Source organism: Hibiscus syriacus, unplaced genomic scaffold (assembly GCF_006381635.1).
Source record: "Hibiscus syriacus cultivar Baekdansim isolate YM2019G1 unplaced genomic scaffold, ASM638163v2 tig00110580_pilon, whole genome shotgun sequence".
Taxonomy (NCBI): Eukaryota; Viridiplantae; Streptophyta; class Magnoliopsida; order Malvales; family Malvaceae; genus Hibiscus; species Hibiscus syriacus.
In genome coordinates this window covers 997,441-1,141,145 of record NW_024062791.1, presented here as the reverse complement: position 1 = coordinate 1,141,145, position 143,705 = coordinate 997,441, and the positions used below count along the sequence as shown (strand labels likewise).

At 34.3% G+C, this 143,705-nt stretch overlaps 12 protein-coding genes, 1 long non-coding RNA gene and 6 pseudogenes across 15 annotated transcripts; 11 read left to right on the top strand and 8 right to left on the bottom strand.

Annotated features, from left to right (window-relative positions):
* The first annotated feature begins 3,329 nt into the window (after positions 1–3,329).
* On the top strand, positions 3,330–4,184 carry LOC120133433 (G-type lectin S-receptor-like serine/threonine-protein kinase SD2-5). Its single transcript, XM_039150014.1, has one exon. The coding sequence runs from the start codon at positions 3,330–3,332 to the stop codon at positions 4,182–4,184; it is 855 nt and encodes a 284-aa protein (XP_039005945.1).
* Positions 4,185–4,828: 644 nt separating this feature from the next.
* LOC120133477 lies at positions 4,829–8,293 on the top strand (annotated as a pseudogene).
* A 1,244-nt stretch (positions 8,294–9,537) lies between these two features.
* Positions 9,538–11,339, bottom strand: LOC120133480 (protein GRAVITROPIC IN THE LIGHT 1-like). The gene has a single exon (XM_039150055.1). The coding sequence runs from the start codon at positions 11,202–11,204 to the stop codon at positions 9,828–9,830; it is 1,377 nt and encodes a 458-aa protein (XP_039005986.1). The 5' UTR covers positions 11,205–11,339; the 3' UTR covers positions 9,538–9,827.
* Positions 11,340–16,826: 5,487 nt separating this feature from the next.
* On the bottom strand, positions 16,827–17,287 carry LOC120133432. Its single transcript, XM_039150013.1, has 2 exons — positions 16,949–17,287; positions 16,827–16,907 (listed from the first exon to the last, which is right to left on the bottom strand). The coding sequence occupies exons 1-2, from the start codon at positions 17,285–17,287 to the stop codon at positions 16,827–16,829; spliced, it is 420 nt and encodes a 139-aa protein (XP_039005944.1).
* Positions 17,288–20,943: 3,656 nt separating this feature from the next.
* LOC120133479 (protein transport protein Sec61 subunit alpha-like) lies at positions 20,944–24,433 on the bottom strand. Its single transcript, XM_039150054.1, has 7 exons — positions 24,363–24,433; positions 23,097–23,455; positions 22,594–22,821; positions 22,156–22,510; positions 21,953–22,080; positions 21,678–21,813; positions 20,944–21,295 (listed from the first exon to the last, which is right to left on the bottom strand). Exons 2-7 carry the CDS (start codon positions 23,438–23,440, stop codon positions 21,056–21,058), a joined length of 1,431 nt encoding a protein of 476 aa, XP_039005985.1. The 5' UTR covers positions 23,441–23,455; positions 24,363–24,433; the 3' UTR covers positions 20,944–21,055.
* Positions 24,434–25,975: 1,542 nt separating this feature from the next.
* LOC120133476 (probable LRR receptor-like serine/threonine-protein kinase RFK1) lies at positions 25,976–31,683 on the top strand. The gene is made up of 23 exons (XM_039150051.1): positions 25,976–26,197; positions 26,326–26,485; positions 26,571–26,642; positions 26,727–26,795; positions 26,890–26,961; positions 27,166–27,237; positions 27,341–27,412; positions 27,503–27,574; positions 27,688–27,759; positions 27,862–27,933; positions 28,026–28,097; positions 28,379–28,447; positions 28,553–28,618; positions 28,719–28,781; positions 28,886–28,927; positions 29,207–29,253; positions 29,555–29,937; positions 30,088–30,283; positions 30,363–30,503; positions 30,705–30,823; positions 30,916–31,126; positions 31,227–31,464; positions 31,547–31,683. Exons 1-23 carry the CDS (start codon positions 26,095–26,097, stop codon positions 31,548–31,550), a joined length of 2,487 nt encoding a protein of 828 aa, XP_039005982.1. The 5' UTR covers positions 25,976–26,094; the 3' UTR covers positions 31,551–31,683.
* A 1,344-nt stretch (positions 31,684–33,027) lies between these two features.
* LOC120133478 (MACPF domain-containing protein CAD1-like) lies at positions 33,028–37,226 on the top strand. The gene is made up of 6 exons (XM_039150052.1): positions 33,028–33,559; positions 34,537–34,775; positions 35,073–35,268; positions 35,418–35,601; positions 35,717–35,871; positions 36,407–37,226. Exons 1-6 carry the CDS (start codon positions 33,260–33,262, stop codon positions 37,052–37,054), a joined length of 1,722 nt encoding a protein of 573 aa, XP_039005983.1. The 5' UTR covers positions 33,028–33,259; the 3' UTR covers positions 37,055–37,226.
* Positions 37,227–38,627: 1,401 nt separating this feature from the next.
* On the bottom strand, positions 38,628–40,114 carry LOC120133481 (annotated as a pseudogene).
* A 12,583-nt stretch (positions 40,115–52,697) lies between these two features.
* LOC120133482 lies at positions 52,698–53,454 on the bottom strand. The gene is made up of 2 exons (XM_039150056.1): positions 52,929–53,454; positions 52,698–52,853 (listed from the first exon to the last, which is right to left on the bottom strand). Exons 1-2 carry the CDS (start codon positions 53,403–53,405, stop codon positions 52,707–52,709), a joined length of 624 nt encoding a protein of 207 aa, XP_039005987.1. The 5' UTR covers positions 53,406–53,454; the 3' UTR covers positions 52,698–52,706.
* A 1,491-nt stretch (positions 53,455–54,945) lies between these two features.
* Positions 54,946–87,040, top strand: LOC120133431 (annotated as a pseudogene).
* A 344-nt stretch (positions 87,041–87,384) lies between these two features.
* On the top strand, positions 87,385–88,495 carry LOC120133483. The gene is made up of 4 exons (XR_005517103.1): positions 87,385–87,482; positions 87,616–87,746; positions 87,819–87,917; positions 88,148–88,495. It is a non-coding gene; the product is annotated as an uncharacterized LOC120133483 (long non-coding RNA).
* A 533-nt stretch (positions 88,496–89,028) lies between these two features.
* LOC120133430 lies at positions 89,029–90,993 on the bottom strand (annotated as a pseudogene).
* A 1,749-nt stretch (positions 90,994–92,742) lies between these two features.
* On the top strand, positions 92,743–93,941 carry LOC120133456 (bidirectional sugar transporter SWEET2a-like). The gene is made up of 6 exons (XM_039150033.1): positions 92,743–92,838; positions 92,929–92,965; positions 93,072–93,288; positions 93,372–93,530; positions 93,602–93,721; positions 93,808–93,941. Exons 1-6 carry the CDS (start codon positions 92,778–92,780, stop codon positions 93,913–93,915), a joined length of 702 nt encoding a protein of 233 aa, XP_039005964.1. The 5' UTR covers positions 92,743–92,777; the 3' UTR covers positions 93,916–93,941.
* A 4,576-nt stretch (positions 93,942–98,517) lies between these two features.
* Positions 98,518–104,743, top strand: LOC120133494 (transcription factor GTE12-like). 2 transcript variants are annotated; one of them, XM_039150067.1, is made up of 11 exons: positions 98,518–98,829; positions 101,268–102,055; positions 102,318–102,381; positions 102,453–102,599; positions 102,681–102,745; positions 102,839–102,899; positions 102,972–103,052; positions 103,201–103,322; positions 103,414–103,480; positions 104,186–104,307; positions 104,460–104,743. In XM_039150067.1, the coding sequence occupies exons 2-11, from the start codon at positions 101,309–101,311 to the stop codon at positions 104,709–104,711; spliced, it is 1,728 nt and encodes a 575-aa protein (XP_039005998.1). In that variant the 5' UTR covers positions 98,518–98,829; positions 101,268–101,308; the 3' UTR covers positions 104,712–104,743. The 2 variants fall into 2 exon arrangements, with proteins under 2 accessions (XP_039005998.1, XP_039005999.1); XM_039150068.1 differs by having other exon boundaries at positions 98,519–98,829; positions 101,315–102,055.
* A 352-nt stretch (positions 104,744–105,095) lies between these two features.
* LOC120133497 (eukaryotic translation initiation factor 4E-1-like) lies at positions 105,096–106,591 on the top strand. The gene is made up of 5 exons (XM_039150069.1): positions 105,096–105,455; positions 105,893–106,058; positions 106,138–106,263; positions 106,337–106,402; positions 106,498–106,591. The coding sequence occupies exons 1-5, from the start codon at positions 105,184–105,186 to the stop codon at positions 106,543–106,545; spliced, it is 678 nt and encodes a 225-aa protein (XP_039006000.1). The 5' UTR covers positions 105,096–105,183; the 3' UTR covers positions 106,546–106,591.
* A 1,885-nt stretch (positions 106,592–108,476) lies between these two features.
* On the top strand, positions 108,477–109,873 carry LOC120133495 (annotated as a pseudogene).
* A 3,986-nt stretch (positions 109,874–113,859) lies between these two features.
* LOC120133411 lies at positions 113,860–116,912 on the top strand. 2 transcript variants are annotated; one of them, XM_039150002.1, is made up of 4 exons: positions 113,860–114,174; positions 114,738–115,522; positions 115,621–115,719; positions 116,412–116,912. In XM_039150002.1, exons 1-3 carry the CDS (start codon positions 114,081–114,083, stop codon positions 115,711–115,713), a joined length of 972 nt encoding a protein of 323 aa, XP_039005933.1. In that variant the 5' UTR covers positions 113,860–114,080; the 3' UTR covers positions 115,714–115,719; positions 116,412–116,912. The 2 variants fall into 2 exon arrangements, with proteins under 2 accessions (XP_039005933.1, XP_039005932.1); XM_039150001.1 differs by having other exon boundaries at positions 113,869–114,174; positions 116,417–116,904.
* Positions 116,913–117,061: 149 nt separating this feature from the next.
* LOC120133429 lies at positions 117,062–120,525 on the bottom strand (annotated as a pseudogene).
* Positions 120,526–138,270: 17,745 nt separating this feature from the next.
* On the bottom strand, positions 138,271–139,935 carry LOC120133441 (60S ribosomal protein L32-1-like). The gene is made up of 4 exons (XM_039150019.1): positions 139,824–139,935; positions 139,596–139,700; positions 138,623–138,804; positions 138,271–138,548 (listed from the first exon to the last, which is right to left on the bottom strand). Exons 2-4 carry the CDS (start codon positions 139,683–139,685, stop codon positions 138,419–138,421), a joined length of 402 nt encoding a protein of 133 aa, XP_039005950.1. The 5' UTR covers positions 139,686–139,700; positions 139,824–139,935; the 3' UTR covers positions 138,271–138,418.
* Between the last annotated feature and the right edge of the window lie 3,770 nt (positions 139,936–143,705).

Below are 143,705 nucleotides of genomic sequence, written 5' to 3'. Positions count from 1 at the left end.
GTGGAGAAACGATGCTTTAAAGTCGAGAAGTTCGGATGAAATTATGTAAGGAAAGCGTGACCTCTGTACCGCGCTATACCTCTACGTGGCATAAAACGAGCCCCAGAAGCTTCGCCTTAGCCAGCGTGTATACATATCAGCATAAGACGCGCTTCAAAGGGAGCGTCTTACCCTACGTGACGCCAGATCAACGTAAGACGCGCTTCAGGGGCCGCCTTTATACAAAAGATGTTAGATCAATAATTAATATGAAAGAATATCTGATAGATTATTAAAGTTTGAAAAGATAATTCTTCAATGTAATTACCTTAAAAAAAAGATTGTTTTTGGTAAAAGGTACACCAGAAGTTCAAAATTTTCAGAAGATGGAAGTCATAAACTGCACACATTCTTTAATTTTTTTATTTTTTTTTTTTAGCTTTGCAATACTTGAATCTTCCTATGTCAGTCCTGCAGCATAGTGAGCATAAATATTTTTGTGTCACCAAACTAAACAGCTGCAGCGCCTTGTTCCTCAAAATAATGATCGTTGTAGATTTCTTGCCACAAATTCAACTCAATTTACAGGATGATTTGACACTTACATAGGAACTTGGATATGGGGTGTAGGGTCCTAGAGTAGAGGGTCTCTTCCATCTTTCATGTTTTAATGATAAAAAGGAACCCAAACTTTAACCAAATGGATCTACCCGATTAAAGCACATTTTCGTAACGATCTTTGCTAGCTTCACCCGACAACGGAAAAAAATTAAAACAAAATTGCAGATTGTAAGCTTAATTCCTAAAATTCAAACCCAACATCGTTTTATTTGTTCTTGTTCTCTTTTTTGGAGTTTATTTTGCTCTGGATTGTTTTTTGTATCAATGTCTAACTTTGAAATCTTTTCATCTTCACCTTCTAATTTGCCCCAGCCATCTCCTGTTAAGGTTCAAGTTGTTTCTAAACCTGTGTCCGACCGCCTTCTCGAGAAGTTTATCGATGTGTCTGAATTCAACTTTGATTATTCGAAGAGTGGACTTTGGTCTCCCCCGGTTCGAAGAAGTGCCTTCTTAGGCTCCTCTGGTAGAATATTTACTGAAGAAGAAATGCTGGAACGGCTTCGAAGAGTATTGGACCGTCGTCCTCGTAGGAGATACAGTATTTGTTTCAGTGTATGGCAGTATACATTTTCATTTGTTTCAACTAAAATCAGCTTCAACTCTAATCTTGTTGAGGATTGTCGATGAATCTTTCGAACATTATCTTTTGCAGGCATGGTGCTGCTCTCGAAGGAAAATTTTGGAAATGTGAAGACTTGTTACCTTAAGGAAGGTGAAGGAAGTATATACTATTGGCTTTTCTCTGCTCTTCAAAGGTCATCTTTGGTTGTCTCATTTGTCAAGTAGAGATAAGTTTCAAGATATCAGAAGTTTTTTAAGACAGCCGCTTCCGAATGCATTTAAAATATGAACACACCGGAGAACAGACATGTGACTTTGTAAATTTCTATGTTGTCGAAAGAGCTAAAGTGGTATCTCTTCTGCTGCTAAACGATGATTTCTATGAGTTTAATGCTTTCTAGACAAGGAATGAACAAATTGTTTGCCGGTTGTGAAGTCGTAAGAACATGAGAATTATTGTATAAATCTTATGCCGATCGGTTGCCATCGTTGAGCCATTCCTGATTCTACAACAAGAACCATGGCCTATTTTGCTTTGGTGCAATCAATGCTTATCTCGAGCTTTTTTGTGAGTTTTGTAGTTGCTTTTCTGCCAGATTCAACTCTATCTTTTTCTAATGGAAACAGAACAACTTGGACAAACAACAATCAATCCCTTCCTCAAGCAACACAATTCACGGATGGCTCACTGGCTCGTTTTATACTTTTCAAGACGGAGACAAGTAGAAAGGCCAGTTTTGGCTTTGGATTCGGGTTCTATTGCAATTTCCCTTACGTCGGGTACTGTGACTTGTCGATTATGTTTGTGGATATGCTTAATGGTGAAGTTGATTTAAATGGACGTCCCCAGGTAGTTTGGACTGCAAATTGGAACAGGCCAGTTGGAGAAAATGTAACCTCAAATACAACCAAGGTGGAAATTTGTCTTTGATGGACGAACATGAAAACGAAATTTGGTCATCTTATCCATCTGGTATGTCTAAAATTGTTGGTATGAGCATCGATGGAAGTGGTAATATGATACTCTTCAATGAAAGCAGTCAACTCGTTTGGGAGTCTTTCCAGTATCCTACTGACTCTTCTTCTGGGGCAAGTAATTAGGGCAAACCAACAGCTTACTTCAAGAATCATTTCTTTCCATGCCAGACAAAGCCTGTTTAACCTTTCTCTAAATTATCGTGCCATTGTTGCATTCTCGGCTGGTGACAAGCCAACTCAGTATCTAACTATTGCACCTGCTGGGGCAGATGGGCTCTTCTCTGCGGTACTCGGGACGCTGGAGGTCCGTTATCTGAAATTTGTTCAGTTCGTGAAGGGAGGGATGCGTTTCTATTACCAAACAGAGAATGAGGATCTAATAACTACTGTTTCTCAGTGTTGAAAATTCAAGTTTAAATTCAACAACCATTCAGTTCCTGAGATTGGATATGGATGGGGGTCTAAGGATATATGGGTGGAACCCTGGAGAGCAATGGAGAAGTATTTACTTTTGGCCAAACAAATCAGACGAATTTTGGACTCCACTAAGGTGTTGGCAGATATGGAATTTGCAAATGGGGTACCTGTGGCTGTCCGATCGGACTGGACGGCAAAGACTACTTCACACTGAGGGATTACCAACATCCTCATCTCGGCTTGTCACGAAATCACTCCCCTAATAACATTTCAAGGTGTATCCACTGACTATGAAATGGTTCATTTCGGGAATCTTTCCTATTTCGGTACATTTTATGCAAAGGCATCTAATTCTCAGTTATACGCTGAAGAAAGTTGCAAGCAAGCCTGTAACGACAAAACAACTTGTAAAGCCGCCTTCTTTGTTTCTAAGGAAATAGCCTATGAAGGATCTTGTTATATGTATTCCGATTCTCAGGTCCTCTCACTTATGGGAAATCCACATGTAAGTGGGCGTTATTTATCATCATATTTTAAAAGTTACTTCCTTGAAGTTGAAGCTTAATGTTTCCTCTCCGGGTCAGGGATATATCAACTTTCACTATTCTTCTTTGGGGAAAGCCCCATTAGCAGTATATTCCTTTCTGATAACTATGGTCGTCGTCGTTGCTTTGTGCTTCCCGCTTTGGAAGAAGATCAACTGTGCATGACAACGACGGACGCATCTTAACTCACTCATCGCGGGATCTCTAATAAGGTTCCCGTACAGTGAGATGTCTTTTGCGACTGCTAAATTTTCCACAAGACTAGGGACAGGAGGCTTTGGAGTGGTTTATAAAGGGGAGTTAAAGGGTGGAACAATGGTTACCGTAAAGCGGCTCGAAAACACAGGGCAAGGAAGGATTGAAGAGTTTCTAGCGGAAGTGAACACACTTGGGAACAGACACCATATCAACTTGGTGAAGCTAATCGGTTTCTATGTGGCGAAGAGCCACAGAATTTTAGTTTATGAATATATGAGCAAAGGGTCGTTGGACAAATGGATCTTCCATGGAAACAGTAGCTTCTATCTTGATTGGAAAACGAGGAAGAAGATTGTCCCGGATATAACCAAAGGGTTAGCATATATCCATGGTGATTGCAGACAGAGGATTGCTCATTTAGATGTGAAGCCCCAAAACATTCTTGTTGTCGATGCTTTCAATGCCAAAATTTCTGATTTTGGGCTGTCCAAGTTGATTAACAGGGACGAGAGTGAAGTAGTGACACGGATGAGAGGCACGTTGGGGTACTTGGCGCCCGAGTGGCAACACGCGAGAATCTCGGTGAAAACCGACATTTATAGCTTTGGGATAGTTGTACTTGAAGTTGTGACTGGAAGGATGATTTTAGATTACAGTCAACCCGATTCCGATGTGTGTTTGCTTAAACTGCTGAACAAGATACGGATGGAGAGTCGATTAATGGATATCATTGAGCTTCAGAATGTAGATGTCCAACAACACTTCGAAGAAGTTAATGCCATGATATTGCTCGGAATTTGGTGCGTCAATGAAGATCATACAAGACGACCGTCTATGAATTCTGTGGTGAAGTTGGAAGAAGACAAGATACCGGCCTTTGACTAATAAAATAATTTATAGATTAAAGGTGAAAAAAGTGTTTTTACATCAAAAAGTGCTTTTATAAGATCTTACTTTTTTAATGGATGAGTAAATTATTTTTTATGTATGAAAATTAAATACATTCATAAATTTTCCATGTAAAAATAAAATTATAAATTGAACTGTCAAAAGCTCAGGAATAACATGACATATTTTATAAATATGAAAATTATTTAAAAAAGAATATTTAAAAAATTATTATAAATTATAAGTGATCTATTTGTAATAATATTTTAATTATATGATTTAAATTGTAACTTTAGAAAAAGTGATCCGTTTTTTTCTGAACACACAACATAAATTAGGGGCGTATGGTGAATGTTAGTTACCCTTTTCATTTCGTGTTACCGGCAACTCGCTCAACCATTTAATAGAAAAGAAGCGCTAAGATGAAACTTGGTTAATCGAATGGCCACGAATTAATGGCTGACATCACATGGTTTTTTCATAAACGGGTCGGCATTACAGTGTCAACAGCATCTGCAATTTGCAAGCGAGATGAGGGAAAACAAATCCAAAAATGATTTTATTTTATCTTTAAAAAAAAAGATATGAAAGATAGAAAAAGAAGGGAGTGTAAACGTGGATCGTTGAGATAAAGAGAGGACCATAACATACTCTAGATATTTTTCTCTTTCAAGTAACTTCCATTTTATCCTCTTACTTTCGTATTTGGATCCAAAGGTTCCATTAAAAACACAACCTTTGTGCTTTCAAAGGTTGGTTTCAGTGTTTCCTTCTTTTTCATATTTCCCCCCATTATTTTGGAGTCATCTGGGTTTTCTATAGATTAAATTTTGATACAATATTCGTTTAGATAAATCTCTTAGTTTTTTCTGTTTTTTTAGTTGGGATCTAATTCGTTTATGGGTTTACTTTGTTTCATGTATTCTTGTTTTTGTAAAGTTGATGTTTTTTATGATACCTAATGCAGATCAACCCAAACTAAAAGAGGAATTTTGGAAGAGAAGCAAAATTATTGAGGGGCATCGTTTATAGTTAAGAGGTCTATTTTGATTGATTCTTCTAAAGGGTAATAACTAAAGAAAGAGATTAAAGATGATGTCAAGGTCGTATACCAATCTTTTAGATCTAGCATCTGGTAATTTCCCCGTAATGGGTCAACCTCGTGAAAAGAAGCGGCTGCCTTGAGTAATGACCGTTGCTGGTGTTATTTAAGAGCTTGACGATGGCCAAGCAAACAGTGTGGCCTCAGATGTGCAGTCTTCGGTTTTTCAGGACAGAATTATTATCGGAGCTAATCAACTAACTACCAGTTAAAGCTAAGTGTAGACCTGATAATAAAGGGTGGAGTTTTACTTGGGACGATGATTCGTTGTTATTACAATTAAAAGATGGTTTGCCTGAAGAAATGGAGGTTTTGTATGTTGGTTCTTTGAAGGTTGATGTTGATCCCAAAGGACAAGATGATGTGTCACAGCTTTTGTTGGATAGGTTTAAATGCGTCCCTGCATTTCTTCCACCTGACATTTTGAACAAGATCTATGACGGTTTCTGCAAACAGCATTTGTGGCCACTTTTCCATTATATGCTTCCATTTTCGACAAATCATAGAGGCAGGTTTGATAGGTCTTTGTGGGAGGCATATGTTGCTGCAAACAAGATTTTCTCTCAAAGGGTTAATTATGTTTGGATCCATGACTATCATTTGATGGTGCTGCCACCATTCTTGAGGGGAAGGTTTAAAAGATTGAGAATGGGTTTTTTCTTCATAGTCCATTCCCTTGATCTGAGATATATAGGACTTTACCTGTGAGGGAAGAGATCCTAAAGGCACTCTTGAATTCAGACCTAATTGGTTTTCATACTTTTGATTATGCTAGGCAGTTTTTGTCTTGTTGTAGTCGCATGTTTGGTTTAGAGTATCAGTCAAAGAGGGGTTACATTGGGCTAGAATACTATTGGAAGAACAATTGGGATAAAGATCATGCCTGTTGGAATCCACATGTCGCAGTTTGAGTCTGTATTGAGACTTGCGGATGACTGGAGAGTAGGAGAGCTTAAACAACAGTTTGAAGGAAAGACCGTATTGCTTGGAGTTAATGATATGGATGTCTTTAAAGGTGTCAACTTGAAGCTGTTGGCAATGGAGCAGATGCTGAAACAGCACCCCAAGTGGCAGGGGAGAGCAGTTCTGGTACAGATTACAAACCCTGCTAGGGGAAGAGGGAAAGATCTTGAGGAGATACAGGCCAAAATACAGGAAAGCTGCAAAAGAATTAATGAGGCTTTTGGTCAACCTGGTTGTGAACCAATTGTCTTCATTGATAGGCCTGTATCCTTGAGTGAAAGGGTTGCTTACTATAGTGTCGCTGAGTGTGTTGTGGTTACAGTTGTGAGGGATGGGATGAATCTTACTCCTTATGAGTACATTGTGTGTCGGCAGGGAGTCTCTGATTCAGAGCCTTCCTCAGAATCTAATGGGACCAAGAAGAGCATGCTAGTTGTATCAGAATTCATTGGTTGCTCTCCTTCACTCAGTGGTGCAATTCGGGTAAATCCTTGGAATATTGAATCAACTTCCGAGGCAATGAATGAGGCTATCTCTATGGCTAATGCTGAGAAACAGCTTCGCCACAAGAATCAACTTCAGAATTGTAGCTCTTGATCCAAACTTCAAAAAGTTGTCTATTGATCACATTGTATGTGTATCTGAGGTCCAAAAACAGGGCTATACTATTAGACTATGATGGAAGAGTAATGCCTCAAGCATCACATAACAAGACTCCAAGTGCAGAGGTAATCTCCATCATAAACACACTCTGGTGATGTTAAGAATACTGTCTTTGTTGTAAGTGGAAGAGGAAGAGACAGTTTAGCCCCATGGTTTTCTCCATGTAAAAAACTTGGAATTGCTGCTGAACATGGTTATTTCATGAGGTGTGATGTTTTTTGTTTGGCTATGTTTTTTCCATCTTAGCGTTTCTTTTGTAGGTGCACTTGTGAAGTTGTTGATATTTCAGGTGGTCTGCTAATGATGTTTGGGAAGTTTGTGGGCAGAATAGTGAATTTGAGTGGAAGGAGAAAGCTGAGCCTGTAATGAAACTGTATAGACTATAGAGGCCACTGATGGCTCCACTATTGAAACCAAGGAGAGTGCTTTGGTCTGGCACCATTGCGATGCAGACCCTGGGTTTGGATCTAGCCAGGCCAAGGAGATGTTGGACCATCTTGAGAGTGTATTAGCCAATGAACCTGTGACTGTGAAAAGTGGTCAGTTTATTGTCGAAGTGAAACCACAGGTATCTATTTATTTTTGGTATTCTTTTTTCAGCATGCTTTTTATGGTAAATGTAATAGTAGATTAGTTTGCCTTAGTCCTATACTTAGGCTGTAAGTTTATTACTTCTTAGGTTACTAAGGCAGTATTTTATAATAAGAGGAAATACTTTTGTGCAGTAAGGTTAAGAAAATCATAAAATAGAAATGAAACAAGTAAACCTCGGTTTTTGAATTGGTTATTTTGTTATCTAATGACTTTGGTTTTGCGATTGGATGAATGCATGATGTTGAATCAACATTTACTGTTGCTTTTAGGGAGTCGGTAAAGGTGTGGTTGTCTTCACGACCATGGCTGAGAGTGGAAAGCAGGCTGATTTCGTTCTCTGCATTGGGGATGACAGATCTGATGAGGATATGTTTGAGATCGTAAGTAGTGCGATTTCTGGTGGTGTCCTCTCCTCAAATACATCCGTTTTTGCTTGCACAGTAGGCCAGAAACCTAGCAAAGCCAAGTATTATTTGGATGACCCAGCTGAGGTTGTAAACATGCTGGAATCTCTTGCAGAAGCTTCAGATCCTGAACCCACCCTAGATACAAGACCAGAAGGCTCCCTTTGAAATATCCTCCATGGCTTTATATAAAATATTGTGCCTGTTATTCTTTCAGCCGGTTGGGAAGAAGACCATGGCTGACCCGTGATGAAGAAGGTAGTTACAAGTTTGTGCTTGGTTTGGAAGCTGTCTGCTGAAAATGACATTCCAGGACCTTGTGTCTGATTATTTGGCCATTTGAGTCATAGATATGAGCAACTTTCTTCACATTGAATGCATGAGAAAAAGGTTACGAAGCTTTCCTGCCTGCAGTCAATACATCCTCGACATAAATGGTATATTCAATTGCAGTACTGCCAGATGGTATCATAAATTTCATTAAGGACCAAACTCCTGCTGCTGATGGTGCAACACTGGCAGGTCTCAGCTGGTTGAAAAAGTCATCCAGTCGAGTGAACAACTTCATTTCTCCATTTCCCCACCTTTGTTTCTAATAATGAAATGTTTTTTTTTCTTCCAATATAATTATACAAAATTAAGAGATGGATGTGAATTCCGAATCCTGGACCTATTTGACCCACAAGAAAACAGCTTGGCATTTAGGTCACATATTAGATGCCATGCCAGCCTATAACCCATATATTGGTTTCTTGTTTACAACCAGACCAGAACCGATCAGTAATCTGAAAGGCACTAAAACCTGGGATCATTTCTATATTATCCCTCCTTTGTTTCATATTTGATATATCCTCACAGTTGTAGTTTTTTAGGTCCATTGGATCCTAGGCGAGCCCAGAAGGGTAAGTAATAAATTTTGAACTTGTCCTTTCCTGTAAAGACAAATTTAATAGTAAACATAAGATATAGTCTCTCAAAATCCAAAAAACTGACAATTAAGAGTGTGTCTGGTTGCACTGAACACGAACCACAGCCGAACGTTACATCAGGCAAAAACTCTCCCGTGAACCCTTTGCTCGGATTTTGCAAATACGGTCTCCGTACCGTATACCCCCACTGTAAACATAAAGTAATATCATAGGTTTCCATTATCTACCCCTACATTTTGCTTCCCCCACGCTATTGGCAATTAGGAAGGAGGTTAAAACGTGATCCCGTTATGTTGAAAAATGCTCATTTGAAGAAACAACAATCATTCATGGTTATGAAGTTTTTTTGCCTTAAATCGGGAGGATTATGAACCAAGAGACAATTCCTATATGCTAATTGGGAAAACTGTCATTTCCCAATCTTAGGAATATACAATAAGAAACATATTGATTGTTCACACTACAGGAAAGCTAATCATAGGTTTAAAAGTATTTAACCAATGCAACTTGCTATTCTTGTCTTTGATTTTTTGGGCATATTACACTTCCCACTCTTATATTACATTAACACAACTTTTTTCCCCTTCATAACATGTTTTCTTCTTTCTCTATCATAAAACTAAAATTTAGAAGGAAAAGAAAAACTGCTCTCCTCCATAACCTAAACTGGACCTTCTATTGCTCTTTGGGTTAAATTTGGATACAGATTCGGATACTTGCTGGTGCTACCAACCACTATTAATCCACGGACAAGAACTGACGCGCCACCCCACGCTCCGCTGTCCTTCCCATAACATGGGGGACAACTACACTTCTAAAGTGGAAACTGAACTTAAACCCACGGACACCCATTTGAAAATGGCACTCAGCTCCTTCATCCTGGCGGAACGTGTAACCAAAAATAGGAGCGTGGATGGCATAGCTTCAACATGTTCCGTCTATTAATGAAGTACTATCCATTAAATATGCAAAAGCGACAGAAAAATTAACGAATGACCGGCGGTGTGGTCACCGGAGACAAATAAACTTGACTTTGAATCACAGTGACACCAATCTTGAACCCTGGAACCACCGTGAAACTGACTCTAACATCAGCATTTGCACCGTTGATTTCACCCGATGGGAGTGATTCATCACTCACGTTTTCCATGTAAACCTCAGAGAAACCACAATCTTTTTTCACCTGAAAGATGGAAACTTGTTGATGCATTGAGAATCCCAAGCAATGCAAGAGCCAAAAACGCCTAGCCATCTCTGCAAAACCTGTGAAAAAAGCTGTATCCGGGAAACCACCAGAGGTTACTAGCTTCCTTTGATTCAAGTTCCCAAAAAATGAACACTCCATTTTGGCATGGACAAGGTTGAGGTACTTGGTTCTGGTGAATTTAGCAAAACAAGAGTTCGGGTTTTGAACTAAAAATGATTTTGGGTGAGCAGATTTCAGGTTCTTGAATGCGTTGAAATACTGCTCGGGGTTGAGTCTTGTCGTGGGAGAATCTGTTGAGAGCCCAAAATCATGGGAGTTGAAGCCTTCCAACATTGTCCTACACACGAAAGACTCAAATGCAAAGCACCTGTGACTTTCTTTTGCGAAAACAGCTCCAGGTTCAATGGTTTCGGCAGCAGCTCCGATATCCCATTTTGCCAACTCCATTTCCTCGACCATCATCTTCACAAAACTCCGTGCAGATCTCAAAGAGAAGTGTAAAACTTGCACAAAATGTCCCGGGTTCAACTTCGTAAACTGGATATCATCAAACATCGACAACGGGGCACTGGCGTTTAATTTCCTTTCCAAGGACCTGTTAAAGGCAGTGCAATCTTGAAGCCGCTTGTGAAGCAAAGCAATGTCGGAACCTTTCTCTTCAACATCGGATTGCAGCTTCTTGATCGTGATCTCGTAAGTCCTCATCAAGCTTTGTTGTTCTTGAATCTCAGCAAGCATCAAAGTAACCTGAGGTGAAAGATCAAGTTCTTTCTTCGAAAACTTGCCCTTTAGCTCCGAAAGAGCTCGTAACTCTTCCACAACAGCTTGGTCAGAAGCCTGAATAGCGTCACTGTTGTAAGGATGCTGAGCCATTTGCAGCTCAGCGTAAGCAGCTTTGATGGAAGTAACACCGGCGAAAACTTTGGCGAGCAGCGCTTCCAGGACTGCTTTTTGCTTAGCCTTGGAGTAGTCCCCGTTGCTTGAAGCATGATGTGGGAGTTTGTGCTGGGAAGCAGCGAGAACGCAGACCCCAACCCCATTACTGAAAGCAATTTTCTTAGCGGTTCTAAGGTTGATGACTTTCTGGAAAGTTCTTGCTAGCCTGCTCTTGTTGCTGCTGTTTCTTAAAGCTGATTTGGGTTTGATTGTTTCCATTGTGGAGAGACGAAATTAGAAGGAACTGGAGTTGAGAGCATGAAAATGATAACAGAGATCTTTGGTTATTGTGACATAAGAAAATCTGGGAAAAAGAAAGCTAATATGATATGTTTGAAAAGCAACAAAGAAGACAGCTTTGTGTACCAGGCTGAAGCCAAAGACGGTGGAGGTATTGAAAACAAGGACAAAAGTGTGATTTAGAGCGCGGGAAAAAAGATGCAAAGGTCTAAGCTTTTGCTTCTTTTTTGTTTTTTACTCCTATGGTTAAACCCTTAAAACAGGGGACTAGTAAATTCGTTGTTCATACCATAATCATTGAAAAACACATTTTGGATTCTTTCATTTGAAGAATTAAGAAAGCTTATGAAGCAATGGAATATCATTTTCTCTAATCTTGAACCTCAATACTCTGCAAGACGGTAACGAATTAGTTTTAATTTTGGGATATTAATAAAATAGCAGTGACAGTGGAAGAGATGACGATTGCATGGGGAGATGGAGCCCACGAGCTTTTATGGCATTGGGCAGAAATGGAGGTGGTGTCTTGTTTGATGAATGGTAGAGAAATTGAGTAATCTCGTGCATATATGGATCAGTTCTGTTCTGCCTGCTGTTCCCCATCACTCTTTCACTTTTTTTATATAAATAAATATCGACTACTGGAAATTCCCAGTTTATCATACATGAACGTCATTTTCTAGCGAAACAAACAAGTTTTACTCTTTTGAGGTTTTTTGGAAACGATCTGATAAATGCATGTGGTCCATGTCAAAACAATAGACTTTTAATTTCCTTCATCTTATTTTTCTCGTAATTGAAAGCTTTTTGTACTTGAAAAAAAATAAACTCATAATCATTATAGAGCTCTAAAGATAATACATTAATAAACGAATAACATATTATTAGGGGAAATATTTTTTTTAGAAAAAATGGTGGAAAAAAGTCATAGCCGAAAGAAGATAACGACTAAAATGTCCATAAATACCCAAGCACTTGCGATTGAAAGAGTGGACCTGAGCCTAATAAAGCTACGAAAGCTGATGCTAAATGCTAATAAGCTGAATTAGTGTATGTTATGTTATTTCCTTCTTCTTCCTTTTGGAAAATATCTAAATTTAAATCCTAATTACTCATCTTTGCTAAAAATATAGAATCATATACTATATCTAAGAATAGTAAATATATTTGTTGGACCAGCTTAGATTTTCGAACTTAAGAATAGTAAATAGGGTAGATATTACGCTTGAAATTAAAATTCATCACTAATGAGTTAGTTTAAGTGGTAAACAATTTAATATCGCTTAAACAAGTATCGAATTCGAATTTTTGTATATGCAGCAAAAATTCGTGGAGACTCACCCACTAAAATTAGATGTGCGACCCGAATCGATTCTGATTAGAAAGTATGAAATCTTAAGCAACAAAAAAGAAAAATTAAAATTTATTGGGTAACATTGAAAAACTAAAGTGGCCACCATTATTGAAAAACAAGTGACCCAGGAGGCAAGGGGGTATGTTTTAACATGATTTTTCAAAGTTTGTAATCACTTTTAGATTGAAATTCTTTTCATTTTGAAGATAATAGTACCGAGACAAGACGGCTTCTTCTCCAACTAATGCCAACTGCCAAGCGTCATTGTATGAGATTCCAATAATTATCTTAATTTATAAATAGGTCTAAAATATTTTCTAAAAAATATTAATATTCTTTTTAAAATAAGTTAGAATTTAAGGACTTAATTCGAAATGTTGAGTGGGTGAAATATGAAAAAGCACATATAGAAACCCTAATAATGATGAGAGGCAGAATAATTGCAGTTCTGCTCCTCCAAAATGGATGGAGCTGCCATTTTCATGTGTGTCATGAAACACTTAAGCCTATACAAGCAAAATCATGACATTGGCTGACTGGAGATAAGGGATGGAAGGTAACCGATGGGTACACTCAGTCCCTCCTTAAAAATTTAAATTTATTATATATTTTAAAATTTTATTTTTAATACTGATATTTTATAAAAAATTTCAGTTCTCTTAAAATTTTAAAGCGTTTCGCTAACATAAAATATTGTATTCAGAACAACTTAAAATTACATTGATTATCTCTCATTACAAAATCAAATTGGGATTAGATGAAATACATACAATATAATAACATGTTTCTGATTTTGCATGACGAGGATGGATTAATGTTACTTGTCTGTTAGGCGGGTCATACAAACAATCATCATTCATTTTTCATGTATAAAGCATGTTGTCGTTAATCAACAACACAGTAATATCAATATAGGCACGCAAATCGTTAAAAATATTAAACTCGCCAATAAACCTCGACCCAATAATTCCTTCGTATATAATTACGTTAGCTGTCTAGGTGATTATCAAAGCAATCCCATTATTAAATCTAATAATAATAGATTCAAAAAAATATTATAAGAAAACCTAAATTATCTCCATAGTTTTTACGTTGATCGTTTGCTTTTTTTTAATATTTGTTAACAGACCACGACATTAGTTTTAGGGTTAATTGCCTACCACCGATCTTCTTCTTTACTTTTTTTATATTATAATATTCAATAATTTTGTTTATATGACATATATTTTCATAATACATTTTTTTATCTTTTTGCATGTTTTCGTTTTTTTATCGATCGTTTCGTTATTCTTTTCGTTTAATTTTCTCATGGTTAAATTTAATATCGCATCGATTGATCAAGTTGACGTTTATTTATTATCTTATTGATCTTTCTTACTCTGGACTCTCGAATTGGACTCTCAAAATTTATTCGGTTCACTTAATATTTTCAAAAAAAAGTTCAGTTCGGTTAACAGTTAAAGGAAAAAAAATTGATTAATTCAGTTAATGGTAATTTGGTTCGGTCGGCCACCACCAAATCAATACCCCTATATGAGGGTGATTTTTCCGAAAAATCACCTTTTGTATCTTTATATACCTGTCAAACACCCTTTCAACTTTATTTATTGATCTAACACCTTTTGCAGAAAGGCGTGCCCTACGCTGATGATGCTGAGATTGGACTATTCATTCACCCAAAATTACCGCAATTCAACTCCGATAATGATGATGATGTAGATGAAGTTCACTCAAATATGGCACAAACTGACCCTCCAGCACACATGTATGAAGCTGATTATGGTGCAATGTACGTGCCAGAATTTACGGATATGTCTAATCTCGGTGACTATGGATTTTACTCATCAATAAACAATTATGAGTTATCTTTAGGCATGGAGTTTTCAACCAAAGAAGAAGCGATGATGGCTATAAAAAATTAAAATATCCGTAATTCTGTTCAATCCAGAGTCGACCACTCTACGCCAGAAAAGTATGTCTACCACTGTGTCCGACGTGAAAACGGATGCAATTGGATGGTTCACGTATCGAAGAGGAAAAACAATAGATGGGAACTAACAGTATACAACGGTCCTCACATATGTTGTGCTGGAGGGATCAACCAAGATCATCCCAACTTGGACTCTCAAGTGATCTGTCAAACTATCATGCCCATGGTAAAAGCGAGCTCCCATATAGCTATTGTTGTGTTGGTTTCAGCTATACAATCGTAGTATAGGTATTCCGTCTCATACAGAAAAGTATGGAAGGCAAAGTAGATGCCCATTAAAAAACTTCACGGCGAACGGGATGTATCTTACAACGAACTTCCAAGTTGGTTTAGGTTGGTACGGAGGTTGAATCCTGAGATAATTGTGGACTTCAAAACCTCTCATGCATACCATAATGATCGAGTTCTTCGCGATCGATGCCAATTCTACCGGGTTTTTTGGACTTACCCACAGTGCATTAATGTTGTCAAATACTGCAAGCCTGTGGTACAGATCGATAGAACTTTCTTGTATGGAAAATACAAGAAAGTTTTACTATTGACAGTTGTCCAAGACGATAAGCGCAACATTCTTCCAGTTGCGTTTGCTCTCGTTAAAGGAGAAGATACAAATTCTTGGGGTTTTTTCCTCCGAAACTTACGTTCACATGTTATCACGAGGGAAAAATATGTGTCATTTCAGATCGTGGAGCTGGGATCAAAGCAGTAATGGAGTCTTTGGGTCCATTGTGGCAGCCACTCTTTGTCCAATATAGGTATTGTATCTAACACATTGCTGCGAACTACTATGGGAGGTTCAAGAAGAATTATGAACGTCAATTACTTGTGCGCATGGGTAAGTGAAACCACCATTTTTCTTTTGATCGTTTTTATTTTTTAAGGAAACAAAGTTAGTAAGTTCTACATTTTTTGATCAGGTTACAAACTACTTCCTCAAACATTTGAATATATTCTTCAAGATTTACGGGCGAAGAACGAGGAAGGATACGATAACATCAGCCTCATCGATAAAGAAATGTAGACAAACGCATATGATGGTGGATATCGATATGGACACATGACAGCCAACTTGGCTGAGACAATCAATTCGACCTTAAAGGGTGCACGTCACTTACCTGTAATGGCTTTGGTAAAAACTACATATTTTCGTTTTGGGCACTTTTTGCGAAGCTTGGGGGACAAGCTCAAACCTGGATGCAAGGCGGTCATGTCTATCACCCTATATTAGTTGCAGATCTACAAAAAAATTGATGCAACAAATGGAATGTCTGTAACAAGCTTCTTTAGAACACATGCTTTGTTTCATGTCACAGAGTTACAGCGACCTCTTCAAGGGATTGAAGCTGTGTCGTTAAGAGTAAATCTACGGGACAGATGGTGTGACTGCGTGTTTTTTCAAGCTATGAAGTATCCATACTCTCATGTGATAGCAGCTTGCTCGCATACCCGTCAAGACTATAACCGTTTTGTGGATCCAGTATACCTAATATCATAAGTGTTTAAGGTATACAAATTTGAGTTTCCCCCATAAGTAATGACGAAGAGCCTAATGAGGTTCAGAATTAGGTTCTGATTGTACCAGACCTGACTTTATTGAGGGATCGTGGTTGTCCAAAATCCACTCGAATTCATTGTGATATGGATATTCGAGAAACATTTAGACACGACAAAAAATGTGAGCATTGTAGAAACTCATGACACACTAGGAGAACATGTCCACTTCTGTTGTCATCAAGTAACCATTGATGAGGAATTGATGTAGTTATTGTTTATCAAATAATAATTCTTGTACTTTAATTTGCATTTACTTAAAGTTAATGTCATTCGATAACCGCTGATGAAGATTAAAAAAACAATACAAGAAAACGGGATTGGACGTTGGCGTTATATGTGATTATAATAAAAGAGATAATAAGTGACAAACTTAAGAAAGTTATCGAACACAATTATTAAATTTTATCAAACTAATAGTAATTAGGTATTTGAATATAATTTTAAATACAACAAACTTACAATAAGTATTAAATGGTAAATAATAACCAAATTACAATAATTGATATTAAATGATAATAAACAAAATTAACAAAATAAATTAACAAAAAATCCAACAAAATTAACAAAAAAAAATCAAAAAAAAATCCAACCAAATCAACAAAATAAAGTAAGTATTAAATGATAAATAATAATAAAATTACAATAAAAAAGTCTAATAAACAAATAGATACAAATATAATGAAATATCAAAATCTATCAATGTCTACGGTGCAAATGTGTTTTGCAGGGCGGTGGTTGTTTGTCTCGAGGAGGATTTCTTCGTATAACTGGTTATGACTCCTCGCTGTAATCATCATCATCATCATCGTCGTCAGGAGAAAATACATTTTGTTGATGAGAAACTGATGATGATGTAACACCTTCATAGAATAAGGACCCTGGAGGTGTATGACTGACTATCCCACCGCTTATAGATAACTGCGAAAACTCATAAAACCCAGACATCGATGAGTGTGAAAAATGTACAGGAGGTGTCTGTGTCGCGACCATCGGTGATGAGGTTGCACCCGCTAAATAACTAGCATATGAACCCCAAGTCAGATATGTAAACATATACCCATAATATCCTCCAGGAGGGGTCATATAACTTTGTGACGGCGGCGATGGTGGCGACGGCGGCGACGGCGGGGCTATAAAACCAGGTGAAGGTGGCGGTGGCGACATCGTATATGGCTGCGGTATGTAAGTCGCTACAGACGGTGACTACTGTGAAGGTCCTGCTGGTGAAGTTGAGGACGAACCAGAAACACTTGCTCTCCATCCACGAGTCGGGGGACGATGGAGTTGTGATGGTTCACGTCTCTATCGACGTCGCTGAAAGATCTGCCCTCGTGCATCCTCAGAAAGCAGAAACAGTTTCCCGTTACTGTTGAACCACTCATAATAATCATCAATAACTGTCAAGAGGTCATTATAAATGAGTTCTCTATGGGAAAGCGTCGATGCCGATCCTCCCACAGTACGACTCTCATGACGCTTCACCAGTCAATCTGTATCCGACTTGCCGCGTCGATCTATGCTATGTAACTCGTCCATATTGCGAGGTGCTTCCGGAATTGGTTGTACAAAACCAAATTATCGGAGCATGCGATCAGTGGAGTGCCACTCGACGATCGCATAATAGATCAAAGTGACCACCACCATCCAAACATCTGATGTGCCCCTCAACTCAGGTGGGATGCACATCCTCACATCATCATTAGAAAATGGAACCCATTCAAACTAAAATAAATATATAATTTTTATCAAACTAATAATCTAATTATATAACTATAATAAAAAATCGATTTTTAAACATTAAAATGCATACCTCTATGACAGCCTTCTGATCAATTAGCACCCTCATTTTTTCTAAATCATCAGGTAGCTCCAAATGATTTTTCCTGTCAGTAGACCACCTATTCAAAGAATTTTTTATTATACACTGTATAAAATGATTAATATACGAAATTAGTTTTATAATTACTTCAATAGTAGCGGAAATATGACATAAAAATGGTAATCGATACTATACCAAGACTGCAGTAGAAGGAGACATATGCCGATAGCATTTTTCCTGTAGTTAGTCGCTCGACACATCTCCCTATACATGAAAGCCAAAACTGTCGAGTCCCAACTCAATGATCCGGCCAAATGAAAGTCGCCAAGATGTCGCAACCATATACAATGAACTTGGTTACGCGATATGTCCGACATCAACAACCCTCCTATCAGCTGCAGTATGCATGCCCGTGCATATATTTTAACTTCATCATCAGAGGCGTCATCGGTCAACTCCAAAAAATTTGCATCTAACCAATTTAACGGTATCTGACCATCGTTAAAATTTTACCGGACACCTCCTAGATAATCCCGGCACAAAGTAGTCCAGTTACCGTCTGAAATCACATCTCCATCCACCGGAAGCCCCAAGTGCATAGAAACATCCTCAAGCGTAATCGTGCACTCTCTGTCCGCACGGAAGATGGAATGTGTGGGTCTCCGGCCTCCACCGCTCTACTAATGCAGAAATAAGGTATGGTTTTATCTTATAATGTCATTCATATCTACCTATGTGATCGAATCCAAACTCGACTAAATACGGACAGACACGGGTAGGTATCGCTAACTTAAGGTTCCTAATAAAATGATCTAATATACGGTCGCTTTCCTAAAATATAAATGATTACAAAAATTAATTTATAAACTAATAATCATTCATTAAATAAATAAATTATTATTAATAATTTAAATTAAATTAAAATGTTACCGTATTAGCAAAATGCCGAGATATATGATTTCTATCAAAACGAAATAGATCGCCTTCTATTTTATATCTGTAAAAAAATTAATTAAATAAAATATTAAAAAATTTAAATAGTTAAATAAATTACTAACAAAATACTAAATATAATAAAATATACCTTAAATAGCTATAAGAGAATATAAGAGTATTTAAGAGAAGTTGAGAGGATCTGGTGTGATGAAAGTGATTGAGAATTGAGTTATTTATAGGGAGAGAATGAGGTGTAAACGGGAGGGATAGTTGGGTAATTAAAGTAAAGGCGCGCTGCAGGGGGCGCGTCATTTTGATGCGTGTCATAATTGCAAGAAGGCGCGGCTCCTGCACTGCACTATACTCCTACGTGACATAAGACGCGTCCCAGGAGTCGCGCCTTAACCAGCGTGTAACCATTTCAACATAAGACGCGCTTTAGGGGGCACGCCTTACCCCATGTGACGCCATATCAACGTAAGACACGACTCAAGAGGTACGCTTTTATAAAAAAGATATTAAATCGATAAATAAAAATAAAATAATATATGACAAGTATATAAAGATATAAAAAATGATTTTTCGAAAAAATCGATCTATATGATAGTGAAGTCTAGTAGTTGTGGCCGCGGCTAAGATTTGTCTTAAATCCTAATGCCCAAATATGCTGAGGTGACAATTCATAGCTGAAAAATTCAGCTTCTAGACTACTACTTTTGAAGGAGGGAGCATTATTTCTTTAACTGTTTTCGGCTCTCTGCTTGTACCATCAACTTTCCAGCCTTGGCAAGCATGAATGTCTTATCATAAAATATGGGAATCCAACGGAAATGATAAAATACAGTCGTGAAAACCCCTGTTTCTTCCTGTTAGAGGGGTCATAGCCCATAAGTATGTTCTGTTTAATGGCCACAAGTGGAGAATTCATGCGATTTATAACAGTTACATGTGATTCTATATGTTTTTCAAATCAAAACCTAAATTCTCCAGGTTGTGACTACATTTGTATTTCATAAGCATCTTTGGGAGTCCGTTCCTTTTTCACTTCAACTGATTTTCTTCACTTTCATGGGACGGAAGTGCCAATCTTTTTGGCTAGCTAGCACTCAAAATAAAAGCTAAGAAAAGGAAGGGGGTTTAGAAACAAAAGCTATTGGCCATCATTGCTTGGTGTAATTATTAAGTCGGATGTATATGTAAAAGATTTGCGAAGTAATTAACTGAAGTAATTCTAAGTATATAAAAAAATATTTGATAGACATTATTTAACATTTATAAATTTAAAATATAAAATCTTAAACTTTAATTTAGACTCTTTAAATTTAATATTTAAATAAGATATAAATTATTTAAATAATATTATAAAAGTTTAAATTTTAAACGACTTATATATAATACATTTCATGTATAGAGAGAAATTGAAGAAAAAAAAAATCGAGGATTTCTTAAAGGTAAAGAATGGCTCGAGTTTGATGTGTTTCATATATCTGACATGGAATGAAAAGTTAATATTTGTATTATATCATACCCCTCTTTGTTTTAAGAATACTCACATCACGTCTTGTTAATGCCTCGAATGTCTATACTTTTGCAAAGACAAGGAGCAACTTCATGCGGTCCAAATCAGGCTAAATTCTCTTTAATTCTTTTTCTATTTGGATTAATCCACTTTAGCAAAGTAATACAATAAATAATAATGTTATACGTACAAGGTTCAAACAACCTTGACGAACAAGGTTACTAACCTTTGGGTTTTATTTATTTATTATTTATAGAAGGGACCCAACACGCAAACATTCTTAGCTACATCATGGGCAAGTTCTGTTCGGCAATCTGATTAAGTAATGATAGAAGAGGCATGGAAAAAAATTGAATGAAGCTGAAATGCATGCCATTTTTTTTAGAACAGATAAAAATTGAAAACATATTTCACAGCGTAAAAGTAAAATAATGAGAAATTATTGAATTTGGGGATTAATAAAAACTTGCTTAAACTTTAAAAAGGGGCAGGCAGCATCTTGAGAATTCAAGCTTACGCATTCCCCCGTTGAAGTGAATCACTAGATGGGGAAAAACAAATCTTTGACCTCAAATTTTCTATCCATGGGATGTTAACAAGGAGTGGGACCTACTTGCATCTTTTGGTTTCAAATTCAATCATTAAAATTTTCATGGCTTCACAGTCCAAAGAAGCCCAGTTCACTGGCTCTCTCCTTCTCAAAGGTTTCAAAGTACTGATATATGATTGTCACCGCAAGCAATATTCCGGTACCTGAACCGATTGCTCCCATAAAGTCGGCTAGGACAGTTAATGCACCAATGCACATTCCGCCAAATGCAGCTGCAGTTGGTATGTAACGGTTCAGCTCCTTCTGCAGATTTGAATCTCTATGTCCAGGCATCACCATTTGTTGTTCCTGCAAAGAAAACACATAACATGGGGGAGTCAGAAATACACTCAGTGTAACTTAAGCGTTTAGGATCCCTTTCAAAGACTGTTCGTTAACTTGGATAACTCCAAGCTATCAAGGCACTAGAAATTCTTTTTTTAAGGTGAGAAAGGAAACAAAACAAATAAACATCGACATAGTTTAATCATATATTAGGCAAGAGGAATCAAGATCAACTAAGTTATCTAATACATCTATGAGGAAAGCAAGCAAGATTAAGCTAAATCAGCAAGTAAATGTCTCCGGATGGAATAATGAAAATGAAACTTATGATGACCCGTAACAGAAAAGGCCAACAAACAAAAAAGATGGAAAAGAAAACAAAAGTTGTACGACTTAAAAAGGTCACCTTGAGCTGCTTAGCCACATCCTTGGCAGAAGAACCAGAAACTTCAATCCAAGTTTTCGAAAACAAGGCACATGCTGAAAGCATGAACACAAGATAAAATAGAGCATGGAAGGGATTTGCTGCCATGTCCGCCAAGCTACGAGAATAATCAGAAAAATGAGGGATTAGCCTGTTTGAAGAAATAACGGACCAAAAGAAGGAAATCAAGCATTCCAAATATGTTGGTGTATTGAACAATTGTAAAGAAATCGAAGAGAAATAACATAAGTTCTAACCTTGCAGGTGCAGTGACATAGTATGCTAGACCGCCAACGGGAATGAATTGTCCGCCTGCATATTCGGATTCCTTCCACTTGCCCAACAGGTTCACAAAGAAGTTACCACTGTACTTCCTGTACAGCAACTGCATAAAAATAAATACAGTTACGAGTTCAATATTAACAGTAAAATGAAGCATTTTCATATAAACCATAGATACCTGGGAGATGAAATAAAGATTTGAAACAAGTGCAGACTGCAGGATGATGGGCATGTTTGAGGTGTAGAATAGCTTAATGGGATATGACCCTTGTTGTCCACGAGCATTCTTTGATCTCACCGGCAAAACAACACGGAAACCTTGGAAGTAGATGACAATAAGGAAGATCAATACTGTTGCAAGCAAATTTGTAACATTTGGAAGATTCTGCCGATAGAAAGCCTCGCGGAGTGCTCGAACTTTGTCTGTCCTAGTTATCAGTAGATGGAACATAGCAATGACAGCACCTTCAAATTCAGCCCCCCGACCACTGTTGATAGTTGTAGGGCTGAAGGCTTTCCAGATTATGCTTTCACTGAACAATTAAAATAGAATTGGATGACCACATGCTGGAATACATTGAGATAGTAAAAAAGGGAAAACAATGCGATAACATACCAGATATTGGTGGCAATGAAAAGGGAGATCCCAGAGCCCAAACCATATCCCTTCTGGAGAAGTTCATCCAGGCAGATCACGATGACTCCAGCAAAGCAAAGTTGAATAATAATAAGAATAGCATTCCCAACACCAAGCTGACCAACACTGCCATACATGCCAGACAGTACATATGCCACCGCCTCACCGACAGCAATCAGGATTCCCAACAACTTTTGAGCCCCATTTCTGAAAACCACAAATAGAAGCACAAAATCTTAATATGCAAGGATACACCATAGAGGAAAGACCATAAAACTACAGTCTGATATACCACAAGAAATTGCTTGATCAGCACTGCAAAAGACCAACAAGATAAAAGTTGTTGGATGTTACGAATGTAAAAAATAGCAGCTTATCTACTCTAAGGGAAAAGAAGAAAAAAACCCGGCCTTTTCATTGGGACTAAAAGGCAATTCCATCAAACAAAAAAGTATATATAGTTGAATGAGAAAAACACTTACAGAAGTGCTCGATCCTCACGAACACTGTTGTCCACCTCAATGATTTTTGAACCAGCCAGGAGTTGCATCACCAATCCAGATGTCACAATGGGGGTAATGCCAAGTTCCATAACAGTTCCACGGTTAGAAGCAAGGATAACACGCATCCAATAGAAAGGATCAGCACCCGTCGTAGAGTGTATTCCATAAAGTGGAAGCTGGCTGCACACCAAAAAGATGAAAAGGGAGATGACAGTGTACATGACCTTCTCTCTAAAAGGAATTTTCCTATCAGCGCTCTGAACCTCTGGCAGAAATGAAAGGAATGGTCTAACCAGATGCAGCACTCTGAACCCTCCACCCATGTTGACTATTCAGAACTGAATTACACCATCAAATCAGCAATAGCTTTTTTGTTAAGGAACTTGCTACAGATATAATGCATTTAAGAATAAAGGAAAATAAAAGACAAAGGAAGGGCAGATAATAATGAGGCCAGACGTCTCACTTAAAGTAAGAATCAATAAAAATACTAATGACCATGAATTCACTGAAAGAGTTGAAACATGTCCCGAAGCTTCAGCAGATAATTAGAATACAAACATATGTAGCACTGGCTCCTTGCATAGTTAGTATTCGACTTGATATCAATCTCTATTCTCTAACTCGATCATCCAATCCTTACAGCTATAATAATTATTACATAGATAGGTACAATTACTGAAAAACCCTTTTTTTATAGGCAATCGTATTTCTATAAGCAAATCAAGGAGAGACGTGTAAGGAATTCATGCCTTGGAAAATGAAATAAAATTAAAATTTTAAAGCCAACTAATCTATAAAGAACAAATTTTCATTCTCATTACATTATAACAAGTATTAACTGAAACAATTAATTTGACAGGCATACCTATTAATCCAACTTACCAATCGGAGACTAAAGTCAACAAAAATAAATAAAGTAATTGCAGATTATGTTAATTAGGCGATGCAAGTTATGATATTTTAAAAAATGATTGGTTTACAACAGCTAAAGTAAAATGGAAAACCAAAATAAACTCACGCCTAAAGGGATACCAATTAAACTACCACCAGATCTTCCACTCCGATGAATAAATCTGGTAAATCAAAATCTCAGAAAATAAAATTCTACAATATTACACATGCAAATCTAGATCCCGAATCATCTCGGCATATCATTTTCAATGAAAGAAACTGTCAATAAACAAACAATAAATGACAAAAAAATAAAGATAAAGAGAAAAAAGAAATGAATCGGACACATACGGTGAGGATTGCGGAGCAGATCGAAAATCAACTAGGGTCCGAGAAGAGTTCCCCTAGACAAATATTTGGGATTTCAAATTGAAAACGTACTGTGCTAACATTTTTATGGCGTATGGTTGGACTTGGGCCTCTGCTTAGATCCATTGGACCTATCTGCATCTGGATTCTGCGTTTAGGTTTTCTGTTTTCTTTAAACCCAAATAATTCTTTTATATAAAAAGACACATTATCCTTTTAACAATTTTTATTTTTTATTTTAGGAAGTATTAATTTAAAGATATTTTTTAATTATTTGATATTGAATATTTATATACTTGATATTCATGCATTTGAACACGGAACCTTAAGAAATAACAACAATTCATTTATTTATCACCGAAATCACTTAGTTCATACTCCTTTTAACACATAAAATATGCTAAATATCATTATATTATTTTAAAATTAAAAATACTTTTTATATTTTAATTTTATATCTTAAACCGTTATATTATTGAACATTTTAAATTCCGCTAACATCAATTCAATTTTATCATTAAATAATTTTATATTTATATCTTCGTCAATTCAATTTTTAATCTTTAAAAACAAATTAAATATTATATTTTAATTAAAATATTAAAACTAAATTTGAAATAATTCACGAACCTGACTTATTTAAACTTTTCTAGTAAAATTTTTATTTATTAAAGTATAAAAATTCAATTTAAAATTGTACAAGAAGCTGATATATTCGATATTTTTTTAAAAAAAATCGTTTATTTATTTATCCATTAAAATTATTGTTTTTAAAAGATATCATTGCTTCTTAACCATCTCCTATCTGCCTCAGTTTATTATACTGCTTAAGTCTAAAATTAATAGTTTAACAATTAGAATATGACTTTCATTTTATTATTATTTATAGTTGGTCTCTCCAAAACTTTCATAACTCCATTTGTTTTATTAAGTAGAAATATATTATATTTTCAAGATAAATGTCAGAATTTGAACTCATATAAGTTGAGACAACATGTCATTGATCGTTTAATTAATTAAAAGATATTATAATGATTTTTAATAATATTAAAAAATGGTTAAAAATATTATATTTGATGGAATGGAAATTTATGTAATAAGTTGGAATGATTTTGTTAAAAGTTTAAAATATTTTTAAATACTAACTTAAAAATGAATACATTTACGAGTCAAATATACAATTAAGGAAAAAAAAGTATTTTTATGCAATTGTAGGGATGTGTAATACATTCGGATTCATCCATAGACCATAGCAACAAGCACGTGGTTTGAAAATTTGGAAGGAACAATAACGGATTTTCATCTGATTCGAAAGCATGCGAATTGCGACACGTCCTCACAGAATTTATCCCATTCAAATTTCAATTCCATACGCTATCTCTTCACAGAAAACCTTCAAAATAGAAAAGAAAAGAAAAAAATCTACACAGAAATATTCTAATTTCAACCTGAAGCTGTTTTCAAATGTCAACTTCAAAGAAAAAAACTGCTTTCCACTGTCGGTTTTCGTTTTTTAGCGTTCAAAGTATCTGACTACTTACTTCCCTTTCCTACATAATTTATTAATCCTAAAATAAGTTATTCTTCTTCTTCTTTGGTTTGATGTTTTGTCTGAAAACTGAAAAAAAGTAAGGGGAAAAGATAAGAAAAGTTGAACAAGACAAGACCCAGATTGGTTGCTGAGAAGATCGAATGCTCTTCCTTTGCTTCAATCATGCTCTTTCCAAACCCCATCGCATTTCTGCTGCCAGCTCTTCTTTCTTTCGTTTGGTTAAACACACACCAGCTTTATGCCGCTACGTTGCCCCAAGATGAAGGTAAATTTAACCATTTCCCTTTGTTTTCTTTTTATAATATGCGCTTAACCCCTTTTTTTTATTGATTTATTGTTGGATTTCATGTAGTAATAGTAATGTTCTTGCTGTTTGATCTGTGGTTTTGGTAGCGAATGTTCTGAATCAAGTTGCCAAAACGATGGGGAATAACGACTGGAGTTTCGATGCCGGCAGTTGCAATGTGTCGGAGCAAGTGAGCACGGTGGGCATGATTGCCGAGAAAAACATTACCTGCACTTGCCAAAATGGAACCTGCCACGTCACTCATTTGTAAGTTTCCCGGAAAATAAGAAAGAACCAAAATAAAAGTGCTTAAAATGGCTGATATTTGGGGGTTTGTTTTTGGACTTTTTAGAGTATTCAAGCTTCAGAGTCTTCCGGGAGTACTTCCATCTGAAATTGTAAATCTTCCATACCTCAAAGTGGTGTAAGCATCTCTGGCTCTCTTTCTCAATTCTCTATTAATTTTCTTTATTGAATGTGTTTAAGCTTAAGCCTGTTTGGTATGCAGTGATTTTGCATATAACTATCTAAGTGGAACAATTCCACCTGAATGGGCTTCAATGCAACTCGAATTCATGTAAGTTATTGTCTCCTTTTTATATGATCAATCTTTGAGCGAAGAGAAAACTGTGTTATTCTCTTTTGAGGCTAACCAAGCCATCTTATTCCAGTTCTGTCTTCGGAAATCGACTATCCGGGAGTATTCCAACTTATTTGGGGAACATTACCAGCCTTAGATACTTGTAAGTTTTGTAGTACTTACTTTACTGGACATATAGATGTTTTCGAAATTGATGTTCTTTTTAAGGCCATCTTTAAATTTTGTGCAAAGATCATATGCTTTTCACTCTCCCGAGGACACATGGGTACACAAATTATCCAGATTTTAAATTGGCGAGGGAGAAGTTGCAATCATTTCAAGTAATTTCAATGTATTTACTTTACAGAGACCTCGAAACAAATCAATTTTCAGGACAAGTCCCTCCAGAGATAGGAAAGTTGGTTAACTTGAGAACTTTGTAAGGAATTTCGTTTCTATGATTTTCTTTCTTGTGCTAACATTTAGAAACGGGAATAAGTAGCATAGTTCTGACAGAAGAAAGTTCATATTTATCTTTGCAGAAGATTGTCTTCCAACAGACTGGCCGGAAATTTGCCAGTTCAACTTGCCGATCTGGAAAACTTATTAGACTTGTAAGGTTTTTTGTTAACTTATACTAGTAGAATGCCACTAAAAGCTTGGTAGAAGCATAAATTGTAAAAATTCTTATTTTATAAATGCAGTAGGATAAATGACAACAACTTTAACGGGAGCATACCAGCTTTCATTCAGAGCTGGAAGAAACTTAGGAGATTGTAAGATCCTCAGCTTTGGAAGTGTTTTTTAAGTGTCTTTAAAGTTTATGGTATTTGAAACTTGTAACGTTTTTCTCCAGCTGATTGTTTTTGCTTTAATTAAATCAAACCAGAGAAATGCAGGCGAGCGGACTTACAGGTCCCATTCCTTCATCCATCTCAGCTTTGGAAAACTTAATAACACTGTAAGTACTGAAAGCTTCTAAGGAGAAGATTATGGACAATAATTTGTTAATAAATTAATTGTTGCTGAACTTTTTGTTCATAATGGCTTTGCTTTCTTGCAGGATAATCAGTGATATAAATGGAACAACTCAGCGTTTTCCTGATCTTTGGAACATGGCAGCAATCAATCGGATGTACGTTTGCTGCCTATCTTATATTTTATGAAGCCATAAGATATTAGCTTTTTCATCATTTAATCTGATATGGCTGCTCTTGGAAATTGTAGAGTATTGAAAAAATGCAACATTGCTGGGCAAATTCCACCACAGATCTGGCAGATGAGTCAATTACGTATTTTGTAAGTGTAAAACACGATTCATCAATTAAAGAAAACAACAAATTGCTTTATTTTCATTTTATTTATTTTTCAAACATTTTGATTTTCGGAAACTTTACAATTTTTTTATGAAGGAAAAAAGTAAGCAGACTATTAAGTGCAAATCTCTATGCTGCAATTACATATATGTTCCTGGCCCAAAATTATCAGATTCTAATCATTGTTTTATTCAATGACTGCTATCAGCTGATCTATTAGCACCATAAAAAAACCTAAGACATATTTACTATGAATTTGGACAGGGACCTCAGTTTTAACATGTTGAGTGGGGAAGTTGTTAGAGCCACTTTCCCTCATGATTTAAGATTCCTGTAAGTTCTATTTAATTGTTCTAGACAGAAATCATGCAAACATTGTAGCAACATTCTATATTTACCAGCAATGCCTATTAAACTGACTGATATGATTGAAATCAGCTATCTTACAGGCAACAATCTCACTGGAAATATACCAGACTCGATCTTGCAGACAGGAGTTGCCATGTATGTACTTTCTGTTTGGATTGTAACTAGGAATATATATTTGAATTCTTAGCATGCAGAGATTTCTGAGATAACAGTTTTATTTCCTCCTTGTATTCAGAGATCTTTCCTACAATAACTTCACATGGCCAAGCCCCGGTCATCCTGCTTGTTTACGGAAATTGTCAGTTCTTTTTTCTTCTTTGAGTTGAGTAGAAGCATATTCTTCCTGTATGCTTCCTGAGATGTAGGGTTACTGACATATACTGCATTTTGTTTTTTAAATAGGGATAATGTAAATTTGTTCCGCAGTTCTTCGACAGAATACCTGTAAGTTCTTGATTTAATTATTATATATTATCTAAGGCCACCAAAATTTCTGTCAATACACATTGAGAAGATCGGTTTAGCATGATCTCCATCTGTTTTCTTGGGCACCATTTGGGTTGGGATAGATGGATGTGTGATCTTTAAAACTTCATTTCCATGTTTTCTGTATGAAAATAATGAGTATTTGTAGAATAACGGCTCTACATAACAGTGTAACATTCATTGGATCGCTAATCTGTCTTTTATTTTTGGTGTTTTTCTTTTCTCATGACCCAACAGTAAAAGGGGAGTTATTCCATGCAAGAGTGATTTCAAATGTCAGAAATGTAAGTCCATTATAACATTTGCCATCAAATCTAATTATATACTTACCTTAAATCCATGCTTCCCAATTCACTACCTTTTTTTTCCAAAAATGTTTTTACAAGCTAATATAAAAGATCTACATTAATGTACTAACTTGGAAATGGTTACCATAAAGTTTATATATATATATATACTTATGCATGTGTAGTTAGCAAGCTGATAAAACGAGAAGGGTAATTCACTGGTTAGCTTATTAACTTCTGCAATAGAATCTTTCAGCTTCTTTCCTTGAAGCAATGATATTTGTCTTGTTTCTGGCAGACTGGCACTCTATGTATATCAATTGTGGTGGAAACAATGATGTTAAAGTGAATGGGACAAAGTATGTGGGAGATGCGAAATCTGGTTTAGGTGGTGCTGCAACATTATATGAGAATGGAGACAACTGGGGTTTTAGTAGCACTGGAGACTTCAGGGACGACAATGATGAACTGAATGTTGCGTCGCGATATGTAAAGCAGACAGCAAACATGTCTAACCAGTTGTATGCTACAGCGCGTCTATCTCCACTTTCAATTACTTATTATCGATATTGTTTAGAGAATGGGAGTTATTCAGTGAGATTACACTTTGCGGAAATTGAAATCACCAATAGCACGAGATATGGAAGACTTGGGAGGCGGATTTTCAACATTTATATTCAGGTAATTAATGATGATTGTGATACTAATTCCTCCCGCAATGGTGTTTGTCTAGTGAATTGCTTGCCCGGCATATTAGTTAAGTTACTGAGACACCATTCTGTCTCCATTGACTGCTAGATAAATAAGTGTCACTGAACTTTCATGTTGCAGGATCAGCTGGTTGAAGAAGACTTCAATATAGAAGCTGAAGCTGGTGGGATTCTTACTCCGCTAACGAAACACTATAATGCCAATGTAACAAATGGTGAATTAGAGATCCGCTTTTACTGGGATGGAAAAGGCACTCAAGCAATTCCTGTTCGAGGAGTCCATGGCCCACTCATATCAGCCATCTCAGTCGATCCCAGTATGTAATCTTCTTCACCTCCTTTGTCGTCCTCATCTGAATCCTCCTTTACAATTTCTGAGTCGAGTTCTTTTGTCAGATTTCAGACCCAAGCATGAGGAGAAGAAAACAAAGACTTTCCCAATTGTCATTGGTGTTGTAGGATCAGTTCTCGTATTCTTGGCATCTGGGATTCTCTTCTGGAGATACTATTTTAAAGCCAAGAGCCAGAGAGAACAAGGTCTGGGCTGTTTTAGTTGTAGAAGTCGATGCTTTGGAAAATTTCATGCTTAAAACTTTTCCTTTATATTTTCTCATATATGAAAATAATATTTTAGAATGATCACTAGCTAACATCCATGAGGCTTTCTACCTTCTCTTTTTTCCGGAAAACAAACCTGGATGTAATGGATCGGTAACTCATTCGTACGTCATCCTACAGATCACAAGGGACTGGATCTGCAAACAGTTTCTTTCACCTTAAAGCAGATAAAGGCGGCAACTAACAACTTTGATTCTGGAAACAAGATTGGTGAAGGTGGATTTGGACCTGTTTACAAGGTATACAAGCTAAATACGTGCAAAATGAAATCCATTTTCATATGTAATTTTACTTTTAGAGAGTTATGCTGAATTTAATGACTGGATGACAGGGTCAGCTAGCTGATGGAACAATAATCGCTGTCAAGCAGCTCTCTTCAAAGTCGAGTCAGGGAAACCGTGAATTCTTGAATGAGATGGGCATGATTTCATGTTTGCAGCATCCCAATCTTGTGAAACTTTACGGATGCTGTATTGAAGGGAATCAACTGTTGCTAGTATACGAGTACTTGGAAAATAATAGCCTTTCTCGGGCTTTGTTTGGTAAGTTCAATGCACAACTATTTCCAAACTGATTTCATTGTGTGGGAACATTAACAAAGATTCTAACTATTGGAACATTTCATGGGATGATCATCGTAAGGACCGGAAAACTCTCGAATAAATCTGGACTGGCATACTCGGCAAAAGATTTGTGTCGGAATAGCTAGAGGCTTAGTGTTTCTCCATGAAGAGTCTAGACTGAAAATTGTCCACAGAGACATCAAAGGTACCAATGTTCTGCTTGATAGAGACCTAAATCCAAAAATATCTGACTTCGGATTGGCCAAGCTTAACGACGAGGACAAAACTCACATCAGCACACGTATTGCTGGAACAATGTAAGCCAAATAATATCTTGCAATGTTGTATTAGCCGAAAAAGCTTCCTTTGACCTTTAAATATAAATTTACATTGCAAAAGTTAAAAATGCAGAGGATATATTGCACCAGAGTATGCTCTGTGGGGTTATTTGACCTACAAGGCAGATATTTACAGCTTCGGAATTGTGGCATTGGAGCTTGTTAGTGGCAAACACAATATGAATTATGGGCCAGGGAACGATTACACTTGCCTTCTAGATTGGGTAATCACTGATATATACCTTATTTATACATGCATTTTCATTTCCTTGTGTCTTTATTTAGTACTTCATATGTTCTACTTTCAGCCCTATGTTTCTGGTTATATACCCTTCCTATAGCTGCCTTTGTTTCTTTCGATTTTATCTGGCTGTGTCCTTAATGGCTCGTTTAGTGAGCTTGCGTCGTTTAGAGTTCCATGCATGTGTTTTATGTCCTTCACAGGCCTGTCATTTACAACAAAGTGGAAAGCTGTTGGAGTTGGTGGACTATAAGCTGGGATCCGATTATAACAAGTCGGAAGCAGAAAGGATGATTAAAGTGGCTCTCTTATGTACTGATGCTACGCCCTCCAAGAGGCCGACAATGTCCGAGGTGGTGGGAATGTTGGAAGGAATAATTGCCATTCCTGATATCGTCCCTAATGCAAGTAGTTACAATGAAGATTTGAGGTTTAAAGCCATAAGAGACCATCGATGTTTTACGCATAGTCAGAGTTTCGCTGGAAGTCAGGTTCACACCTCAACATCTACAGGATCTCAGTTTGAAACGCCATTTGCTTCAGCCCATGGCATCCATGAAACCAACGAGGAGGTCACAGGTTAACGTCATCTGCAATATCTAATCATCTTTAATACATCCGATGAGTTTTAGAAATGCACAAAGATGTATAGTTTTTGCTTAGTTTATGACTTGTCCTAATTTTTTGTTTTGTTTTTACTTAAAGGTTAGTCCACGTTTTTTATTATTTTTTAGGAAAATTGAAGTTGAATATTCCGATTTTTCATTATTTTGTGGAATTTTCATGTGCACCAGAAAATAAATAATCTTAAGCTGAAGTTGACACGTTGATAATTAATGTATTAATAAAGTTTGAGAAATACACGATATCTCAAAGTTGCTACTATAATATTTAAAAAACAATACATTGGTTCTCGAAACTGAATTTTCTGCAAATTGAATGAAGCATCAATGTTAAACTATAAAGCAGTAAAAATGAGATCAAAGCCTCCAACTTTGATTATGTAAAGTTGATATTGCATGAGAACGTTATAGTGCTTAAAGCTCCTATTTTTGCAGAGGGTTCATGTTCCAAGTTATAATTTGATAATGTATTCAATTAAAATCTGGGTTTGTCTTGTTTTATACATTTTGTTCATTGTGAGACAAAATTTGGAAAATGAATGAATGAGTGTGATCAATTAAAATTGGTCACACTCACGCATCTGAAAGTCAAAGGAACATGTTTTTATCTGATAAAAATATCCAATGAAGACCAGTCAGAATCATTAATTGTTCAGACACAACTCAAAAAATAACGCGTTTTTCGCGATTATTGTAGTCAACTCAACAACATCCGCCTTTAGAACAAAGAACAAAAACAGCACCAACATAAACAAAACTCACCAACTCTCGCAATCTCCGTATCCCATTTACATTTTCTTTTCAATAAACAACATGAAACAGAAACCTGAAACAAATTAAAAAGCTTTCGTTTTCGAGGGTCCTCTGAATCAAAGAAGGTTTTTTTTTCCTTTCAATTTTTTTTTTGTATATGGAAAACCCAAGAACAAGAAACGGCAGCCGCTTGAGCTCATCTTCTAGCCCAGATGCTTTGACTACTACACTAAGCAGCTCAATTCAAGCTTTGGGTCGTGGCTTTGATGTCACTTCAGATACAAGACTGTTATATTGCAAAGGTGCACCTGGTTCAAGGTTGGTTCGGCTTGATGAAGACCATACCGACGATCTTGTTTTCTCCGGCGGGGTGGTTGTGCCCAACGTGTCTGTTGATATTAAGTGGTCAATGGGAAAGAGTGACATCGAGAGAAAATCAGTTTGTAGCTTTCATGAGGTAAGCCGCCGCTATCCCCTTTTGATCTGTTTCTAATTTGTTGGGGTTTTCTGATTTTGTTTTTCTAATTTGTTGTTTTATCTGATTTTGTTTGTTTTTCTGACTGGGTATTTGTTTCAAAGCTTGAAATTCGATATTGTGCGGACACGCTGGGATTTCCATTTGTTTACTTGCATAAATGCAATTGTTTGAAATATTCCTATCTGGGGCTCTTGGTAGTCTGATTATCAAACTGAAAGAGAAAAGAATAGTTGCAAGGTAACATTATTTGTTCCACCAAATGGATACAAATGAACTCGAATACTCGATACAGTTTAATCCCTTTAAGCAAGTACTTCTCCATGGTTTCTGCGTGGAGTAACTTCCTTTTTCTGTTATCTGCTGCATATTTACGAAATGTTGTGCCTATGTTATTGATTGTTAAAGTTTTATTCTGCTACCTCTAATGCATTATAGAGTAAAGAACCTGTAGATAGAGGATCCGTATAAGTCGAGTTTTACAGTGATGAATGCTGAGCCAGTATACTGTTTTTGTTTACATTTTTTAATTTTTAGATTAAGGCATGCTTTCAACTTCTGGTGTGATGTTATGCTTCTTGCAAATATTGCAATGCATGATTTGGGTGCATTCTGTGAATAAATGTTCGCCCCTATCCCAGTCAATGCTTCATCTCTGATTTGGACTGGACTCGCATTGTTGATGATGTCCTATGAGGTAGAGCGGTTAGGCATTATCCATTCTGTTTTGATAAAGCACTCACTCGATTCTGTTTGGTTATGAATGACATCTCCAGGTTGAATGCCCTATTTGTCTGAATATTGTGCCTTGTTGATGTATTGATGTATTTTGAAGGTCAATTTGGTATAGATAGAGTGACAATTATCTAATTAAAAGTAATGATTCTACTTCCAGTGCCATTGGTTTAGCACAGGCTGAGAAACCACCTTTAATGAACATCTTTATTTTTGAATTCCAGATGTCAGGATACTTTAATGAGAAATCTGGTATATCAGGGCGTGTTCCACTAGGAAGCTTTAACGCAATGTTCAATTTCACTGGTTCTTGGCGAGTTGATGCCGCAGCTACAAAATCCCTTGCCATGGTTGGATATTTAATTCCCCTATACACAGTCAAATTAGCAAAGCAGAATCTGGTTCTGCATGAAGATGTCAGACGTGCTGTTCCTTACACTTGGGATCCTGCATCTTTGGCAAGGTAACTGGGATGAACTTCATATTTAAAGAGTAAACATTTGTTAGTTCAGCTGTATGTTTCTTGCTGTATTTTTTATTTTATATATTTGTATTTGTTGCTTTCATACTCTGAGGTAGTCGAACAAATTTCAGCTCCAAATCATTTCCTCTATGTTACATATCATATGTATCACTAATATTATCTCTATGTTCTTTATGATGAGGTGTCATAGGAACTAGGAGGCACATATAATCATTTTGCATTTGCAGACAGTTTCTAATTGTAATTGTTGATATTGATATGTTTTCTTTATCTCAGTTTTATTGAAAATTATGGTACACACATTGTTACTTCCGCTACAATTGGTGGGAGAGATGTTGTTTATGTCAGGCAGCACCAGTCATCTCCTTTATCGTTAACAGAAATTGAGAACTATGTGAAAGACATTGGGGATCAGAGGTTTCTAGACTCCAAAGGCCAGTCGAGTGCTGCACCCTTAAAATACAAAGACAAGGTTAGTATTATGGTTAAACATAGTGATCATAAGTTTTTTAAGTAACTACCTGTTATTTCCGTGAATGCTTAATTTTGGGGGGAATATGTTACTGTTTATATTTGCCTTTTATGTGAAGAAATCCATCGTTAAAAGAATTCCTGCTGTAGGATGTTACAGTCATTTTTAGGAGGAGAGGAGGTGACGACCTTGAGCAGAGTCATGCCAGTTGGGCAGAGACTGTGCAATCGGCACCAGATGTCATTAACATGACATTTACCCCCATTGTTTCTCTTCTTGAAGGGGTGCCTGGTATAAAACATTTGGCCCGTGCAATTGAACTATACTTGGAGTGTAAGTTCTTCAACTGTTCCACAACATTCAATATGATTTTCTTACAAAGATGTTAAAGATGTTTTCCGTCTTCCTCTCTAGGCTCTATTTAACTTTCATTGTTTCCTTTTACCAGACAAGCCACCAATCGAGGATTTACAATATTTCCTGGATTTTCAAATTGCTCGAGTTTGGGGTCCAGAACAGAGCAACATTCAAAGGAAGGAACCAGTGTGTTCATCCCTGCAGTTTAGCTTAATGGGTCCCAAGCTTTATATCAGCCCAGATCAGGTATTGTCTAAACTTTTTTTAAAAAAAAAAACAAATACGTTATTGGATGTTCCAGGAAAGTGTTAAGGGGTTATATAGAATGTTTCTCTAGTGCATAATTATCTTGCATATTCCCTTGAAGTTCGATACCTATTTCCACTTTAAGAAAGAAAATGAAACACGGTTAATAAATTGTAAGAAAACATGAAGCAACCGGGGAAACCACTCTTTGTTATGGTTTGGTATCTCTGTCACTTGATTTATTGCAAATGTTTCTTCCATCATTTACGGAAGTTTGGCATTTGTGTGATAAATTAATGTGTATGCTTATTGTGTGATAATTGATATAGAGAACTTTTTCAAAACTTTGAGTAGCATTGATGGGATATTTCAGAACCTTAAGAATACTATGATCATCAGCATTTCTCCTCTTCCCTTTGGGATAAAAAGGGTAGACGAATAATGAGTATTTCTAGGAGCCGTAGTAAATAACTTCATAAGGCCTCAGGTAGTTTTTTTTTCTCCTGCTAAATTAGCATATACAATGATATTTCAGGTAACAGTTGGCCGTAAACCAGTCACTGGGCTTAGGCTTAGCTTAGAAGGCAGCAAGCAGAACAGATTAGCAATTCATTTGCAGCACTTAGTGTCTCTTCCAAAAATACTTCAACCCCACTGGGATGTGCACATGGCCATAGGTGCCCCAAAGTGGCAAGGTCCTGAGGAGCAAGACAGCCGTTGGTTTGAACCTATCAAGTGGAAAAACTTCTCCCATGTAAGCACCGCACCGATAGAACACACCGACACTTGCATTGGAGACCTCTCCGGTGTTCACATTGTCACAGGGGCTCAGCTTGGTGTATGGGACTTTGGTTCAAAAAACGTATTACACCTCAAACTCCTCTTCTCCAAAGTACCAGGGTGCACAATAAGGCGATCCGTGTGGGATCATAGCCCATCCGGCCTTTCTACTGGACAAAGGACTGACGGATCTTCATCATCAGTTTCAAATGAGAGACCTTCTGAAAATAAAAAGGAGGATATTTCGAGCCATGTGGGGAAACTTGCAAAAATTGTGGACTCAACAGAAATGTTGAAAGGAGCACAGGATAGTCCGGGGCATTGGTTGGTTACAGGGGCGAAGCTTGGGGTGGCCAAGGGGAAGATTGTATTGCGTATTAAGTACTCATTACTGAATTACTGATCCATTATTTGTTCTGGTAGGATTGCCCTTTTTCCACTAGTAAGCATTCTTTGCAGCACAGGCGGTCCTTGTTCGTTCTATTCTTGTGTACATTGAGGCTCTTTTTGTTTGTTTATTTGTCCTTACAGTTGATAGTCAAATTACTAGGTCTATGAATATTCTGTTTTTCTCCTCTATTCGGTCTCAATATTTGATTTTCAGAAAACTAGGCTATATTTTCCAGTAACTATAACTGTTGGTGGTGGTTCTGCTTTTAAACATTGCACATCATTGTGGAATGGTCTTTGTTCATTTTTCCCCAATATTCAGATTAGGTTATATTATACATGAGACATGGCTAACTCGTCTTCCTAGTAGGGACGGACCTAAAATTTTATATTAGGGAATATAGTTTTAAAACTTTAAGAGGGGACGGATTTATAAAATTTTAGGATGACAAGAATAAATTTTCAATAAAAAGTACATAAATTTTTTTAAAATCTATGATAATTTTATTTTATTTCAAGAGGATGATTGCACTCACCCGCCTATCTAGGTCTCGTAAAAGAAATCACTATTGAGATACTAATTTATTTTGGAATCAAATGAGATATTTGGATTTTCCCACAATAAGGAGAAGAGATATTACTTATTGTAGGTTTTTTTTGGGTAGTAGGATAATTATTTCCACCAATTTCATTTTTTGGTATTTGTCAATTTCAGTTATTTTAGACAAAATTATTTGAACCAGTGAACTTTTTTCGTATGGATTTATTTATTACATATATATTTTTAACTAGGTACCTCGTTATTTAGATAAAAATATATTAAATATTTTTATTTTATATTAGTTTAATATTCAAATAGTATTCAAATATTTAATATATTTTTATTAGTATTGTTTTATGATATATCTAATATTATTTTTTAAAACATATTATCTAAATATCTAACTGCTAATATAAATATGATTGAAAATATTTGATTGAGATAATATAAATATGACTTTAGCTTGAGTTTTATTTTTTATACAAGAATTTAACTTGCAAGTTTATGATTGTGAAATTGTCATAAATTACTCTAATTTATTTTACTTTAGTTTGACAATGAAGATGCTAAAATTTAAATTTTCGAAATTATTTTTACTTTTCGATTCTCCAAGATTTGAAAAATAATATTTTTATTGATAATGGAATATTTACCATCTAAGAGTGAGTTTTGTAAAATAACTTAAAATAATTATTTTTAGTCATTAAAAACCAACCTAAAATCTAATTATATACTATGATAAAGTAGATACAATATATTTATTTATGTAATTTTTAAGCTTTTCTTATTTATTTTTTGGTGGGAAACAGCACCGGCGTCGGCATGGTGAGTGTAGCAGCGGCAGCTAACCTTCTTCCCATCCAGTATATAAAGGAAGTCATGTTTGCAATAATGAACAGCGGTAAATATGATACTGTGGGCTAATAGCAACCACACTATCAACTTAATGTTTCATTAGCATTATAACTGATGATACAAACTTTGATACTTGAAATAGTAATCAAATTACAAATCCCTTGGAAAAATCCTATCGGAGGATATATCTTTAGAGCTGGGCAAGACGGCGGATACCGATTGGGTAAGCATCGGCGGAAGACTGGGCACTGTAAGATCTCCGCCCAACGATCACATTTGCAGCCTCAGTTGGATGAAAAGCATCCCAAAACAAATACTCGTTCCTATTTGGGCATGGAGTTTGTGCAGGCAAGCAGGTAATTTGCCCATTGTTCCTCCCCACCCCACATCACCCTGCATTTGTTACCTTAAAACCTGCACATTCACAAACGCAAAAACAAACCATTAAAATAACACTACTAATCGTCAACGTCTAATCCATGTTTACAAGTTCTCGCCGTCGATTACCGTAAGCCGAAGGATTGCTCGTTATGTCCTGGAAAATTCCATAAGCATTTATGTAGATGAACTTGGCATCAGAATTGGCGTTATTGAATTGATCAACCAGACCTTTAAGCTTGTCGCTGAACATCCGATTTGCAGCATTAATTCTCTCCGCACAAGTTTTACCATCTGGACTGTTTTGAGCCAATTCATTGGGACTGCAACCGATCTGATCCACCCCTATCAGCACAAACTTCCTTGCCCCGTAGTTATACAAAGCCTAAACCATTTTTATTTATAATCATCAGAGACTTGTGGGAAAACAAAACTGGGAATTATATGTAAAGATCAATGGAAATTAGATACTGTAACCTGAAGCTGCTGAGTGTATTCTTGAATAAGAACATCGGCAAATTGCTCTGGGGTATACTGTCTGCTGCTTGAGTAATAAAGTGGCATGAAATAGTTGTTAAGGTAATCGTTGCTGCCGAGTCCGATTGAGTAAATACATTTGCTTAAGTAATTTGCTGCCGAGGGTTCATTCCCAAGCAAGTTTACTACTTGTGAAATTGTTTGTTTGTAATTTCTAACTTGGCCGCTGAAACTGATCCGAGCTCCCTGTATTGTACAAGTTTGCAGATGAAAGTTTTAGTTCCGAACATTAAATGGTGGAATTATAACTATAAAAAACCATTAATTTTACCAGTTGCTGTCCGGTCTCTTCTCTGATTCCGGCAGCTGCCGATGCGTAGTTAACTCCTCCGAGTATTTGTCGACCGCTAGCCATCGAGTAAGGTGGAATATAATTGTCGAACCCCAAAAGTTGAGCTGCAGGTTAAAAACAGTGTTGAAATAAGTCGTAATCTAATCCAAATTGGTATACCTTCAGTCTGTTGTTTTCAGGTGAAAGGAACACTTGGTTTAAACGAAAGAAGGAAAAATATACGTTAATAGAAGCTCACCTATGACATCTACGGTAGTTTTACCATTGGAAAACCTTCCAGTCGGTCCATTAGGGAAGTCAATCCCGTAAGGCAAGTTATTAGCTTTAGCCAATGACGACAATTGATTATTATTCCCATTGTCCACCAATGAATCCCCGAAAATAAAGTAACAAGGAACTTGAGGAGCACCTCTAACCCCAAAGCACAACCCTAAAACCAACAATATAACCCCAAACCACCATTTCTCCATATTACTAGCAACTTATAAGCTCCAAATGAAGGAAAAGGAAGAATGATCAGAAGAACAATGGAGATGTGTGACAGTAAGTGTAAGGTATGGGAATATAAATATTAATTTGTAAGTGTTTATATAGACTGTCGAATGGGTCGTGGAAAGGACTGTGATAAAGTTTTTAGCGTTTACAGTTGAAGTAGGTTAGAGTATGCATGCATTAATTTAGTAGGGTTACAAGTTCATATAAATCATTATGTATTATACAACCGTTACTCATTTTATTTTTAATTTATGAGAATGTTGTACATTTCGTGATAAATTATTGTTTTTCGTTCGATGATTACTATGTTGATTTCGATCAAAAATTATAAAAATTGTATTTTAAAATAAATTATAAAATGTTAAATGTGTGATGCAAGTTTAAAAGAAGGTTTTACGTACTATATTTTGATCATCATTCATCGCTAATAGCTTTATGGAGGATTGATTTCAATTAATGAGCACAAATTTTTTTTTGTTACCCTCACGTTCCAAGGTTTCGTACATTTAATTTTAGTGTGTGAGTCTCTCAATAAAAAATTTCTACATACATAAGGGCTCAAACTCAAAAACCTTACTTAAATGATATCACTTAACCAACCCCTAATGATAATGAGCACTAAATTGAGGCCATTTTCTCCAAAATCACCTTTACTTTTATATTTCCTTGTCAGACACTCGTTCAGATATATTTCCCGATCTAACATCATTTGTAGAAAATGTTGAAAACATTTTGATGTTTCGATATAACAAATTAAATTAAAAGAATTTTAATTTTGAAAATGATTTTTCTAAAGCATATTCGATATATTAAATCGAGTATCAAAATATTACTCAAAGTATTTCAAAGTTCATTTTAAATCATTACTCAAGTGTAAAATTAAGTTTTAATCTTAAAATAATTTCAAAACGATTTTACAAAATATTTCGAACCATTTCAAAGCCAAAAATTCCAGATTGATCAGAGGGAACCGATTCCCCCCTGAATGGTTTGGCTCCGAGAATTCCAGTATGCTCGGAGGGAACCGATTCCCCCCAGTGTTCATCGGTCGAAATATTTGAATTTTACACTTAGGAAACCGATTCCCCATGAGGGGTACCGATTCCCCCCACGCTCCAAGCAGAAATATTTATTGTTTTAACACTTAAACGGCTACAATAACTTCATTAATGATCCCCAACGTTCATAAGTGATTCAAGGTGTATTTAAGCAAGCTTAGAAGCCATTGATAAAAAACAAGAAACATCAAGCAACTAGAATCAAGAGAGAATCAAAGAGAAAGCATCAAACCTCAAGTTTGAGCATTTCAAGCCTATTTTTCATTCAATATTCATTTTGCTTTCAAGAACACTTATTGTGCTCAATTGTATTTATTCTTGAGTGTTCTTTATTTGTTCTAGAATTGAGCAAACATATTTTCCTTGTGAGGTTTTTCTTGTGAGTTTGCAAATTTGTAATATTCTCTTTGAGAAAAGAGTATTCTCAAGAATTGCGGTATATTCTTGAGGGAGTTGTAAGGTTATCTCTTTGGCCTCAAAAGAAAGAACAAATTAGTGAATTTGTTGAAAAATACTTAGTGTGGATAGCTAAGGTAGTGGACGTAGACTTTGGTTGATAAAGTCGAACCACTCTAAATCGTTGTGCAATTACTTTCAATTTTCTGCAAAAGCTTCCACAAAATTTTAATTACCAATTCACCCCTCTTGACCGATTCCGTCAATCGATTAACTCAATAATTGGTAACAGAGCCTAACTCATTTGAAGGTTTAATCGCCTCTTGAGTCGATTCGGGAAGAGTTACATCGATAATCAAAGTCATCAATGGCCTCTACTTCAAACTTCGACTCCGGTCTCGATTCGATGCCCGTCAACAAGCCTTCTTTCTTCAATGGGGCTAACTATGCCTATTGGAAAAATAGGACGATGTACTTCATTCAAGCAAGTGGCATGGGAGCATGGAATGTCGTAGAAGAAAGATACATCAAGCCTCTCACTCATCCAAGATTGTGGAGTGAAGGAGAGACAAAAATGTTCCAGCTCAACTCCAAAGCCATCCATATCATATTTTGTGCTCTTGGACCAGATGAATACAGAAGAGTTTCATCTTGTACAACTTCCAAAGAAATATGGGACAAACTTCAAGTCACTCATGAAGGTACCGATGAGGTAAAGAAATCTAAAATTAGTATTCTAACGCATAGCTATGAAAATTTCAGGATGAAACCAAATGAAGATATCAAAGCTATGACGGATAGATTCTCAACAATTGTCAATGGTCTCAAATCATATGGAGAGATCATTTCAAATGAAAAGCTTGTGAGGAAGTTAGTTTACTCCCTTCCAAAATCATGGCAATCAAAGAAGACGACAATCATCGAGTCTAAGGACCTAACATCCTTAACTCTTGAAGAGCTAATCGGTTCACTCCTCACTCGTGAAATGATGCTTGAAGATGAGGTGGGCCTCGATAAGATTGAAGAGACACCAAAGGAGAAGGAGAAGAAGAAAAACATTGGAGTTGCTCTCAAATCCACAAAATATGAGAGTGATTCGGATGAAGATGACGATGATGAGGAAATGGCATTGTTTGCCAAACGATTCAGAAAAATGATGAGACCTTACCGAGGAAGAAAATTCAAACGAAATGAAGGCCTAAAAAATGAACCAAAAGAGAAGGACTCAATCATTTGCTATGAATGCAAAAAGCCGGGGCATGTCAAATATGATTGCCCACAATTGAAGAGAAAGGGTCAATCAAAGAATAAGCACAAGGCTCATGTGGCTACATGGAGTGATGAAGAAGGTTCTGATGAAGAGGAACAAGAAGTAGCAAACTTGTGCTTGATGGAATTCGGGAAAGATTCTAAGGTAACCTCTAACTCATCTGATTTTGTTAATTTATCCTATGATGAGTTATTATATGAATATAATGGGTTGGCTTCGGATTATGAGAAATTATTTTTAAAATATAAAAATGATATTTCAAAATTGAAAAATGAAAATAAACTCATATCCAAAACCAACAACGATCTTGAAAGTAAAATCAAAGATTTGCAAATCAAACTAGAAGAGTTTGAAAAGAAAAATTTGGATTTGCAAAATTTACTTTCAAAGGTCAATGATGATCGTCAAAAGAAAATTGATGATCTTAAAGCTTCTTTTGATAAAGTTGGAACAAAACGTTTTGAAAATGGAGAAAATTCAAAATCCAACTTTGTTAGAAAAAGTTTTAAAAACTACAATCATAGAGGTCCCCAAAGAACCTCTAATGAAAAAATCGTTAGAAGTATATGGGTTCCTAAAGAGCTCATTACTACTAAAGATAAGGATATCCTACACAAATGGATACCTAAGGGGACTAGGATTTTGGAAACTAATGAATATGGACCAAAAAGAATTTGGGTACCAAAAATAAAAAATTAATCTATGTTTGTAGGAAAAGGAGTATTGCTACAAGGCACGAGAAATAAATCTAAATTCATGGCACCTTGATAGTGGATGCTCGAGTCACATGACCGGGGACAAAAACCGATTCATAGAGCTTAACGCCAAAAATGGATGAGAAGTGACTTTTGGTGATGATTCAAAAGGTCACATTGAAGGTATAGGTACAATAGGTAATACCTCTTCCATACAAATTAAAAATGTGTTATATGTGAATGGATTAAAGCATAATCTCTTGAGTATTAGTCAATTATGTGATAAGGGATTCAATGTCATATTTGAAACTAATGGTTGTAAAGTCATTGACATTGCATCTAATAAGATTATGCTTGTTGGTCATAGAATAGGAAACATATACATGGTGCATTTAGACTCTATAGAAATGACTAATTTATGCCTAGATGTAAAGGATGAGCATGATAGTTGGTTATGGCATAGGAGACTAGGACATGTTAGCATGAGTGTTTTGCAACGGTTAGTTCAATGAGAATTGGTTCGAGGGCTGCCTAAACTAAAATTTGATAATGATAAAATCTGTGATGCTTGTGCTAAAGGAAAACAAAAGCGAGTTTCTTTTAAATCCATTAATGATGTGTCAACTAGTAGAGTATTACAATTGATCCATATAGATCTTTGTGGGCCAACTAGGACTACTAGCTTGGGTGGAAAACAATATGCATTTTTCTTGGTAGATGACTATTCTATATATACTTGGGTTCTATTCTTAAGTACTAAAGATGAAGCATTAGAAAATTTCATCACATTTTCAAAAGTAATCCAAAACGAAAAAGGTTACTCTATCACTAGTGATAGAAGTGATCATGGCACTGAATTTGAAAATCTTGGATTTAATGAGTTTTGTAATTCTAATGGTATTAGCCATAATTTTTCAGCACCTAGAACCCCTCAACAAAATGGAGTTGTTGAGAGGAAAAATCGAACTTTAGAAGAAATGGCTAGAACCATGCTTTGTGAAAATAATTTGCCAAAATATTTTTGGGCGGAAGCCACAAATACCGCTTGTTATGTTGTAAATCGAGTAATGATTAGGCCAATTTTAAAGAAAACTCCATATGAAATTTTCAAAAATAAAAAGCCTAACATTAGCTATTTTCATCATTTTGGATGTAAATGTTTTGTTTTAAACAACGATAAAGAAAACCTTGGCAAATTTGATGCTAAAAGTGATGAAGGAATTTTTCTGGGTTATTCCTTAAATTCTAAAGCTTATCGAGTATTTAATAAAAGAACTTTGTTTGTAGAAGAGTCTATACATGTTGTTTTCGATGATAATCTCCTTCTGATGAAGGATTCTTGTTTGAATGATGATGTAGGTATTATAAATACAAATGATGTTAGACATGACGTTGGAGAATCATCATCAAAGGAAGAAACGAAAGATGAGGAAACTCATGATCCTCTTGAGAATCCAACCATTGAAGAAATGGAAGTATCTTATCCAAGAGAGTACAACTATGTCAAAGATGGTGAGATTATAGGTGATCCATCTAAAGGGGTAACAACTAGATCTTCTCTTAGAAATATTTGTAATTATGTTGCATTTATTTCATGCATAGAGCCAAAGAATATTAAAGAAGCATTAAATGATGAACAATAGATTATGGCTATGCAAGAAGAGTTAAATCAATTTGAAAGAAGTAAAGTATGGACATTATTTGAAAGGCCTAGTAATAAATCTACTGTAGGTATTAGATGAGTATTTAGGAATAAGCTTGATGAGAGTGGTAATATAGTGAGAAACAAGGCTAGACTTGTTGCTCAAGGGTATACTCAAGAAGAGGGCATAGACTATGATGAAAATACGCTCCCGTAGCTAAGATGGAAGCAATTAGAATGTTATTAGCATTTGCATGTTTTCATGAATTTAAACTATATCAAATGGATGTTAAAAGTGCATTTTTAAATGGTTTTATAAAAGAAGAAGTGTATGTGGAACAACCTCCAGGTTTTGAAGATTCAAAATTTCCGGATCATGTTCTTAAATTGACAAAAGCACTTTATGGTTTAAAACAAGCTCCTAGAGCTTAGTATGAAAGATTGTCAATTTTTTTAATTGAAAAGGGTTTTTCAAAAGGGAAGGTTGACACTATATTGTTTTTAAAGCATAAAGGTAAAGATTTATTAGTAGTTCAAATCTATGTTGATGATATAATATTTGGTTATACTAATGATGTTCTTTGCCAAGAATATTATAAGCTAATGCAAAGCGAATTCGAAATGAGCATGATGGGGGAGCTCTTATTTTTCGTGGGACTCCAAATCAAGCAAAGAAAAGATGGCATCTTTATCAATCAAGCTAAGTACGTCAAAGATATGCTCAAGAAGTTTGGACTGGAAAATGGTAAACCTCATGACACTCCAATGAGCTCTTCAACAAAGCTTGACTTAGATGAAGGAGGTAAATGTGTAGATGTTAAATTATATAGGTCAATGATTAGATCTCTACTTTATCTAACTGCAAGTAGACTGGACATTATGTTTAGTGTTTGCTTATATGCTAGATTTCAATCATGCCCTAAGGAATCACATTTACTAGCTGTTAAGAGAATCTTTAGATACCTTAAGGACACTCCTAGTTTAGGACTTTGGTATCCTAGAGACTCTAGCTTTAGCTTGCATGCCTTTTCTGATGCGGATTATGGAGGATGCAAATTAGATAGGAAAAACACCTCCGGTACTTGCCAATTCCTTGGAAATATGTTGATTTCTTGGTTTTCAAAGAAACAAAATTGTGTTGCATTATCTACCACTGAAGCCGAATACATTTCAGCTGGTAGTTGTTGTGTAAAAGTTTTATGGATGAAACAACAACTTTTTGATTATGGAATTGAAGTATGCACCATTCCTATCAAGTATGACAATACTAGTGCTATTTGTCTCACTAAAAATCTCATCAAACACTCTAGAACTAAGTACATTGAAATAAGACATCACTTCATTAGAGACCATGTCACTAAGGAAGATATAGTTCTAGAATTTGTTGATACTTTGCATCAATTAGCGGATATCTTTACAAAACCTTTAGACAAGGAACGTTTTTGGACACTTAGGAGAGAATTAGGTTTAACTGACCTATCTTCACTTAGTGTTTAAAATAATTTTAGCACTTTTAAGACTAAATGAAAAATGCTTATAATAGTAATTTCTGATTACATTAATTGCTATTAGTTAGGGGGAGTTTATGATTCTTGATGAAAAATTAACTTTATGTTCAAATGTAGTTTAAGAATTAATTTGATTGATTGAACATAATTAATTTTTGATATATGAGTTGCCAATACCACTAGAGAATATTAATTTAGCATTTTTAGTGTTTAAAATACAAATTTTTAATTATAGGGCAGAGGGAATCGATACCCCCTTGAAGGGGAATCGATACCCCCTTGAAGGGGAACCGATTCCCCCTTTGAAGGGGAACCGATTCCCCCTAGGGGAATCGATACCCCCCTGGGGTTCTGGTTTTATCGAGCAGAATCCTTGTTTTTTTCTCAAACCCTTTCTTTTTCTTCCTTTGTCACCGTTCCCCCTCTCTACTCTCTCCCTATCTCCATTTTTGCCTCAAATCAATATTTCTTATCGAAATTCTTCAAATATCATCTTCTAAACCTGCTAGCATCATTAAAATCGTGCAAACAACATCAAAAATCCACTCAATCTCATCTTTCAAGGTAAATTTTTCTAAAATATCTATTTCATTGATTTTGAACATATGACTAGTTTTAATTAGTTCTAGATAGAAATGGTGATCGTACATTGATTGTTTAGTGATTAGAAACTTGATTTTACAACTAATTTCATCAAAAACACAAGAATTTTTCAAAATTCTTTGAAATAAAAAAAATTGTTTTTCAAATTATTGTGTTTTGATTGAATTATGTTGTTGTGAAAACTATACATATATTGATTTTCAAAACCTTATTTTTCAATAGTTTTCAAAAACTTTTACCCATTAGGATTGGTTTAGAGAACCTTGAAATATTGAGGACTCAATTGAGTTTTGGGATTGATTGAATTGCATACATGTGTTTTCTAAATTGCAGGTTATCCATTCTATTTCGATTTCCTAAACCATATCCAATCCTAAACATGCTAGGTCATCATCTAGTTGCTCAAACCGTCAATCCAACCCACCTCCAAATCATCCTCATATTCCTGAAATTCATATTCCTAATCCTAATATGACTATCCAAAACTCGTGTTTCAATCATCCTGGTCCTAGAAATCATCGTTTTTGGTATTATCAATATTTTGACTCTTACAAAATTAGAGAAGAACGTATCCCTTTCTCGTCAAGCTATGATAAATATCAATTTTAGATATCTTCCTCTTTTACAAGAGTGGAAATTTGATAAACTTTATGACATTGAACCTATAGTTTACCATCAACTTGTTCGCATATTCTATTCAAATGTCATGTGTGTTAAAACCCGAGCTCAAACCAAAACCATAGCAGTTCGTTCCTATCTCCTAGGACAATTCATCCATCTTGACTCGACTTACATAGTTAATGAATTAGGATTAGATAATGATGGTATATCAAATGAAAAACAGCTTTTAGGTTCTCGTTATAAAAGAAGGGATAGTGCAAGTATCTTAGATCTTCATTATCGTTTTCTTTATCTAATGATTTCTTGGTGGTTTCGACCATCCGGAGGTCGTTACTCTACCCTTCGTGCTTTAGATCTTTGGTGGTTACATTGTTTCCAAAACAATATTAAAATAAATCTTCCTGAGATTATTTTTGTTGAAATCGTTGAAACTGTAAACTTAGTGCCAAATAAGAAACTTTGTTCCTCTCTAGTTTATGGTTGCATTCTAAGTAATCTATTTTCCAAAGCCGGGCTTAGAGTAGGTCTAGATGTCGTCTTTCCTCTCAAGAAACAAAATAATCTTCTTTCCTTAACGAGAGCGGGATGGATAAAGAATAAGGACACCGGTGAATGGGTTCGATCTTCTGAAGATACTCTGGGAGCTAGTTCTTCATGAGCTCCTCCAGCAGATGACGATGATCCCGAACTTGAGCAATTAATGCAAGATATTGACGAAGCCGACGATGAGCTGGAACAACACGAGGAACAAGCTCAACAAGAATATCATGTACCTCCATATTTTCAATCATTCATGGAGACATTTGATTTCCGTTATGCATCCTTGGATTCTCGCTTCACTTCCATAGAATCTCGCTTCTCGACTATGGAAGCTCAACAATTAGAAATTCTCCGGGAGATGCGTGCAAACAATGAAGCAACCAACTCTCATATTAATGAACTCACTCATGATATGGCAGCGATGCGAGCTCATTTCCCTCATCCCGATCCTCCTACGGGACATATTGCTTGTTTGGATTGAACTTGGATAATTGAACTTATTGTTAAAACATTTTGAATGCTTTTGGATTGTTTATTTTTGGATGTTCGAACTTATGTTTAATACATTTGATTTGGATTTCGTGTTTATTTTGCATCTTTAGACATATATGTCCAATATCCATTACATGTTTATGAATATTGTTTATGAAACTAAGGCTAACCTTATTGTTAAAAACATTTGAATGCTTTGGATTGTTTATTTTTGGATGTTCGAATTATGTTTAATACATTTTGATTTGGATTTCGTGTTTATTTTGCATCTTTACATTATGTCCAATTATCCATTACATGTTTATGAATATGTTTATGAAACTAATGGCTAACCTCTCTTTTGATTGTGATCTTAGCAGTTTAAGCTATATATATTTATAATCAATTGGCTAAATAATTTCAAAACCTTGTTTAAAATCTTTTACGAGTCTTTTTGATTTAACAAAAAGGGGAGATAAAAGCGTTTTTGAGGAGTAGTGTTAAAGTAAGGGGGAGTAGTATTTTTCAAAATCAAAATTTATTTTGAAATTAGAAAATCTTAAAAATGTTTTGTTATATAAAAAAAGGGGAGATTGTTGAAAACATTTTGATGTTTCGATATAACAAATTAAATTAAAAGAATTTTAATTTGGAAAATGATTTTTCTAAAGCATATTCAATATATTAAATCGAATATCAAAATATTACTCAAATTATTTCAAAGTTCATTTTAAATCCTTACTCAAATGTAAAATTAAGTTTTAATCTTAAAATAATTTCAAAACGATTTTACAAAATATTTCGAACCATTTCAAAGCCAAAAATTCCAGATTGCTCAGAGGGAACTGATTTCCCCCCAAGGGGGTACCGATTTCCCCCTGAATGGTTTGGCTCCAAGAATTCCAGTATGATCGGAGGGAACCGATTCCCCCTAGTGTTTAACGGTCGAAATATTTGAATTTTACACTTAGGGAACCGATTCCCCCCACGCTCCAAGCAGAAATATTTATTGTTTTCACACTTAAATGGCTACAATAACTTCATTACTGATCCCCAACGTTCAGAAGTGATTCAAGGTGTATTTAAGCAAGCTTAGAAGCCATTGATCAAAAACAAGAAACATCAAGCAACTAGAATCAAGAGAGAATCAAAGAGAAAGCATCAAACCTCAAGTTTGAGTATTTCAAGCCTATTTTTCATTCAATATTTATTTTGTTTTCAAGAACACTTATTGTGCTCAATTGTATTTATTCTTGAGTGTTCATTATTTGTTCTAGAATTGAGCAAACATATTTGCCTTGTGAGGTTTTTCTTGTGAGTTTGCAAATTTGTAATATTTTCTTTGAGAAAAGAGTATTATCAAGAATTGGGGTATATTCTTGAAATTCTTGAGGGAGTTGTAAGATTATCTCTTTGGCCTCAAAAGAAAAAACAAATTAGTGAATTTGTTGGAAAATCCTTCGTGTGGATAGCTAAGGTAGTGGACGTAGACTTTGGTTGATAAAGTCGAACCACTCTAAATCGATGTGCAATTACTTTCAATCGATTAACTCAACAGAAAAAGCTCGGCTCATGCCTTATGACACATGGGTGCTAGCTCCGTAATATTTTTTGAAACAGTATCTGACATGTAATTAATTTTTGTTTGGGTGATATTTATGTAAAAACGTCAATTTTCTTTATTTTTTTTTTGCAAAAAAACTTTCTGCATTAAAATATTTAAATATGCTTTTGCAAATTATTTATAACTAAATTTTTTGTTTGTTTTTGCATGAAAGTACACAATACAGTTATGTCTACCAATTACCATTTGACACTTTCTCATGTCTTTTTAACACTCTCATAGTCCAATTTAAGAAAACTTTGAGGGTAAATAATTTAAAATATGAATAATTTCATAAAAGTTTTATAACTATTTCTTTTTCAAAATGATGATGATGATGATGATGATAATAATAATAAATATTTTATAATTTAAAAAATTATAAATTTCATATATTTTTGAAAAATTTCTTAACTTATAAAATTAATTGTTTAAAAATATAAAAAATATTAAAATAAAATTTTAATTACAATCGATGGATCAAATGAATTATTATTCATTAATTATTATTTTTAACAATAGTTAACAATAGTTAATAAAATTAGAATTTAATATTTATTTTATTTTTTTTAAAAATTAATATTAGAAAGAATATTTTAAATATATAAGTGATATTTTTTAGCTTTACCTTTTTTATTGAATTTTGGTACAAGTTTAGAGAGTAACACAAAACAAAGAAAAATCTTTAGATTTATTTATACTTTTCTTTATAAACATTTTACCATAATTTTTCTTAATTAATTTGAATAATAGCAGAATAAATGATTAATTTGAATTATAACTCATATATACTCCATTAATTGGTCGATGATGATGATAATAACGAAAAATATATTTTATCATAATTTATAATTGATTTTTAATATAATAATTGAAAATACATAAGTTATAATTATACTAAATATTTTAATATATTTTATTTTCATCATTGATTTTTTAAAAAATTATTTTTTATTATAATATTTTTAATTTATTTTATTTTGATAATTGAGTTATTATTTTAATAATTTATGGTCATAGTACTTAATGTTATTATATAATAATTGATTAGCTACTTCTTTAATATTTAGTAACGTTTTTACATAAATATTATCCTAACAAAAATTAATTATTTATCAGACACCGTTTTAAAAAAAATATTACGAATCTAACACCCGTGGCAGAAAGACTCACCCAATGCATCGTGTATTTTGAAACGTGACTGTAAAAGGTATTAGATCGAAAAATATATGTGAACATGTATCTGACAGGAAAATATAAAAGAAAATTGTGATTTTTGGGAAAATCGCCCTGAATTGAAGCTTTTATGTTTTCCTCAATTCCATTAGTGATGAGGACGAGGATGGTCATGGATGGCTAAAATGGAGATATCATTGTTGTCATGGATATTTTCACCCCTAATACATCCCATCAACCAGTGATAATTGCTGGCCTAATTAATACATACATGCGCCATTGAATAATGATGCGAACCAATTAAGTTGTTTCATTGGCTCTTTTTTCATTCACATTTCTGCCGTGATGTGCACATCATTTAACTCCAATTAAGTTGTTTCATTGGCTTTTTATTGTTTCACCGTTTAGTTTGTTTTGATTTCTGGAAAATTGACATTTGCAAAGACAATTTCCAAAAAGCTCGATGTCAGACCATCAAGTTGGTCCACAGAAGAAAATTGAAGCCCGATCACATGCCATTAGACCGACTCCATAGACAAATCACAGTAACTTTCGGCTATTCCTATTTAATTTTGGGTTTACTTTCGATCGTCTTCATATTTTTCTTCTTCTAAAAAACTCATTAAAGGTGTACCTTAGTTACAGGAAATCAGGAAACCAAACCATTAATACTCAGTAACATATTCGCCCTCGGTTTTTCAGTGTTTTTCAAAATGCAGTGGCGCAAAACTCTCTCATCATCGATCAATCAAGGATGAAGCTATAAATGGGTAACACTGAATAATTGGGGGAAAACTGAGTTGAGATGCTCAGTCGAATTGAGTAAGTGAAATTAAATAATTAACAAATCGAATTTGAATAAAGTTCATATGAAATAATCCAAATTCTAAGTACAAATTTGAAACAATTGAAAGAAAAGAAAGATTACAATAAGCTACAATAATTATCCAATTTGTTTGATCGTATCGTAATTCTTGAGAGTAATTAGGGGTAGAATACTGTGAAGCTAAATCTTTGAAAATTTGAATCAGTCCTCTCAAGTCGTTTACTCCCAATTTCCAGGGAGTCACTCAGTAGACCTCCTTCCAGTACTTCTCTTTGCATCGTCTCAGTTATGTCCCTTAATACCCCCTGTCCGTATGAATCAATCCAAATTAAACTCTAATTAATTAGCACATTAAAAAATCGATCGAAATAGGAACGTACCGATTTTTTGAACACTTTGACAAGACGGTTAAACATCCGTTTCGAAATCGTGAGCGCGCTTTTGTAATTTCCAGCAACCCAGCTAGCCCTCTCCATCTCCGAATAAGACCGAGTCAACTCACCCAACATCTTACCCAACTGGTTCAAATCCGATGCGACTCCGAAGATTTCTGTATAATCCAGATATCTACCCCAGCCGTACTTCCAAACGTAGTCCCGTCTTATCGACCACGCCGTGCCCCACAATCCAACCCCTTGCCACCGCTCCAGTTTCTCAGCGATTAGCCTTGCGCGGTTAGAGCCATCAACGTCACCGCGCGCGGATCTTAAGTTGGAAACGCGCGTCAGGAGGGATTGGGAGAGGGAGACTAAGGTTCTGTATTGAGAATAAGAAATGGAATATACGGTTCGTGGCACGGTCATGGCGAGAATGATGAAAAATATTGCGGTTGCACTTGGTGGTAAAACCATGGCCATTTTCTTACTGTTGACAGTATGTTCCGCCGTGAATTTTAAAGGAGGCGGAGTCGGTTAACTTGGGGCCGAAAATGAGCCTACAATTGGACTTGAGTTTAAGTTATTATGGGATTTTAAAGATACAAATTACAAATTTCATACTTCTACTCTACAAAATCAAAAGGTTAGTTTAATACTTAATCTAAAAATAAATAATTAAATTATAGCTCAAATATTTTTATATGTCTAAAGTTTTTTTTCCATTAAGATAGTTAACTAATAATTTCGATATTATCATTTCAAATATTTGATTCATCACGTTTAAGGTTGAACATTCGATTGAGTCGAGTCAAAAGATTTCAAGTTGTTCAAGTTGATAAATACTATTTTATAACTCAGTTATTTAAAATATTTTCGAGTGGAGTCAAATTTTTAAAATTCGAGTCGAGTCGAGTGGAATTAACGACCATCCTTAAAGATGATGAACTCAACATCAATGTTTGCAAATGAGCCAAGTACTCGGGAGGAATTAACGAGAGCATCAATTTGATTTTAATTTTGGTGATTTAAAATTGATTTTAACTTTGGTGGTTTAATGAGAATTGATTTTATGAAGGATGATTTTAATTTACTTTGGTGATTTTAACATCGGTGTTTGCAATTGATTTTATGGTCGGTGATAATTATATATTAAGGATCTAGAGATTTAGGGTGATTGTAATAACATTTATATTTAAAATGAATAAATATCATTTATATTTTTCATTTAAAATCTATTTATCTACCTTTTTCTTTATCCATATTTCATATTTTTTTATTCATTAAAAAATGTTTTAGGGCCATATCATAGAAAAGAGAGTGATTGTGACCCAAATTGATGATCTCTCTCACTTCCACACGTGAAGGTAGCGGTCTAAATAAGCTTATAAACCACACGTGTTTTATATTCAGCCATTATATTTCAAAGATTTTATTAGTATTTGGATAAAATTAAAATGACAGTTCTTGTCAAAGAAGGAGACCCATCAATGTAATTGAGAATGAACAGTGATTTCGTCGTTTAAATTTCATTGGTTGTTTCCTAGAAATATCATGGTTGGTTATACACGATAAACGTAACTCAATGGACCAGCCATTCTGGATTCGTACGTTACGGATATAGCACATTTGCATGATCTACGAATAACCTCTGAAGATTCTGCTGATATATAAAATGTGTGTTTTGTATGTATGTGAGTATATATACATATATATGGTGATGGATTTTTTTTTTCTCCGAACAAACTCTTTGGTGTTAACGACCACCACAGCCTTTGCCTCGGCATCCCACAATATCCGCAATATTCCCAACTTGCTCTCTTCCCTCTTCGTCTTCTCCATATTACCCTTTCTTGTCTTCTTCAATGTCGATTTTATCCCCAAATATCAGCATTTCGCATAACAGCAACAATCTGGTGAAATAAAATAACCCTTTTTTTGTATGTGTGTGTGTGTGTGGTTTGTAATTTATTTATTTGTTTCTATTTTGATTTGTTAGGCTTCGTCAAATAAAACCAACGGAATGCGAGGGAGCAGAGATAACTGTAACGCCACCGACACTCCGAGAACAAGATTGGAGAGGCTTCTTAGAGAAAGGGAGTTGAGGAAATTCAACAAGTCATTGAATGATGGTGTGACTGAGTTATCGAGCAATGATCCTTATTCGCCTGATTCCGAAACTCAAGTTGTTTCACCGATGAAGAATCACTAGAAACCATTTCAGCTACCAACAGATGTTCTTCTGACGGATGCGAAAGGAAAAATTTCCGGGCTTCCAGACAGCGCTTGTTGGTGGTTGCTAATGGGCTTCCGGTTTCTGCAGTTAGGCGTGGCGATGATTCTTGGCAGCTTGAGATTAGTGTAGGAGGCTTAGTCAGTGCACTTCTCGGTAACAAACGATCGCCTCTTTTTTCTCTATCTCTCGAATTGTGTTTCGTTTCCTTTTCTGGAATTCATTTTCAACTGTTTAGTTGCAAACTGCATTCTTCAATTTGTTATGAAGGTGTGAAAGAATTTGAGACAAGATGGATTGGTTGGGCTGGTGTAAATGTCCCTGATGCAATTGGACGAAAGTCATTAATTAAAGCTTTACCAGAAAAGGTTGTAGAAATGAAGTTCTTAATGTTTTTAACAATTTAACATGTAATCCAAGATCTCGAAAATTTCAGGGTTAATTTTTAATTTGTGCTTTACTTAATGCAGAGATGTATACCAGTATTTCTTGATGAAGAAATTGTTCATCAATATTATAATGGATATTGTAACAAAATATTGTGGACACTGTTTCATTACCTTGGACTCCCACAAGAAGACCGACTTGCAACGACCAGAAGTTTTCAATCTCAGTTTGATGCTTACAAGAAAGCGAACCAGATGTTTGCCGAAGTGGTTAATGAACATTATCTGGAAGGGGATGTGGTTTGGTGCCATGATAACCATCTAATGTTTCTTCCGAAATGTTTGAAAGATCGTAACCCAAACATGAAAGTCGGTTGGTTTCTGCATACTCCTTTTCCTTCTTCTGAAATCCATAGGACGCTGCCATCTCGGTCAGATCTGATCAGAACAGTACTTGCTGCTGATTTAGTAGGGTAAGATCATTTTTGTTTCTGGCATTGTTACATTTGAAGGCAAATACATTTTGTCTTGGTTTAATTGCTGGAGTGTTGGCTTTCCAGCTTCCACAAATATGACTATGCAAGGCAATTTGTTAGTGCCTGTACTCGTATTGTTGGGCTGGAGGGAACACCTGAAGGAGTAGAGGATCACGGAAAGCTGACTCGTGTAGCCGCCGTATGTCTTAACTGATCCTTTTCTGTTTCTTTTTTTCTAAACACCTTCAAGTTTCCATTTATTAATTTATTTTCCATAAGTCTTTTAGCACTGTAACATTATTCCTTGTAACAACTTTTTTTCTTGGGAACTTGAAATTACAGTTCCCAATAGGGATTGATTCTGATATGTTCATTCGAGCTCTTGAACTCCCTCAAGTCCAAGATCACATGAAAGAGATGAAAGAGAGGTTCACTGGTCGAAAGGTAGTAATTGATTTCTCACTGTCTACTTCGCCCAGTTGAAAGCACTACAGTCCAGTACGCTTGACTGATATTTGTTAATATGTCTATAGTAGGGGTGTGCAAATCCAGATACCCGGATTTTCGGCTACCCGGAATTTCCGGGTCGACAATTTCTCGGCTCGTGTCCCGACCCGGATGTTACGGGTACCCGGTAATCGGGTACCTGATACCCAGTTTTTAATTTTTTATTTTCAAATTATTAATTTAAAAAAATATATACACAAATTTAAATGTTTGAAACTTCGAATTACATACTCTAATATCCGAACATAAAATTTAAAAGTTCAAAAATACAAAATATAATAATCCATAATATAAATAATTCATTATATTTTATATAATTATATATAAAAAATAAAAAAAATAAAAACTAACCGGGTACTCGGGTACCCGGAAAAACTAGATTTTGTGACCCAGGCCCGACCCGGGAAATGTCGGGCCGGGTACCTTACCCGGCCGGGTAATTTTTTTAGAGAATTATCCAGTTTTTTAGATCCGGGTCGTCGGGTCAACCGGGTCGGGTAATTTTGCACACCCCTAGTCTATAGCTTTCATAAGGCATTTTAAAGCAAACATGCAAAGAGTTTGAGTTGCTCATGGTTAATGTTTAATGACTTGAACTCCCTCAAGTCCAAGATCACATGAAAGAGATGAAAGAGAGGTTCACTGGTCGAAAGGTAGTAATTGATTTCTCACTGTCTTCTTCGCCCAGTTGAAAGCACTACAGTCCAGTACGCTTGACTGATATTTGTTAATATGTCTATAGCTTTCATAAGGCATTTTAAAGCAAACATGCAAAGAGTTTGAGTTGCTCATGGTTAATGTTTAATGATTGTAAGGTAATGTTAGGCGTTGATCGACTTGATATGATCAAAGGAATACCACTTAGGCCCCGTTTGGTTCATGGATTTAAACATTCCTGGGGGAATCCTTTTTTCCGGGTTAAGATACCCACGTTTGGATAGGTATTATTCCCGAGCGATGGTAAACATTGAATACCAACAGTGTCTTTTTTTCCCTGTTTTACTGGGAATATTAATCCCCATATCCCTTTAGGGTGCGTTTGGTTCACGCAATGTATGATTACCAGTGGGAATGTAAGATTATCAGGGAATAAGATTACTGAGAATGTTGTATTTTGTGTTTGGTTGGCTTAGTAGGAATGTAAGATTACCGTGTTTGGTTAAAGGAATAAAAGATTATTGGAATGTATATTTGACCAAATTGACTTTATTATATATTTGTATAATATTACAAGTTGAAAAATATTTATATATTTCTTTAAAAAATTTAAATTCATAATATTTATATAATTTTTTTACAAAATTAAAAATATAAAAAAAGTTTAATGAAAGGGTAAAATTTTATTTTAATCCCTGAACTTCATATAAAATTTTAATTATAGACTTTTTTTTAATCTAAAATAATTTAAGGATAAATTTGTAATTTAACCTTCATAGAATTTTTATCATTCAATGACAGAAGAAGAATATTTTTTTAAAAAAAATAAAAATTTAAGGGCATTTTAGTCCAAAACGTCGGTAATCCAACAATACCTAAGGAAATGGAGGTAATGACATTCCCAGTAATATACCCCAAAAAATCCACTATTGGTATTCTTTCATTATCGGGAATGAGATTCCCGACCTAACTAAATGGGGGAATGTGGATTCCATTCCCATGAGAATCTCACATTCCCCTATCCAAACACCCCCTTAGTATTTGTTAATTCCTGTTCTTTGTTGGCTAAAATACCCCTTCCGTTAGCTGAAAATATTCTTCTTCCTCGATTTGGCGAGAGTTGTGCGAGGAGCTATCTCTTGCTCCAACGGACTTCATTTTCTGTGTTGTTGTATTTGCTACTCTTGCCAGGTTCGTCTCTCCCAAAATTGTTTTTTCCCTCTGTTCGTTTATAAAGTAATGATTTTGGAATCCACATACTGGATTTTTTCTCTGTTCCTGGAAAGGAACGATTTTGGACTGAGATTTCTCTCTTCTAAAATTAAAAACTATAGTTTAAGCTGATGGGATTTCGATTCTCAGGGTTTTGTTTTTTTTCAAGTTTGAACTAATTGCAAATCAGATATAGTTTCAAGTACTATATGCATTGTGTACTGTACTGGTTGAAATTTGGAATCGTTAACACTTTGAATCCCATTTCCCCCTTTTTATTTCACCTTTCACGGGTCTCCTCTGGAGGTTTGAGAGGTTTCAGATTGCTAATTTGACTTCTAAGAAATTAAAGTGGTTGAAGAGTAGTCTTAAAACTCTTGATTAGACCGAGTATAATAATATTTCTAAGAAAGTTAAAAAGAAAAGAAAGGAACTGGAGAGGTTTCAGATTGCTAATTTGACTTCTAATGGGGCTGGTGGTAATATTGATGATGAGATTAAGGCCTAGAATGAGTTATGTTCTTTAGAGGAGGCTGAGATACTCGCAAAAAGTTAGGTTCTTGTTGATCACTCTTATTTTCGCCCTCTCCATACTTGGTCTAGTATTCACCATGAGACTTTTTTTGGCTCAGAAACTGAATAGAGCCCTTATAAACTTCATTTGGATTAGTGCGTTCTCGAGCACCTTTGTGGAGTTTCAAGCCCCGGGAAACTCTGATCATTGCCCAACCTTGGTCTACATGCCTAAGTAATCCCTTATTAATAAACCTAAGCCCTTTTAAGTTTATGTTAAACTCTTGATTTATGATAATAATTACTCCAAAGAGCTTTCTGCAATGCTATCATGTTAATAGTTCAGTTTATGTTAAACTCTTGATTTATGATAATAGTTACTCCAAAGAGCTTTCTGCAACGCTATCATGTCAATAGTTCTGTGGTGTTAGATTCTATACATTTTCATATCTAGAGACGAACATTAACCGCTCTACTCAAGCATCATGTGCATCAAGAACGCAAGTTACAGACTATAGGCCGCTCAAATAATTGGCAATGTTCATTATTCCAGATGAGGTTCTATTGAATAATTAAGAGATGAATGATCAAGGGCTAAGTAGAATAAGGTAATAGGAAAATTTTAGGGCATGCAAAATTTGTAAAGTCGGCTTCTTAGTTCCTGGGATGAATTAAATGTCAGCCTTTTGTACTCTGCCAGTTTAGTCTATATTGTCATTCAACCCCTCAACTATTACATGTTCCAGCTGGAGCATCTTTTCCTTTGCCGACTGCATTAAGTTAGGATGATAACATGTGTTAATCCATATAGAAAACATTCAGTTCTAAATTAATCATAAAAAGATAAAAATAAAAATCAGTTCAAATTTATAACTAAGGATTTAGTAATATAAAGCAGGGTCTGCATATGTTATCTTACATATGAGGACTTGACATAAAGTGGGTAGCAGATATCAACTAAATGATCATAGTATAAACTCTTATCAATTATACTAGGCTTCTTATTTTATCAGTACGATACAATAAGCATATATATCAGCATAGATTTGGAGCCCAAATGACTTTACCACATATTGGCTCCCAAGTAATGTACATTTGGTAAGTGATTTTCTATAATTTTCAGCTTATGTTAAACTCTTGATTTGAAACTTCCGATTGAAACAATAGATTTGAAGCACCTATATCAGGTTGATGTTATTGTCGTGCTTTGCATACAACCCGAGCCTAGTTATAGGCCACTCATAACTAATGTCCTGCATTCTCTTATCCCTCTAGTACTAGTGGAACTAGGAAATTCGTTAAGAGTTACATAGTCGGTCTGTAACATCCTGAATCAGGGTCAGTGACTAAATTGAAAATTTTGAAAAGTATGTGCTTGATTTCGAAATAAGTTAAAAGTTTATGGATTTTATTGAAGAAATTTGATGTTGGATTTAATGGTAAAGTTTGGAAATAACAAGGGTATTATGGTCTTTTCTAAGAGAATATATTTATTCTCTTTTTAAGGGATATAAAAACGTGAGAAATGAGGGATGTATCCAGAGTCTTCTTCCTCAGCTTCTTCTTCTTCTCCCCGTAAGCCTCAGTTAAAGGTAAGTATAATTTCAGCTGTTTAATTCTTGGATTTATAAGTGGCTTTGATTCTTTGGGTGTTATATAAGCTTATATAAGCTTTAAACATCACAAATAGTGAATTAAAGAGGAAATTATATGAAGGGTGTAGAAATGAATTGTTAGAATAAAGAGGTTTTTGAAGTTCTTATGAATTTGACTTGTCATCTATGAGAATAAGAAGCTAGAAGTGTTAGAATTAAGTTTGGGTAACATGGAAAATTTGGTATGATTATTGATTTCTATATGGAGAATAGAATTTTGAGGTTTAAGATGAAATAAATGAGTATAAATTAGTTTAAGTATGTATATTTGAGTTAAGAATATAAAAGGGGTTGAAATATGAAGAATTGAAGTTGGAATAGTGAATTTTCGTAATTGATCGGTGATTTCTGGGCTAGGGGAATTGGTACCCATTCAAGGGGGAACTGATACCCCCTCAACTGAACCAGAAATTCCAGAATGTCATAGGGGAATCGATTCCCCCACAGTAGGGAACCGATTCCCCCTAAAGGAAAGTTGTGAATATTGGTTTAATAGGTTCGTGTAAGTTGCTAGTATCCAATTACAAGGTGTAGGTATCTAATAATTGCCTTAAAATGTACATTTATGTAGATTTTAAGCGTAAAGAAATTCCAGAATATTTGGCAAGTAAGATCGATCAAGGAAAAGATAAGAGATCGGTATTGACTAGTGAGGCCAGGTGAGTGCATACTATTATAATATACGTATTGAATATAGAAATTGGACTTGCGACAAGTCTGTTTCCAATATGATTGTAGGAGTAGAAGTATAATTATGTTTGATATTGTGTGAATATGTTTTGTTCGTATTATATGTTATGTGGTATGAATTTATATGATATGAGTTATATGACAATGATTTATGTATTATAGGAAAATTGTTATATGAGCTATATGAACATGTGATATAAGTTATAGGATCACAAATTATGTAAGGTAACCACGACTTATGTGTTAACAAGATAAAGTGACATAAAATATGGAACAAGATATAAATTACCTAATTTAGATATAAGGGAATTGGTGGAATTAACTTAAGGGATTAAATAAAATGTGAGATAAGTTAAAATATCATTGACCTATAGAACAATATGAGATTAATAGATATTTATATATTAGGAGATATTGATAGAACTGGTTATAGGGATATGTAAGATCAATTATATGGTAAAGATCTATGAAGCTATAGGAAGATGCTATAGGAGCTTTTGATGATAATTTATTAGAATACTTGCATATGTGATAAGTATGTGAAACTGAATTAGGTAAACATGTGCAAAGGTTATATAAATAATAGAAACATAAATGAGACAAGTAAGTAATGATATGATCAATTATGGGAAATTGTGCATTAGAGTTATAAGATTTATGGAGAATGGAGGAAAACTAGATAAGACTGAACTATAAAAGGAACTGAGAATAATATATCACTTAGGAGATTTGGATATAAAGTGATGATATGCACATAGAATATAAAATGCATGTTTATAAATATGACCATGAATGATGTGAATAGGAATAATTTAAGTATTATATAACTATGAGTATTTGAGTATATATCTAGGTGATGTGATGTATGAGGTTGTATGAAATATTATAAGACTCTGTGATTAGGTACAAGTGAATTATATGGAAATTAACTACGTGAATGGGTGTGATCTTATGAAAATTTATGATGAGCTATGTGAATGAACTATAAGATTATGTGTATATGTAATTATGAAAAGTCATAATAATAAAATGTAAGCAAGGTGTCACGAAATGTAAAATGACACGAAAAGTTATATAAACTACGTGATATGTGAAAGTGAACTATGTGTTATGTGAAATGATAAGTATAAAAGAAAATGCCCATGTTATGTGTCTTGAGAGCTAGGGGTATAGTTGGCATGCCAAGAGTCGAGGGTCTACGCGGTCCTTCGGGATATATATATATTCTTTGGAACATGTGTGAAGTCTTGTGAGACACATACTTGATCCCTAGTATATGTATATGATTCTTAAGGAATGATATGTGGTCCTTATGGACATTATTATATGGCACTACGGTGTAATTCTACGCGGCACTACGGTGCAATTCTACGTGACACTTCGGTGCAATTATACGAGCTCTGATGACAGAATTATTGCTCAACCTCTATAGACTCACATATCTATGGTTCTCACATGTGTACATGGGCTAATAAAGGAAATAATATAAAATAACCTTGCATGATAGTATGTGATTGGTTTGTAATCTTTATGGTGTGAAGTGATATATGTGATATAATGATGTGTATATAGCTTGGTTAAGAGGAATTGATGCAAGAACATATGACAAAAAGATAAAGAACGAAAATAAGACTAATAATGAGATAATAATAAATACCTTACATATGATTTACATGTTTTGTGCTATGAAACCTGTTATAAGAATTATATAATGTGATGTGTCATTCCTTGAGAAATAATGACAAAACTAATATAATAGGTACCAGATCAATTGTTAAATTGGATTACTTATAATGATATATGATAAGAATATGTGAATGATGTGTGTGTACAAGTGGATAGTGGTTGCATGACAGAATGTATGATTTTGTATGATATAATAAGTACAGATTATGAATGCATTAGTAGTGGTTATATATTTTTAGTTTCACACGAAGGTTTCAGAAAGCTAGAAGAAAAGTGAAGAGGAGCAAGACCGGTCAGTTACTTCTTACCGAAGATCATATCAGAAAAGATGTCTTGAATTAGATGTATTATGTATATTGAATATAGTTGGCATGCACTAATTGATTGAGTTAAACAAACCGCTGTGACTTTAATGAAAGTTTTAAATTTTCTCGAGTTTTTGTCATGAGTCAAAGTTTGAAAAGTCAATGTAACACCTCGGACTCGTATCCGGGTCGAGTACGGGTTGGGGGTGTTACATTTAATGGTATCAAAGCCAGGTTTAGTCAATTCTAGGCTTAAACCGAAGGTAAAAGAGTTTTAAAATGTGTACATGCCAACACATAGTGAAAAACAAATTCTGATCTGATAGTGTAAGGAGTATGCTGTCTTGCTAATAGAATAAGATTAGTTTAATATAGTAGAAATCTGATCGTGATAATTTTGAAGTAGAGTGAAAGGCGATATTCCTGACTGTGATAGCTATTCACCTGCCCTGGCCAGGCATGATGAAGAGCGGTTACCTCAGGAAGTACCTCATAAGATCAAAGGGTGTTTTTAGAAAGTTGAAATCATATTAGAATTATGATAGAAGGTTTTCACAGTTGTGAATCACGGAAGTGATGTGGAGTATTCTTATTATTTTGTAGATAAGATAAAATATGGTGAACAAGTGTCACCATAAGAAAGTTAAAAGATCTAATGATGTGGTGAGAATTGGTAGAAGAGTTCAAGAATAAGTGAATCAGTGACCAGTTTATAAGATAAATGCAATCATTGTAATGAATTTGAAACAAAGAGATAGTATTGTGTATAAGCAAAAATATGGATATTATAAGGGTTTGCATTTTAGATAGAAAGAGTTAGCGTTGGCTAATCAGATTCACTACAGCAAAACATAGTTTTAGTGGCGGTTTTTTAGTCCTACAGCGGCGTTTTTAAGCGCTGCTAAAAGCACTTGCAGTGATAGGAAAAATGCCGCAAGAAGCGTCGGCCATACCAGCGCCGCTAAAGTTAGCGGCGTTTGAGAACAAAAAATGCCGCAATAGATCAAGATCTATAGCGACGTTTTGGAACAAACGCCACAAAAGGTCGAGATCTATAGCGGCGTTTTTGGAACAAACGCCGCAAAAGGTTGACATCTATAGCGACGTTTTGAGAACAAACGCCATAAAAGGTTGACATCTGCAGTGGTGTTTTTGGAACAAACGCCGCAGAAGGTCAGATCTATAGCGGCGTTTTTGGAACAAACCCCGCAAAAGGTCAGATCTATCGCAGCGTTTTTGGAACAAACGTCGCAAAAGATCGAGATCTATAACGACGTTTTAGAATAAACGCCGTAAAAGGTCAAATCTATAGCGGCGTTTTTTGATACAAATGCCGCAAAAGGTCAGATCTATAGCGGCGTTTTTGGAACAAACACCGCAAAAGGTCAAATCTATAACGACATTTTTTGATACAAACGCCGCTAATTACCTTTCTTTAGCTAAGATGATTTTGCATATTTCATTTTTGCTCTACATCACCTAAATTTAATATCATCTAGCTTTATCTAATTAACAACAATCATACATTTTAGTAAAGACACGAGTTATGCAGAAAAATACTTAACAACAAAATAAAATAAAATTTATAAACATTAAAATTAAATGTAATGTAGTTTAACATTGTTCTTTAGAATTTAGTCTACTTTCTTTCACTTTCAATTAAAAAAATATTGTTTACTAGAATTTAGTCTTCATTGCTCCTTCGTAGGGAAAGGAAGTAAAAAATCCCCTAGCTCCGGTTCACTCTTTGCGCGGACTTTTGCTTCAACCAAATGAAAACAAGGAGTCTGGAAGATACAAAAATATAAGAAATACTAATAAGAATCAACATGAAGCTTAATATAGAGAAAAAATGGAAACATTTGACATATAATCAACTAACACAAATCCATAACTCTGAAGAAAATTTTCACTTTTCACAAGATACAATAAATATTGATGGAACAAAAATAGACAGCCCACAGAACATGCTTCATTAACAGATGACTATCGACATTCAACAAGTTATTTTACTAAGAAAAAATGTAAATACAAAATGTATCATGTTTAAACCACAAAACGAGAGAACCATAGGTTAAAAAGGAGAGTTTGAGTGTTCATTTTTTTAATCAAGATCACAATTAGGTTAGCCTTCAAAGTAAAATACTAATAAAAGTGGAGTTACCTGAAGGCTTTGACAACACTTTTCAGCTCAAGATCTTCCAGGATATTTCTTGCACTTAAGGGAATATCTGCATCAGCCAGAAATTTGATAAGAACAAAAATCGGCTAAATGCATTTGTTAACAAAAATACATCAAGTTAAACGGACATGCATGGAGCATTCATCAAAGACAGAGAAGGCGTAAATCCTTTTGATCATGTAATTTTATTCTAAAGACAAAATATGAGTCATATCCAGAGAGATGCATAAGCAAGGTAAAACAAATGCAGAATCATCCATGAACATATTAATTACCAATCAAAAGCCGAAGAGGGATGCGAGGAAAATATTCTTGTCAGGTACCCCTTTCATGTAAAATATACTTACTGTGGTGCTTTAACACTCTAACTGCCAAAGAGCTGAATCCATATTGAGGAAAATCAGGTACCCCTTTCATGTAAATCATCACAAGGTTTTCCTTGACATCCTAGAATAACAGTTAATCACAATCATCAATACCATAGCTTATGCAATAAAGAAAACTTTATTTTCCTCAAGGAAGAGAAAATGCCTATAAACCTCAACAATGATGTCCCAACCAAATTTCAAATTCAAGAAAACAGGATCTATCCATGTTCCATGCTACCAATAACATAATAAATCAACAAAATGATCCTAAGACAAATTCTCAACAATCACCCTAAATCCATTTAGGTTTAATGATATCACACCTTACAGTTATTCGATTGCTCATCTAATGTGGGCTAGAAAAACTCAAGAAGCATTTGTCATTAAACTTGTTCTAGTCTCTCTAATGGCCAGAAAATTCATGAAGCATCCAACAAATCCATGAATTTGATAAATAAATAAATATGAATGTTGTATGAGACTATGAGTACTAATACTATAAAGTATAAACAAATGAACCTATTTAAGTTCTCCATTGCAAACCACAATATTTTATAATAAAATGTTTCTTAGAGTAGAGAACTTCAGAAAATTAGACAGTAACTTCTTAGAGTAAAGATACTTGCAACCATTGCTCAAAGAAATGAAATCAGAAACCTACTCAAGCTTTAACATTAAGCAACGCTGCCAAAACACATCTTGTAGGTTTATGAGTGAAAAAGGAGTAATAAGCAACCAAATTAATGGTTAACTAATCCAAACTATTAGCATCTTAACCACAAGGATAATATCCTGAAAAGATAACACTAAATTTCATCAAATGGCATACCAATCTCCTCAACTTCATGAGCAGCAATTTCAGAAGGAACGTGAACAAAAACCTTTTGGCTCTTTTGAGTGGCATTCTGCAACAATATTGGCATATTAGTTAAAATTCTCCTCCAGTACGACCAAAGGTGGCAGCTTCTTTAAATAACTCTTAAAATGTTATTTGATTTGTGAATTTTATGTATGCATGAGTATATGTGACATGATTTATATGATTCATATGATATGTGATACTGAACTACATGAATATATGAGAATATTATATCAGTTGTGTGATATGTTTGACATGTTATTTTATGTGATACGTGTTTACATGATCACAAGACATGAGTTATATGAAAGAGAAAGTATATTTGATATGTGAAAGTGAATCCTATGTTTATATGAATATGAACTTATATGAGAATGGATATGAACTACGTGATTACATGTATATGTGAAGGAAACCATGCGCTTATATGAATATATGATATGGTTACATGAATATGAAAAAGGATATAAAAGATAATGCCCATGTTATGTGTCATGAGAGCTAGGGGTATAGTTGGCATGCCAAGAGTCGAGGGTCTATGTGGTCTTTCGGGACATATATGTATTCTTTGGAACATGTGTGAAGTCTGGTGAGATACATACTTGATCCTTGGCATATGTATATGATTCTTAAGGAATGATATGTGGTCCTTCGGGACATATATGTATTCTTTGGAACATGTGTGAAGTCTAGTGAGACACATACTTGATCCTTGGCATATGTATATGATTCTTAAGGAATGATATGTGGTCCTTCGGGACATATATGTATTCTTTGGAACATGTGTGAAGTCTGGTGAGACACATACTTGATCCCTAGTATATGTATATGATTCTTAAGGAATGATATGTGGTCCTTATGGACATTATTATATGGCACTATGGTGCAATTCTACGCGGCACTCTGGTGCAATTATTATATGGCACTACGATGCAATTCTACGCGGCACTCCGGTGCAATTATATGTGGCACTTCGGTGCAATTATATGAGCTGTGGTGACAGCATTAGTGCACAACCTCTATGTACTCGCATATCTTTAGTTCTCACATGAGTATCATGGGCTATTAAATAAATAATATTAATAAAATGATATGATAATATGTTTGTTTCCTTGTGGAATTTCATGGGTGATATTGATTGTACAAACGGTAACTTATAAGATCATATGATAAAAGGAATCAATGATAGTGATAAAATAAGAAAGAAATGAAGATGATAATATAATTGCTTGGGTGTACATGTTTTATGATAGTATATATATATAGTGTACACGATATGATATGTATATGTGCAATTGGTTATGGTATATGTTATATGATATGGACATAAGAGATCATAGGAACATGAGATAAGAGATATGAATGATAACGCCATATACGTATGCATATATTTATTACATGTAAAAGTATGAGTGGTATATGAAATGATAGTAGTAATTGTTTAGGTATGATTATTAGTTACCGTTTACCTTATATGTTTATATGCCTCACTAAGTCGTTGACTTAGCGTGTAAGTGATTTACACGTAGGTTTCGAGAAGAGTAAAGAGCTATGTGGAGCAAGGCAGGTCAGTTCTTCTTACTAAAGGTCAGATCAGAAAAGATGTGAATAATAGGTATTTTAGTATATAAAGTTCTAGTTGGCATGTTTTCAAAAGAATCTATTGTTTAAGCTATGAACCGTTTTATAAATGTTTCGAATAGTTATATGTAAATAATAAGTGAAAGATACATGCTCTGATTGGTTTTGTAATAATGAAAATGTCTTTTATGTAAATTAGTTATTTATATGTTATAAAATTTTTAAATTACTCACTATTTTATACAAGTACATGTTTTTAAAAGTCAATGTGACACCTCGGATTCGTATCCGAGTTGGATACGGGTTGGGGTGTTACATTCACATATCATGTAATGAAGGATGACACTTGCCCCTCCCCTTCCTAGACAAAACAAGAAATGAGAGAAATAACAAATTAAAATTGGCACCATTATTTACTCTGAGTTGAGAAAAGAGTTACCATTAATCCTCTTAAACATTGATTCATGGTAGTTGTGGTCAAGGAACCATATGCTCGTGTCCTTCTCATCTTCCTCAAAAGGCACTAATAACAATAATAGTAATGGTGAAAAAGCCTTAATACAAGCTCAATCTTAAGAAACTAAAGCATCAATGCATGAGGTTGGCCAGAGAGCTTAATCAAATGTTTCTCTAATGAAAGCACCTTTAATTACATACATTTCCACATCCATTTAAAAAAAGAAACTATAAATGGAAATTTAGGTCAAGGAATCTAACAAATTGCCTTCAATTCAAATTAAACATTTTAAAGGTAAAAACCCTAAAACCCAAAATTTACTCTCAACAACCAACAATCTCGTAAGGTATGAATATAAGATTTCAACAACAACAAAATAACGACATTATGTAATTAAAAATCAAAACAAATAAGATCTAGAATGAAATTCGAAGGAACAAACATAAAGAAAAGAAGGGAGAAGAACCTGCGTAGTTGTTGTTGACGTCAATGGTGCCTTTGAAGGAGGTGCCAAGAAGGACTCCGACGCGCTTGCGGGTGTCAACCTGCGACACGATTGTAGTTGTCGATGATGCTAAGAAGAACCAAAGGATGAACTGTCACCTTCTCGATTGGCCGAGATGATATTTGCTGGGATTTGATCACATCCATTTCTATTTACCGTTTTTTCTTCTTTGTTTTTCCTCTTTGATTTATCTCTGCGAAAGTGTAAGCTTTTTCTGCTTGATTTGCTTTGGCTTCTTCGCCTCTTTCTAGTCTCTACTGTGAGTATTTCTTGCCACACAGGAAACTCCCAAGTAATTTCAACCAAAATTATTCTAAAATCAGTGAACAAACGCCACTAAAGTACTGATAAATTGCCACGTTTGTATAAAAACCCCACTAAAGTATGAGTCTTTAGCGGCGTTTGTATAGAAACGCCGCTAAAGTACTATTATGTTATGGCGTTTATTGAAAAACGCCACTATAGGTAAATACTATTACGGTGTTTGTTTAAAAACGCCGCTAAAGTTCTAATATGTTGCGGCATTTATTAAAAAACGCCACTATAAGAGAATCCTATTGCGGCATTTGTATAAAAACGACGCTAAATACTAATCTGTTGCGGCGTTTGTCAAAAAAAGCCACTATAGATTAACCCTATTACGGCGTTTGTAAATAAACGCCGCTAAAGTTACCATTTTGTGGCGTTTGGAATGTAAACGCCGCCATATGTTTAAAGTTAGTGGCGTTTACTCTCAAAACGCCGCTAAAAATGCCGCTAAAGAACAATTTTGCTGTAGTGATTATGTGATAGAAAATGTATGGGAATTATAAGATTTTGAGATATTGTTAGGATAAGTTAACCAAATATGAAATGGATATGGATATAGTTGTGTATATCGATCATGTAAATGTGACGTAGTGAAGGAAATAAGAATTTTTATGGTTAAGGAAAGTTTAAGAGTAATAGAAAAGTTTAAGAATCAATATATCAACAATCAGTTTATAAGACAGAGAAAGTTAGAATGCTTGAGTTTGGAAACAAAGGAATCATAACGTGTAGGGATATGAATGTAGTTTGATAAGTCGAAGATATTGTTGTTAAGTTATTGAAAGGAATTGTAACGTGTATGGAAAGAGTGCATATGTTTGAAGGAAGTCAAGGATATGCGTATTGTGATTTGAATAAGGACTTTACGAAGAATAAGATCTGTGCAAGCAGTGTTGATTATCAAAGTTATGAAAAAATTTGATAAAGATCAGTAATTAGAGATGAGTATAAGTAAGAGGAAAAGAGTATGAGAGCACGGCTAAAAGATATAGTTTAGTTATGCTATAAAGAGATCTTAATTTATGGAAAATATTGGAATAAGAAAATGAAAGGATGAAGTTTATGGATTTAGATATGATAAAGGTTATGTTTCTTGGTCAGGTAGACGTAGTCAAAGAAATAAAGAATTATTTATATGTATTAAGGAAAGTTAAGAAGTAATTAAGTGATGATGGAATAAAAGTTGGTTATTACTGCAAGGTAATTAAAGATTGATAAGGAATTTGATGGATTAATGATTTTGAGTAATAAGAACTGATACTATTGGTTATATGATAAGTGACATGATAAGGATGTATAAAGGGAAAAGATAGTTGAGGATCTAAGGGAAAGAAATATTAAGTAAAGGAAACAACATAAGAACATTAGAATATATGTTCTTATTGTGTGTGTAGTGAAAATTTGAGGACGGATTTTCTTTAAAGGATGGGAGATTTGTAACATCCTGAATCAGGGTCGGTGACTAAATTGCAAATTTTGAAAAGTATGTGCTCGATTTCGAAATAAGTTAAAAGTTCATAGATTTATAGAAGAAATTTGATGTTGGATTTAATGGTAAAGTTTGGAAATAACAAGGGTATTATGGTCTTTTCTAAGAGAATATATTTATTCTCTTTTTAAGGGATATATAAACGTGAGAAATGAGGGATGTATCCATAGTCTTCTTCCTCAGCTTCTTCTTCTTCTCCTCGTAAGCCTCAGTTAAAGGTAAGTATAATTTCAGCTGTTTAATTCTTGGATTTATAAGTGGTTTTGATTCTTTGGGTGTTATATAATGATAGGGAAGCGGTGGCGGATTGATGAACGTTGCTCTTGTTGAAGAATCAAACCTAGAAAAGACCTAGACTCGATGAAGAACAATAAGGGATGAATGGGGAAGGTGGCGGTAATATATAGGGTTCTTTTAGGGTTTCTTTTTGGTGCTGGAAACAAGATAAGAAATAAGATTAAAACAAGATAAAGAAAAGATAAAGGAATTGCAAATAAAATAAGATAACCAAGAAATCAAAAGATCTCCCTTATGAAGGTGAACGGTAAAGATGATTGATGACATGGATGGATATGTGGAAAATCGATGGATAATGTCCTATCGAACCCTCCTAGTCGCAATGAAAAGGCAAACACGATAATATGGCTCTAACCAACCCTCCTAGTCGCGATGAAAAGGCAAATTGGAGTGTGAAGATTAATCTCCCTCGCAAGAACTTGAAAGAACTCAAGGAGAAGAAGCTTCGAAGGCACAAGGCAATCAACACTTGCAAAAACGAACTCTCGTTGTATTATTAATCAAAGAAATCTTGAGTTACAAAGTTTAATGAAGCCTCCTTTATATAGGGACTGAGTTCTAAAGGTCTTAAATAACTAATGAATAAAATAATAATAAACTAAACATATCTTAACTCTAATTCCTAATAAAAATAATAATAACTAAAGATAATATTTTTAACTCAACCTTAATTCCTAATAAAATAATAAATCTAATCCTAAAAGATAATGCATCATCCTATATTATGTTATATTACAAATAATCAATAAAAATATTGAAAATTCGTAATATTTACAAAATCCCGTATTAATCCCGTATAGGATTTTCTGCATGCACCGTCTTCAGTAAAATAGTCATATCTTGAGTTCGCGATATCGGATTGATACGATTCAAGAACCGTTGGAAATATAAGAGACATAAGGTCATATCTCCAGAAGACATCTTGACTAAATAATATCAGGATCCCATTAAAAAAGTTGTCGTAAGTATGCTTCTGTTCTGATCTTCTTTTCCATTGCTTGGACGAGTGGATCATTTGGAAGAGTTATTACTTCTTCCTTTGATGTGAGCCTTGTGATGCATGTATCATCCTCCCTTTCTTCAAAAATATTCGACCTCGAATATGAAACATTAAAGGGAGCAACATTAGAATTGTTTAATGATTCATTCACATTATACTTATCGAATAGATATGCTTTGAATTTCGAGACGTTGTTCTTCTAATAGGTTCGAGTAGAAACATTAGTCCATAGAAGCATGTATTATGGACTCTAGTGCATGTATCATTCCCCCACTCCTCAAAAGGATTCGACCTCGAATCTGAAAATCCAAGAGAAAGAGACTTAGATGTGTTGAAAGGAAAACTTGTGAAACATTTACCAGGATCAATGTGATGTGTCTTTATGCGTTTCAGTCGAGGTTTCTTCTTTGTAGGAACTGATTTCTTGTAGTCTTGAAATCCTCTTTTGCATACAAGCCTTGTAATCTGATGTTTAGGTTGAAATTCAACATGGTGTCGACCACTGTTTGCTTTCTGTATGATTGCTTCAGATAATTTCTTCATGGTTTTATTCGTGTGTGGTGAGAATGAGTGTTTAAAAACCATGTAAACTGGTTTGTTAAAGTAATCCTTTAAGTCTCCTAAGTGTGGTTCATGAATTAATAATTCTCGGCAGGAGATTTATAGATTGTAGAACCTGTTTAGTTGGCAAGGAAACTCATATACAAGATAAAACTCATTAAAAGTACTTTTAAAAGTATGGGTAGAAATATCAGAAATATCTGAGTTATCATGATATACATCTTTTATATGTTCAATTCTTGGAATAATAGCATGCTTAAGAGTATACGTTCGTGGTAGTGCATCGTCTAATGTGTTTTGCTTACCTCGGTCAGCTACGCACTTAAAGAAGTTGTGTTTAGTATGGATGACAACTTCACGAGCCTTACCTTGTAAGAAGGAGAAGAAGTATGTTACAATGTCATTAAAATGAGTAATAAAATACTCTTTTGACTCCCGTAAATCGTGACTCTTCATTGATATGGCATAGTGATTAGGGCTTTCAGGTGGTAACCCGTCAGGAGGGTCACATAATATTATTCGACAACTCTTGGCTATGGAAGATGGTGTGGGCCAGTCTCGTGTTGCTTTTACTATTTCATCATTTACATGGATTTCCTGTGCACGAACTATAAAGTCTGTAGAGTTGTTCAAATCATGTTTCGTCATTAAGATGGCGTCACGACTAAGGCTTTCCTGGATGTAGCCTTTTTGCAACAAATCCAACTCTTTGGTTTCTTTGAGATTGTATGTTTGACGAGGTATGATGTAACCTTGAATTAGATTGGTTTGCCATTGTTTTCCTATTTTCAGTGGTAGTTCGTTAGGTAGATCACCTAACACTTCTCGAAAATCCTATAAAAGAGAAGAAAACACACTAGGAAAATCCTTGTTAATGTTAGAAATCGAAACAATTGATTCCCTAAAGCGAACAAGGATGCAAGGCTGTTTGTATAGAATGTTCTGTCTCAATTCTTTTGTGCTCACATATAGATTTTGAGTCACTCTTTTCTTCTCACATTTAGGTTCACTCACCTCCCATGGGTCATTATTCTTTTGGCTTTTATAACTAGTGACCTCTTTTGCTTTTGCCTCTTTCTCAACTTTTTCTTTTTTTGCTTTCCCTATCTCCTCACAAATTATCATTTGATCTTTAGGGACTGGAAGTGTGTCATTATTTGCTGGTCGTTCTTTCTCCTTGTCAAGTTTGTCATCTCTTGGCTTTTTTTAGAGAAGATGGAGTAGAAGTTGAGGAAGGATTTGAAGGATTACCTTGGTAAGAGGATGAAGTACCTTGGTAATGTTCACTGAATCGAGATCTGCTTTGGATTTGTGCTTCGATTGTCATTGCTTTCTTTAGTGCGTCTTCAAGGTTTTCGTACCCTTGTAGATCAAGAAGATCAATGATGTTTGAGTTTAAGCCGACGATGAATCTTGACACGGTGACCTCTTCTTTTTCGGTTATGTTAGCCCTATTGAGTAAGGACTGCATCTCCTTATAGTACTCTTCAACTGAACTTCTACCTTGTCGAAGTCGGTCTAGTCGTAGTTTAACTTCTTGTGTATAATGTGTCGGTAGGAATCGCTTCCTCATGGTTTGTTTGAGGTCGGTCCAAGAAGTGATTGTTGGAATTTGGAAGTTCTGGATCTTTTTCCTTGTTTGCATCCACCAAGTTCGAGCATATCCTTCGAATTCTGTGGTGATGAGGTGAACTTGTTTAGCTTGGGGGCAGTCATGGTATGCGAACATGAGAACAACTTTTCCTTCCCATACGATGTACTTGTCTGGATCATTGTCTCCTTTGAAAGACGGGATCGTGAACTTTTGTTTTGCAAAGAGTTTGGGTGCTTGAAAACGTGGTTGTTCTCGCCCGGGTACCAAAAGTTCAACATTGTTTGGTCTTGGATTCTGGTTTGGTAGATCCAGTTGTGGTTTTTATCGTTCTCTCACGATTTCATCAAATCTTTCAACTTGAGTCGTGAGTCGGGTAAGTGTGGCTAAGATAGCCGTAAGTGTCTTGTTGTTATTGTCGCCCATCCTGAAATCATAACACTCAAAAGAAAATATTTAAGTAAAATAAAATAAAAGGAAGGAAATTCAACAAAGCAAGAAACCTCACAAGTCACTCCAAGAAAGTACACAACGAGAGGCAAGTAAGCCGATCTTGTACTCTTTAAAACTCACTTTACCAAGTAGTCTTCCATAATTCGTATCGGAGTTTGATTACTAGCAAAGGCGATAAGAAAAAACTTAAAAGTTCTAAGAGGCCAAACAAGGGTTAGACTCCAAGAGAACGAGAATACAAAGAAGGAAGAAGTATGCAAACTCTTTAGTCCTACTAACACAAGAAAGATAATGTGTTAGATAATGCACAAGAACAATAAAAAGAAAAAACAAAAGAACTTAAAGCACTAAGAGAAAGAAAAAAAAGAACCAACCCAGAAACCTGGAAAACGCTGGATCAACTTGAGAAACGTTTTTGAGGGGGTTACCGGTGTCCAACAATTTTGGGAAAATTCTTGAATGTCTTTCGATGCGTTAAGAAACCACCTGTAAAATTTCATAACCAAATACCTTCAGTAGTATCCAGTGGACTCTGTTGAACGGTGAGTCCTCAAACAATCTATTTTTTCTTGATTGCTTTGTTCGAAGGAGTTCTTGATCTCCAAATATTCTTCTTTTTTGTGTAAATTATCTTCAATATATGAAGTTACAATCTGGAAATTTTCACCACGAAATTCCTACTGTATAATTTTCAAGAAGTTCGACAAGATCCTAGATCGAATCTGCCGATTAAACTTGAAGAATGTATTTGAAGGCTCTAATGAACTCCTATTTGGGTGAATTTCGGACTGGAGATTTATATTAGGATGAATATGATATTTGAAGAAAATCAGCCCTAAATACCTTCGTTTGCAATTTGTTTTTGAAATTTTGGCTTTTTTGTTTTTTTTTTGTTTTTTAGAAAAAATAACAAACTAAGAAGAAGGATTTGAATTTAAATTAAAATTAAATAAAAAGAACCTGAAACGATGATTCTTTTCTGGACTAGCTCTGTTGGGATACCTTGACGGTTATGTGTGCAAGAACAAGCAAGATTGCTTGCTTCTTTCCAAGAATCGGCCCAAATCTGATACCAATTGATAGGGAAGCGGTGGTGGATTGATGAACGTTGCTCTTGTTGAAGAATCAAACCTAAAAAAGATCTAGACTCGATGAAGAACAATAAGGGATGAATGGGGAAGGTGGCGGCAATAGATAGGGTTCTTTAGGGTTTTTTTGTGGGATGAAAACAAGATAAGAAATAAGATTAAAACAAGATGAAGAAAAGATAAAGGAATTGCAAATAAAATAAGATAACTAAGAAATCAAAAGATCTCCCTTATGAAGGTGAACGGTAAAGATGATTGATGACGTGGATGGATATATGGAAAATCGATGGATAATGTCCTATCGAGCCCTCCTTGTCGCAATGAAAAGGCAATCTCGATAATATGGCTCTAACCAACCCTCCTAGTCGCGATGAAAAGGAAAATTGGAGTGTGAAGATTAATCTCCCTCGCAAGAACTTGAAAAAACTCAAGGAGAAGAAGCTTCGAAGGCACAAGGCAATTAGCACTTGCAAAAACGAACTCTAGTTGTATTATTAATCAAAGAAATCTTGATTTACAAAGTTTAATGAAGCCTCCTTTATATAGGGACTGAGTTCTAAAGGTCTTAAATAACTAATGAATAAAATAATAATAAACTAAACATATCTTAACTCTAATTCCTAATAAAATAATAATAACTAAAGATAATATTTTTAACCCAACTTTAATTCCTAATAAAATAATAAATCTAATCCTAAAAGATAATGCATCATCCTATATTATGTTATATTACAAATAATCAATAAAAATATTGAGAATTCGTAATATTTACAAAATCTCGTATTAATCCCGTATAGGATTTTCTGCATGCACCGTCTTCATTAAAATAGCCATATCTTGAGTTCCCAATATCGGATTGATACGATTCAAGAACCGTTGGAAATATAAGAGACATAAGGTCGTATCTCCAGAAGACATCTTGACTAAATAAGATCAAGATCCCATTCAAAAAGTCATCGTAAGTCTGCTTCTGTTCTAATCTTATTTTCCAATGCTTGGACGAGTGGATCATTTGGAAGAGTTATTACTTCTTCCTTTGATGTGAACGTTGTGATGCATGTATCATATAAGCTTAAGGAAAGCTTATATAAGCTTTAAACATCACAAATAGTGAATTAAAGAGGAAATTATATGAAGGGTGTAGAAATGAATTGTTAGAATAAAGAGGTTTTTGAAGTTCTAATTATGAATTCGACTTGTCATCTATGAGAATAAGAAGCTAGAAGTGTTAGAATTAAGTTTGAGTAACATGGAAAATTTGGTATGATTATTGATTTCTATATGGAGAATAGAATTTTGAGGTTTAAGATGAAATAAATGGGTATAAATTAGTTTAAGTATGTATATTTGAGTTAAGAATATAAAAGGGGTTGAAATATGAAGAATTGAAGTTAAAATAGTGAATTTTCGTAATTGATTGGTGATTTCTGGGCTAGGAGAATCGGTACCCATTCAAGGGGGAACCGATACCCCCTCAACCGAACCAGAAATTCTAGAATGTCCTAGGGGAACTGAGTCCCCCACAGTAGGGAACCGATTCCCCCTAAAGGAAAGTTTTGAATATTGGTTTAATAGGTTCGTGTAAGTTGCTAGTATCCAATTACAAGGTGTAGGTATCTAATAATTGCCTTAAAATGTACATTTATGTAGATTCTAAGCGTAAAGCAATTCCAGAATATTTGGCAAGTAAGATCGATCAAGGAAAAGATAAGAGATCGGTATTGACTAGTGAGGCCAGGTGAGTGCATATTATTATAATATACGTATTGAATATGGAAAATGGACTTGCGACAAGTCTGTTTCCAATATGATTGTAGGAGTAGAAGTATGATTATGTTTGATATTGTGTGAATATGTTTTGTTCGTATTATATGTTATGTGGTATGAATTTATATGATATGAGTTATATGACAATGATTTATGTATTATAGGAAAATTGTTATATGAGCTATATGAACATGTGATATAAGTTATAGGATCACAAATTATGTAAGGAAACCACGACTTATGTGTTAACAAGATAAAGTGACATAAAATATGGAACAAGATATAAATTACCTAATTTAGATATAAGGGAATTGGTGGAATCAACTTAAGGGATTAAATAAAATGTGAGATAAGTTAAATAACATTGACCTATAGAACAATATGAGATTAATAAATATTTATATATTAGGAGATATTGATAGAATTGGTTATAGGGATATGTAAGATCAATTATATGGTAAAGATCTATGAAGCTATAGGAAGATGTTATAGGAGCTTTTGATGATAATTTATTAGAAGACTTGCATATGTGATAAGTATGTGAAACTGAATTAGGTAAACATGTGTAAAGGTTATATAAATAATAGAAACATAAATGAGACAAGTAAGTAATGATATGATCAATTATGGGAAATTGTGCATTAGAGTTATAAGATTTATGGAGAATGGAGGAAAACTAGATAAGACTGAACTATAAAAGGAATTGAGAATAATATATCACTTAGGAGATTTGGATATAAAGTGATGATATACACATAGAATATAAAATGCATGTTTATAAATATGACCATGAATGCTGTGAATAGGAATAATTTAAGTACTATATAACTATGAGTATTTAAGTATGTATATAGGTGATGTAATGTATGAGGTCGTATGAAATATTATAAGACTCTGTGATTATATGAGAAACCAAATAGATACAGGTGAATTATATGGAAATGAACTACATGAATGGGTGTGATCTTATGAAGATTTATGATGATCTATGTGAATGAACTATAAGATTATGTGTATATGTAATTATGAAAAGTCACAATAATAGAATGTAAGCAAGGTGTCAAGAAATGTAAAATAACACGAAAAGTTATATAAGCTACGTGATATGTGAAAGTGAACTATGTGTTATATAAAATGATAAGTATAAAAGAAAATTCCCATGTTATGTGTCTTGAGAGCTAGGGGTATAGTTGGCATGCCAAGAGTCGAGGGTCTACGCGGTCCTTCGGGATATATATATATATATTCTTTGGAACATATGTGAAGTCTTGTGAGACACATACTTGATCCCTAGTATATGTATATGATTCTTAAGGAATGATATGTGGTCCTTATAGACATTATTATATGACACTACGGTGCAATTCTATGTGGCACTCCGGTGCAATTCTACGTGGCACTTCGGTGCAATTATACGAGCTGTGGTGACAGCATTGGTGCACAACCTCTATAGACTCACATATCTATAGTTCTCACATGTGTACATGGGCTAATAAAGGAAATAATATAAAAGAACCTTGCATGATAGTATGTGATTGGTTTGTAATCTTTATGGTGTGAAGTGATATATGTGATATGATGATGTGTATATAGCTTGGTTAAGAGGAATTGATGCAAGAACATATGACAAAAAGATAAAGAACGAAAATAAGACTAATAAAGAGATAATAATAAATATCTTACATATGATTTACATGTTTTGTGCTATGAAACCTGTTATAAGAATTATATAATGTGATGTGTCCTTCCTTGAGAAATGATGACAAAACTAATATAATAGGAACCAGATCAATTGTTAAATTAGATTACTTATAATGGTATATGATAAGAATATGTGAATGATGTGTGTGTACAAGTGGATAGTGGTTGCATGACATAATGTATGATTTTGTATGATATAATAAGTATAGATTTTGAATGCATTAGTAGTGGTTATATATTTTTATGCCTCACTAAGTCATCGACTTAGCGTGTGAGTGTTTCACACGTAGGTTCCGGAAAGCTAGAAGAAAAGTGAAGAGGAGCAAGACCGGTCAGTTACTTCTTATCAAAGATCATATCAGAAAAGATATCTTGAATTAGATGTATTATGTATATTGAATATAGTTGGTATGTACTAATTGATTGAGTTAAACAAACCGTTGTGACTTTAATGAAAGTTTTAAATTTTCTCGAGCTTTTGTCATGAGTCAAAGTTTGAAAAGTCAATGTGACACCTCGGACTCGTATCCGGGTTGGGTACGGGTTGGGGGTGTTACACGGTCAGTCCCTCCTCTCTTTCTTCAGTTTCGTGTCGGTTATACAAATTTAGAAGTTGTGATCGTAATGTCTTGCTAAAAGTGCTTCGTAGATTCTTTTCAAAATGAATGTTCCCTTTGAGGATCTGATGCAATTTCAGTCTGCCGTGAAAGTACACTTTTAGGTTTTCTGGTGATACAATATAAAGTAAGGTAATATTTGAAATACAAATATTTAACAAAACAAATGTTAAACTCTTGATTTTTGTTTTTAATTGCTTTAGAACTGTTAAATTAGTTTTCATTTATTTTTATTGTGATGACACATAATTGTTCTTGTTCAATATTATTATGTTCTAATATTAAAATATTTGCTCATAATAATAGTTCATGGCTCGTTTACCAATGCGAAAGAAGACGCATATCGCCACAATTCTTATTTTACAACTGCAAATGATGGAGATTGTGTGTCATATGCTTATGGTTATTTCAGTTATTCTTAGAAAATATAAAAATAGACCTAAAATAAGTTATGCACATGAAAAACTTCATAGACATAATATTTGCTCATAATAAAATTGTATCATAATTCTGAAATTTCTTTTAAGTTAATTACTAATACTTTATACATAAATGGATACTAATAATGTAATTTAACTTTATTTGATGAATATAGGGATGTTTAGGTGATCTAGATGGAACGTATATTAAGTTCAATGTATCTTCAATCGATAAACCTAGGTATAGAACAAGAAAAAATGAAATTGCGACAAATGTACTTGGTGTTTGTACACCAAACATGCAATTCATTTATGTTTTACCTGGGTGGGAAGGTTCTGCAGCTGATGGTAGAATACTCAGAGATGCCATTAGTAGAAGAAATGGTTTAAATGTTCCACAAGGTAAATTATTAGGTCATTAATATACACACACACACATATATATATAAGAATGTAAACTTCTTACAAGTTTTGTATATTAATTCAATTTTTAAATTAAAATAATATAGGGTGTTACTACTTATGTGATGCTGGATACACGAATGGAGAGAGATTTCTTACACCATATAGAGGTCAAAGATACCACTTGAATGATTGGAGAGAATGACACCAACCTACCACCCCTCAAGAATATTTTAACATGAAACATTCTCAAGCTAGGAATTGCATTGAGAGATGTTTTGGCATATTGAAAGTGAGATGGGAAATTTTAAGGGAAAAATCATTTTATCCAGTGAAAACACAATGTAGACTCATTTTCGCTTGTTGACTTCTCCATAATTTCATAAGATCTGAGATGCCAATTGATCCTATTGAATCTGACTATATTGAATATAGTAGGCATGTTGAAGAGATTAATGAGGTAGAAATGATTAGACATTGTGAGCCAAGCAGTGCTTGGACTTAGTGGAGAGACAAATTAGCAGAAGATATGTTTACTAGTTGGTTGTCCTCACGTACTTTAGGATAGATATTATTTTATGTTATGTATGGACTTTCACCTTGTATTTTATCTAATGTTTGTGGTCATTACTTTTATGTATTTGGCATCTTTATATTTTATGGCATAAACTTTATTAAATTTTATGTATTTCTCTTCTAAAAAATTCGAATTTTATTTGTTATGGACATTTACTACTTATGTCATTCACTACATTTGATTTCTATTATGTTACTTTTAAATTTAATTTATGATTATTATTGACAATGATGACATGTTTTATGTTATGTTATACATTTTTATATACATCTTCTTAGATTATTTTTAAGATCAATATGTCAACATCAAATATGGAATCTCAAGGGGGGACAGACATCTGGAAAGGTTAAGTCTATAGTTTCTAAAAGGACGTGGAGTAAACAGGAGAATGCTGCACTTGTTGAATGCTTACACATTTTGGCAGAAGACCCACATTGGAAAGCTGATAATTGAACATTTAGATCAGGTTATCTATCTCATCTTGAAAAGATGTTAGAAATCAAGCTTCCGACATCACAAATTAGGGCACATCCACATATTGAATCTATAGTGAAGATACTCAAAAGACAATATAATGCTTTATCAGAAATGTTGAATATTGGAAGTGGATTCGGTTGGAATGAAGAAGAAAAATGTTTAACTACACCAAAGGATGTGTTTGATGATTGGGTTAGAGTAAGTATTTTACTTGAATTTATCTTCTTTCGTACTCTTTGTTATCTACATAGGTAATTGTAAGATTTATTAAATATGCGATTTTATTATATTGTAGAGTCACCCAACTGCTGCTGGATTGAGAAACAAGCCATTTCCATTCTTTGACGACTTTGTTCAAATATTTGGAAAAGAAATAGCAACAGGAACAGCAGCTGAGACAGCAGCTGATGCAGTGGAACATATTGATGTTGAAGACAATGCATTTATAGATGCATTACTTGAAGACGAGGGAGTAAGAGATTCTGAATCAAGAGAGAATGTTGGTGCTTCAACTTGCCAAACATCTGATGCCACTGCCTCTACCCCTGCAATGAAAAAAGTAGCTAGCAAGAAAAGGTCTCGAAGTGATGATGGGTTAACCGAGCTTGTACAGGAGATAAGTAAGTTTGGTGCTGCATACCGAGAAACTGCCAAAGAAATTAAGGATATTACTACTTTATTGAAAAATGAGGTGGAAGGAAATTATCGAAGAATGTCGATTTTCACAGAAATCATGAAAATTAAAGGCCTATCCAATGATGAAATGCTTACTGCAGGAGAGTATATTAGCAAAGATGCGCACAAGGTAGATTTCTTCTTTTCTTTGCCAAAAGAATTCAAAAAAGATTATGTGATTAAGCAATTAGTTGAATGTCATCACTTTAGACCATCCTTTTGATTGTGGTCCTTCTACAATTATGTCAATCTCTTTTTGATTATGACTTTAGAATATGGTCCCAATTTTTTTGTGTAGCTTATCCAGTTATATGTCAAGCTTTTGACTTGGAGAATTTTTGTGTATATAATATAACCAACATATATGATTAAGTTTAGAATGTCATGGCTATTATCTTTTGTAACAATGTTCATAGAAAATATTTGTGACAATGTTAAATAACATTGTTTAAAGCATTGAGGCAAGGTGCTGCTCATGTTTGGTTCTGACATGGCTCTAGTAATTTCCTTCACACTCGAACCAGACAGTTTCTAGAAACTGTAAAAAGGTCAATTTGACGTTAAAACATCGAGAAGGCATGAAATTTGCAGCGATCAATTTTTGTGATTACACAAAACCATGTAAAAAATCTTGTCAAGTTTTGTAATTACGCAAAAAAAATTATCTTTTACCTTCAAATTAAGTGTCACTGGGAAAATTAATATCTTTTACATAGAATTCCCACTCTTCTAAAACTAGATCCTCCTTTTGTTTTTTAGTTTCTTCTGTGTTCAGCTCTATTTTCTTTTGTTCTTTATGATTCTTGGTACATGGATATAGTTTAGAACATACTTTATTCCTGAAAGACACCTGCAGAGCTTAACGATCCGTGATAGCATCTTGTTGAACGTTTTGATTTGGCTATGATATTCTTTGTTCCTCTTTTTGTACATCATTTGAAATGTGAATTCATGATGTAAATGCAATCATGTCATCGATGTTGATCGATAACCAGGGGCCCTTTGCATGTGGAAAACATTGTTGGAAGATATGTGATGTGCTGCTATAGACCTTCCAACCATAGGCTTGCTGCAAGTTCAAGGATGAAGTAGACATGCCAAACTTTCTCCAACTCTTGGCAAAGCTTAGATGTAGATACAATGAGTCATGTTTTTCGGTGATCTTGTCGCTAGTTCTTTTCAATGAATTTTCATACCGATGCTATCGATATAAGCTTGTTTAGTATGATTGTGGATTGTCGAGAGTTCAGCAGCAACTATAATAGAATGTGTGTTTATTTTATACTTCCTAAGAACGATGGGGCGTAGGGCTCAACCTTAGAATCCAGGTTAGAGTTAACTAAATTGAACACATGATGAAATTTAGAGGTTAAAATATGAAGCTTGAAAAGTTCTTAGTAGTAACATAATTTTACCAAATGAATACGTTCGTGAACATATAAACGAACATTAAATGAATATATTCGTAAGCACTATACGAACGAACACTAACACCTTAAAAAATAAATAAGTGAACATAAATACCTTCAAATAAACGAACACAAATACAACACTAACAATTAAATGAATACAAATTAAACATAAATACTTATAAAAATATATAAACAAATACAAATAAAATCCTATTCATTCAAACATAATTTATTTACCCAATAATTATGTATCAAAATTTTTATACAAACTGTGTCAGTTCAAAAATTTGGTTTTCGCTACAGCTTCTATTGTTAAATAGGGCATCATTTTTACCCTACAAATATATTTTTAGTTAAATGTTGATGTAAAATTTTAACATATTTTTACATAAATTATGTAAAATTAAATATTAATTAAATTAAAATAATACATGATATATTTAAATACTAAAATAATATATTATCAACAAATAGAATTTTTATCTAAATAATTTTATTTAAATATTTAGAATTTTACTTGTTAAAAATATAGAACAATGACAATTTGGTAAAATATACATTCCAGTAATATTTTATTCTTTCAACCAAACACTGTAATCTTTCATTCCTGCCAAACCAACCAAACACAGTAATCATATTCCCTGGTAATCTTTTATTCCCACTGATAATCTTACATTCTGTGAACCAAACGCACCCTTAAGTTTTGGCATTTGAAAAATTCCTCAAGGAAAATCCTCATTGGCGTGATAAGGTGGTTCTCCTGCAAATTGCTGTCCCTACCAGGACTGATGTTACTGAGTGTATGTTCCTTTATACAACATTTTTCTTCTTCTACTAGATTACTTTAAAAATTCCTTGACTTTTGCTGATAATTGCAGGATTTCTTTACTATAGTTGACATTATTTGTTTGCTAATGTTAATGTTGCTTTCTTCCCCCCTCCCTGTCATAATCTTGCATTTTTATTTTCTTAATTTCATAGAACAAAAGGTTTAATGGTCAGTATGAAAGATGCAGACTGGACGGATGTCTAAGTTCTATCTCATTCACTTTCTTCTACTTATTGAGTCACTTTAAGGAAATTTCAGTGAAACCATGCAAAATTCTAATTTGAAGTGTTTAGATGGTTTTATCTTATCGATAAACAATGACAGATGATTTAAAGAACAGATATAAGTTATTAGCTCATGTTCTAAAACTATGCTTAATGCATGGATACACAAGAACATACAATGGAATGTTTATGATTTCTATGTTGATGCACTGCAATGAAGACATTAAGGAGGAGCTTCAATTTTTTCCCCCGATGGGATCATTGATTTTAGTTGCTTAAGACAAAAAATTGTCTTACCCTTTACTACTACTTTCAGCATGCTTACATGTTTTAGCTCATATTTTCCGTATTTGTCTGCCCGTTATTGTTGATTGATTGTGTAAAGATTATGCATTTCCTTACTCTGGTACAGGATCGTTCTCTTGATTTTTATTCATTATGTGCACTATATGCTGTTACTGGTACGTGCAATAACACAATTTTCAATCTCTATTTTCTTATTTTCCCCCCATGATAACATCTCTCACGCAATTCCAAACTTCTGTCCATTAATTAATTGTGCAGATGTAGCTCTTGTAACATCTTTGAGGGATGGAATGAACCTTGTCAGCTATGAGTAGGGATGGCGACTCAATCCGAACCCGACGGGTTCCGATCCGACCCGACCCGATCAGGTCGGATTTTTTTTAAAAAAATTCGGGTTCGGGTCGGGTAGGGTTTAGGATAGAAAAAATCCGACCCGACCCGACCTGAAAAATATATATAATTTTACCCTATATATTTATGGATAATTACAATAATACCCCTCTATATATAATTTTTTTCAATTAAGTCACTGTTTTTATTGAATAAAAATATTTTTTTATTTCGGGTCGGGTCGGGTCGGGTGAAACCTTAATTTCGTCGGGTTGGGTCGGGTCACGGATGGATGACCCTTTCTTCTCGGGTCGGGTCGACCCAACCCGACCCATTGCCATCCCTAGCTATGAGTTTGTTGCCTGCCAAGCTTCCAAGAAAGGGGTCCTTATATTAAGTGAGGTACTTGAATCTGATTTGGAATAAATTAGTTCATTGCTTTTCGCGAAGTCTTAAATTTTCATAGTAACGCCTCTGCTTAGTTCTAGTTTGCAGGGGCTACTCAGTCCCTTGGTGCTGGAGCCCTTTTGTTTAAAACATGGAATGTCACTGAAGTTGCTTCTTCAATTGGTTATGCTTTGAATATGGCAGCCGATGAAAGAGAAACGGCACCACCATAACTTTGTGCATGTAACTACACACACATCTCAAGAGTGGGCTGCAACTTTTGTAAGGTATTTGATCATAACTTAGTACTGGTAATTTCTTTGATGAAAACTCGAGGATGTGAGGGAGAGTCCCACCGGTGTTTATCATGTGACAGGAAGAGCTGAAATAAGGCTTACCAGCCATTCTTTTCCTTCATGTTTTTGTCGATGAAAACGCAAAGAGAACAGTAGCTTTTTCTGTTCTTTTCAAGATCTTGATGGAATTGGAAATGGATGATTGAGTGGTTTTCCTTGGGTCTTTCTCTCGTTTCAATGTTTTTAATAAAAGATCTCCTTTGTAGTGAACTTAATGATACCATAATTGAAGCTCAATTAAGGACAAGACAAATTCCACCACCGCTTCCAATTGAAGTTGCAATTGATCGTTACTCACAATCAAATAACCCACTGCTGATACTGGTATTGTGTGTGTGTGTGTGTGTTTTTTTACACATCATCTTTCTTTATTTGACAATTCCAGCACTTGGAACATTTTGGGAAGAGAATTGAGGAAAATCAGTTCCTTATGAGTTGCCCTTTCATTTTCATGATCACACCTCCATGTTCCAGGGATTCAATGCAACTTTAACTGAACCAGAGGATACCCTTGGGGGAAGGGCAGTCAAATTAAAGAAATGGAACCCAAGTTGCACCCGGATTTATGAGAACCTTTGAGAAAACTTTGTGATGATCCTAGGACTACAATTCTTGTCCTCAGTGGAAGTGATAGAAGTGTCCTGATGATGTATGCTTGTTCATACTTTTCTGAATATAAATGCTTGCCCTTTCTCTTTCAAATCTCTTGAACTAATTTGCTGTACAGAACTTCGGTGATTTCATCTTGTGGTTGGCAGCAGAGAACGGAATGTTCTTACGAGCTACGAAAGGAGATTGGATGGCAACAATGCCAGAAAATTTAATTATGAAATGGGTGGATAGTATCCAGGTAAATATATATGCTTTAGATAAAGATTAATTCACATGGAGTTCTTCTGGTTCTAACTTTCTGATGCTTATTCATGATTTCAGCATGTATTCGAATATTTTACTGCAAGAACTCCTCGATCTCATTTTGAGCTCCGGGAAACTTCACTTATATGGAACTATAAATATGCAGGTCCTCACCAATAAACTCCAGCTAATTCATATTGTCTCTTCTGTTTGGCATATAATAATCACATGAATTTAAGCTTAATGTTGTTTTCTTGCGTTATTGATCCATCTTCTGAACAACTTAATTAAAACTCTAGATGTTGAATTTGGAAGACTTCAAGCTAGGGATCTGTTGCAGCATCTTTGGACAGGTCCAATCTCTAATGCATCTCTTGATGTAGTCCAAGGCAGCCGGTCCGTGGAGGGTCGATCCGTCGGTGTTACAAAGGTATGCTTTACTGGTATTCATTCATCAGTATCACAGGTTTTCTTTTCTCATGCTTTGATGAATATATATTAGGGTGCAGCGATCGATCGAATCCTTGGAGAAATTGGTCATAACTAAGGCATGAAGGAACCCATTGATTTAGTCCTTTGTATAGGGAACTTTCTAGCTAAGGTGCGTGTTTCAGCCACCAACTTTTAGGTGTTTTTCTTTATTTTGAGGTATTCCTTGTATAAAAATATTTGGTTTGAGGACACTCCATTGATTTATGTCGTGCTCTGCTGCAATTCCAAACTGTCAAATATACTCTTCTGTGACTTAAAGCAGTTCCCATCTGTTTACCCAACTGAGCACTAAGAGGCCATTATTCTGATACCCAAACTGTTATTCTGCCATTGGTTCAGGATGAAGACATTTATACCTTTTTCGAGCTAGAGCTTCCTTCAGAAGTCCCGACTCCCGTAAGATCCCATGTAACACCACCAGTCAGGACATCTGTTTCAAAATTATCGACGAGTAAAAGCGTACCCAGGGAAGATCGTGCATCGGTGATTGAGAGTAACTCAAGCTATCACGTAAGTGGAGATGTTATTAAATCAAGGGCAGAAGATAGAACGTCGTTCCAAGAGGGTTTTTCAGTGCTTGACCTTTCGGGGGACAACTATTTTCCTTGCTCTATAGCTTGGAAAAGATCAAACGCTCGGTATTTCCTTAAATCACCAAACGGTGTGGTGCACCTCTTAGTAGAGCTGACAAACACCAGGATTGACAATATGAACACAGGAAAATCTGCTGCGGAGGGTAGTTAGAGGCACCTAAGTCCACTGAAATCTTGAAAATGTCTTGTTAGTATTTCTATGTAACCGCCCTTTCATGCTGTTCATACTGAATTAATTTTAATCTCTTTTTTCTTCACATCACATGATCATTCTTTTTTGAAATAAAATTTGGTTTTTTGAATGTCAAAATCAAATTATTTCAGTTCATCGATTCTTCTTTGAGTTGCTTCAGTTCAGTATCAATGGCAAGAAGAGTTAAAACAATTCAAAAGCTGCACTTACCAATTATCCATTCGTTGACAGTAAAATGTTGGCCAGATGCAACAGTGTAATATACTTCTTTAAGGTCGAACTGCCACCAGGAGTTCCAGAACTCTACTAATACTATCTAAATATTTCAATTGAACCATTGATGATCTGAAGACAACATTCTTACAAGGAAAACATCTAAAAAAAAAGGAGGAACAATGTCCTACATTAACAACAAAAACACTTTTCGGCCGTCTTTCTGCATATATACACATATATATCCTCAGATAATCGAAGAAGAGGCTTGAACATACAAGCCAAGGTTATGTGCAGGGAACATCCCAACAAAAATGATTTGCTGCCTCTCAAGGGAAGCAAACAAAATGCCTTGTCGCCAAAATCATAATTCCACGTACCTGATTGGCAAGGTCAAACAGAACAGATACAAACTTGTATTATGTCATTGATGCCCAGAGAAATGGCATTCACTCGATTCAACATCAACCTTCATCCGATGTATATCATTTCACTCTAACCCGTTCACCATTAAAGGGGATGAACTTCCATCTACTCATGTATCTTCTAAGAACCAACTTCTGCTTGTCTTCTTGGCCTAGTTTCTTAAAAGCACATGCTACTTACCGTGTTTTCATCTGGTCTGACACACAACTCCTCCATGTCGGCAAATACCTTTGAAATCAGAACTAATAACTTAGAACCAACATAATATTGCTTCATTTGGTAAGAATTCTCAAAAACGGTTTAGGGGTGTCAAATAAAACATCTGAACTGATTTTGTATGGCATTTGGGATGGTGATTGGCATACCTCTATTATCTTATCTGGCATGTCATGATGATCAAATAAAGAGATCATCCTAGAAAACAATCGCTTTGAGATAGAATGTGTGTGTGTATGCAGAACCATGTTCCACAACAATTCAGCCTCATCCACTCTGTTATCCATATCAAACGCGAGTATAAGGGTGTCATGTTCCCATCGTAGCTCCTTGGCCTTTGCTCAACATCCACTTCGCCAACTGAGTATCAGTAAGCCAGCGATTACAACTTAAATTATAGCATCTTGAACAAACAGGTTGAATAAGTAGAAGCACAACAAATGATCATTCAGCATTAACATATACAGGAACAGTATCTACAGCAAAGGCTCCACATATTTAGCTTGACTAGAAAGTAATCGAAAATTATTGAACAAATAAAGCTTCTCTACATCAATGATACCACTTCAGAAGCTGAAAAACACGTAGCAAGAATATCAACATAATTATAGCATCTTGACAAACAGGTTGAATAAGTAGAAGCACAACAAATGATCATTCAGCATTAACATATCAGGAACAGTATCTACAGCAAAGGCTCCACATATTTAGCTTGACTAGAAAGTAATCGAAAATTATTGAACAAATAAAGCTTCTCTACATCAATGATACCACTTCAGAAGCTGAAAAACACGTAGCAAGAATATCAACATACTTGAATTACTCGCAGCCATTGGCTCCTCTTCCTCAAAATTCGTAAAGCCTTGGCAGCAGCAATCGAAGGAAACTCGGTTTCCCAAGCCACCCATTTGTCCAATGCTCCATAAACAATCTCTTTCTCATTGGAAAGTTGAGAAATCTGCTCATTTTACATATAGAATCAGTAGTTTTAGTTATCTTAAAGTACTATAATATACAGCATAGCTGAAAACAGTACTCAATATAGAGAAAAAAGAGCAAATTTAACTTACAATTCTAAAAAGATTGAGTGCCTTTTGTCCGAGCCAGCTGAATCTCTTTTCTTCCACGAGTGATGCTCGGTCTTCCCCGCCTTCTTCACTGGCTTCCTGCACACTTGAAAATTTTATAATTTTGGTCTTCTGTGTTAAAGATTATAATGAAATATTTTGATATTGATTTCAAAATTTAAAATATCACCTACTTCTCAACAGCTCTGGAAAAGCTCAGTGATTGTTCACCCATCTTCTGAGAACATTTAACGCAGGGAGTTCTGGAAATTGAAACCCAGAAACCAATGAAAAAGTCACTTCGTTTCTTTGAACCTGAAAAACAAAAGTTTCAACCTTTTTCAATTAGAAATTTTGGGTAAAAAAACAAGATGGCAACCTGCAAAAAATGATAGCTTGGAATTTCAATTTATCAACCTTGCTTTTGGGCCATGTAGATAACGGATACCTTCTTGAATGAGTAGAACTAAAAGCCATTGATTTCATTCTTCCTAATTGAAAAGAACCCACTTCGAATTTTTGGTCAGGAGACAGAAAAGGAGTAAAAGTTAAAACCAAGTTTCATAGAAAATTTAAACAAATACCAGACATGAATTGTATTTTGAGAACAATTGGGCCTCAAACTCGATGGAATTGAAAATACTAAATCATATTACATAAAGGAATGTAGGTACACATTTTGATATTTGGATTTATTTTTAAAAGTGTAACTTGATATTTATTTGTTTTATTTTATTAAATATTTAAATTAGCTTTATAGTTCAATTTGACCCTCAATAATATAATCACAATCATTCGTTTAACTTAATTAAATCATTGAATCTTTATTTAAATCATCGAATTATTATTTTTAACTCAAACCAAATTTTACCTCAACCTCAAATCGACACAAAACTTAATTGAACCTTTCTTTTATTATCGTTGAACTATTCATCTACCTTCACTTGAAACACCCAATAACTTTAATTCGAAACCCATAACCTTCAATCGTGTCATGACTTGAACTTGCATAAAATAAAAAAGAAAAGTAAGAACCTACAAATAATGACGATAAATGAAGATAGAAAAATTTTAAAAATGAGAGAGAGGTTTATCGTCTTTAGTTCATTGGCGTTTAAGAGCACAGGGGGCGATCGCAAGTTTAAGTGGTGAGGAATCGTAGGACATCACGTACAATAACATAGTTTCGGTAGGGACCTATCACACTACCAATAACAATGAACCAAGTGTTTTGGATTTGGTTTTCGAGTGGAGTTTTGGTTGGCGGATGGATCTTCAATAATCAGAGCTGTTATTCGAAGATCCTAATCATGTGGAAACCCCTTTTTGGAGCGGGGAGCAACATATTTCCATTCAGGTTCCATCCAACAACATATGACACGAAGATCAAAGAATAAGGAGCTCGAGCATTCAATGTTAGATTTGTGGAGTTTATGGTGTTTTCGGATTAAACATATACTATATTCAAGTTTTAGAAGGCGAAACAAATTTGGTGGAAAATTTATGAACTAATCGTTCACCACTAATGTTAGCAGATGATGGTCGACATGATGGTTGGTTGCAACGAAAGGTGGCCAAAATCTAGGTAAGTTGAGAGGGGAAAAAGAAAGAAAAAAAGAGAAAAAATATATAGGGATCTAAAACGACGTCATTTTTGTGTAAATTTGACATATCTAAAATGATATTGTTTTGGTGCCGTCTTTCATGTCATAACGTCATTAATTATTTAACAGTGTAATAACCAAATAAAGTACTAATTCAAAAGTTGATGGATAAATCTTTAAGTTTAATGACCAAAATAGGAATGAAAGGAAAGTTGAGGGATGATTTATACAATTTTCCGATAACTGGATGGATTAGAATATCCACGTAAGTATATTATAGGCTTATAAAACATGTGGCTTGCACAAGAAACGTACAAGTAGAGAAGTCTCACACATCATCAGGATGAGTTAAAGAACCATTTGAAGTTGTCTATGATCATCAGTTTTTGTGGTCAGGTTTACATGAAACACATGAGTTCTCCGTCACTTAATTTCTGGGAAAATGGCAATGATATATCAGAAAAGTAAATATATATATATATATATATATATGTCTTGGACTAGGTTGAACCATCTATTTTTTTCCCCTGTAAAAGATATAATCCTCCTGGCTGACATGTTTTTAAACTGATTGATTGTGACCCTGAGGGTGGAAGTCACCGTTGTCATGGCAATTATCTACAATAAAAGCTAGTGGCTTAATTTAAAGATTTGCAAATGTATTCAACAGTGGTATTTTCAGTTTATGCAGTTTGCAGTGATGCAGCTGGGGTTGCAGGTAGCCTGCTATGTTTTCCCCCTTACTTGTCTCTCAAGCTGAATATCAATAAAACCGAATATCTGTTGATTTCAATGTTATTTTTTTCAGGTAACATCTTTGCTTTTGTGCTGTTCTTGTCACCTATGTAAGTGATTTCAAACTTTCTGTAGGACAGAAGCAAAGATTGTATGAAAAAAAATGCTGAACTGCAAGGCTTATTTATACAAACTTTCTTGTATTTTCTTTTACAGATCAACATTTAGGAGAATAATCAGAAATGGATCAACAGAACAGTTCTCAGGAATGCCATACATGTATGCTTTCCTGAATTGCTTGATATGTCTCTGGTACGGCCTGCCCTTTGTATCCCCTGGTATTATCCTGGTGGCAACGGTCAATTCCATTGGAGCAATTTTCCAGTTGATTTACATTGGCATTTTTGTTGTATATGCTGAAAAGCCAATGAAGGTACTTAAGAAAACAATCTTCTATGGAGCGATGATCCAACTAGAAATGCCCTTTTTATATGACTTTTGACATGATTGTATCAGTTGAAGATGCTGGGATTCTTGGTATCAGTTTCTGCAATATTTGCTGCCGTAGTTTTCGTTAGCCTGAAATTCTTGGATGCCCCGTCACGGAAACTTTTCGTCGGTTATCTAAGTGTTGCGTCTCTGATTTCCATGTTTGCTTCTCCTCTACTTATAATCGTAAGTTAATCGTAATTTCATTTTCAACCATCGGATGTCGTAATTCCTTCTCACTCGTGTTCCTACGGCAGAATCTGGTGATGAAAACCAGAAGCGTCGAGTACATGCCGTTCTCGCTGTCTCTTGCAACATTCATGATGAGTCTGGCTTTCTTTGTATATGGAATGTTGAAGCATGATGCTTTCCTCTATGTAAGTTTTTTTTTAGCTGTTTTATATTTTGATCCAATGCCAACTGATCGATAACTAGCCAAGTCTTGCTCTTCCTTTGAAAACAGGTACCAAATGGAATTGGAACGGGTTTAGGGACTCTCCAATTGGCCTTATATACCTATTTTAACAATGCTTCCCGAGGTGAGTTGAAGCATCCCTTGATAGGTCCTTGAGAAAGGGCTCAACTCGGGCATAGAATATGTATGTAGCTATATGCCTCTGCCATTCACTTGATTTTCATGTTTGATTGGCTTATAAGGTTTTTTGACATAATATTTATATTATTCAAATCTTTCCCAGACCTCATAAATATAAATATATTGTACATTTAAACACAATCAAACTTATATAGATTATAATAAAAATATAATTCTTGATTCTGAAAGTAGAAATATTGAGTCAATTTAAGAATTTATATGATAAGTAAAATTATATTAAAAAAATAACATTGGATTGCTTAATATGAATTTTGCAAAAAAGTTATGAAATGGTGTAAAACTACTTTAATTTCCTATTAAATTCACAATTTATCGGTTAATATATATACTTTTCCACTTTGCACCCTAAATTATTTTTTTCTCAATTTATCCCTTAAATTATTATTTTCTATTCTAATTTGATCAAAAAAAATTATTGATATCTAATATGACATGTGTTATATTTTTATTGATATCCTAATTTGAGCACATTTGATCGGTTGATCAAACTATTCATCTTTATTCTATCATATTTTTTAAAATTATATGTTGAAAAAGACATTGTAAGGAATAAATTGGGATAAAAAGGATTTATGGTGCAAAGTAAAACTTGTACCATTATGGGAGAATCTCTCATTAAAAAAACAAATTAAGAAGAAATACAGCTCATTTTTTTTCCTAAGGATGAGTGTTCGATTAAGTCGAGTCAAAAAAATTTGAGTTATTTAAATTGACAAGTTCTATTTTATAACTCAAACATGATTTGAAATCTTTTCAAGTCGAGTCGAGTTTTCACTATTTAAATTTAATTGTAAATATTTATAATATTATGATATTATTTGATTCCATTTTAAATGGTTTTTTATAATCATATACAATACACATATATTTCTTCATATTCTTTTCATATGTAATATACATATATTATAAAAGTTAAGGGATTCGACTCAAACTTAAAAATAAATCCAATAATTACTAAAAATTTCAAGTTATTCGAGTTGTATTTTATAACTCAACTAGAAATTGAAATATTTTCGAGCCAAGTCAAGTATTTGAAATTACAACTTGAAATCAATTCAAGTCGAATTTTTTTCTAATTACAAGCTGAAAAAATTAATTTTTCGAATTGAATCAAATTTAATTCATCCGTTTTTATTCCACACGGTACGAAACCGTGTGAACTTTATAATCAAAATCTCAGTGGAATGGTTCCCTTTAGCGAATTTTTCCCGTGTTCGCCAAGGAGACCCACTCTCTCCTTATTTATCCATAATGTCACGTCCTTGGAGCTTCAACGCCTAGAACGTGAGGCCTTAGTCTCTTTCTCTGTGATAGCAACTAAGTCAGCCTGAAAACAATCCAAACAAAGATGTTTAGATTCCTAATGGAAGCAAAGAATAAGAGAACTAGCAAGCACAAAAGCAAGACAAGAGTAACTTTGAGGGAGTAATAAAGTTACGAGGCATTTACTTTATCTCTTGTATGCATTGTTCCCAAGTCTCTTTGTGTTGTTGTCTCTCTTAGTGGCTTGGAATAATCACGCTTGTGTTTGCACTTCCACACTATAGTCCAACCTTGGTGGCTTGGAGTAGCCACGTTGGTGTTAAAGCTTCTGCATCCTATAAGTCTTGAGGGCTTGGTTCCAACCTTAGTGAGTTTGCATGCTCACTAGGTTTGGGTAAGACTTACTTAGTAACAGAGAAGACCCAGAAGTATCAAGAAGCGTCTAAGGCCGCACGTTTCGCTAGACCTTAAATCTGATATTACGACACTTTAGGTTTAAAGGTTATAAGGGCGTGACAATAACGTTTGGGCCATCGTATCTCATTTGCGGTTAGTGTTGGGGAATGGAAGCCTTTCACGTCCGGCCGTCAGGGACTCCATGTGTTAACTTCCTAAAAAGGCTACTTTTAAGGTATTTTTCACTTAAGTTAATGTTTGTTTAAAAGCTCATTTTAAGCATTTTAGGATCATGTAGTTACATTTGTGGTGGTAGTGCTATTTTATCTCTTAATGATGCTGCTTGAAGGAAATGTACAGTTTGTCTGTGGTGTGCAAGGAATAGCAAGCAAAAAGGACTAGATGGGAAGTAATGTTGCGGCATCACACGTTGCTGAAGCAGATTGAAATGCCTTGGCATTTCTAGCGCAGAAAACGACAAAAAGATACAGCTGTACGAGGACAGCTGGCTCTGCACGTGAAATGATTGCTATAACCGCCTTCCAGAGCTGCTATGGGACCACTGCCACCTGGAGGATAAGGTTCACGCACTACATGTGATTCTAGGGGTATGAGGGGTATTTTGCACCCAACAACCTCATTATTACCCCTAGATATTTTTATTATATATTACACCTCAAGGGGACAATACAAAAAAGACGTGAAGAGGCACACGCATAGAGCAGAAAAAAATCAGATTTTTATTTCCTTTTCCTTTTCTTCTTCCTTGGATTTTCCTCCATTGATTAAGCTCCAAGGAGTGGCGAGCTAGGTGCCGAGAGGAACTAGCGAGCTAAGGTGATTCGTGGTGGCCGAGGAGACCTCCGGTGGCTCGTCGAAGGCTACTTCTCACATCCCTTTTTGCTGCTATTTTTATATTTATTTGTGGGTTGTTGGAACGAATATTTGCATGACTTTGTGTTTGGATATTTCGAACCCCACCATGAACTAACTTATTTGGTGGTGGTAGGTTTAATGGATGTTTAGACTTTATTTTTATGGTATATTTAAGTTTATTTTGGTTCTTTATTTGCTTTGCTTATGAATGCTTCACCATCTAGGCTTGTAAGAGGCATGAAATTGTTCATTTCTTAGATGAAGTTTAGGTATTCGAGAGAAACCTAAGCTAAAAATACTTGTAAGTATTTGAGAGAACCGCAAGACAATATCCTCATAAGCAATGAGTTATAGTATTTTCTAGGGGCTTTGAACCGGCCTAGGAATATTATAATCTAATCCCTTAGATCTCGGGAGAGATTAGGATATGATTTCAACGACTAAAAAGAGAATCTTTATCAATAGGGTAGGCTGGCCAACATCGTTGAGTGAAAGCAGATGCCTTGGCATCCTATTCTGCTAGGTTCCTTTGAGAACATTTTAGGAAAGCTCTGTCGAGCAAGTAAAGATTAGATAGCTTAAATATGCATGAGAGATAAGTTTAGCATCCTTAGATCAATCTCTACCATTCATTCCATTGGAAGCTTGTCACGTGAGGATTATCTTCTTTTCATTTTATTCGCTGTTCGTCCTCCTCAACAATCTGATATTGATGACACATTTGTCTGGCGTTGGCCTGAAACTTCTTTTACCATCAAATCTGCTTATTGTAAACTGCTTGAAGGTAGCTGGAATGATCCCAGTGTCATTTGGAAATTCTTCTGGTCTCTTTAAATCCCGCAGCGCCTTCGACTTTTTATTTGGCTTTCGGTTAAACAAAAAATTGTGACGAACAGTGAACGAGTCCATAGGAACCTGTGGTCGGACCCGTCTTGCCTACTTGCAATGCTACCCATGAAACGGTCCTTCACGTTTTGCGTGACTGCCTGAGTTTGTCTCTTTCTGGTCTGATATTCTCCTCGCCCAGATCGCTACTAACTTCTTCACCACTGATCTGGTCCCTTGGCTCACCGCTAATCTTGCGGATATGAACACACCGCAAGGCTTGGAGGTTCCTTGGTCCAGTCTCTTTGCTTCTCTTATTTGGTTTATTTGGAAGCGACACAACGATGGTGTTTTCAATGGTGATACCAGACCTTTGTTGGACACTTACCAACATGTTTACAGTTGGGCTCAACACTTTAAATCCCCTACTTCAGGAAACCATTTTGCTGCAGCTGCACCTCGCAATTACAATGGCTGGATTAGACCACCCGATGGATGGTATTGCTTGAATTGTGATGGAGGTGTTAATTCATCGGACCGAATAGGCACTGATGGAGGGGTTCTTCGGGATCCTAATTGCTCTTGGGTTTCGGCTTCAGCAAAAATCTGGGCATATCTTCAATCCTTCATGCTGAATTATGGGGGATTTGTGAAGGCCCACGCATGACGTGGAATAAAAGGTGTTACGAGACTTGAAATTCAATCGGATTGTGCTCAAGTAGTCAAGCTTGTTAATGGAAATGATGCAATCAACCGCCCCCTATCCCTTGTTCGATCTATAGCAACCTGGTGTAGCTATACTTGAGAGACTCACATTCGTTAGATCTCACGTACTGGGAATTCTGTAGCCGATAGTTTAACCGAGTTGACCCCCTCTAATCTTTCTGAAGTAATCTACAATGAAGCTCCCCCAACGGATATTGCTCACCTGCTGGATCTCGACGCAAGGAGACATCCTCAGGATTAGCCTAGGCTTTCATTCAATTCAAAAATAAAATAAAAAAAAACCAACAAGATGTAACCATATGCTGTTATATTTCCCGTAAGCCTACCGTTACAATTTGGAAAATAATACTCTCGTAACCTGGAAATTACATCTTAAACCAACACCAACAGTAACCAAACCGAAATTCAAGCCTAGGGCAAAATTGTCATTTAGTTATGCACAGACCTTTGACCTTTATGTTATATTCTGATGTGAAAATTAAGATAGTAAATTTAATTTGCAAAAGCGAACGTACAGTACAGAGATAAAAACAAGGGATTATAAAACCCCTAGCTGAGATTTACACCTCCTATATCGAAGCAGTGGAGTAAGAGTAGCAGTGTAGAGATGAAACCCTAGCAAATTCTCTTTCACTCTCTCTTCTCTTCTCGCTTTGTTCTCTCTTCCTTTTCTTTCTTTTTTCCTCTTTTTTAAACTTTCTCTTAGATCGCTTGTCGTCGAATCGATCTATCAATCGATCAATTAGTCAAAGTTCTTCCGGCGCTTGTGTGGCTTGATTTCCGGTATGTTCGACAAAACTCTAACTTAAGTTTCATTGTCTTCATGGTTTTGAATCTTCTTATTTCTTTGATTTGGTGAATTGAAATCCCGAATGAATGATTCTGCCCTAGGTTTTTGTTACGAATTTCTGATTAATTCAGTATAGTTACTTCAGCGGTGCTCTTAGTTTAGATTGTATTTTGTTTTCATCTTAATTTCCATTTTCCTGTGATATTTCTGTACTGTTTTGTGTCAGTTACCGAATTGTCGGTTTAAATCGGATCTAACTTCTATGCCTGATCCAAAACTGGATTTTTTTCTTTGCCTTTGTCTCAAATGGTGTTCGTTGGTCTACGTGGTATGTCTAAGATCTTTTATTTTCCAGCTTATCAGTAAAAAAAGAAGAATAAGTCTAATGGCTTGGAATCTCATGGGGGGTATGCACTTTATTTGTTTATTGGTTTGTGCTATTGTTCTTCCCAATGCTCTTTTTGATTTAACAGACATGAAGAAACTCCTATTGTAATTGGTTAGGTTATGTTTACTTTTTTGGTTGAAAGCTTTAGTTTACCCTGTAGTTTTCTTTGTGAATCCATAGTACTTGTATGATGAATTTGTAATAAACGTTCTGATTGATCAGATTCTTTTGATATTTGTCCTGCCTGCTAATAGAAATGGTTTCATAATGTTTTTTTTTTATATTTTTTGATTTCATATACTTAGATGGCGTTTGGTTGGATGGACTCCCTTGGAATTGGTGGGAATTGGAATCTAATTCCACCACTTTCCCATGATTGGTTCAAGTTTTTCAAGAGAATTACCTTGTTGGAGGAAATTGAAATTTGATCATACTACCCTCATTAATCTTTTGGTAATTTATTCATATATTGAATAGAAATATTTTTTTATTATTTCGGGTCGGGTCGGGTGAAACTTTATTTTGGTGGGGTCGGATCGGGTTTTTTTAAGTGTGATATTCGGGTCAGGTTTAGGGTAAAAAAACCGGACCGACCCGAAAATATATATAATTCAGGTCGGGTCGGATTAAGTCATTGTTTTTATTAAATAAAAATATTTTTTTATTATTTCGGGTCGGGTTTGATTTCTAATTTATATATTCGGGTCGGGTCGGATGAAACTTTATTTTGTTCAGGCCGGGTCGGGTTTTTTAAGTGTAATATTTGGGTCGAGTCGGGTCGGGTTTTTTTAATTGTGATATTCGGGTCGGGTCGGGTTTAGGGTGAAAAAAATCGGACTGACCCGAAAATATATATAATTAGGGTTGGGTCGGATTAAGTCACCGTTTTTATTAAATAAAAATAATTTTTTATTATTTTGGGTCGGGTCGGATTTCTAATTCATATATTCGGGTCGGGTCGGATGAAATTTTATTTTGTTCGGGTCGGGTTGGATTTTTTAAGTGTGACATTCGGGTCGGGTTTTTTTAAGTGTGATATTCGGGTAGGGTTCGGGTTTAGGGTAAAAAAACCGGACCGACTCGAAAATATATATAATTCGGGTCGGGTTGGATTAAGTCACTGTTTTTATTAAATAAAAATAATTTTTTATTATTTCGGGTCGGATTTCTAATTCATATATTCGGGTCGGGTCTGATGAAATTTTATTTTGTTCGGGTCGGGTCGGGTTTTTTAAGTGTGATATTCGGGTCGAGTCGGGTCGAGTTTTTTAAGTATGATATTCGGGTCAGGTCGGGTTCAGGTTTAAGGTAAAAAAATCGGACCAACTCGAACAAATATATAATTTTACGTTATATAGTTAGGAATAATTACAATAATACCTCTCTATATATAATTTTTTTTAATTAAGTCAATTTTTTTTATTAAATAAAAATAATTTTTTTATTAAATAAAAATAATTTTTTTATTATTTTGAGTCGTGTCGGGTCGAGTTTCTAATTCATATATTGAATAAAAATAATTTTTGGTATATTTTTTTGTAACTAATTAACATATTCCGATTGGAATGTATCGAAATATTGCTCTATCTTTTGGAAACTTATTAATATATTTCGATTGCGATGATTTTAACTTATAATGTTTATTAGCATGATTTTTATAATTTATTGAAATGAATAATCAATCAATAAAATGAAATTTTAATATTTTTTATAATATATTACTACATGTAAGTTGTAAAATAAACTAAAATAAAGCAAAAAAAACAAGAAAGGTAATTTTGTCATTTTACATTACTGAAATCAAATTCATCTGACATGTCTGCGAACAAACAGAATATGGAATTGGGTTCTAATTCCATTTCCTGCCAATTAAACAAAATATGGAATTGGATTTCAATTCTTACAGATTTCAATTCCTTAATAGATTCCAATTCTCTTATAAACATTCCAGCAAATCAAACGCCACCTTAGTGTGTAGCTGTCTCAAAATATTATGGTTTATTTTGCTTATGGGTTTATTCTGCGTTTTACTTTTCTTACCAGAATCTGCCAAGTGAAAATATAAAAGGTGCTTGATTTGAATTATGCAGCTTTACAAAATGATTGCCACGGGAAGTGCTGTGCCAAAGCTGAAATTGAAGATCAAGTTCTCTTCTCAGAAGGTTGAAGCAATTCCAGCGTCCCAATCTTATGAGTATGGCCAGCAATTGAGTAGTTCTTGTGATGGAAAAAAGGCATCATCTGCTGGAAATTCAAAGGAGACTTCAAGCGCTCACAAGCGTCGACCAGAAGGGGAGAGTATGGGTGGCCCACCAGAGAAGAGGCAGAAGATGGACCGTTGCATGACTCAGCATTGTTGTGCCCTACTGAAAGCACTTCTGAAACATCCAGCTGCTTGGGTTTTCAATCAACCAGTGGATCCTAAGGCATTGGGGATTCCTGATTATTTTTCTATAATAAAAACCCCCATGGATTTGGGTACAATTAAGTCCAAGCTAGCAAAGAACATTTATATTGGCACTGATGATTTTGTGGCGGATATTAGACTAACATTTGCTAATGCCATGCTGTATAATCCCCCATCCAACAATGTTCATAAAATGGCTGAAGAAATGAAAGATATTTTTGAGGCTAGATGGAAATCTTTGGAGGAGAAATGTAATGAAGAAAACTTTAAGGCTGGGCAAGGGAAAACTATGCGCATGCAACTGAAAGATGTGAATGAATCTAGACCTAAAACACTGCTATCCAGAAATAGTCCTCTTCCCAAGAACTCAAAGGCATCTGAGGAGAAGGTTGCAAAGGTTGCTCTGAATGCGAGAGCAGCTGAGGTGATAACTGTCTATTGTAGTTGTAAACTATCATGCTTATGCTTGCTTAGGATTCTGAATTGGTGTAAATTCATTATATTATTAAAGAGCAATGTTGGAATTGACAATTGTAAAGCAAATCAGAGTTATAGTCATTGTGGCATTTTGTTGTCGGCACTCAGCATCTTAGTTTTGGCTTTGAAGTAATGTCTTGATCATTTCATGTTTGTTACCATAGAAGTTTGCATTACTTTCGAGGCTGAATTTCTTGGCTTATTAATAGGTTGAGCTTCCTAAACTGGCACAGAACTGTGTGAGCAATTTGGCAGGAAAAAGCTTACTAAAAGGTATGAAATGGCAGAATACAATTTCTGCTTTATGGCTCTTTATAGGAGCTAATTTGTAATGTGTCTTATAGGCACCTGTACTGGTAGTGGTGGATATTCTAATGGGTCTACCAATGCCAAGCCACCAGTGAGCCCAGGTGCCTCCAGATGCAGTTCATGTGGCAGCATTAAGTGCCAATGTAGTCTTCCAAGTGATTCATACCATGCATCTTCTGGTGGTTAGTCTTGATTATTTCTGGCGCTACATCCGTTTTGTAGTTTTAGGACATTAGACATTACTTAATTTCTGTTCGGTGTAGATACGACTTCAGAAAGAGCATTGGGTGGAGATCTTAGAATGTGTAGCGCTGATGTTTCTAAATTGGTATAAAGTACTGCTTTTATAGCAATAGGTTCAGATCGTTCTTATGATTAGTGCCATGAAATATGTTACTAAAATTTTATATTAACAAACTAGGATTCCCAGGCAAAAAGCACATTGACTTCACAAATGAGCAAGTCTGATCAAGATTTTAATGGTGAGGGAATATTTTGATTGTATTTTGTGATTTTCTACTTGATTCTTCATTGAGTAATGTTATTTTTTAAAGGGGCTGTAAGTGATTTGGATGATGAGAATGTATGTAACAGTTCTCAACTTACAACTGCAACAGATGCTGCTTCTGGTGAAGGTCAGTTTATCCACTAATGTTAATTATTGAGCTTTTCCTTTTTCTTTTTCTTTTTTGCTTTATGTAATGGACGCAGTTTCTGGTTGTTATTAGATCCCTTGTGTGGTAAGTTTAACCACTTCATTTGTTTTTCTGTTATCTGATGTAGGGTTGTCAACTCCTATTTTTGATTTGCGTATGTCACCAGAAAAAGCTCTCCGTGCTGCAATGCTGAAAATTCGTTTTGCAGACACTATTTTGAAAGCTCGGCAGAGGGCACTACTTGATCATGTAATTTTTGGAAGGCTATATTTTGAGTGTTGTGTTGGGAATTTTGTGTTGCATGTCGTCTTAGTGACAGTATATGCTGCCTTTTAAACAGTGTGATAAAACCGATCCAGTGAAGATGCAGCAGGAAAAGGAAAGATTAGAAAAAAGAAAGCGTGAAGGTGATCTTTCAAGCTTCACATTTACTGTGGTTCTTATTTATTCGTCGCATTGTTGATCATTTTATTTTTATTTTGTTTCCCGTGATTATTTTTTCTGCTTAAAACAAGAAATCTTCCAATTCTCTCATTAAATGGAATTGAAAAGATGAAACTGAAGTTCTCTATTGGTGTTTTTAGAGATTTGTATAGATTTAAAATTACGTTTTTCACTTTTTTTTTTTACTTTCCGTTTTAGGTTTTGAACTTCTTTAATCTATGAACTGTTAAAAAAAACCACTTTGTATTCTTGATTGTGTCTCCCGGTTAAATCTCATGAGTATGATGTAATATATGCCTACCTATGCAATAATTAATTTAATACCATATTTTACAATTTCTCTTTTTCTTCCATTCGTGTTTAATGTGATGGTCTGTTTATATCTGAGGGTTATCGTTGATATTATACAAGTATCTATATTTCATTGTAAGTTGAGATAATATCAATGCGTGCGTGTTGCGAGTGAATAGAAATATTAGTACTTTCAGTGCACACAGGGACAATTTCCTTGGTAGTTTTAACTTTGAAGTTGGTTTAGTAATTGAGGGGAAGTAGTGTGCCTAGAGGTCTTATACATGATCTTGGTAGTTTTAACTTTGAAGTTGGTTTAGTAATTGAGGGGAAGTAGTGTGCCTAGAGGTCTTATACATGATCCTGAATCTTCACAGAGAAGGCTAAAATCGAAACTCAAATCTTAGCTGCTCAAGCAGCAGTAAAAAAGAAGGCAGACGCTGAGCTGAAAAAGCAACGAGAAAGAGAAAGAGAAGCTGCTCGAACTACTTTGGAAAAGGTTTTATCTTTTGTTTTCTTTTTGTCCGTATAATATATAATTGTGTGTGTGAATGTTAGACGCTAGACCACTGTAATAAACTAGTACTATATAAAAAAAATGTGAAACAGAGCTTCAGCTAATGCGATTATTTCACATGCCTACTTTTTCAGATGGAGAAAACAGCTGAGATTGAGCAGAACTTGGAGATTTTGAAGGAACTTGAAATGCTAAGTGGATTATCCCTTTCTAATAATCAATTGCATGATCTTAAGAATGAATCTGAAAAGGTGTGTGGAGCATCATATGAAGGAAATCGTGGGAATCCACTGCAACAGTTGGGTTTGTTCATCAAGGCTGAGTATTCAGAAGACGAGGACACAATTCTGAACGAAGATGGTGAAGAGAGGGAAATACCATCATAAATATAGTAGTTTCAGTTGCAGCAGCAGCAGCCCTCGTGGTGTCGATCGATGTAGGAAACTGGATATTTGTAACTAAAACAAATACAAATATATTTATTTACATATGTAGAAAAGCTGAAAGTTCATCTCAATTTTCATGGGCAGTGTGGCTACTACTATTACTTTGTTATTACTCTTCTTGATTTTCAGTATAATTAGTACCTAGGAAGAAAAAACTATGGGTTCTGTTGTCACGGATATTTTCTCATCATACATGGTTGTTGAGTTTGTACATGTCTTTTTATGGGCCAAAGTTGAATTTATAAACATTCAAATTAGTTTTTTTTCGCCGTTTTTAACTGGTAAATTGTTGCTAACTAAATAGAGAAAGTCCGCTTCGTTTGGGATAAAGTAATTTACAAGATCCATTAGGTAATCAGAAAATCAAGCTGAAATTAGAATTTTCCGAGAGAATCCGAAACAGGTGACAAAAATGGGGGTAGAGGAAAATAATCGGAAATCAATGAGCATCAATGAAGAAGAGAATAAGAAGCCTAATCCTGACCTGAAGGATGATGAGGTGGAGAGTGCAGAGGAAGACACGACGTTACCTTCGCCAAATAACGATATAGTGGAGCAGCCCCACCTCCTGGAGCACTTGTGGACCTTCTGGTTCGATAATCCGTCTGCTAAATCCAGGCAAGCTGCCTGGGGTAGCTCCATGCGCGCTATTTACACTTTTTCCACCGTCGAACAATTCTGGAGGTTAATCTCTCTCTCTCTCTTCCTAAAATTTTGATTTCAAGGTTTATGATTTGATTGTGGCTTTTTTCAATTCTTCTTTGTTCCTAGGACTAGTATTTTATTTCTGAATTTGATCATTCCGTATACGCTTTTGGTATATTTCTATCAATTGAAACCTAAACCGAAATCAACCCGTCATTACTCAGTTTATAATATCAAGAAATCGAATCATCCCATTTTTTCCCTCTAAGGGAAATATATGATGATTTCTGTTCAAGTGGGACTGTTTTCGTTGAATTTTGTAAGGATCTTGGAGCGATCTCCTACAAAATGCTTTTCCTCATTTTAATCGAATGTTATCAAGGCGATCTGTTCTTTAATCCATTAAAATGTGAATTTAACTCTTGCCTATGTTGCTGCCATTGATCACTGATTTCGTGATTCACTTTCTATTACAGTCTTTACAACAACATACACCACCCAAGCAAGTTAGCTGTGGGAGCCGACTTGCATTGTTTCAAGTATAAGATTGAGCCGAAATGGGAAGACCCCGTTTGTGCCAACGGAGGCAAGTGGACTGTAACTTTCCACAGGGGCAAGTCAGATATGTCTTGGCTCTACACGGTATTGTTTCACATAAACATAATACCTACTTGTTTATACATGGAAAAGATACGTCTTAATTACTTCTCTGTTGTACTAGTTGCTGGCTTTGATCGGAGAACAGTTCGATTACGGCGATGAGATCTGCGGAGCAGTTGTGAACGTGAGAGGCAGGCAGGAGAAAATAGCACTGTGGACCAAGAATGCCGCCAATGAAACTGCTCAGGTAAAAATGTTGAGGAAAAACGGCTTTTGTACATTCCAAAAAACCAATCTTGGGTTTATTGTTCGAAATGCAGATAAGCATCGGGAAACAGTGGAAAGAGATACTCGATCATAAGGAAACTATAGGCTTCATATTTCATGTAATTTGCTTTCACAACATTATCAATATATTATGTGTTTGTCCAGCCAGGCTGTTGGGTATGTAACAAACAAGTGCTTGTATTTGGTTTTCCAGGAGGATGCAAAGCATGACAGAGGTGCCAAGAATCGCTACACTGTTTGACTTGTATAGAGTTTTGAGCTCCAAGGAACATTGGTTTTCAGCTTCTCTTTTTTGTTCGTCTCTTTCCAAATTCTCTGATTATTGTTTTTCTTCCATGGCTGTTTCTACAAGAATTTTGCGAATTTTACTACTGCCTCGTTAATTCCATTGTTAGTCATTTTTGTTCCAAGGTTTTGCAAATAATTCTCAGTTACATGCATGGTTTTCAGAACCGAACCGGTTAGCGAACCGGTCATGCTATCGGTTCATTGGTTCAACCGATCGAATCGGTCCGACCGATCGGAAGAACTGGACGACGCCATAATTATTTAAAAAATTAAATAAAAATACCAAAAATATTTAATAAAAAATAATTTTTTATATCACAATTCATATTCAAAGCAAGCCATACATATATAAGTTAAAAACCATAAAATCAAGTGAAACAAAATGATTCAAATTAACTACAACATAATATTTAAGGTAAAACATATTAAATAATAAATATAATTATATAACTATAATTAAAAAATAAATTTGGGGTTAAAAAAATCATAACAAAATGATATTGTTTGGTTTATTTTTTTTTAAAAACAATCCCACATGGCTAAAAAACATAGAAGATCATCCTAACTAACTTCTATAAATAATAGAGATAATTTAGCATTCAAAATCATGAAGCCTTTTGGTAAGCATTAAGTGAATTATTCTTTCACTTCAATCAAGCTTGAATTTTAGGCTTTAATCGAGCTTCTAAATTTTTTTTTGAGTTCAAACCTTTTCGAGTTCAAGTTTCAATATTATATTTCGAGTTCGAGTTAAACTTCATAATTTTTAGCTCGTGAGTTTGAATCGAGTTGAGCTTACTTTTAAATTTTTCAAGTTCGAGTCGAGCTCAGCAATACTAGAGTTCGACTTGGCTCGTTTAACAAACGACGTCGTTTGATTTAATTTTTTTTAAAAAAAACAAAATTGGCGGTTTTTCCTTTTTTTTTCGGTTTTCAGCCGGTCCGATTTGAACGATTCAGCGGTTGTGACCCGTTCACTAGTAGCGGTTCAACCGGTCTAAATTGAACTAGACTAGATAACGATTCAAGGTTGAATCTGCCGGTCCTGTCCGATTTTCAAAACAACGGTAGTTACATGTTTTTTTCCCCTCTCAATCTAAATACCCTTTTGTCAATATAAATTTATATGTTTAATCTGTCGAGACCCTAAAGGAAAGCAAGTTTGGGTAAAACTGTCCAAATAAAAAATTGGAAAATGACCCATCTGGTCCAGCAACGAAGTAAATGTGTTTGGGTGAGACAAAATTATAAAACTTAAAAAAAATGTGTTAAAGGGGTTAAATTGAATTATTAATTTTTATTAGAGGTAAAAATTAAATAATAAATGTGTTAAAAGGAATTAATTCAATTATTCCTTATTTAAGAAAGACTAAATGTATACTTTTCCATTTATCATATTTAGAGATATTTATTTTAAGGATTAAAATGAATACTTGAAGAGTTTAAGGGATAGACACAATTTATCCCTCTTTTAAGGTCCAAAAGGAAGAATTTTAGGGGGTGCCAACCTCCTAGATTCACCTCATATCTGATCACCATCTCCCTCAAAAGTTTAATTTAATATCAAACTTTTAATACATGATATACTAAATTTTACATATATTTTTTTATCAAAACAAAATTAATAATATATATAAAAATGTTTTTATATTTATCCTTACTCGGACAAGTTGTTTCTAAACTAGGTCAATTTTTTTCTATATTTGCATTTTTTTTAATAATTTAGTTTAGAACAATTATCTAAAAAAATAACATTCTACTTAACTACTAAAATCATTTGATATATTATATATTTTACGATCCATTTTAAAATACATTACATGTTGCAAAATCTATATTGAAGAAGGGAAGATTCATGTGTTCAAATTGTCATATATCAAACAACCTGTGATCAGGTCATTACCTATATATATCATAGCTCTTTCCCCCCTATGATTTCAACTACAACATTAACTCATTTCTTACTTTGAAGATGGGAAACTTGAGAGTTTCATCAGTGCTTTTGCTTTCTCTCATCGCTGCAGCTTTTGCCAATAATTTCCATCAAGATGTGGAGATAACATGGGGCGGCCGCCATGCTCGAATACTTTGTCCAGGCAACCTTCTAACACTTACCATGGACAAAACTTCCGGAGGCGCCGGTTTCAAGTCCAAGAGAGACTATCTCTTCGGAACGTTCAACATGCAAATGAGGCTCATTCCCGGCAACTCTGCCGGCACTGTCACCACCTTCTACGTGCGTTCCTCTCCTTAAATTATATATTTGCAGCTATATTCTCACATCGCAGTCGACATGCAGAGATGGACCAAAATGATTAGTGGGGCAGTTGTTATTGAAGATTTTAAATTTTCATATATTTTCTTTGTATTTTTTATTAATAATATATTTCTCTCTAACAAAAAATTCTACATTCGTCCATGTGGAACTTTGCAGCTATCTTCTGAAGGCCCATCTCACGATGAGATCGATCTTGAGTTCTTGGGTAACAAAAGTGGCTCTCCTTACACTCTTCATACTAACGTTTTCACTCAAGGAGAAGGAGGAAGAGAGGAAGGGTTCCACCTCTGGTTCGACCCAATAAAACATTTCCACACATATTCCATCGTATGGAATCCTCGAAACATCATGTAAGAATCTTCTTCGTCAGCACTTGGTCTTTTCTTTTCTCAGATACTTTCAATAACCATATTTTTGTTTTTTCATTTGGTTCCGATGATTCAGAATCTTGGTAGATAACGTTCCGATAAGAGTGTTTAGCAACGAAGAGTCCATTGGAGTTCCGTACCCCCAATAAGCAGAGAATGAAGGTGTACGCCAGCTTGTGGGACGCCGATGATTGGGAGACGAGAGGTGGGAGAGTGAAAACCGATTGGTCCAAGGCTCCTTTCGTCGCTTATTACAGAAACTTGATCGCTAAAAGTGATTGGGGAATGCAAGGGCTTAATGCTCGCGGCAAAAAAACTACTGAGTTGGGTAAGGAAACGTTGCAGAATTTACTACTACTGCAATTATCTGAAACGGAACCAGCAGCATGGAAATGGCCGCCGCCGCCGTCCAGAGTGCAAGGCGTCCATCGGTAACCATGCAGTAGGAGAGGAGGGTATTTAATGTTTGAAAGATATTTAAGTCTGTATCTGCGGTGGCTTTGCCTTTTCAATATAATATCAAATATCAGCAACCTGTAGTTGTAGGGAATAGTCTTTATCGTTGTTGGATCGCCATGTCAATCCTGTGAGCCTCTTTGGGTCATAAAATAAAAAAGTGTTGTTATCCCTCTTATATTAATGAGAGTTGGCTTTATAAATTAATTTAACATTATTTTAATAAATGATATTGATAAATTTATAGAATGGAGAATAATTATGTATTTTATACATTAAATCGTACATTGTATGAAATTTTATACTCAAATTAAATGTTTAAATTATTTATATGTAGACAATAAAATCGTTTGGTTTGTATCTAGGTTAAACATTATTTTTATTTATTTATTGATAAATCTGAAGTAAGTTTCAGGTAGTATTTGTTTAAGAATATTCTCAATCATTTGATATTAAACGCTCGTATTACTGTTATTTCTAGTGTTTGAACTCGAGACTTTAAAAAATATTAATAATTCATTCACCACCGAGACTATAGGGTTGTTGCTAGGTTGAACATCAAAAAATATAGAAAGGATCTATACTTGTTTATGGGGAGGAGACAATTACTGGAAATTTATTTTCCTTTCCCATCATCATTTTTGGCATGGTTGGGAATGATAAAAAGATTAAATTATTTATTTATTTAATATTAAACAACGAAGGTAAGGTAAAAATGGTTATGAAATTATCTTTAAATGATATTTTTAAATATTAAACTTTTAGAATTTATGAAATAAATATATTTCTTATATTTACTATAAATATTATTAACTTATTTTTATATGTTAAATTATATATTATGTATAATATATATATTTAAATATTTTTAATTTTTAAGTAATTTATACTTTATTATTTTATAGTTTGAGATATATTTTAATTTTTTATTTTTAATAGTGCTTTTTACTATTTTACATTTTAATTTTAATTTTTAAGAAATTTTATATTCAATTTTTTTAATATTCAAATATTTTTTATATTTTAAATTTAAAATAATAATAATTATTATATAAAATTAAATAAACTCTTTAACTTAAAAAATAATAATTTGATCCTCAAATTTGATTAAAAAATTAATTTATTATGTCATCAATCATTAAAGACCGTCGCATCAACACGTGAACTATCATTATAACATCATCACGGCCAATATTTAATTTTGCTGATGAAAAGATCAAATTGTTTTTATAATTTAAAGATTGCATTAAATATTAAAAAAAAATAAATATCACAATAGTTTTCTTTGTTTGAGGACTTTAAATATAAGAATGAACTACACGTCTAATATTTAAACTATTACTTTTGTTCTGTTTTAGCATTTAAATTTTATTATTTTAAAATCATATATAATATTTAGTTTAGGTTTCATTATGGCACCATACCGTTAAAAATTTTAACATAAAAATGTCACGCACAGTAGTTCTATTAAGTTTTTAATGACATGTATCAAAATGAAACTTAAACTAAATATTAGGTATGGTTTTGAAAAAAAATAAAGTTTAGGTGATAAAATGGAACAAAAGTAATAGTCTAGATACTAAACATGTAATTTACTCTAAATGTAATTAAGTTTATATTTTTGAAACCAAACCACTATAGAGCAGGAAATTAAAAACTCAGATCCCCCTTTCCTATCTGAACCCAAATCAACCAACACTATTTTGGTGGGTTGCCGACTGAAAACCCAATTAGATTAAATCCCAAAAGCCACGTGACCACTAAAAACTAGGTAATATATATATGTTTACAATAATTATATTAAATATATACATAAAATATTGTAGTAATTATTCAAATAAAAAAATTTAATCATAAATCTAACTTTGTTCTCAATTTTGATTTTCTCATTCATAAAATTCACTAAACTATTAAAATATGGAAACTATAAAATTAATTAAGATAAAAATTTATTGAACTTAAATATTTTAATTATTTTTACTTATTAAAATTTATTTTAAAAAAAGTTAATATGTTTAAAAATATAAACTATAAATGATTGAGAGTTTATCTTTAAACAAATATTGTTTTGTACATCCTCTATATTAATAAAAAATACAAGTACAAGTACACATATTTCAAATATATTTAAATATAGGATAAACTACACTAATGACCACTTAACTATTGGTAGATTTCATTTTGACCATTGATGTTTCGATTTAATCAATCAAACCACTTAACTATTTAAATGCTTCAATCAAGTCACATGTCGTTAGCATTTAATGGAGTAAGTAGTGTGACAGCTTAAAAATTTTGGTATAATTACACAACCAGGTGGTATCATGTGTCATGGCACGTGTCATCATTCGATTGGAGGACTGAGTGGCAAGGGAATCAAACCAAGGACCCCTTGGGTGATGTAACATGGACCAATTGTGTAATTATATCAAAATATTTTAACTTTCACATCACTTGGTCCATTAAATGTTAACGGTAGATGGCTTGCTTAAATAATTTAAATAGTTGGGTAGCCTAATTGATCAAATCAAAATATTTATGATCAAAATGAAATCTAATAATGGTTAAATAGTCATCATTGTAGTTTACTCTTAAATATATATATTTGAAGCCATTTTCATCTTTCAAATATAAGCATAAATGGACCCCATCAATCCAAATTATTTCATAAATAATCCACGTTTTAAAGACAACGCCATCCCGTTCACACTTCACACACCAAAAATCATAAAAGAAAGCAAAATCAAATAGTTATTCATGAACGGTTAAGCGTACCGTTTAGCTTAAAAGGCCGATTAATTGTTATAACGGTTATGAGATTTTTTTAATTGAAACTTAACCATTAAGAAACGGTTAACTGTTAACGGTTAACTATTATTAACGGTTCGGTTATAAGTTTAACCTACGATTAATCTATTACAATTATTTATCAAAAATTTTCATAATTCATACTACAAAAAAAATATAACTTAACACATACTTACACCGATATAAATGAATAAAATAAAAAGTGTAGCACTTAATGCATACTTACATCTGTGTAATTATATACTTCTCAAAATATCTTAGTATCTAACAATAAACACGTAATTATATTATTGTAAGAATATTTATATATTTTCAAAGAAATAAAAATTAAAAATGATATATATATATATATTAAATTATTTGTATACAAAATTTATTATATATATATAAATTATAAATAATAGAAAATTATATTAAGTTATTTTTGTAAAAATCTAATAAATTAGAAATATATAATTATAAATTTAATTTCTTAATGGTTAACCGTTCAAAACTTATAACCGTAACTTTAACTGTTAACCATCAATTTTAACAGTTCGATTAACTAAAACAGTTTAATATTAACAGTTCAATTAATTAATATATTAAATGTAACGATTATACCGGTTAACAGTTACGGTTAACGATTCCAGATTCTTTGAACACCTCTACCAAATAGTAGCTATTACATTGACAACAAAATAAATACTACGTGGCTATAATAAACAAATGAATAATAATGTAAAAATGGTAAAATCATAGTGTATTATTTTATTAAGTCACTAATTATTAAAAGTTATTAAATGATCTTCTGGTTATAGACTGTTATTTTGTTGAATGTTTAAATTATTAAAAGTTATAAAATGATCACTCGACTATTCATATGTTCTAAACTTATTTTTTTTCATTTAAAAATTGACTATTGTATGAGTTGAATGTTAACCTACTGGCTGAGACATAATAGAAATCATATTTTAATAATATCTATTAGCATCGTCATTGTTTTCGAGCACACGACATAATGTACATGAAGAATTGATCCATAAAATACAACACAAATGATTATGAGATTAGATTTTATCATTTTATAATTAATAGATTAATATTCAGTCTGGACAATCATCAACTTTTTAATATAAAAAATGAGTTTATAACATATAAATATTCATGTAATTTTTTATAATTAGAGAATTAAAAAAAATAACATTCTATAATTATAATTTTTTTTTATAAATTTTAATAATAAAGATATTTAATAAAATAATATATTATAATCGATAATCATATATATATATATAACATGCTATTGCCGTCAGACAATGCAAAGAGCGTTTTTTGAACGAGAATCTTGCATTCTACCGACTAATGACGCTATGGCTTTTGCTACAACTTCTTTGTCTTATTTCTGAAACTATAGCTACTAAATATTAGTATATTTAAGTAATTATACAGCTAGTATTTGCCAGTAAATGAGAGGGCCAAATAGATAAGTAGAGAGACAGGCTATGTGAGAGAGAAAGAAGGGGAGATTAGGGGACACCACACACGTTCTGTGAAGGAGAAAAAGGAGAGAAAAAGAGAGAAGGGGAATCTTCAATCATGCCATCAGGTTCAAAGAAGAGAAAGGCTGCCAAGAAAAAGAAGGAACAAGCTGCCAACAACATCAATTCATCACCTAAAAACATCCCACATGGTACTTTACTTTGCTTTTTTCATTAATTTTTTTGGTTGGGGGTGGAGTTTCATGATGGGTTCTTTTGCTTGTTATCCATATACCGATGTACTCAGTTCTTGAATTACTGTTTTTTTGGAGATTTATAGTTGGAGTAATCAGCTTGGTTTGAATGTTTAATAGCTAATAGTATTAATTTTCTATTTCATACCCTTAATTAATTGGTTTGGTCGCTTTTCATTGGGATTGTCATTCTTTAATCACAACTGTTTCTATAAATTTTCTTTTTCTTCTTTCCCTTTTTTAGATTTTCTTGTTTTACTTTGTTTTTTACTTGATTTTAACCTGAATTGTTGCTATTAATAAATTGGATTCCAGGATTCCAGGATTCTTGTCTGTCCATTTCTTAAGTTATAGACCGGTGCCTTTTAATATTGGTTTTAGTTGCTCTGTTTTCTTTGCTTAATAAAATTTAAATTTCTTCACTCAATTTTCTATTGTGTTTATTTGAGTCATCACTAGAGGAGACTGGTTAACTTTTGCTCAGTGATTAGATCTATTTTGATTTTATCAAATGGTGATAGGAAATGAGGATCCAAGAAGCCAAGATGAAAGGGAAAGTGATGACGGTGATGTTGGTTCCCCTGCATCTCAGGGTGACCACAATCACCAGCATCCATTCAATCAGAGGGAAGTAGGGAAAAGGCAGCATTCACCTATTCAATCACATGCAGCCGAGGAGAAGTCTGCGGAATGGGCCATTGGGGACGCGGAAAACACGGTGATATCAGGATCGGATGATGTTGTTGCTGTTAAAATTGAAAGGGAGTCGGGTCCTAAGGAGAATTTTGAGAGCACACTTGTCACCATTCAGCACATCGAGCATGATAAGAGCTCTAGTAGCAGTAGTAGCAGTTCTGATGATGAATCTCAAGCCTCTGAGAAGAAGTCAAAAGATGAAGCCTATAATTTTGGTTCTGAAGTGACTGCATATGGCAATGACGATAAGCCTATTAATATTATGTCTGAAGAATTCCTGAAGATTGTTGAAAATGAAGCAGCCAGAAATGTTGACAGTAATTCTGCTGCGGGAACTGCCGATGTTGACAATTTGGTAAAAACTGCCGTATCTGTGCAAGAGGAATTGGATCACGCTACAGAAGTTTCTGCAAACAAATCAGTGCCTGATGTTGAGCCAGGGTTGAAGAGAATTGAAGAGAAGTTATTGCCCTCCTCAAATGGAGTCTCTAGGTTTGAATTGCGAGAAAATGAAGGAAAATTTTCCTCATCCTCCGTTACTTCTGCTGAAAGTAGTACTGTGGTGGACAAAACTCAACATTCTGAATCTCATGACCATTCCGAAAAGCAGGTATATATGACCCCTTTTCCCCAAAGTTGTGGGTTTGACATTCCTTATGTAAGTTGACTTACAAGGTTTAGTTGTTTGTTTGTTGAATTGGTTCACAGCCTGTTGTTGCTTCGACTCCACCCATGGTGCAAAGAACCTCAGTGTTAAGTTGCTGTGGATTGTTTGATGTTTTCACAGGTTCTGGAAGATAATTGCAGGTCTGGGTTATCCATTGAGCTTCAGAATGTGTAGTACTTCCCTTTATAATTTACGGTACTGCATATTAAGATATGCCGGATTGCTCATATCCTCTGTGCATGCAAATACTAAGATTATATAACTGCAACTTGATATCTGGAACTTAATGTTTGTTAGCTATCTGGTTTTCTTTTGCTATCTTCAGTGGCCTTGACTTTACTGTCCTTTTTTGTTCCTTCACTGTTGAACTAAATAGACTCAGTGAATGATGAAAGGGCACTATGTAGCATGTTCAATTATCTCTTTGGTAGGTTCAAAAAAAATTTATCTCTTTGGTTGATTTTGTTGTACCAAATAGACTCAGTGAATGATGAAAGGCCACTTGGTAGCATGTTCAATTATCTCTTTGGTTGGTTTTGTTGTATAGTAAATATTTGTCTGAATAATATTTTTATTTTCTTCACATATCCTCTACAGAACTTGGTAAATTTTTGCTTGCACAATGCCTGGACGCTATGTGTGAATCGATTGCCTCCCTATTCATTAATGTTCATCTTCCTAAGGGCAATTGTATTTTCACCTCACCTCCATTTCCAATCTGAGTTCAAATTTTAATGATTGGGATGTCTATATGAAGATAGTCTTCCTTCCAGTTTCTAGTGTCTAATTATACACTAGCTGGATCTTGTCTGATACACTGTTTTCTTTTTAATGCAGAACCATATGTCCATGGGGGTTTGGTAGACAAGCAGTTCATCAAAGTCGCATGGTTTTGGTTTCTATACATCTATTTCATTTCAACGCTCAATGATATCTTAAAACAGAAATGTGCAGCAGACCTAGCTAGAGAAACAGTTGTCCGTTTTGTGGTACTGATACTGTGGATGCAGATAGTCGCTAGTTCGTTCCTTGCTTTGAGTATATTCTTTTTTGGCACTTTTGCAGCCTAGTTTCTTAGCTAGATTTGTGTTGTATCTAGTTCTTCTTTCCAGGTTGCATGTACTAGTTTCCTCAAGTATACCAGGGTTTTTTAGTGTAATCTAAACATAGTTGCTATGTCGGTGTCGGTATCGTGAATTTTTAATCTGTTTCAGCAAATTTATAGTTGTGTTTCTTTGCCAAAACATATAATAGGTTTCAAATTACTGCTTTATAATCATGGATTGTACATGATTGAAGATTTGTTTCCTGAGTTTTGCATTCATGAACTAATACATTGGTGTGGCAGGTTTTTTTATTAGTGCTGCTTCAAGGAGAAATTTTATAACCACTGCTTGGTTTTGAAACCTATAACCAAGCCGTTTTTCTTGATCGATATAAAATGAAGACGCAATCACAGAGCCTTTGATCATGTTTTCAGCTTTATGCGCCACCGTGAATTGCTGCTATGTAGAAAAGTTGTGTATCTGTAAGGATGATTATAAATGCTTCCATTGTTCTCTGTAAAAGAAGAGATGATTCACGTTTGTCAATAAACATAACTTGAAGAGTTTGACTCAGTTGAGAACCGAATAAGTGCTGAATTTCGTTTTGTACCAGACGAGTATTTTTGACTTGGAACTCAATTTCTTTGCATGCATGTAACCCCTAGACTCGACCTATGCGTTACGATTAGATCTAGTGAATTATAGTAAAATTTTTCAAAACGTTCTTCAATAATTTAAATCCATATTATAAATAACATCTTTAGAAACATAGTTAATAACGATAAAATTCAAACGAGTAAATATAAAACTATAAGTGAATGAGTAAAATAAAATGTCTTAATTAGCATCGCAGTAAATCTAACATCAATAGCAAAAGGTAAAACAAATATTTCAAAATATAGATACATGTCACCGAAAATAAAGGTAGTTCGGAAGATAAAAACATTACAACAAAATGTATTGTACAAAATGTGTCGATCCTGTAAGTGTCAGGTCCAAGGCACCTATCCAAAAGTATCTGAAAGGGGAAAAGTTTGGAAAAGTGAGCTAGGGAGCTAAGAGTGTTCCAACAGTGTAGAAATAAAACATACAGTTAAGTTTCCAAAATTAGTTCATTTTGTAGGAAAGAAAACGACTGTAAAGTTTTTAGTTTAAAACATATAATCACCCTCTAATCGAACACCATAGAAATGCATCCATAAGGACTTAACCTAGGCCCAAAAGGCGTAAGAGCCAACCTAAGGGAGCACATTGGGTTTGTAAGGTATTACCCTAGCCGAAGCGTAGGAGTCCACCTGAGGGGAGTATCCTCATGTCCATAAGGACTTACCAAATGCACAAAACAAAGGAGCCACCCTAAGACCCTAAAGGAGTACCTTAGGGTCCATAAAGTCTTACCACTAGGCCTATTAGGCCCAAGATCCCACTCAAGGGTCGCCTTAGGTCCATAAGGAATTACCAGCTTGATCGGAGTTGAACCTGTAGAGACTTCATACCAGATCCCAGAGTACCCTGAAGAAAGTAATTTTCAAACAGTGAATAATCGTAGCAAGAAATCATAATTCATACATATATTTATTTACTAGTAAAAGCAGTAATCATAGAACATGTGTCAAGCAAGCATGATTTAAAATACAGTAAATCAAGAGTCAGACTTCAAACCAGGTAAATCATACAGTAGTCAAATCAGATCAACATTACAGTTCAAATCAAAGAAAACAGTCATGTGCACATGACACTTCAAGCAGATATTTAAAAACATGTATATGACACACAAGGAATACACCTTGCAAAAAGAATCAGTCCGAGATATCTATTGAACACCAACTTCACTACGCTCTTCAATTATATGGGAACCTAGATCATTACATAACATAATTACTACCAGAGCAAATTTCTAAACGATGTATTAAACAGGTTTACAAAACCATATAAGTAATCACGGGTTCTCGTGGACGAGAAGATTGGGAGAAACCGGGTCGAATAGACGAACGATTGGGAGAATCATGGGTACCTTAATTAAACAATATCACAAGTCAGTTATCAACCTTTAATTAATTGCACTTAATCAAATCTCTTAAGTGAATATGCATGCATGTTCAAGTTTTACGGGTCAATTTGGAAGCTTTCAAGTTAGAATATGATAAAATGGACTTCGAATTCGGACTCGGGATGTAGAAAAAACATAAAATATAACTTTTTTAAAATTTTGACTTTTTGGTCAAAGTTAACGATCAAACGGGTCAATGGTCAAAGTTAAAGTTAAAGTCCACGGGTCTGGTAAACGGGCAGGTCAACGATTAGGGTCAAAGTCAACGGGTCAGACCGATTTGGGTTGACTCGGGCTGGTTCGGGTTGACTCGATTTAGTCCGAGTTAACTCAGACCGGTTCTAGGAGGTTCCATGAGCAGGGGAGCCATACGTGCACGCCCCACGCCCACGCGGGGGCGCGTGGTGGCATGTGGCGACAGTGACGGGGTCGGGGGTGACAGTCGATTGCTCTGGGAGCATCCAAACACCATGACAAAGCCATATCAATGCACAAATCAAGCTAAACTCATCAAAATCGAAAGAAAAAGGCTGAAACTCTTACTTCGACGGCGGATGGACGAAACCGGACAGTTAAAATCAATACATGTAAAGTTTTGATCGGAACCACCTGGGGAGTACAACGGTGGCTGGCGTGAGGCAAGCATGCGGCTGGAATGGTTGAAATCGAGAAAAAAAAATCAACGCGTGACCTAGGTTTATTCGGTGAACTTCAAACGACTCCCCCACGGCTAATGGCGACGGCTAACAAAGATCGTCCATGGGGATTTTAGTCGGACGGTGACGACGCTTCGATTGATGTAAGCGATGTTAGCCACCGGTGGACGGTGGCAGAGATCGACAACGGAGAGACTCGAACGATTTCCTTGCGATTCAGGCACAACAACAGTCAATTTTGGGTGGTTTGACAATCGGGGTAGGGTCGCGTGTCGGCGCATGATAGCGGCAGTAGCCTCTATAGACGGCCGAAGTATGGTGAAGGTGGGGGAGGGGGCTTTGTTTTTGAGGAAAATGGTTTTTTTAATCTGATTGGGAGATGGTTAGGTATTTACAATCTGACCAAAATATTATTAAAAATTATTTTAATTATTTAAAACATCAACAAGAGCCTAGCCTATTTGTCTAAGGCTTAGTTATCTAATGGTCATGGGTTCAAACCAACTCAGCCACCATTTTTCCTTTTTTTTCCCCTCTACCGACTAGCAAATAGAGAAATTCAGAGCTGAGTCTTTGAACTTCCTTGATATTTGAAACTAGCCCATAACTTTCAGAAACTTGTAGTTTAGTCCATAAAATCAATTAATTAAATTTAATAAGTTTTAAATTGAAATTGGGGGTGTGACAATGCAAATCTGCCAAAGAAAATTTTCAAGTTAGTTTGGAAACAAAGCACGTGTGTGCAGATGCCAGAGTTAAGAGGCTGACCCCAAGGCAAGTAAAGTAAGAGTCCAAGCAACGCCAGCGACTGAAGCTGCCGATGGCAAGCTACTGCCATGCCATGAACGGATATGTTTGATACCGGTGATTACTGATGCTACACCGACAACCCCGGCTAACTAAGCAAATGTCACAAAGAATCCGGTGGCAGAATTTCCCATGGGGAAGTAAATGGGTCAGAAATGCGCAGGAAGCTCGAAGCCAGGTCCTGCAAGTGTCACATAAAGAATCCGTCTAAATTAAAGCCTTAAACATACATTATAGGCAAATAGTTGAAAGGTGACGTACCGATGATAAAACCGTTATCAATAGCTTTATTGACGGCCCATGAACCAATCCCCAAACAATGGCATACATGCAGAAATTAAGGAACAAAAGCAGAGAAGCAACGGGTTTCATTTGAGCATTGGCCATCGCCTATTTTTGTCAGATTATCTTAAGACAAAAACCTGTTGAAAGAAGAAACTAAAAGATGCAATGCTAGAAAGAATATAGCAGGTACACGTGATTCGTGAATTTTGGATGAATAATATATATGTCATCAAAATGATGTGTTTGGTTCTTTTCTTGCAAGGCTAGCTGCGTGGTAGGGTTGTAAAGAGCATGCTTCATGATCAAGGCAGGGCAAACCTTCAAAACAAACACCTAGGTTCTTGCTTGCTTTCGAAAGTTCTTGAAGTGGTAAGTTGTTGGTGGGAGGAAATGGGTTATTCCTTGTTTCTTTGCCAGTTGATAAGGGGGCGATTAGAAGATTATCCGGAGACATTCGATGGTTAGTATCATCTCATTTCTTAATGAAAAAAATTTCTTTATACAGTATCAAACCAAGTTAAATTGTTTAAGCTAATGTTAATAATAAAGATTTTTAGATGTAAATTAACAAATATAAAAAAAATTCTCTTTTTAATGGGTCGCTAATGATTTAATAGACAAAAAATGTTAACTATTTAAACATGCGAATGATGATCAAAATGTTTGCTTTGAATGTTTGACTCTTGAACATCATGAGACGGACAGTAATTCAAAAATTTCTCTTTCTTGACCAGTTTTGAGCTTTTTAGGATCTTAGGTTTCTCATCTTCAAAACATAGCAATCCTTTTGTTATAAGATCTTGGACCTTTAAATTCACAATCCTACAATTATCCGTAGAGTGGCTAAACTCTCCAGAATGATAATTGCATGAATTCTTGACACCCTGCCAATATGGACGCAAATAAGTATTAAGCCTTGGAGGAATTGGTGTTATGAGGTCATTTTCAAAAAGAAATGGTAATAAATCTGAATATGAGATTGGAATTGGAATGAGAGGTATCATTTTCTTTTTGCCTTTCTTAGCTTTGTTCAATGGCTTTTGAACCTCTTTTATGCTTCGCTTTAGCTTGATCTTTGTCTCCTTTTCTGGGAGCTTTATTGGATTTCCACATCTCTTGACGAGTTCTTGGTCATTTGTTTCTATTGCATCAGCTACATCATTCATAATCCCATTCAAATCTTTCACAACAGGATCCTCTAAGGGTTTCTCTCCATGGATCACAATACTCACCATATCCATTAGTTTTGTCATTTGCTCTGTTGAATTATCTTGGAATTTTTTTGCTTGATCCATTTGTTCACCCTGGAACTTTTTTACTTGATTAATCATATTTTGTTGAGTCTTGATAAGTTGCGCTTGTAGTTTCTCGATTCTACCACCCCTTGCTAAAATCTCATTCATAGCTATTATCCCTCTTTAGGAAGACCAAGTTAGCTCCACTTTGATTTCAAAAATTCTGTCATGGAATTCTCCACGAATTATTCCACGTTGTTATGATTGAATGTATATAAAATAGTTTGAAATAAAATGTAAAAATGAAAATGTAAATACAAACGTAAAAATGAAAAAAAATACAAAATGCAAATGCAAATGCAAATGTAAATATGTGAATGTAACAATAAAAATGCAAATTGTACAATACAAAAGTAAACATAAAGTATAAATGAAAATGCAAAGATGCAAAGTGCAAATGCATGTATGAAAAGGTGTTACTCAAGAGTGATCATCTTAGAACAGATTTCATTGAACACAAAAGTTTCTGTGCATCAAACAAAACTTTTACATGTAGGGGACAGCTTTCAGTTCTAACTTTAACAAAACTTTACATATAGGGGATAACTTTCCTTCCTAACTTCTCTAAAGCCAAGTTAGTTTCCATTCATGCTCAAAAGTTGAGTTATCAGTCTGCTTCAATTCCTTGTAAAGTTAGCTAAGTCTATCAACTTATCGGTCATATTGTTTGTCGGGACTGCGGCTTCTTCCATGCTATTCTCTTTTTTCTTCATCTTCTATGTCAATTCTCGGAGTTGCTCATTTTTCCTAGTAAGAGAACCTTTGTGTTCAAGAAGTTCTTGGACAATATCTTCGTATATGTTGCAGTTCTTTTTCAGCTTGGTGACCCCTGTTATCTACTCTCCTGGGGTATTTCCTATGCAAGTATTTTGAAAGGTTTGACTGATCTTTTGGAAATCTTCATGCATGGTTTCCACTTCTGTGCTCAATTTCTTGTTTTGGTCCTTCAAGCCCTTCAAATAACATGCTTGAGCTTCATAAAAACCTCCTCTACTCTGAATGCCCTGACTAATGCTCTTACCATAGTCTGTTTTTGGTATCAATCTGGCAGGATCTTGGTGGAGTACTTTTAGTATTAATATAACAGGATCTCTATGTGTATTGCTTGTTTCTATCCTCGGAGTTTCCTCAGGATGTCTTTCCTTGGCCGCATCATATTTTGTTTGATCATAAAACTTTTTGTCCATTTACGATTTCTTTCCAATTTGATGAACAGTCTTTCAAGTCAACACCTTTTAGTTATGCTATGATCATGCAATACAAACAAAAGAAATTAATATAAACAGGTTAAAGCAAAACAAAATGTATGAAAAATAAAAAGGAAAAAGGAAAAAATAAATTGGTTAGTACCAATTAATGGAAAGAAAAATTTTATCTATCAAGGTATAAATCCTAACTTCATGCTTTCTAGTTCCATGCTTTGTTTGGAAAAATTAACCTAACCGCATGATTTCTAGTTCGCATGCATTTATTCAGGAAAAATAAAATAAAATAAATTAAAAGCTAGAGTTTATTTCTCATTTATGTATACCTACGGACAGAGTTTCAGTACTGTCTTAGATCAAGAGAATTTCTAGGGTTTATTATATGTAGGGTTTCAGTTCTAGGAGTAAAGGGACTCGAACTGTCCTTTGTTGGTGCTCCCTTAGGCTGTCAAACCCTCAATTATAGTCCATCACAGACTAAAGTGGATCGAATTCAATTCGAGGGGACACATTTCCCTATGCCTGACACGGATAATAAATTCTCACGAAGACATAGAGCATATGAATCCCGAAAGTTACTTGCTAGGTCTGACACGGAGAATAAATTCTCACGAAGACGTCACTTTCACTCCACTTAAAAGGGACCAACTTAATTATAAAGCTTTATGTTATGCAATGCAATGTGTTGTATGTGAAAAGAAATATTCAAACCTCTGACAAACAAGTAAAAAATGAAATTTAAGACCTTTAAATAAAATAAAAACAATCATAAAGAAGAATATATAAAATATTTTAAAATAATAAGTAAAAAAAATTTGAAAGAAAAGAATTATAAACTAAATATATGAATTTTTAATTTCTAATTAATAGAGATAATTTGTAATTGATTTTAACGTTTGACCGGTCCCTAGCGGAGTCGCCAAGCTGTCGTAACCGGTTTTCGCCCGAGCACGAATTTTTACTTGGCAGAGAAAATAAATGATTTTGATTTAGAATATTTTAGGAGTCGCCATTGACCTTTTTGGTTTAGGTAGGTCAAATACCTAAAAATAATCTTTTAAAATAGTTTTTAAGAAAACATAATTTAAAAGATAAAATGATATGCGTTTAACCAAAAATTTATTCTTTTTAATAATAAAAAGAGATTCGTGGTCGATTACGTTTGGGGAAGGATTAACACCCCAAGACGCCCAAGATTGGTACTTTATTAATTATAAATTGTCTTTATTATTATAAATTTAAAAATTCAAAAATATATTTAATTTATAATTCTATTATTTCAAATTTATTAATATAAGAAAATCTATTAATTTATATATATAAATAAGATATTTATTTATTTAGAAATATCAGAAAATGGCTTATAGGTGCTTTAAGGCAGCTCTTTTCTTAATATAAAAGATAAATAAATATAAAACATTTATTTAAAAATAGATATAGTTTATAAAAGTAATACATTTATTTATTTAAGAATATCAGAAAATGGACATCCAGTTGCTTTAAGACTTCCGTTTCTTAATATTGAAAAATAAATATATATTTAAAATATAATTATTTTTCATAGAAAATAATTTAAATAATATGTATTTTCTGGTTTTTATAATAAGATATTTATTTAATTTTTAAAATACCAGAATAGGACATCTAGATGCTTTAAGACTGTCATTTTCTTCGATATTTGAAAAATAAATAAATATTATTAATTAAACAATATATATATATATATATATATATATATATATATATGACTAATATAATAATAAAATAATAATTAAAGTAATCATTTAAACATATTGGAATTGAAATGATAATAATACAAATTAAATTGCAATTAAATAGTGACTAAAACATATAAAATTAAAGTAATAGGATTAAAATATAAAATATTGAAATTTACAGCCCTTATTTATAGTATTATAAAAATATAATTACTAATGGTGTAATTAACCCTAATTATTAATAGGTGATTAAAATAATAATTATTAAAATTAAAGGCTCTAACTTGAATAATAAAAAATCAGAGTGCTAATAATGTAATTTAGCCTTATTTAATTAATTCGGTTTAAAATAATGATTACTAAACTATAAGGGACTAAATTAGGTATTTACCTAAATATATATAAATATGAGTAATGACTAAATTATAAATTAACTAAAATTATAAGGTCGAATTATAATAACCAGGAATTGCTTTTAGTGACTAAATTGAAGAATTACAGAACTATAAGGGTTGCGGAAAGGGTTTACCCTTTCTAAAATTACACATATACCCCTCCCCAAAACGACATCATTTGGAGAGGGGTATATAAACCCAAAATCTGGCCCTAAGGGCCAAGCTTCCTCATTTCTGTTTTCTCATTGTAATACCCTAAATTTTTACCAGTGACTAAAATGTAAGTTTTGAAAGTATAATAGCTAAAGTATAAACTTTGAAAAGTTTAGGACCCAAAATTTGTAATTTTTAAAAGTTATATATATTTTATGTCTGTAAATGAAAAGTTTGGATTAAAACAAAGATTTTAGTGGGGATCATACTTTTGGTACGAGAATTGTGATAAAAGTTATAAAGCAGTAAATTTCGGTATTGAAATCAGATAATCGGATCGAATCGGAATTTTACAAAATTTGAAGGATGTTATAAAATGATTGGAAATATTATTTTCATATTTTCGATCAGAGAAATTTGGCTCAGAACAGTGCAATTTTTCAGATTTGACCGAACAATGGAATTTTAGTGACTAAAATACAATTTTTGAAAATTGCATGGTAAATTCGAAAGTCAAAGTTAAGTTGTATCATCTTTGACCAAGGAATATTTTATTGGAAGATAATACAATGGCATTTGGTAATTTTCAAGATTTATTAAGGGCAACATGGTAAAGTGTATTAAATGAATTTAATATTCATTTATATTATATAATGACATGTGTATTAAGGGATAAGGTCTAGCAAATTGAAGAAAATTTTAGTTTCTTCTTTCTCCAGCAGCCGTGAGACTCAAATTACAAGGTGAGAGGATTTGCTTTTAAATTTTTGGTTCATTTTATTAGAATTTTAAGTTAGGTTATTAAAGATAAAAATAACCTACATGAATTTCTCTTTCATTTGGCATAAAAATCTTCATGTTTTATGCTCAAGTTGGTAAGATATTGATGAAGGGGAAGTGTGATTTTTATGATTAAATATCAATTCTTGATATTAGAAGTGTTGTAAGAATTGATGAAGAACCTAAGGATGCAAATTAATGAAAACAGTTTAGATTTTGAATTTGGCAGTGAGTTTGAAAATTCACCAGAAATTCTATAAAAATTATTTGGAGGTGATTTTTATATATTATGTTCTTATATCAATCTAGTTTTGTTTAAAACAAACAGGGATCAATTTCAAGGTGTATAAAAAAGATATGAATTTTTAACCGAGGAAAGGTCAGAAAAACGGGCAGCAGATTCTGCATAAAACAGATTCTGCCAGTCAACTTTGAAAATTCACCATAAATTGTACATATTGAATTAGAAGGATTTATTTATATGGATAGATTCTTATTCGAGTCTAGTTTTCAACGGAAGAAACAGAATTAAATTTCAGTGAGTGTATCAATACAAAATATTGATTCTTTAAAGGTAGTGCAAGTTGTCTGAATATGGAAACTTTAGAATTTATGTTGAAATGGATTAGAAGATGAAGAGTAATTTTTAAATGTAAAAGTATCATTTGGGTGAGTTAGAATAATTCTGGAAATTTTGGAAAGTGTGCTGATTTTTGGAGTTTAAGTATTAAGTTGGGATTGAATTTCAAGTTTATCAAGTTGTAAGGTTGAAGTATTGATTTGAACTTTTATTTTAGTTGTTGGAAATTTTATATATTTAATGAGAAATGATCATAATAGTGAAGAGCTATTATGAAATTAAAGGAAAAGTTGAGTTTAATTCTGGAAAGAATTTAAAAAATGTGGTTTGATTTTATAATTGGTAAAAGTTGAAGATCATGTTGGGAATAATTATTTGTGGAATTGAATAAGTGTTTTGAGAAATTTGAAGTTATAATGGAGTTATGAGTTAGGTTGATATCGATTTAGTTATTGATTTTATTTTATAGATTCTCAAATGTCAAAAATGAGCTTATGTTAGAACGATACTAATATGTAGTTTAAACATTTCGTGTTATAATTCGGTATTGTCATATTACAATAAAACTAGCAATCCAAACAATCTGAAAGGAAAGTACAAAGCTTGTTACTAGTATTATCGTATACAAGTTCTTAAGTGAGGCAAAGGTGAGTGTAATTTATTTAATTAATTATTTTGATCGAAGACGACTTGCGATAAGTCAACCTCACCTTGTTTATTTCAAAGATATGAATTATGTTTTGATTATGAAATTATATCCATAATTTCTTTAATAAGTTTTATGAAAGTTTTTGGACATGAACTGTCCATGTCACATTTTAAGAATGTGAATTAAATAAATTTTCGACTCTGATATGATGTTTATCAAATGGTTAAGAAATGAACTAAAAGCCCATTGTATGTTATATTGAGAGTCAAAGGTAAAATTGGCATGCCATGAGGTGGAGTGATTATCTGTTCTGATTTTGATATACTGTGGTGTACCGGAGTGTACACTAGTATATATATATATATATATTCTGATCTAAATACACTTGGTGTGCATATTGTTATTTCCGATGTGATAGCACTGTGTGTGTGCTTATCTGTTCCGACTGATGATCTGATATTTGTATTGTGCACACTCGTCTGACTCACGTATCTTATATTCTCTTAAAATATACTTTGGGCTATAAAAATGAAATAAGAAAGTTTTGAAAAGTGTCTGACTACAAAGAATTATGAACTGATTATTCTGTCTGATCTGATTATTTATGATCTTGTGAAAATTATCAGATGATTATTTACAGGTTTATTATAAAGTTCAACATGAGATATCTGGTTTGAATGTTCTGAAGAATTTCAGTCTGTTTTATTTTAATTATTTTATATATTTTGATATTTTATTTAATTATTTTCACCTTTAGTATTACTGTCTCACTAATTTCACCTTTAGTATTACTGTCTCACTAAGTTATACTTAGCGCGTGATGATTTTCATGCGTAGGTTCTAGTAATGATAAGTGCGATCAGTAAGGAGCTATCGGAGCATCTTTTGAAAAGACATACATATCATCAGTATCAGTAAGACATCTATGATGTTTCTTTTGACTTATAGTGGCATATATAATTATGTCGATAGTTTCTAATTATCGTATTTATTTTAAATAAATTGTAATAGTAAACTAGAACTATTTTAGTTTATTTTACTTAGTTTAGTTTTATTGGTAACTATGCATGACAAGAATTTATTACATTATTATGTTTTTAAAAGGTTTTACGAAAAGACATGGTTTAGTATAATTACTGAATAAATAATGAATTTATTTTCCTGTAATAAAGAAATAAATTATAATCTGAAATATACTTTAAAATAGATTTTTAAAGTTAGAACAAGAGTATTTTCAAAGAAACAAATTTTTATAGAAATTTCAGTTCAATAAATGTTTTCAGTTTGATGTGACATCTTTAACTCGTATATCGAGACATATACGGGTTAAGAGTGTTACATTTATTGGTATCAAAGCTACAGATTTAGCCGATTCTCAGCCTAAACCGAGCCTATAATATGTTGAAAATATGCACATGCCACTAGGATGTCTAAATTACTAATATGGTATGGTATGATGATTTTATTTATGATGTTGCTCTTTACTAACGCAAATTTCTGCTTTTGTTTAGATGTCGAGTTCGGAAGGCATAAGACAGGCCACCGAACAAGAGGTTCCCGAGGGAACTGGTAGTGGGAGTAGTAAGGAAGTAGAGCACATACCTCAACGTCAGGGAGAGGATGTACATCAAGGAGTACCCGCTCCAGATCAAGGAACTTTCTTACAAGCTATAGAGGCTATACTGGCTCGATATCAGTCGGCAACAACACCTCCTCTTCCTCCGCCTCCACCTCTTCCTCCAGTTTCGAGAATATCGGTTCTGAAAGAATTAAAAAGTTTAGAAGCTGTAGAGTTTAAAGGCGAAGCAAATGAAGGCCTAGTAGAAGCAGATATGTGGTTGAATGATGTGAAAACAATGTTGGACAGTCTTCACTGTTCCGATGATGAAAGATTGGAGGGAGTAGTTTCATTATTACGAGGCCAGGCTCGTATATGGTGGACGAACGTGACGACACGTGTTCCTCCAGATCAGATCATATGGCGGTTTTTCTTAGAAGCATTTCAGAAGAAATATATTGGAGAGCAGTTTATTACTCAGATGAAGCATGATTTCTTTAATATGATTCAGGGTGGTAAATTGGTGTACGAGTATGAATGTGAGTTTAATAAACTTGCTCGATATGCCTCAGAGATGATTCCCACTGAAAGAGACATATGTCAGAAATTTATTCGAGGTCTTCGTCCCAGACTCAAGGAACTTCTGTTGGCTGCGAACTTGACCACTTTTCAGGAAGTAGTGAACAAAGCAAAAGATTTGGAAATGGCACAAAATGAGAATCTTCTGATAGAGCAGAGACGACAATCTAAAAGATCTAGAGCATCATCATCTTTTCAGTCTAAAAGAGGTTGAGGTTTCGGTTATCGATATCAAAATAAAATTGAAAGTGGTGCTTCTAGTCGTAAAGGATTTGAGGCAAAAGAAAAAGGCCGACAGACTCAGATGACAGTTTCAAGAGCCAGTAGATCAGCTCGATCACAGGATCAGATATTGCCATGTCAGTAGTATTGCGGTAAAAATCACCCTGGAGTTTGCAGAATGAAGACTGGAGCTTGTTTCCGTTGTGGAGATACCAATCACTTTGTCAGAGATTGCCCTTTAATTGGGGAGAGATCAGTGCAGACATAAATTTCTGTAGCAGTATCTCAGAGAGGCGGTAAAGGTATAGGTAGAGGGAGGGGATATTCTGAGACAGCCTCCTAGTCCGACGTTCGTGCTCCAGCGAGAATTTATAACATCAAGACTAATGATGATCGTGACGACCCAGAGATCATAGCAGGTACTTTCTATCTTTATGATGAGCCTGTATTTGTTTTGATTGATCCTGGTTCTACGCTTTCCTATGTTAGTTCGGAATTAGTTAAAAATAAGAATATTCCGTTAGAACCCATCAATAGTGATATGATAGCTATAAATCCACTGGGTCATAGTGCTAGAGTTACAAGGATTAGCAGAAATTGTCCGCTAAAGATTCAAGGGGTTATATTCCCTGCGAATCTTTTGGAGTTACCGTTTGATGAGTTTGAGATTATATTGGGCATGGATTGGTTATCTCGGCATTATGGTTGGGTAGATTGTCGCATGAAGCAATTATTTATAAAGGATACAGAGGGTACCGAGATAATAGTAATTGGAGAACAAGCGGGGTCTTTGCCTAATGTAATATCAGCCTTTACGGCAATGAAAATGATGGAAAAAGGTTGCACAACTTTCTTAGCAAATGTGCTCGATACCCGGACATCTGAAATTCGATTAGAGAATATTCTGACAGTTCGAGAATTTTTAGATGTATTTCCTGATAATTTACCCGGAATACCTCCTGATTGAGAGAAATGGAGTTTAAAATTGAAGTTTTCCCGGGTACATCCCCTATTTCAATGGCTCCATATAGGATGGCTCCAACGGAACTCAGAAAACTAAAGGCGCAATTACAGGAGCTATTAGATCGAGGTTTTATTAGACCGAGTGTATCTCCTTGGGGTGCACCAGTAATTTTTGTTAAAAAGAAAGATGGCTCGATGCGATTATGAATAGATTATCGCAAACTGAATAAGGTTACGGTGCAGAATAAATACCCTCTTTCGAGGATTGATGATCTGTTTGATCAGCTCAAGGGTGCTTCAGTATTTTCGAAAATTGATCTTCGATCAGGGTATCATCAGCTAAAGATAAAAGAGAAAGATATTCCAAAGACAGCTTTCAGAACTCGATATGGTCATTATGAGTTTGTTGTGATGCCGTTTGGACTAACCAATGCTCCAGCATCATTTATGGATTTGATAAATCGAGTCTTCCAGTCATATTTGGATCAATTTGTGGTTGTGTTCATTGATGATATTTTGGTGTATTCTAAGACTATGAAAGAGCACGACACACATCTCCGTATCATACTTCAGATATTACGAGATAAAAAGTTATATGCTAAATTATCAAAATGTGAATTTTGGCTGTCAGAGGTCGCCTTTCTGGGTCACGTGATTTCAGCAGAAGGAATTAGAGTAGATCCTAAGAAAGTACAAGCGGTAGTAGAGTGGAAACCTCCGAAAAATGTTTCTGAAGTTCGAAGTTTCTTGGGGTTAGCTGGACATTATCGGAGATTTGTGAAGAATTTTTCAATAATTGCATCTCCACTTACCAAACTACTTCGAAATGATGTATCATTCGTCTGGAATGAAAAATGTCAAGAAAGTTTTGAGAACCTTAAAAAGATTCTGATTGAGGCACCGATATTAGTACAGCCAGAGTCAGGAAAAAATTTATGTAATCTACAGTGATGCATCCCATAATGGTTTGGGATGTGTTTTAATGCAAGAAGGTAAAGTGGTAGCCTATGCTTCAAGGCAGTTAAAGATGCACGAACGGAATTATCTGACACATGATTTTGAGCTAGCAGCTGTAGTGTTTGCTCTAAAAATATGGCGCCACTATTTATATAGTGAGCGATGCTATATTTATACAGATCATAAGAGTTTAAAATATTTGCTCACTCAGAAAGAGTTAAATCTAAGACAAAGAAGATGGATTGAGCTTTTCAAAGACTATGATGTGATTATTGATTATCATCCTGGGAAGGCTAATGTGGTAGCTGACGCACTTAGCCGAAAAAACCTTTGCTGTTATGAGAGCGTTAGATGCACAACTATCAATGGAAGATGATGGTGCATTGATTGCAGAATTGAGATTGAGACATGCCCCATTGGATCGTATCAAAGATCTTCAGAATAAAGATAAGAAGTGTTTAGATAGAATGAAGCAAGCAAAGAAAGAAGAAATGACAGATTTTGAAATTAAGTCTGATGGATGTTTGTATTATCGGAATCGAATTTGCATACCCGATGATGAAGAAATGAAGAAATATCTTCTTTCTGAAGCTCATTATAGTCCTTTGACTATGCATCCAGGAGGAAACAAAATGTATCAAGATTTAAAGAGTCGGTATTGGTAGGCAGGTATGAAAAGAGCTATCATTGAGTTTGTTTCTAAATGTCTAACATGTCAGCAAGTAAAAGCAGAACACCAAGTACCTTCGGGGTTGTTGCAACCTATCTCAATTCCTCGATGGAAATGGGATCGAGTTACCATGGATTTTGTGACAGGTTTACCTTTGACACCTAGTAAGAAAGATTCGATCTGGGTGATAGTGGATAGATTGACAAAGACAACACACTTTATCCCAGTTCGAGAAGATTATTCTATGAACAAGTATGTTGAGTTATATATCAGAGAAATAGTACAACTTCATGGAGTACCCATTTCGATAGTTTCCGATAGAGATCCGAGATTCACTTCGAGATTTTGGAAGTCTTTGCATGAGGCATTGGGAACCATACTAAATTTCAGCACATCTTATCATCCTCAGACATATGGTCAATCTAAAAGAACTATTTAGATACTTGAAGACATGCTAAGGGCGTGTGTTATTGATTTTAAAGGATCGTGGGAAAAGTATTTGCCTTTAGTAGAGTTTGCTTATAATAATAGATATCAATCAAGTATCAAAATGGCTCCTTTTGAAGCGTTGTATGGAAGAAAATATCAAACACCACTGAATTGATACGAATTAAAAGATCGAGATGTAATTGGTCCAGATCTAATTAAGGAGATGGAAGACAAAGTGAAAGTAATCCAAGATAATCCCAAAATAGCAGCAGATAGACAGAAATCATATGCTGATTTAAAAAGAAAATAGATGGAATATCAAGTAGGTGATAAGGTATTTCTTAAGGTGTCACCTTGGAAAAAGATTCTAAGATTTGGACGAAAAGGGAAATTGAGTCCAATATTTATCGGGCCATACGAGAATGTAAAGAGAGTTGGACCAATAGCTTATCAGTTGGTGTTACCTCCAGAGATGGACAAGATTCATAATGTATTTCATGTATCGATGCTTCGAAGATATCGATCAGATCCTTCACATGTAGTTACACGGGAGAAAATTGAGATTCATCCAGATTTATCATATGAAGAGGAACCAGTAAATATTTTAGCATATGAAGTCAAAGAACTAAGAAATAAGACGATTCCATTAGTAAAAGTTCTTTGGCGGAACCATAAAGTTGAGGAAGCAACTTGAGAACGAGAATAAGACATGAAGAAAAAGTTTCCTCATCTATTTAATTCTGATATGTAAATACATATGGAAAATTCGAGGACAAATTTTATTTAAAGGGGGAGGAATTGTAATACCCCAAATTTTGACCAGTGACTAAAATGTAAGTTTTGAAAGTATAATAGCTAAAGTATAAACTTTGAAAAGTTTAGGACCCAAAATTTGTAATTTTTAAAAGTTATATATATTTTATGCATGTAAATGAAAAGTTTGGATTAAAACAGAGATTTTAGTGGGGATCATATTTTTGGTACGGGAATTGTGATAAAAGTTATAAAGCAGTAAATTTCGGTATTGAAATCAGATAATCGGATCGAACCGGAATTTTACAAAAATTTGAAGGATGCTATAAAATGGTTGGAAATATTATTTTCATATTTTCGATCAGAGAAATTTGACTCAGAACAGTGCAATTTTTCAGATTTGACCGAACAATGGAGTTTTAGTGACTAAAATACAATTTTTGAAAATTGCATGGTCAATTTTGAAAGTCAAAGTCAAGTTGTATTATCTTTGACCAAGGAATATTTTATTGGAAGATAATACAATGGCATTTGGTAATTTTCAAGATTTATTAAGGGCAACATGGTAAAGTGTATTAAATGAATTTAATATTCATTTATATTATATAATGACATGTGTATTAAGGGATAAGGTCTAGTAAATTGAAGAAAATTTCAGTTTCTTCTTTCTCCAGCAGAGGATTTGCTTTTAAATTTTTGGTTCATTTTATTAGAATTTTAAGTTAGGTTATTAAAGATAAAATAACCTACATGAATTTCTCTTTCATTTGGCATAAAAATCTTCATATTTTATGCTCAAGTTGGTAAGATATTGATGAAGGGGAAGTGTGATTTTTATGATTAAAGATCAATTCTTGATATTAGAAGTGTTGTAAGAATTGATGAAGAACCTAAGGATGCAAATTAATGAAAACAATTTAGATTTTGAATTTGGCAGTGAGTTTGAAATTTCACCAGAAATTATATAAAAATTATTTGGGGGTGATTTTTATATATTATGTTATTATATCAATCTAGTTTTGTTTAAAACAAACGTGGATCAATTTCAAGGTGTATAAAAAAATATATGAATTTTTAACCGAGGAAATGTCAGAAAAACAGGCAGCAGATTCTGCCAGTCAACTTTGAAAATTCACCATAAATTATACAGATTGAATTAGAAGGATTTATTTATATGGATAGATTCTTATTCGAGTCTAGTTTTTAACGGAAGAAACGGAATTAAATTTCAGTGAGTGTATCAATACAGAATATTGATTCTTTAAAGGTAGTGCAAGTTGTCTGAATATGGAAACTTTAGAATTTAAGTTGAAATGGATTAGAAGATGAAGAGTAATTTTTAAATGTAAAAGTACCATTTGGGTGAGTTAGAATAATTCTGGAAATTTTGGAAAGTGTGCTGATTTTTGGAGTTTAAGTATTAAGTTGGGATTGAATTTCAAGTTTATCAAGTTGTAAGGTTGAAGTATTGATTTGAACTTTTATTTTAGTTGCTGGAAATTTTATATATTTAATGGGAAATGATCATAATAGTGAAGAGCTATTATGAAATTAAAGGAAAAGTTGAGTTTAATTCTGGAAAGAATTTAAAAAATGTGGTTTGATTTTATAATTGGTAAAAGTTGAAGATCATGTTGGGAATAATTATTTGTGGAATTGAATAAGTGTGAGAAATTTGAAGTTATAATGAAGTATAATGGAGTTATGAGTTAGGTTGATATCGATTTAGTTATCGATTTTATTTTATAGATTCTCAAATGTAAAAATGAGTATGTTAGAACGATACTAATATGTAGTTTAAACATTTCATGTTATAATTTGGTATTGTCATATTACAATAAAACTAGCAATCCGAACAATCTGAAAAGGAAAGGACAAAGCTTGTGACTAGTATTATCGTATACAAGTTCTTAAGTGAGGCAAAGGTGAGTGTAATTTATTTAATTAATTATTTTGATCGAGGACGACTTGCGATAAGTCAACCTCACCTTGTTTATTTCAAAGATATGAATTATGTTTTGATTATGAAATTATATCCATAATTTCTTTAATAAGTTTTATGAAAGTTTTTGGACATGAACTGTCCATGTCACATTTTAAGAATGTGAATTAAATATATTTTTGACTCTGATATGATGTTTATCAAATGGTTAAGAAATGAACTAAAAGCCCACTGTATGTTATATTGAGAGTCAAAGGTACAATTGGCATGCCATGAGGTGGAGTGATTATCTGTTCTGATTTTGATATACTGTGGTGTACCGGAGTGTACACCAGTATATATATATATATTCTGATCTGAATGCACTTGGTGTGCATATTGTTATTTCTGATGTGATAGCACTGTGTGTGCTTATCTGTTTCGACTGATGATATGATATTTGTATTGTGCACACTCGTCTGACTCACGTATCTTATATTCTCTTAAAATATACTTTGAGCTATAAAAATGAAATAAGAAAGTTCTAAAAAGTGTCTGACTACAAAGAGTTATGAACTGATTATTCTTTCTGATCTGATTATTTATGATCTTGTGAAAATTATCAGATGATTATTTTCAGGTTTATTATAAAGTTCAACATGAGATATCTGGTTTGAATGTTCTGAAGAATTTCAGTCTGTTTTATTTTAATGATTTTATATATTTTGATATTTTATTTAATTATTCTCACCTTTAGTATTATTGCCTCACTAAGTTATACTTAGCGCGTGATGATTTTCATGCGTAGGTTCTAGTAAGGATAAGTACGATCAATAAGGAGCTATCGGAGCATCTTTTGGAAAGACATACATATCATCAGTATCAGTAAGACATCTATGATGTTTCTTTTGACTTATAGTGGCATGTATAATTATGTCAATAGTTTCTAATTATCGTAATTATTTTAAATAAATTGTAATAGTAAACTAGAACTATTTTAATTTATTTTACTTAGTTTAGTTTTATTGGTAACTATGCATAACAAGAATTTATTACATTATTATGTTTTTAAAAGGTTTTGCGAAAAGACATGGTTTAGTAAAATTACTGAATAAATAATGAATTTATTTTCCTGTAATAAAGAAATAAATTATAATCTGAAATATACTTTAAAATAGATTTTTAAAGTTAGAACAAGAGAATTTTCAAATAAACAAATTTTTACGGAAATTTCAGTTCAATAAATGTTTTCAGTTTGATGTGACATCTTTAACTCGTATATCGAGATATATACGGGTTAAGGGTGTTACACTCATTCTCTCTCTTAAAGATATATATGAGAAATCTCTCTCTGCCCTCTCTCTAAATTATCTCCGGCCGACAACCATGCTCCGGGCCGGTCACCACCGCCGACCATCGTGAACGATGGCCGGAGTTAGGAAAATTAGCCCAAACCGTAGATCTCTACGTCCTAAGGTTGAATACGACCTTTATTTATCCTAAAACCCTTAGAATTTCCTAGATCTAGGATTTTACCTTCGAAATCCGAAGGTTTCCGGTGAAGTTTTGAGTGCCTCCGATGACAAAGTAAGCTCTCTCTTCTCTTCTCTTTTCCTCTTTTTTTATACTGGTTCGTCGTTGACTGGGATCGTTGGTAGTTTGATATGTTTGTCTCGGTTTTTGGGTTGCTCTCTCCATCGTTCTCTCCTTGCTGTCCGTATCCTCCTTTTTTTATTTTGCAGGTGGTGGTGGCTTTTATAGCCACCATGGTGCTCGTTATGGACCGGTCTTAGAGGGGTTTCTCGGCGAGTCACTGAACTATGTGGTGACTCACCATATAGTAGCTGTCATGGATGGTCGGTGTAGAGATTTTGGAGGCTTCGTCGAGGCGTGGCAGCTGTTTCTGGAGTCACCTGGCAGTAGAGCGTCGGCAACGAGCGGCGCTGCCGCCGCGTGGACATTCTGGAAGTAACGGCGGCTGGATGATATCCTAGGGTTATGAAACCCTAGGGCTTCATGTTAGACTCCTGTGGACCGTTGGATCTCTCAGATCCAACGGCTGGAATTGGCTGGCGGCTATGAAGAAGATGAAATGCTAACTGGGTTTAGGGTTTGTTATTGGTTTGGGCCAGTCTAGGTTGTAATCGGGCCTCTGGTTTTGGGCCTGCAATGTATTAAAATTATTTATTTATTTATTTAATAATAATAATATAATATAATAATAATATTAAAACAAAATAATAACAATAAATAAAACAAATGAAATAAAAAAAACTAGTGTCTTCAACAGGTACGCGTGATTCGTGAATTTTGGATGAATAATATATATGTCATCAAAATGATGTGTTTGGTTCTTTTCTTGCAAGGCTAGCTGCGTGGTAGGGTTGTAAAGAGCATGCTTTATGATCAAGGCAGGGCAAACCTTCAAAACAAACACCTAGGTTCTTGCTTGCTTTCGAAAGTTCTTGAAGTGGTAAGTTGTTGGTGGGAGGAAATGGGTTATTCCTTGTTTCTTTGCCAGTTGATAAGGGGGCGGTTAGAAGATTATCCGGAGACATTCGATGGTTAGTATCGTCTCATTTCTTAATGAAAAAAATATCTTTATACAGTATCAAACCAAGTTAATTTGTTTAAGCTAATGTTAATAATAAAGATTTTTAGATGTAAATTAACAAATATACAAAATATTCTCTTTTTAATGGGTCGCTAATGATTTAATAGACAAAAAATGTTAACTATTTAAACATGCAATAATGATTAAATCAAGTTTAATTATTTAAATTACCTTAATATTACACGCAGTGGAACTATTCAAATGCATTTTTTTATATGGAGAAAATCATTCATTAATTAAAATGAATTACAACGAGTCAATTTGAATATCCAGGGTCACTTAAACAAAACAAAAAAAACACTACAACAAATAAGGTACCTAGATGCTAAAAGAACAAAAGAAATTAAAATGCTATAAAAGTATACTTGACCAAAATAAGGATGAAGCTAAATTAACAAAAGAAATAACATAATTGTACTCGAAGTAGTAATTCCATGATACAAACAAAGTCTTGGTTGAAAATGTTATTGTCATCTAAAACAACAAAATTATCCAAATCTTGCAATAACGCAAACAAAGCTTCAATGCTAAACATAACAATTACAAGCTTATAGTCATTCATCTTCTTGGCTGCGCAGCCTGGCAAGCTTGTTCGTAACAACAACATCAAGCTGTGATGCCCGTTCAACGATCTCTTTTCTCTTCTTTGTCGAAACATCATGGGCAATCTCAGCACAGTATGTCCTGACAGGCAACAAAAAGTGAAATATGAACAAAAGCGTAAATGATATATCCATCAGATGATTGTATAAGATTACCTGTTGTGCATCATCAAAAGTTCAAGCTCTCCAACATTGTGCACAACAAATTTCTTAAAGCCATTTGGAAGATAATGCCGTGTCTTCTTGTCTGAACCGTAGCCAATGTTGGGCATCAAAGTGCATCCCTTGAACTTTCTTCTTACACGAGAATCAATACCCTTTGGTCTACGCCAGTTTGCCTGTAACAGCACCAACAAAATAAGCGAAAATAATCATTTCTTACTTAAAACTTGAAAGCATGGAAAACAAAATTAAAAAACAACATAGAAGCATATCAATGTGACCAGGGTTTTAGTAACAGAAAGCTTGTGTGAGATAATAGCTAACTGTGTCGCAAGACCTGTTCAAAATTTTATATTTGCCCTTAAAACGAAATGTCCAGCTACAAATATATAAAAACTGGACATCAGATACCATAGGCAAGACACTCTGAGAGAAAACTCTTCAAATAAGTGAAGCAAATTGAAATTAAACACAGTAAGTTTAGCATAACCAATATATTTACCAAATGTCTAGTGTTTTTTTCTGCTGAAAAGATGCACAATCTCAGTCAAAAGATGGTGATTATTTATATAATCATAACAGATAGATCAAGCCAATGATTCTTTTCTCGTCATTGCTTGCTTGGAAATGGAAGAAAATGAAAGTATAGTAATTAAATCAATTACAAGGTCAAAACTGACCCAAATTTTGAAAGGAAAAAATGCAAAGGAGGTCAGACGGTAGTGCATGTTGGTACTCTTCAGTGAAATTCAGAAATAATCCATACGCATTATCACAACTCCTCGCTTATTTTAAACAAACAAACTTGAGAAAATAACTTGATCTGAACAAAAAAAAAATAGATTACTTTGATAAAAACGGATCAGATTAAAAGTTTATTGATATCACCATCTTCCATCAATGGATGAAAGTGTGGCTGGGTGCCAAACAACAATCATCACTTCCACTAGAAAATTTTTGAACATACCTTAACCGAGATTTTGCGGTCGCTCTGGGGTCTCTTGAACTGCTTAACCCTCTTCTTCACGATTTTCTTACTTAGAAGCGGCACCGCCATTTCTTCTTCTTACCTCTATCATTACCGAAGACCAAAGCAAATGTTTAAATTGTAGAACCAATTTACAAAATATCTCAAGAACTACACACGAAATTTATAAATAATAAGAAAAAACACATTGAAGGTGGCTATACTTACCGGGAAATTAGGGTTCTGGGTGGACCGTCCCATTCTAGAGTTGCTGCAGCTTATATATGTGTTTAGAGTGATGGCTCTTAGGGTTTGTGTATTTTGGGTCTTAAGCCATTGTATAATTCCTCAACTGGGTCATCGGGTTACCTTTCCATGGTTGGTCCATTAAGGCTTTGGGATTCATTCTATAATTGGCCCAATTTGTTTTGAATTCCCTTTTTCATCGGAAAAGATCACAAGATTTATATAACGTATTATTATTCATGGATAAGCGAGTTTTATTTCATTTAACTCAACCAAAAAAATTGCTACAAATCAGCTGTAGCGTTTAGTTTGCTGGAATTCATTAAAATTAGGGGAAATTAGAATTTAATTCCATCATTTTTTTATGTTTGGTTCAAGTTTTCAAAGGGGAATTGAAATCCAATTCATCAAGGGAGGAAAAGTAAATTCCATTCATAACATGATGGAATTGAAATCCTTTGGAGGAGGGAACGTGAAATTTGACCATACTATCCTCATCAATTTTTTGGTATTCGGGTCGGATTTTTTTTAAAAAAATTCAGGATCGGGTCGGATTTTTTTTAAAAAAATTCAGGTTGGGGTGGGGTTTTTTTTAAGTTTGATATTCAGGTCGGGTCGGTTTTTTTAAGTGTGATATTCGGGTCGGGTCGGGGTTTTTTTATAAAAAAATCGAGAGCGGGTCGGATTTTTTTTAAAAAAATTCGGGTTCAGGTCGAGTCGGGTTTTTTTAAGTTTGATATTCGGGTCGGGTCGAGTTTTTTTAAGTGTGATATTCGAGTCGGATTCGGGTTTAGGGTGAAAAATACCCGACCCGACCTGAAAAAAATATACACTTTTACCTTATATATTTAGAAATAATTACAATAATACCCCTCTATATATAATTTTTTTTCCAATTAAGTCACTATTTTTATTGAATAAAAATATTTTTTTATTATTTTGAGTAGGGTTGGGTTTCTAATTCATATATTTGGGTCGGGTCGGGTAGGATGAAACTTTATTTTGGTCAGGTCGGGTTTCGGGTGGAGGTTCCCTTGTTCTCGGGTCGGGTCGGGTGGACCAAACACCCGACCCAACTATCCCTAATTGGAATGATTTTAACTTATGATGTTTAGTATGATTTTTATAATTTATTGAAATAAATAACCAATCAATAAAATAAAAATTTAATATTTTTTAAATTTTTATAATATATTGCTACATGTAAGTTATAAAACAAACTAAAATTAAGCAAAAAAATAAGAAGGGTAATTCTGTCATTTTATATTACTGAAATCAAATTAATCTGACATGTCTACGAACCAAACATAATTGGATTCCAATTCAATTTCCTGCCAACCAAACAAGTTTCAGATTCCGATTCCAATTCATTCAGACCCGACCCGACCCGAATATATGAATTAGAAATCCGACTCGACCCGAAATAATAAAGAATATATGAATTAGAAATCGACCCGACCCGAAATAATAAAAAAATTATTTTTATTCAATAAAAGGAGTGACTTAATTGAAAAAAATTATATATATAGTGGTATTATTGTAATTATTCCTAAATATATAAGGTAAAATTATATATATTTTCGGGTCGGGTATTTTTCACCCTAAACCCGAACTCGACCCGAATATCACACTTAAAAAAACCGACCAGACCAAAATAAAGTTTCACCCGACCCAACCCGAATATATGAATTAGAAACTCGACCCGACCCGAAATAATAAAAAAATATTTTTATTCAATATATGAATAAGTTACCAAAAGATTGATGAGGATAGTATGGTCAAATTTCAATTCCCTCCAACAGAAGAATTGAATTCTATCATAGAATGGATGAAATTCACTTTCACTCATTTGATAGAAAGTTGAAGCCATGAGTGATTCCAATTCCCTTGGAAAAATTGAACCAAACATGGGAAAATAATGGAATTGGATTCTAATTCCCCCTAATTCTAAGGGATTCATGTGAACCAAACGTCACCTCAGAAACATTCCAGCGAACCAAACGCCACCTCAAAAACATTCCAACAAACCAAACACCACCTTATAGTTTCTACGCTCCATCCGCTACATTCACCGGCGTTTACTAATGCTTTAGAATGTATAAGCCTATTTTTTATTATACATTTACGATCAAATAAAATTAAAATGTGTATCAATTTATATATATATATATATATATATAAACTTATTGAGTGGTCTTAGTAGATAGAGAGAGTGTTGTTTTCTTTTAAGGTATTGAGTTCTAATAATTGGTTTACATGATATGTGTTGTCAATAATTAAGAAAAATTATAAATAAATGCTACCTTATAATGTCATGGGATTGTTAAATGACATAATATCAAAATTAACACTTAATGTTCGTATAAATAATTATTTTGCTTCTTATTTTTTATTTGGAGTATTTTAATTTTAATATTTTAATTTTTAATTAAAATAGTTTATGTTAGATAGAAATCTAGTTGATTAAAGATCAACACCTATTATTGATATAATATTTTCACACTTCGACATTTAGCATGTCATGCATTCATATGCAAGCCAGAAATTGTTCGGAAAAATATCAAGAAACTACTTTGCCCCTTTTGACCAAACTTAAGATTAGTGTTATCCGTTTCAAAAATAAAAATAAAAAATAATAAGACCAGTGTTATCAATAATTCTTTGAGGATCAAAAGAAGAAATTCCTGACAAGAAAGCTAGCTCATTGAAGCATTATCTGTAACCCAGAAATTGCATGGAAAAAATCAATAACCTCCTTAACAATGGTTACACAATCCACCTTCCCTTTAGTGAAACAAGTAAAGCAAAACTTTAATGGGTGAGTTGGATCGGACTATAGTGTAGTACTCGATAAACAACGACTTCATTTAGCAAGCAGGACATTAATACTAATAATAAGAATTAAAGACAAAATGACTGAAAAAATTTTATTGGGAAAAAGAATTCCTCAAATAATCCAACTCGAGGATTATTTTCTCATCTAGGGTGAATTTTACAGTAACAACGCAATAATAATAAGAATTAAAGATAAAATGATTGAAAAAATTTTATTGGGAAAAAGAATTCCCTAAATAATCCAACTCGGGGATTATTTTCTCATCTAGGGTGAATTTTATAGTAACAACGCAATAATAATAAGAATTAAAGACAAAATGACTGAATTTTTTTTTTGGGAAAAAGAATTCCCCAAATAATCCAATTCGGGGATTATTTTCTCATCTTGGGTGAATTTTATAGTAACAACGCAAAGACGTCAAATGTTCCACACGTCTTTAGAAGGCCCCAGGACTGCATAGCGTCTTCAGGCAAATGAGGAAGACTCTACGAGTGCACGACATCTTCATGCCAATAGGGAAGACTCCATGACTGTACGGCGTCTTCCCAACAACCCTATGCATGCATGGCACTGATTATGAAGCCAAGGTGAAGGCCGATCAAAATATTTCCTTCCCCATGCAACTGATTCCCATGCTACGTAGATTCCTCTCTTCCCATACAGCATATTCGTTGAATAAAAAATTTAATATTTTTAGCTATATAAGATTATGAGTTAGTGCTAGAACAAACTGATTAAAAAAAAGCAGCAGATTGAGAGAAGAGAACAATTAGAAGAGGGAGCATCGGGGAAAAGTATTTGAGAAAAATTGGAACAAAATTTTCTTTCACTATTTTGAGTAAGTATTATTCGAAAAACTTGTATAAAATTTTTCAGCTTTACTTTTTATTATTTAATTAAAAATATTATTTTTAATATGTTATGCTCTTTTGCAGGTAAAAGAGTGAGTAAGAAATTTAAAAATGTTTTTTTAAATCAAGTTGTCGGAAGAAACTCTTAAGTAAGTGTGAAAATATTTTATTTAAAGT

Bases quoted from the DNA above. Each gene is read 5' to 3' on its own strand.
- LOC120133433 (XM_039150014.1), top strand. From the start codon at position 3,330: ATGTCTTTTGCGACTGCTAAATTTTCCACAAGACTAGGGACAGGAGGC.
- LOC120133480 (XM_039150055.1), bottom strand. From the start codon at position 11,204: ATGGAAACAATCAAACCCAAATCAGCTTTAAGAAACAGCAGCAACAAG.
- LOC120133432 (XM_039150013.1), bottom strand. From the start codon at position 17,287: ATGTCGCCACCGCCACCTTCACCTGGTTTTATAGCCCCGCCGTCGCCG. The intron at 16,908-16,948 runs GTATTTTCTCCT...TGATGATTACAG, and splicing joins CAGTTTCTCATCAACAAAAT to CGAGGAGTCATAACCAGTTA.
- LOC120133479 (XM_039150054.1), bottom strand. From the start codon at position 23,440: ATGGGTGGAGGGTTCAGAGTGCTGCATCTGGTTAGACCATTCCTTTCA. The intron at 22,511-22,593 runs GTATGTTATCGC...TTAATTGTTCAG, and splicing joins TTCATTGCCACCAATATCTG to TGAAAGCATAATCTGGAAAG. The intron at 21,296-21,677 runs GTGACCTTTTTA...TTTTCTTTGCAG, and splicing joins ATGTGGCTAAGCAGCTCAAG to GAACAACAAATGGTGATGCC.
- LOC120133476 (XM_039150051.1), top strand. From the start codon at position 26,095: ATGCTCTTTCCAAACCCCATCGCATTTCTGCTGCCAGCTCTTCTTTCT. The intron at 26,643-26,726 runs GTAAGCATCTCT...TTTGGTATGCAG, and splicing joins CTTCCATACCTCAAAGTGGT to TGATTTTGCATATAACTATC. The intron at 27,575-27,687 runs GTAAGATCCTCA...AAATCAAACCAG, and splicing joins TGGAAGAAACTTAGGAGATT to AGAAATGCAGGCGAGCGGAC.
- LOC120133478 (XM_039150052.1), top strand. From the start codon at position 33,260: ATGGAAAACCCAAGAACAAGAAACGGCAGCCGCTTGAGCTCATCTTCT. The intron at 34,776-35,072 runs GTAACTGGGATG...TCTTTATCTCAG, and splicing joins GATCCTGCATCTTTGGCAAG to TTTTATTGAAAATTATGGTA. The intron at 35,872-36,406 runs GTATTGTCTAAA...ATGATATTTCAG, and splicing joins TTTATATCAGCCCAGATCAG to GTAACAGTTGGCCGTAAACC.
- LOC120133482 (XM_039150056.1), bottom strand. From the start codon at position 53,405: ATGGCCATGGTTTTACCACCAAGTGCAACCGCAATATTTTTCATCATT. The intron at 52,854-52,928 runs GTACGTTCCTAT...TCATACGGACAG, and splicing joins TCAAAGTGTTCAAAAAATCG to GGGGTATTAAGGGACATAAC.
- LOC120133456 (XM_039150033.1), top strand. From the start codon at position 92,778: ATGTATTCAACAGTGGTATTTTCAGTTTATGCAGTTTGCAGTGATGCA. The intron at 93,531-93,601 runs GTAAGTTAATCG...TTCCTACGGCAG, and splicing joins CTTCTCCTCTACTTATAATC to AATCTGGTGATGAAAACCAG. The intron at 93,722-93,807 runs GTAAGTTTTTTT...CTTTGAAAACAG, and splicing joins AGCATGATGCTTTCCTCTAT to GTACCAAATGGAATTGGAAC.
- LOC120133494 (XM_039150067.1), top strand. From the start codon at position 101,309: ATGCAGCTTTACAAAATGATTGCCACGGGAAGTGCTGTGCCAAAGCTG. The intron at 102,746-102,838 runs GTATAAAGTACT...TTAACAAACTAG, and splicing joins GCGCTGATGTTTCTAAATTG to GATTCCCAGGCAAAAAGCAC. The intron at 103,481-104,185 runs GTGATCTTTCAA...GAATCTTCACAG, and splicing joins AGAAAAAAGAAAGCGTGAAG to AGAAGGCTAAAATCGAAACT.
- LOC120133497 (XM_039150069.1), top strand. From the start codon at position 105,184: ATGGGGGTAGAGGAAAATAATCGGAAATCAATGAGCATCAATGAAGAA. The intron at 106,059-106,137 runs GTATTGTTTCAC...CTGTTGTACTAG, and splicing joins ATATGTCTTGGCTCTACACG to TTGCTGGCTTTGATCGGAGA. The intron at 106,403-106,497 runs GTAATTTGCTTT...TTGGTTTTCCAG, and splicing joins CTATAGGCTTCATATTTCAT to GAGGATGCAAAGCATGACAG.
- LOC120133411 (XM_039150002.1), top strand. From the start codon at position 114,081: ATGCCATCAGGTTCAAAGAAGAGAAAGGCTGCCAAGAAAAAGAAGGAA. The intron at 114,175-114,737 runs GTACTTTACTTT...AAATGGTGATAG, and splicing joins ACCTAAAAACATCCCACATG to GAAATGAGGATCCAAGAAGC. The intron at 115,523-115,620 runs GTATATATGACC...ATTGGTTCACAG, and splicing joins ATGACCATTCCGAAAAGCAG to CCTGTTGTTGCTTCGACTCC.
- LOC120133441 (XM_039150019.1), bottom strand. From the start codon at position 139,685: ATGGCGGTGCCGCTTCTAAGTAAGAAAATCGTGAAGAAGAGGGTTAAG. The intron at 138,805-139,595 runs GTATGTTCAAAA...GTGCTGTTACAG, and splicing joins ACCGCAAAATCTCGGTTAAG to GCAAACTGGCGTAGACCAAA. The intron at 138,549-138,622 runs GTAATCTTATAC...GTTGCCTGTCAG, and splicing joins CTTTTGATGATGCACAACAG to GACATACTGTGCTGAGATTG.